Source organism: Odocoileus virginianus, chromosome 28 (assembly GCF_023699985.2).
Source record: "Odocoileus virginianus isolate 20LAN1187 ecotype Illinois chromosome 28, Ovbor_1.2, whole genome shotgun sequence".
Taxonomy (NCBI): Eukaryota; Metazoa; Chordata; class Mammalia; order Artiodactyla; family Cervidae; genus Odocoileus; species Odocoileus virginianus.
Window position 1 is genome coordinate 36,982,864 of NC_069701.1, and position 138,692 is coordinate 37,121,555.

Below are 138,692 nucleotides of genomic sequence, written 5' to 3' on the forward strand. Positions count from 1 at the left end.
AGCTGAGGAGGAGGCAAAGGGTGGAGGCTGGCCCTCCCTGGAGGGTGGCCACACCTCAGTCCACACCTGTTGGCCCTCCTGAACCCCATCATGGCTGGGAGAGGACTCCCCCACTCCCCCACCTGTAAAACCCAAACCAAGGCATGAATTCTGGGGCTGCCCTTGGCCCCTGGTCAAGCCTCAGAGCAGCATTCCCAGGCTGGGACATGCAGGGGTGGAAGCCCCCAGGTGGCCAGACAGCACTTCTCACACTCAAGGTACAAGGGAACCTGTCAGTCCTGTTTTTTAATAGCTTGGACAAGCATCTCCGCCTCTCAAGTGACTAGAAATCAAGGGGCTGCCCCAAGCTTTCAGGATCCTAGGCCTGAGTGACATTTAGTCTTCAAGGTGGGTTTCTCAAGCCTGCATCTACTGCTGCAGGCTTTAGGGGATGCAGTGACCTGTCAGCTTTGCTTTTCCTCTTAAAGAATTATTTCTATTGGAAACTTGGTGGTGTGCATGCTCTTGGAGCTGGGCAGACCCGCCACACTTGCTCTTCAAGCTCTCCTGAGTCTCAGGTTCTTGGCTGTCAAATGCAGAGAATGCTGACCTTCCAGGTCAGGAGGATCAGGGTCAACCCTCTGAGTGGTGTACTCAGCCTGGCCCTCAAAACCCACAGGCACCTGCTCACATCCTGCTTCTTGCCACAAACGTGCCTGAAGCGGATTCCACCCCAATTGCACCTCAAATCTGCACTTCCTCGGCATCGGCTCCAATTTGTCACCCTCCCCTCTGCGGGTACAAACAGTCCCCCATCTGTGACGTTGGCTGGCTCCACCCTTTGTAGTTTTGTTGCTGGTGTTATCTGCTTGGTCTGCCTTCAAAGTACTGCCTTTCCTGTCTCTAAACGACCCTGGGGCCAGCACAGAGCCCAGTATTCTGTGTCTGCTTGCCCCCCCCCCCCCCCAGGTGCCCGTGGGCGCCCACCTGTCTGTCCACGGCTGGGGCGGAGCCCAGGTTGGAGGTGATGTGGTGAAGATCATGGGGGTGGGGGCGCCTGCTCCCCCAACCCCTGGGGGCGAGGGAAGCCTATTCCCCAGGCATCAGAGGCTCTCCCAACCTCTTCACCCCATCTTTCCTCCAAATAAACGATTCCTGCTCAGCCCCCACCGAGCACAAGGAAAGGGGGTTGTTGGCCCCATTTGCAGGCCTGACCCAGCTGGGCTTGCCAATCTGTCTCTGCTGGTATCTTGGCCCCCACCCCCTGGCTGTTCTGCCAGCTCCCCGACAGGCACTGTGGGGAGCAGGCCCTGGGAAGAGACATCTCAGAGCCAGAAGCCAGCTTCAGCACAATTTAACTTTTTTTAATGCAAGAAAAAAAGTCGTGTCTTCAGTTGCTTTATCTCCCCACAGGCAAGCGTGGTTAAGCCTCTGAAACTTCCAACAGTGAATTCCCAACGAGGCAGCCACCTCCATCCTCCTGACACTGTGTGGGGTGGGGGCCGAGGCCCGCTACAGGTAAGGAGGCCAGTTCCTGGGGACGCGGACCCAGTGGAGGCCTAGAGAGCAGCACTGGGAGGGTGGGCCAGGTCAGAGGTCAGAGTGAAGGAGTCCCTGAGACCCCTGACGGGGTGCCGGTGGGAAGCCGGCTGCCCTTGCCACAGGGGCTCTGTGATCGCAGCCCTGGAGGCCAACCGCTGGCCCACGGGAACGTCCACTGGCCCCGGTGGGCTCGGGCTACTCAGCCTAGGGGCGCCCTTCTGAGGGCGTCCAAGTGGAGCCATCCTTAGGAGGAAGGCAGGTGGGAGAGGGTAGGGCTGGACCGTCCCTGGTCTCTCTGGCCACCAGGCCCAGGCTGGAGCATCGAGCCACACTAGGATCCTGAGGACCCGCCGCCCACCAAAGTGGGGCAGGGAGGTGCCAGAATGTTCCAGGAAAGAGAGGATGAAGCAGGGGACTCCGCCTCTGGGGTCTCTGGCGGGGTGCGCGCCGCATGCACCCCACCTCCCGTGGCTCCTGAGTGGAGTGTGGGGAAGGAGACACAACTCACAGCTTCTGAACAAGTGGCCGGAAGTTACCGGAAAATTCAGTCAAGTATGAAAGGGGTTACTTTATAGAAGAAAAACTAGCTTACGTATTTCTCTGGAAGACATTCTCCACCCCATCCGCCCTGTGCCCCCGGACTCCCTGCAAAAAGGGCAGTTGGGCCTGGATTCTGTGATGCCAAGTCAGAGGGACGCGCGAGCAAGGGCAGGGCCTGCGGACAGGGGGCCCTCGGGAAGGGAAGGAGGAAGGCACAGAACCAACTGAACCGCGGGCGGAGGCCGGGCTGGCTGGGGAAGGGAGCCACTGGCCTGAGGAGCGACTCAGCCTGAAACAAACAGGGACCCTGAGTCCCTGTCTACAGAGGCCGCAGCTGCAGGAGGGGCAAGCCAGGGCGATCCCCCTCCTCGGGAGGTGAGAACGGGAGGACAAAGGCCCTGCGTTCGTGGGGCTGCCAGACGGAGGAGGCAAGAAAGAGCGCTGCCTCTAACGTTATATATTAAAAATATCCATAGTTCTTATGCACAAAATCCCATCATTCACATACGAGTATCACCCCTGCCTCCCCAGGAGCAGCCTTAAGAGAAAGATGGTGGTTCTCCTTTGCGAGCTGAGCAAACAGCACTCAGTCTTTATGGTCTTGGGAGCTGCGGGCCCTCCCCCCACCGCCTCCACCTGGCCGGGCACTGAGGTGCCGGAGTCCGGTGGCGGGGCGCTCACTCGTGCCTCCGCTTGGAGGGCGGGACCAGGTGCGGGGGCAGGTCGGCAGGCAGCTCGTGGCCCTCCAGCTTGACTTTGATGAGGTGGTTGGCCAGGGCGAACTCCTCGTCGTCCAGCAGCCCGTCCCGGTCCACGTCGGCCAGCTTCCAGATCTTCCCCAGCACTGTGTTGGGGAGCTTGGACTTTACCATCTCCTTCTTGGCGTTGGCACCCGTGATCTTGCCGTTGACCGGCGACAGCGTGTAGAAGATCTCGTCGTAGGTGGGCTTGTCCTTGCCCACCACCCACTCGACGTCGTCGATGCCCTCACCGGCCCCCTCGCCGTAGCCGTGCCCAAAGGGCCCGTTCATGGTGCCGTCGAAGGCACCGCCCTTCACGACCTGGGCAGGCATCAGGGACTCCTCCTGGCGCACCATCACCATTAGCCGGGCGATATCGTTGGCCAGCATGTCATCCACTGTGTCCAGCAGCTTGGGCTTCAGGGCCTGGAATTTGCTGAAGTCCTGGGTCTGCAGGAGCTCCTGTCGGGGCAGGGAAGGGCGGACAGGCCTGGGTCAGGCCCTCCCGGGCTCTGGCACTGCGGGTGCAGCAAAGGGTCCCCAAGCAAAAAGAGCTGGCTCCATGGCCCCAACCACTTCAATCTTGGCTCCCCCATCTCTTAAATCATAGGTAAAAACAGTCCCTTCCTAGCAGGACTGAGGCAAGAATTAATTGGGAGGAGGCTGGGGTGCCTGGCACAGCCCCACCCTCTCCCTACCCCTCTGGGTGAGTCACCACATTCCCCTGTGAGGTGTCATGGCCTGGGTCCACCTCTCCCCAGGTCAGCTTCCGATTGGGTGGGGTGCTGCTTCCACTGTGGGAGGCCCCACACCGTGGAGCTGGGGTTCCCTCCAGAATCACTGCCCCAGTGCCCCGAGCCTTCCGCATTCCGATCCTCACCAGCCCACTCCCGGGGCACAAGGGGGTGGCCGTACCTGCATCTTGCGGAGGTTGGGGAAGTCGCCAGGGGAGATCTGATGCTCCCGCTCAATCTTCTGGTAGATCTCACCCAGGTTGTTCACCAGCTCTTTCTTCTTGCTCTCCTTCCCAAAGACATTGGGCATCTCCTTCTTGAGGGAGCTGATGATGTAGGCGTGGACCTGTGAAGACAGGGAAGGGGCAGAGTCAGGTGCTTCCTGGACACCTTCTCAGGGCGTGGCCTGATCAAGTTATGCATGATCATCAGGACAGCCGAGGGGATGACTGAAGATTAGAAAATTCCCACAAGGCTATTCCTAGATGTTTCAGGCTTTATCTAAACTCAGTACCTTAGTTAAGTGTATCTAACATTAGTTCAGTTGCTCAGTCGTGTCTGACTCCTTGCAACCCCATGAATCGCAGCACGCCAGGCCTCCCTGTCCATCACCACTCCTGGAGTTTACTCAAACTCATGTCCATCGAGTCGGTGATGCCATCCAGCCATCTCATCCTCTGTTGTCCCCTTCTCCTCCTGCCCCCAATCCCTCCCAGCATCAGGGTCTTTTCCAATGAGTCAACTCTTCACATGAGGTGGCCAAAGTATTGGAGTTTCAGCTTCAACATCAGTCCTTCCAATGAACACCCAGGACTGATCTCCTTTAGGATGGACTGGTTGGATCTCCATGCAGTCCAAGGAACTCTCAAGAGTCTTCTCCAACACCACAGTTCAAAAACGTCAATTCTTCGACGCTCACCTTTCTTCACAGTCCAACTCTCTCACATCCATACATGACCACTGGAAAAACCATAGCCTTGACTAGATGGACCTTTGTTGGCAAAGTAATATCTCTGCTTTTTAATATGCTACCTAGGTTGGTCATAACTTTCCTTCCAAGGAGTAAGCATCTTTTAATTTCATGGCTCCTGTCACCATCTGCAGTGATTTTGCAGCCCAAAAATATAAAGTCTGACACTGCTTCCACTGTTTCCCCATCTATTTGCCATGAAGTGATGGGACCAGATGCCATGATCTTAGTTTTCTGAGTGTTGAACTTTAAGCCAACTTCTTCACTCTCCTCTTTCACTTTCATCAAGAGGCCTTTTAGTTCCTCTTCACTTTCTGCCATAAGGGTGGTGTCATCTGCATATCTGAGGTTATTGATATTTCTCCCAGCAATCTTGATTCCAGCTTGTGCTTCTTCCAGCCCAGCGTTTCTCATGATGTAAGCTGCATCTAAGTTAAATAAGCAGGGTGACAGTATACAGCCTTGACATACTTCTTTTCCTGTTTGGAACCAGTCTGTTGGTCCATGTCCAGTAGTTCTAACTGTTGCTTCCTGACCTGCATATAGGTTTCTCAAGAGGCAGGTCAGGTGGTCTGGTATTCCCATCTCTTTCAGAATTTTCCACAGTTTACTGTGACCTACACAGTCAAAGGCTTTGGCATAGTCAATAAAGCAGAAATAGATGTTTTTCTGGAATTCTCTTGCTTTTTCGATGATCCAGCGGATGTTGGCAATTTGATCTCTGGTTCCTCTGCCTTTTCTAAAACCAGCTTGAACAAATGGAAGTTCATGGTTCACGTATTGCTGAAGCCTGGCTTGGAGAATTTTGAGCATTACTTTACTAGCGTGTGAGATGAGTGCAATTGTGCCATAGTTTGAGCATTCTTTGGGATTGCCTTTCTTTGGTATTGGAATGAAAACTGACCTTTTCCAGTCCTGTGGCCACTGCTGAGTTTTCCAAATTTGCTGGCATATTGAGTGCAGCACTTTCACAGCAGCATCCTTCAGGATTTGAAATAGCTCAACTGGAATTCCATCACCTCCACTAGCTTTGTTCGTAGTAATGCTTTCTAAGGCCCACCTGACTTCACATTCCAGGATGCCTGGCTCTAGGTGAGTGATCACACCATCCTGATTATCTGGGTCGTGAAGATCTTTTTTGTACTGTTCTTCTATGTATTCTTGCCACCTCTTCTTAATATCTTCTGCTTCTGTTAGGTCCATACCATTTCTGTCCTTTATTGAACCCATTTTCTTGAAGAGATCTCTAGTCTTTCCCATTCTGTTGTTTCCCTCTATTTCTTTGCATTGATCGCTGAGGAAGGTTTTCTTATCTCTCCTTGCTATTCTTTGGAACTCTGCATTCAAATGGGAATATCTCTCCTTTTCTCCTTTGCTTTTCGCTTCTCTTCTTTGCACAGCTAATTGTAAGGCCTCCTCAACCATTTTGCCTTTTTGCATTTCTTTTCCATGGGGATGGTCTTGATACCTGTCTCCTGTACAATGTCATGAACCTCCGTCCATAGTTCATCAGGCACTCTGTCTATCAGATCTAGTCCCTTAAATCTATTTCTCACTTCCACTGTATAGTCATAAGGGATTTGATTTAGGTCATACCTGGATGGTCTAGTGGTTTTCCCTACTTTCTTCAATTTAAGTCTGAATTTGGCAATAAGGAGTTCATCATCTGAGCCACAGTCAGCGCCGGTCTTGTTTTTGCTAACTGTATAGAGCTTCTCCATCTTTGGCTGCAAAGAATATAATCAATCTGATTTCGGTGTTGACCATCTGGTGATGTCCATGTGTAGAGTCCTCTCTTGTGTTACTGGAAGAGTGTGTTTACTATGACCAGTGTGTTCTCTTGGCAAAACTCTATTAGCCTTTGACCTGCTTCATTCCATACTCCAAGGCCAAATTTGCCTGTTACTCCAGGTGTTTCTTGAGTTCCTACTTTTGCACTCCAGTCCCCTATAGTGAAAAGGACATCTTTTTGGGGGTGTTAGTTCTAAAAGGTCTTGTAGGTCTTGATAGAACCGTTCAACTTCAGCTTCTTCAGTGTTACTGGTTGGGGCATAGGCTTGGATTACCGTGATATTGAATGGTTTACCTTGGAAACGAACAGAAATCATTCTGTCGTTTTTGAGATTGCATCCAAGTACTGAATTTCAGACTCTTTTGTTGACCATGATGGCTATTCCATTTCTTCTAAGGGATTCCTGCCCACAGTAGTAGATATGATGGTCATTTGAGTTAAATTCACCCATTCCAGTCCATTTTAGTTCGCTGATTCCTAGAATGTCAACATTCACTCTTGCCATCTCCTGTTTGACCACTTCTGATTTGCCTTGATTCATGGACCTAACATTCCAGGTTCCTATGCAATATTGCTCTTTACAGCATTGGACCTTGCTTCTATCACCAGTCACATCCACAGCTGGGTATTGTTTTTGCCTTGGCTCCATCCCTTCATTCTTTCTGGAGTTATTTCTCCACTGATCTCCAGTAGCATACTGGGCACCTACCGACCTGGGGAGTTCCTCTTTCAGTATCGTATCATTTTGCCTTTTCATACTGCCAATATCTAACATACATCCTGCCAATTAGGGTGGCACACCCCTCCCTTCCTTACAGTGGGCAGTAACACTGGCAACCTGGCCAGAGCACAGCCCTCTAATCCTGTCGCCTTGCCAAGCAGCATCCAGCAAGGAGGGCTGCGGCCAGCCAGCCTCACGCCCTCTTCTCCCAGACCTGCCAACTCCACCCTGAAAAACCCCTCCACTGGCTTGACCCTGTCTTCCCCGCAGGGTCGAAACCTGGCTGAGAACTGCCGAGGGAAGCAGGTTGGTCACAGGGTCACAGTCACAGCTTTGCTCGTTACAGGCCAGCAGAGACTGAGCAACTCAGTTCAGGAAAAGGAAACAGTCTCACAACAGCAGGTGCAGGACAAAACTAGAGAGGCTGGGGCTTTCCAGGCACGGTGACTCAATGTGCCCGAGGGCCACGCCATCACACACCATCTCTGCAGATGAATGGGCAGGGGCCTGAAGCCTGCCCCTCGTTCTGTCCTGAGAGGCTGGGAGAGAACCCTGCCCTGGCTGGATTGGAGGCTGGGGAGGGCGGGGCGGCGGTGGCGTGGTCCTTTCCTGCGACCAAACAGAAGTTGGACCGGAAACAGGAGGCTAGCACTCCCCTCCATTCACCACACTCTTCCTCAGCTCAGGACGCCACTTGTCCCTTGAGGCCAGGAGCCACTTACGTGGATGTTCTAATGGGTTCCTTTCTCAGAACCAGCTCACTCATCAGGAAGGTTCCAGAAGTGAGACAGTTAGAGAACCGAGCAGCCCTGAGTCCTCCAGGGCAGGGTTCTCCCTCTTTACTAAGCATACAGTAGGTCACAGGAGACCGTGTCCAAGTGCAGATTCCGGTTCAGTAGGGCAGAGCTAGGACCTAGAAACCTGTGCTTCTAGCAAGCTTCAATCTACTGGTCCTGGGGCACTCCGGGTAACCAGGATGGAGACAAACCAAGGGGTGAAGGATGAAGGGTCAACTGCCCATTATTTGGGACAGGGAGCATCCAGAGCTACCTGAATTCAGGCCTCAGACAGTGGATGCCCTGAGTCACTGTGTTTGGCCCACAACAGAGCCCCAAAGTCTCTGGGCTACACACAGGCAGTCAGCTCCGTGGGGGCAGGAGCACGGCCTGGGGGCTACCCGTCTCTCCCAGGACAGGGCCTGCCCCTAGAGATGCTGACGATGCGGCATTATTCAAAATCATATGTCCTAAGGGAACATGCCATTGATCCCGTGGTAAAGAGTCCACCTGCCAAAGCAAGAGACGCAAGAGACATGGTTTCCATCCCTGGGGTGGGAAGATCCCCTGGAGAAGGAAATGGCAACCTACTCTAGTCTTCTTGCCTAGGAAATTCCACGGACAGACAAGAATAGCGGGCAATAGTCCACAGGGTCGCAAAGAGTTGGACGCGACTGAGTGTGTGAACACAGACACATAAGGGAACATGCTCTGCTCCTCGATGTCTGAAGGGTCCACTGGCAGCATTAACCTTCCCTTCCCAGACCACGGAGTCTTGTGAAGTGGTCAGCAAGGCACTGAGGCTCCAAACTCGAGCAATTCAGATGCTGTGTGCAGATGCTAGCAGGCCCTGAGCTTCCATGGAGGGAAGGGATGGTTTACAAGGCCTCCGGGATGGAGGCCAGCCAGTGGTCTCCCTGGGCCCGCAGGCCTGCGCCCTAATTCTCCATGAACTACCTCCTGTTCCAGCTGAAGCATCACTTCCCACCCAGGTCCCCCCGCCCCCGTCTGGTCCACCCTCCTCAGGACAGCTCCCTAGCCACTCACTTCCGTAGCAACCAAGACAATACAAATAAACTGCTTTCTTTTCGTCCTCTGCTCTCCCCCGTGCGGCGGACAAATGCTGGGAGAGTGGGGACCTGGCAGTTCCCACTGCAGCCCCAGCACCCGGCATGTGCTGCAGGCACTCAGCACTCTGCAGGCCCTGGGGGGGGGCAGCCGATGAGGCCTCGAGTGGCTCCCCCACCCACTCTCCACTCCCTAGGCCGCCTCTCAGTAGAGCGGCATCTTCTTGTTTTGATGTTTATGTGTTAAAAAGAATCTCAGTGAGGAAGAGGTTGCACCCACGGGTGCACAAGAGGACAGATTCAGACGAGGCATGGCACAGTGTGGGCAATGAATGCAGGGCCGAGTCTGGGGCATCCAGTCCCAGGGCCCTGAGCGGCTGCCCCAGAGCGCCCTGGCCCACGGCCGCTCCCCCCACGTCTACCTTGGCCAGCCGCGCCCGCTTGATGAGGTCGTTGAGCTTCCTGAGGGCGGCGTTTCGGGGCAGAGACTGGATGTCTTTGAAGAGGTCCTGCTCCTCAGCCTCGAAGAGCTTGCGGTTGTCAGGGATGAGGAGCGGGTGGGACCAGAAGGAGCCGATGTACACCCGGACCACCTCAGGGGTGTTGATGATCTTCCCCAGGGACCACATGAGGGCCCCGTAGACCCGCATCAGCTGCTGCGTCTCGATCTGGTCAGCCTTGTTCAGCACCACGCGGATCTTGTCCTCGTGGTTCTTGAGGGCCTTGATGACCTCTGAGAACTCATCGGAGATGTCCAGCTTGTGGGCGTCGAAGAGCAGGATGATACGGTCCACCCGCTCAGCGAACCACTCAAGGACGGCTGCGAAGTCATACCCTGCCGGAAGAGAAAGGGTGGGTCAGAGGCCCTGGGGGTCTGATGGCTCCCATCTCTGACTTGGCCTGGCACTTCTCAGCCTAAGTTTCCAGAAGGGACTCCTGTGGACAGCGCACCACCCTTAGGGCAGTGGGTCAGTCAGGCACCCCCTACCTCCGTACCCACCATGGTAACGCCCTCATCCATGTAGCATCTGGCACTAAGAGGTGTTTTACAAACAAATAATGGAAAGTGAAAGTCAAAGTCACTCAGTCGTGTCCAACTCTTTGCAACCCCAGGGACTATACAGTCCATGGAATTCTCCAGGCCAGAATACTGGATTGGGCAGCCTTTCCCTTCTCCAGAGGATCTTCCCAACCCAGGGATTGAACCCAGCTCCCCCGCATTGCAGGTGGATTCTTTACCAGCTCAGCCACAAGGGAAGCCCTTAATAATGGAAATGAAAAAAAAAAAAAAGAAATAGAGAAAAATAAAGCCCAAACAATGGAAAGAAACTCATGAAGTCCAAGTCCTAAAGTGGGTACAGCTATGGCAAGAGCAAGGAGGAGGCCGAGCGCAGAGGTCAGCACCGGGCGGTGAGAACGGACTTGGGCGCTACCAGCTGGGTGCCCCCGCATGGCGGCCACCGCTAAGAGCAGGAAGACCTGCAGCCGCCGCTTGTCCAGGGCTCCGCGCTCTGCCGGAGTGGCCTCCATCCTCTACAACAGGGCTTGGCAAGCTACAGCTCAGGGGCCGGATGTGGCCCGCCACCTGTCTCATAAAGCTTTACTGGAACACAGCCTGCTCACCTGCACTGTCTCTGCTGTTTCTGTGCTAATGGCAGCAGGCCTCGGCTGTGGCAGAGACCGCGAGGCCTGGAAAGCCAATCATTTTGAACACTCTGACCCGAAGAGAAAATATTTGCTGACCCTTGCTCTATAAACCTATCAAGTGCTACAAACCACTTCCCCCTCTAAAATGAATCGGCTGGACTAAGCCCCGGTTCCCAACTCTGTTCTGCGCTGTTTCCCAACAATTAAGGCTGTTGGTCTGTGGCTGCACTGCTGACAGAACTGTCTGGTTTCAGCTGAATTCCCGGTCCCCCAGCCTCAGACTGAATTTCCCAGCCTCTCTGCTGCAGAAACGAACAAGCCATGAAAAGGCGCACCAACCCTTTGTCCTGTCTCCCTCCCCAGGGACTGGAATGCAGGTGGAGGACAGGAGCTGGAATACCTACTCTGGGTACAGAACTATTGTAAATCACACAAACTATCAGATGCCTCATTGAAGCCAATGGATCTGTGAGTCTCTGCAATACTGGTTTAATTTGTAACCCCTTTTTACAATTATGCCACCTCAAAATGCTTCTACCTGTACTGTCCCCAGAGATAAAACTTCTGCTTATCTTTTAGGAATACTAAGGAGTGGTAGGAAGGCCATGAAACAAGGGCTCAAGAGTCTTTGGAAGCTTGGGTCCCAGCCCTCGAGCCGCCACTCTCTGCATGACTCTGGGCAAGTCCCCTTGTTCCTTACCTGCTGGCCAGAGGCCACCCCAAATGCAGGCCGGCCCTCCTAGGAACCACTGTGTCCTTCCCAGAGTACAGTCACGCCCCTGAGAAGGTGCCAGAGAAAGCGCTCCTGTACAGAAGGGCCTGGGGCACTGCCCAGAAACAGGCCAAAAACCAGCCCCCCTTCCACTGCAGAGCTGCACCCACACTCCCCACCCCAACCAGGCTGGGATTTAAACAGGCCTTCTCTGGACGGCAGGAAACAGCAAAGCAGCAGGTAGAGGCGGAGACCAAAGAAAAGTCCAAGTGTCAACAAAAGGCCCAGAGTGACTCACGGTGCCACAGAGAGGGCCGTCCTCCCTGCTTTCTTGTAAGGCGGGGGCTGAGACGTCCCGCCAAGCCTCCCAGGCTGAACGTGAGTCCAGCCTCGTGGGCCACCTCCCCTCCAGCCAGAACACTCCCCGGGGGCGGGGGGTGCTTTAAGATAAACCAGGCTGTGTGGGGCGTGCCGGCGGTGAAGCTGTGCCTGGTTAGACAAACATTCCGGCTGCCTGGCCCCTGGTTCAAATGGGCTCCAGGGTTGCCTGCCCGCCTGAAGCCACAGCCATGCAGGCGTCTGCCCGCACCCGGACATGCAGAGGCAATGCAGGCCCTTAGTAAGAAAGCCCTGGAGTCCACTTCCGGCTCAGGCCACTGACTCTGTGACCTGAAGTTCTTAACTTCTGAGTTACACCTTTTTTCCCCTGTAAAAGTCAAATTACAATTCCTTCTCCTAAGCTCACAGGGAGGACTAAGTGGGCTCCCAGCACAGGCCCCGGCACCGAATGACACCACATGCGGGTCGGGCAGGCTCAGGCTGGGGAGAGGGGGCAGGGCCCCTGCAACGAGGCTCTGGGTCACCGGGTGCATTACCGCCTGGCTCTAAGGCCGGAGGCCAGCGCTGACCCTTGTGGGAAGACACCGAAACTTCAGGAAAACCCCAAATGTATGACTTCCATCGACTTAGCACACAGCCTGGCCAGGGCAACCCGTTCCCACCACAGGACGGTGGGCGGGGAACCAGGACGCTCTGACAGGAGGCTCCGCCCGCCCGCCTGCCCCCTCCAGTTTTTGAACAGGGTGGGAGTGAGGTGGAGTCGGGGGCAGCAAAGCCCCTGTGGATGTGAACTTGAGCCTGGGCAGGGGAGCCATCAGCCTTCCAGGGGCTGTGCAGACGAAGGACAGCCGGGCTACCAGATTCCCTGTACTCAGAGGGTGTATGAAGGCAGTGGGCAAGGGCCGGGTCACTTCCCCGCCCGCCACCGCCAGGCTGCAGGCTCCAAAGTACAAGGTCCCCAGGGCCCTGGAGGAGCGGGGAGCGGGCTGGCCCCAGCCTCGCCGCCAGCGCCTTTTATGGCCGGCTCTGGGAACGGCAGGTCAGTGCTGAGAAGGCAATGACTCAGGACTGAAGGGCTGCTCCCTCTCGGCAAAAAATGAGGCCCCCCTTCTCCCCTCGGCACACTGTTCATCCTCATACCGCCACAAGTCCAAATGACCCGAGTCCCACAGCTGGGGAGGCAGCGATGCCAAAACCGAGCTGCTGGGAGAGGGGCGCCCTGATGGGCTGGGCTCGAGGCCCAGTTAGCTTTGGCCTGGGACTCAGCACGGCATGCGGGGAGCTGAGGTCACCCCCGGACTCCACCCAGCATGGGGGGGTGGGGGGAGCTGATGGGGGGAGAGGAAGAGAAGAGAGAAAGGAGCAGGAAGACGAGAGAAAGAGGAGGAGGAATCGCCTCTGAACGAGGCACCAGGTCCACCAGCCCTGCCCAGAGTGACCGCGACCCTGCCTGCAAACCCAGCTACTCGCCGCCATCTCAAGTTGGAGCCAACAGAGCGAAGCCCATTTTTTTGCAGGTGAATGAAATTTCCTGTTTATATGGAAAGTGCTCACACTTTTGGTAAGAGAGACCGGGTGGCTGGCCAAGCACGCTCACAGGTCATGCACAGGGTTTCAATGCTCAGACTCGAGACATCATCGCAGGTGGAGGACCACGTCCTACCATGTGGCTGCAGCCACGCAGGGCCCCCCAACACCTCAGCCTGTGTGTCTCCATGGGCACCAAAGGGCTAGACCGACCCACATCAGGGATGCTGAGAGCAGCGACTGAGTCTGCGCTCTGTCCCAAGGGGCTCAGTGGGAGGTGACAAGTCCTGGGACCAGGGACACATCCAGAAAGGAACTCTCCGACCCCAACACTGCCCCAGGCACTGAGCCTCCAGGCTCTGGGACATCCTAGAGGTCAGCCTTGGCAGCAGGATCAAGCCTCACACACAGCAACCCACGCAGAAGAGGAAGGCATGTGCGCCCAGTGAGGAGGACACCATGCTCCACACACCAGTGCAGACACCGTGCTGCAGCCTTGGGCATCTCAGGAGGGGCGGTCATGAGGGTGCTGACACCCACAAAGGCCACAGACCACACAGTCGGGGGCATGAGCTGGAAAGAAAGGGCTGAGCCTGCAGTGTGAGTAAAAGCCAGCACTGATAAGAGACAAGCTTGGCTCAGGAAGTTCTGGGACCTTGAAGACATTATGAAATGATGAAACAAGTCAGTCACGGGGGATGATTCTACCGGTATGAACTGCCTGGAGTCAAACCCACAGACAGAAGGTGGAATGATGGGGGCCAGGGGCTGGAGATGGGGAGGGAAGCTGTACTTTAATGGGGACAGAATTTTCTCTTGGGAAGGGGAAGAAAGTTAGGGAGGAGATAGGTGGTGGTGGTGGTTTGTACAACAATGAGAATGTACTTAAAGCTACTGACCTGTGCACTTAAAATATGGTTGAAATGGTAAACCGCATGCTATGCATATTTCAGACTTCCTGTAGCTCAGACGGTAAAGAATGTGCCTGCAATGCAGGCGATCAGGGTTTGATCCCTGGGTCAGGAAGATCCCCTGGAGAAGGGAATGGCAACCCACTCCAGTATTCTTGGCTGGAGAAATCCATTGACAGATCATCGGGTCGCAAAGAGTCAGACACGACTGAATGACTGACACTTTCATGCATATTTTACATGGGTGTGTAGACAGGAGGCCCCAGAGCCTGCCCCTCGCCTTGGCCCCGTCCCCACTGAGCCTCCTGCAGGTCCCAGCTGCTGCAGGGGTTTTGCCCCTGTGGCTCTGGCTCCCTCCAGACAGGGTCTGCCTTCCAGTCAAGAGTCTCGCTCTCCACCCTCTGGCACAGAGGTGAGGAGGGATGAGTTGGGATTCAGCCTTGCCCCTGCCCAGCACCCTCCAAACACAGGTTAGTTCCAGTGGCTGGGGGGAGAGCTGCTTCAGATATTCCAGAAGTTTCTAGAATGCAAACAATAGAGGGTTTGTCTCCAGTCGACTTTTGTTTCCTGCCATTCAAGCTGCGTGGGCCTTGGCATTTCTTGCCACAGCTCCCATCACATATGCTTAACCCGCACCAGGGCCAGGAGGAAGGGGTGCAGGAGGACAAGATAGATTAAAGAGTGAAGAATACACACCGTGAGGACTTATTCAGAGTTTCCTTGGGCTACAGTTCTTACGGGAAGAGCACAGAGGTTGGCAGAATGGGGCCTCCCCAGTCTAGGCATTTACCCAAAGAAACTGAGAAATTGGGACTTCCCTGGTCCAGTGGTTAAGACTCGGCACTTCCAATGTGGGGGCAGCGGTTTGATCCCTGGTCAGGGTACTAAGACCCCATATGCCTCGAGAACTGAGAAATTAAAATTAGCACCCTGCACGAACGTTTACAGCAGCTTTATTCAAAACTGCTCCAAACCAGAAACCCAGATGTCACTCGACAGGAGGATGGATGACAAGTTACAGTACATCCACACCCCAGGATACAACAGCTACAAAAAGGAATAAACTGCAGGCTCTCAGAGATGGATGAGCCTCAAAAGCACATGCTAAGTGCAAGAATACAGACACTAAAGGTTTCATTCTGCATGATTCTGTCTACGACTTTCTGGAAAGGCAAGACCTTGGGACAAAGATCAGCAGTTGCCTGATGAGGGATGTAGATGAGGGACTACAAAGGAGTGCGGGGAACTTTCTGGGGGTGATGAAAACTGTATCTCGGTCATGGTGGTAGTGGTTATACAACTGCTGCCTTGGCTGAACTTTTATCGTATGTAACAGACCTCAATAAATCTGGCCTAGAAACAAGCAACAAAGAACAGGTTGGGGGGGCGGGGGGAAGGGTGGATGGACTCTGGAGTCAGGCCTGGACCTTCTACTCTCTGAGCTTTTGTTTCTTCATCTGCAATGTGAAGGTGGCAAGTTTCACTGTGACTGAGTGAGTGCCTGACCCGCCCTAAGCGCTCCGTAAATGTTTGCAATCTCTTACTCACAGGATTTGTATTTTGGGCCCAAGAAGCTCAAATTCCGACGGCTGTGTGGGCAACGACTTCTAATGTGTGAAGAATGCCTTGTACCCCAAATATAAACCGAGCGTTTGCAGGCAGCTGCCCGAGAACAGGTGGGGCTCCAGCATGGGCTGGTCCTACACCCCCGCAGGCAGAGCGGCCAGAATCTGGACAGGGGCGGGGGGTGGGGGGAGGTAGTGAGAGGAAGGCCCTGAGGAGGGTGGCTGTGCTGAATGAAGCCAGGCCCCCAGAGGAGGTCCTGGAGTCTGAAGGGAAATGCCTGCTGAGTCAGTGCTGCCCCTCCTCCAGCCTCCTCGGGATGTTCTTCAGAGAAAGGCCTTCCTCATCACAGTCTGGGAATCCCTGGGTTTTTCAGTGTATTTTTCTTCAGCTGACATTTGTGGAACACTGAACTGGGCAGCGGGCACTGGGGCAAAAGCTTAACACATGCAAATTCCTGTGGCCATCAATGAGGACCCGGAGGCTGGGCGGCTCTCCCTGTTCTATCGACGCGGCTCCCGGGGGCGCAGCAGCCCCCGAGGGCCCCAGCTCCTAAGCACTGACCTGGGACTCGAACCTTCTGCCATCATCTGTGCTGGGGGTGCTGGGAATCCAGAAGGGATGCAGTACTCAACCTCTCACAAGGCTTCAAGGCAGCCTCGTGGAGCCGTTCAATGGGCTACAGAAAACCTAGTGAGCTTTCAGGGCCAGGGCCTCTCAGCAAAGGGCAGCAGGAAGGGCCACCTGTGGTCAGAGGGCTCCAGGGTTAGGCCAGGGATGGCTCCTGAACTTAGATGGAGCCTGGGATCCAGGGACAGTTAGCAGGGAGCAAGTAAGAATCCAGCCTTAGCCAGGGCTCCCAGGTCCTGTCCAGGGACGACTGGGGGTGGGGACAGATTTCTAGCTGGAGGCAGAGAATAGGGAGGGGAAAAAAAGCAGAAAGAAATCTCAGCATTGCTGTTCAAAGCCCTGAACCTCAGGCCCATTTCTGGACTTGGCATCTGGTCTCAGGTGGGGAGAGAAAGAGGGGAGACCCTGCGCATTCCGGAGAGCTGAGCCCGGCATGGCAGGGCCCAGGGCTTGTCGGAGCCATGCTCTTAGAGCTCCTCGGCCCAGAGCGCCGTCCTCCCACACACTGAAGCCTCTGCTGGGTTTGATCCCAGCGCCAGCACGTGCTGACCCGTGTCCTCTTAGTCTGCTTAATGGTGCTAAGCCTCTGTTTCCTCATCTGAAGAGCGGCGGCTTCCTGACAGAGGCAGCTGCTGCAGCCGGCGAGTGGCGCTGGTTCCCAGCGCGGTCAAGCAGAAAGCAGACACTGGGCGGCCGAGCTCCATCCCCTAATGCAACTCGAAACGACTGGCCCCTGCTGACTCCACTCCCACGGGGAGGGGGAAACGAGGCACAAAAGTTGCGGCTCAGCTCACAGCCTCGCCATGACAGTGGCGGGGGTGCCCTGGCCCGGCCCCTGCTTCCACCGAGCGCCTCCCTCCGCTACCCACGGAGGACCGAAGTGGAAAGACCCACTCCTGCCCAGGCCATGCCGGCAGCCAGCAGCCTGGGAGTCCCAGGCGCCAGCCCCACGGGCCCCATGTGCCCTCTGGAATGCCTGTATCAGTCACACAGGCAGCACCCAAGAACGAATGCCGGCCCCGCAGGTCACCTTTGTCCGCTGACACAAGAGCACTTTATCTTCAGAGGCACTCAGGAGATTAGCACAAGGGGGTGGGGGGGCAGCCCAAGACCCCCCGAGGCCCCTACTCTTCCCTGCAGCACTTCTCAGGCGTCTCCTGCGGGGCCTGGGCTGGGTCCTGACTGCTTTGGGCCTGCTTGGGCCCCACCTCTTATCTCCCACCCAGTACTTCCTGCACACGCTAGGCCCCGTTCAGAAAGGGGAAAAGTCAGAAGGGGCAGGCCAACAGGGTGGGAACTAGAGGTAAATGCAATAAGTGACGCCAATTTTAGCCTCCAGAAGGCTGCTCGACTTCCAGGGAATGAGGTCAGCAGACCACAGAAATGCCTGCTGCCTGCCTGGGACCCACGTGTGCTATGGACCCGATCTTTCTGAGAGGGAAACACCTGCTTTCCACCCTGTCGGCCCCGGGAGCAAGGGGCAGCCACCAGGGAGCCCGGGACGCACTGCCCTCCCCTGACTTCTGCTGCCGGGGGACACGGGACCTTTGCGGCGACAGATGAATGGGGTCTCCAAGGAGAAGCCAACCGCTTTTGTGTCCACCTGGAGGACACCACCCCGGAGGCCATACCCAGCACATCCAAGAGGTCCAGTCCGATGGCCTTTCTCCACTGATAAAACGTTGACCCCAAACACAGCCCACAGTAAATCCCAACTTGGTAAATTTTAGTGCACGCTAAGTCGCTTCAGTCATGTCCGACTTCGTGCGACCCCATGGACTATAGCCCCGCAGCCTCCTCTGTCCATGGGAGTCTCCAGGCAAGAATACTAGAGCCGGTTGCCATGCCCTACTCCAGGGGATCTTTCTGACCCAAGGATTGAACCCACATTTCTTAAGTCTCCTGTATTGGCAGACGGGTTCTTTACCACTAGTGTCATGTGGGAAGCCCAAAACTTTTAGTAGAATACTTTTAAGACCACTAGAGTTATAGAGGGAAAGAAACAGTGGATAAAATCAGCTGGATCCCTCACAGTAGAACAGCCCTCCTTCAATCAAAGTGATGCACTTATCTGTAAGCCAACCTCCTTCCTCCTGCCCATGATGGGGAAATACAGCAGTCTCCTGCTAGCTTCTTCCTCCAAGTATCTGCCATGTGCATGGGTACCAAGTGGGCCGGGACGGCCTGGTCCCCGGTAACATGCATACGGCCTGACTGGAGAACACGCTGAGGCCCTGCTCGGTGCCTGTCCTGCAGGCAGCAGGTCCGGACACCACTGCTTGCCTTTCTACGGGTGGGGTGAGGAAGCAGAGGGAAGCGGAGCAGGGGAGGGAAACACCCCTGCAGGCAGGGCCAGGGTAACCCGTGCAGCAAGACAGACACTCATGGGACTTCCTTCGTGGTCCAGCAGCTAAGACTCTGTGCTCCTAATACAGGGGGCCTGGGTTCGATCCCTGGTCAGGGAACTAGAGTTCACATGCCACAAGAAGACTTTGCACGCCCCAGCGAAGACTGAAGAGCCTGCGTACTGCAACTGGGGATCCGGTATAGCCAAGTAAATAAACACTGGGGGCAAAAAAAAAAGAAAGAGGCAGATACACCCAACTCCTCAGTCCCCTGAGCTCTAAGCCCCCTGCCTGAAGTTTCAAAAACTGCCCAGCAGGGGAACTTCACAGCACTGGTGGAAAACTGCTGTTTCTGAGCTCCCTTTTAGGAGACAACAGGGACCACAAGAACCCTAAATGCTTTTCCTTAAATACCTTAACTGCCAGCTATGAAGGTTGTAAGAGGGTGGCATTTGGGGAGGATGTGTGTGTGCGTGCCAAGTCACCTTAGTCATGTCCAACTTTGAGCCACCCTATGGACTGTAGCCTGCCAGGCTCCTCTGTCCATGGGATTCTCCAGGCCAGAATACTGAAGTGGGCTGTCATGCCCTCCTCCAGGGGACCTTCTCGACCCAGGGATCAAACCTGTGTCTCCTGCTGCTACCTGCATTGCAGGCAGACTCTTGACCGTAGAGCCACTGGGGAAGCCCTTTTTATGAAGCCTATTATTATCCTTCATCCAAAAGTGCGTTCACATCTCATCAACCGACCAATCGGATCTGACGTCCTGGGGTCAGGAGACCCCCTCTCCCCGCCTACTCCCCGAGGCCATTAAAGACAGAACTCTACAGAGCCTCAAAGAAAGTTCCCCCAGGGTAGCTCAGTCCTGGAGGGAGATGGAGAAGAAATTCCCTTTTGTGGATCTCTCTCTTTAAGAGTAACTTAATCAGATATTCAAGGCTTGTTTTGGCAAATGACAAGACAAGAGCCTTGTTTATCAGGCATTTTCTTAAAACCAGGTTGGAACAATAACAGCAATAAGAAAGAAAAAACTGGCCCCGCCACTTTCAAAGAGGCCCCAAATCGGCTCTCTTGAGCCCTTAGAGTGTAACTATCATCAGGGTGGAAAACCTAAAAGTTGAAACCAGATGGAGAGATAAGAGAGCAGTTTCAGCATGTTCTGATGCAATCCCATATCGACAGGGGCCCACAAGCCAGGAAAAAAAAAAAGGAGCAGCAGGCTTTCTCAGCACTGAAAACAGGGCCCCCACCCCCTCACAGACACACTGCCTCCCAAATCTCAGACTGCTGGTTTCTGCTGCGAAGCTCACTAATGCCAGGCAGCCCGCTGGGGAAGGGGGAGAGACAGGAGAGGCCAGCGAGTTAATGATAAACAAATCTGGCCACTTGTCCTCAACCCCCTCTGAGGCTGATCCTGTTTCACTTTTACATTTGCAGCTGCAGGCTCAGCTCCATGCTGGCCCCCACGCTCCTCCCAGAAAGCATTCAAACCCCGAGGCTCCCCTCCCTCTACAGAAAGAGGCAGCAGCAGAAATATAACCCAGTTCAGGCGCATCCTGGGACAGGAGTTTACACAACTAGAATGGGCCTGGTGCACTAATATTCAGCATGTAAAACTTACCACCACGCACAGCACCCAGGGAGGCTGCTGATGAACAGCATTTAAGCAAATTTAAACATGTTTCCACAGCCCAAAATGTTTAACAGATCCCTGCCAGCTTCTCCTTTTGGCTCGTTCTTTCAAGTCAAACTGTTATCTCACAGTCCTGCTGGACTCACTAGGAATTTATACACCTCTGGGAGGCAAAGTTTTCAAACTAAGGTGAATGAGCCCCAGGGGAACCAGAGGCTCATTCAGAGCAGCAATGCTGACTGGGGTACCTGGACCTCACAGCCAACCAGGATCCTGTCCTCCTTTCCAGAAGGCCCCAGGGACTGGGAAGCTTGAAAACCACATACAGCTGGCTGTCATCCCACCCTGACAGGTCCTGTATCCTCAGCAAAGGGAGCCGCCACGCAGATAGCAAGGCTGATGGGAAAAGGGTTCTCACTCGGGCTGGGAGAGACTCGAGCAGCCTCTGGCCCGTGTCCCTGACATGGTCTGACGACACCGGGTGCCTCGGGCCATGTCAGAGCCTGTTTACCTCTGCTGATGCGCTGTTTCTCTCCAGACAGGATCCCCGGGGTGTCGATGATGCTTATGCTGTCCAGGACCGGGTTGGGCAGCTGGGCGCACATGAACCTGCACGAGAGCAAGAGCCCGGAAGAGCGAGGTCAAGATTCGGGTATCATTGCTTTGGGTCAAAGAGCAGTGATGTCTGTACTCCCTCATCTCTGCCTCTGGCTTCCCTTTAAGAAGCAAGGAACCTAAAGGAGGTTTCTCTATTGTCTTAAGTTTCCAGGGGAGGGAACTCCCTGGCGGTTCAGTGTTGAGGATGCTGCACCTCCACTGCAGGAGGCACAGGTTTGATTCCTGGTGGGGGAACTAAGATCCTGCATACCGTGTGGCCAGACAAAAAAAAAAAAGGTTTCCGAGGTGGCCAGCACATTGCTCGTATTGTCTTAACTGGGAATCCGAGTTAAGCTGCTCCAACTGACAGACATCAGCATTTCCCTTACTGAGCTCTTCCCCCCAGAGTTTGAGAGTTCAACTTCCAAGTTGCTGACATGTTAGCGAAAACTGCACGCACAAGCCTCAGTCACCATTCAAATCCAGAAGGAAGGGAGAAGAGTGACAAACGGGGACCTTGGGATTCCATATTCAGATTTTCAACCACCTGGCTACATTTCCACACACCAAGAGAGATGGTCCTTTCCTATACCTGCTGGAGCCAGCTGGTATGGCTGACTGGTATGGTGGGAGGGAGCCCTCCCTCCCACCCAGCTGCTTGGGTGAAAGTACTGCGGTGGCCAGCGACAGCCAGGGGACCACACAAGCTGGTGGATGGTGGGGCAGGGAAGCACAGACACCAGATTCTCTGAAAGTCAAAGCAAAGTGGGGAGGAAGGAAGCCACAGGGTCACGGGTGAGGGCTCAGCTCTGTGTGCATGAGTTCCCACCGAGCTCAAAACAGCCCAGAAGGACTGTCCCATCTGATACCAGAGATTCTCGACTGGACACAGAGAAGTCCTTTAAACACTTCTCTAGAAAAGGTACTGCAAGCAAAGAAAATACTGGCCCATTGTCTAGGAATCTGAGGAGATGAGCTTCTCCCTGTGGCCCCACCCCAAGTGACCACAGGCCAGGGGCGAGAGGTGCTGCCTGCAAGCACAGCCGAGCAGAAGCTGCCGACCCTCAGGATGAAGAAAGCTTGGGCCTCATCCTCACTGTGCCAGCAGCAGAGCACATATGCTGTAAATAAACCGCACGACCTGGCGCTCCTGCCAGGGAAGGAGTCAGCGGAGAGAAAACCAAAACGGGAGGATTTTCAGCTGGCTCTGAGACGTAACATACGTAAAACGGTCTTGTCAAGAGCCTAGCCAGTAAGGTGACATCTGTTCAGATCGGGTGCTCTGCAAAACCCGGGGAGTGAGGCTGCAAACATGAAAGGGAGCGGGCAGTGTAGATGCGTCCCATCCTGTTTTCTCACCAACAAGGACGTGCTGATTTCATCTCGAGCTACAAGTACCAGTTACAAGTACCCAGGCTGCGCCCTGCCTCCGATTTGAGTCTTGGAGCAGCCACTCAGGGGGAAGAGGCCGGAAAGTCAAGTCCATGACTCAAAGAGTCTCTTTAAGGGTGCGGGAGAGGCCGTGTCAGCCAGTGAAGAGCCCCCTTTGTGTGCCCCGGCTGGCCGGCGGCGCTGGTGTACTACACGGGCTGACACAGCTCGGGCCTCGGCTCCAGCGCAAAGCCACATCCCCACCCTCTGCTGATGAGGCCCCTTCCGGTGAGGTCGTTAGTATTTTGGGACCCTCTGGCGATGAAGCAGTGGCAGAAGGAAATAAAAGCGTGGCTCTGGGGTCCTGCAGCACCAGCATAGTCAGGGTGCCTCTCCTTGACTCGGCATTCCTGAACTGCTGTTTTGTTTTGTTTTTTCCCCAGGGAGAAGCAGCAGGAGGAGGTAACTGGCTGCAGAAAGGCAGACAGTCAGCCCTCCAAGGGCGCTGCATTAACTTGCTTGGTGGTGAACTCGTCAACGGCTGGGCTCCCTGAGCAGCGGTTTCCTGAACAAGATGATGTCTAAGATCCCTTCCAGCCTTGAAACTTTAGGTCTCCAAATTCAGAAAACAGGTAATACATCCACTTCTCCTTACAAAAAAGGTCTGCTCTCACAATCAATAGTGGACACCTAAGGCCAGCAGAAGGAGATATAGCTCCCTCCTTCTAGCCTCCCAAATTTCTCCGGGAGAGCAGACCTGAGTCTCAGAATTCCCAGCCTGGCAGGGAACCTTTCCACAAGACTGTACGGCACCCACCAAGTGACACTCAGCCAGCTGCCCGTTTACAGGTACAGGTCTCAGACCCCAGTACCCCTCCGAGGCGGGCTCCTGGCCAGGAGGACCCTGCCTCTTCAGGAGTCTCACTCCAAGAGCTTTACTCTACTCTGGCCCTGACTCACCAACACCAGAAGCCATGGAACAGGAAGGCAGGTTTAAATGCAAAAAGACAACAGAAGCCCGCCTGTCTTCTCGGTTAAAAGGTCAGCTTTGCACCCGGAGGTCAGCCTGGCCACTGGCTGGGATCGAGGGTGAGCTGGTCTACCCTGTGGGGCTGGACAGTATCTGGAAAGGAATGTGATCACACTGGGCGGGGACCTTCTGGAAGGCAAGAGTCAGGGATTCCTTCCTAGGCCCTTCCCCAGAAGGGACTTTGAAAGGCACGTAAAGTCACTCCTCTAATGGACTTTGGCAGACAGGACAGATTTAGATTTGTGAAGTCCTTTGGTATGTCCCCTGGGGGCGTGGGTCAGGGGATTTTAGAATCCCCATTGAGCTGGGACCTTGAGTTCCTTTAGAGAAAAAGTGAACCAGGCTGTAGGGCTCCGCTCCTGAGAGAGCAGGCTGACGCATTTCATTCATAGCGTCCTGAAGGTTAGACCTTTACAGGGTTACCCTCATTTACCCATTTAACTGGGAAACGGGGGCCCAAGTAGGTTACGGAACATCCTAGGGAGTTTACAGGGGCTGGAATCTCATTCCAGGGCTCCGGGGGCCACGGCCTGGCAGCACAGACCCTTACCCCAGAAACCTTTAAAGCAGCACACGCCCTTCAGAGCTGCCCCTGGAAGAAGTGCTGGGGCTCCCCTCTGTCTGCTGCCTCTGCAGGCCGCCCCAAACTCAGCAGGCCACAGCAGATCTCCCCGGTACCTCCTCCACAAACCAGCGGTCCCCGGGGAGACACACCACACCAGCAGAGTGAACATCTAAAAGTTTCACTGTATTTTTCCAGGACACTTAAGAAACAGACCCTTGAAGCGAGGGGGTGAGGGGGTTGGTTTGAATGAATTAGGTGCGCCCAGCCTTAGGGAAGGAGGTGGAAACCAAGATTACCTGAGGGATGTGAGGAGTCTAGGATCTGCCAGGGTGGGGGGTTGGGAGTTAAACCGATAACCTGGGAAATTCGGGGGGCGGGGGGGAGACAGAGCCGCGGGAGCCGGTGACGCCCATTCGCAGACCCCCTTGGTAAGGGTTTTCTTTGGAAAGCGGCAGGGAACTCAGTTCCGGGGAGTGGTCGCTGGGGGGGGGGGGTCTTGAGGGGCCTAAGGACAAAGAACAGCGGAGGCAGTGGTCACTGGACGGTCGGGACCCCGGCGGCCCCCTCCCCCGGGGAGAGGGGTGGCTACCTGTTGAGGAAGGCGTTGCCGAAGGCGTTGAGCTTGCGGAAGGGCCGCCGCGGGTCGACGACGAGCGCGTTGCCCGGCACCACGCCCTCGGTGGGGCCGTGCATGACCGCGATGAAAGAGTCGGTGGTGGGCTCGGGCCCGATGCGCATCCCCGGGAAGTCCTGCTCAATCAGGTGCCGGATGAAGGTGGTCTTGCCCGTGCTGTACTGGCCCACGAGGAGCACCATGGGCTTGTTGTCGAAGTCAGCGTCCTCCAGCGCGGGCGAGTGGAACTCGTGGAAGCGGTAGTGCTCCTCCAGAGGCAGCAGCTTCTGCGCGTACAGCTGCCGCAGCCCCTCGGACACCGTCTGGAAGAGCTCCGGCTCCTTCTTGCGGCGGGCATCCTTGCTGACCCAGCTGAACATGCTGCTGGACACCGGGCTGGCTGCTGCGGGGCGAAGGGGCGGCTGAGAGCCGGGCGAGGACGCGGAGCTGAGGCTGGGCCGGGCCGGCCGGCTGAGGGGGCCGTGGGGCAGGGGGGCGGGGAGCGGTCCACACTGCGCAGGCGCACGGCGCGGCTAGCCGAGTGCCCTTCGGTACAGTGGAACGCGCGCCTAGCCGTGCGCTCTTTATAAGGCCCGGCCGCGCGTCCCAGCGCGCGCGCCGCCGCCACTCGGGGCCGCAGGGAGCTGGGAGAGGGAAAGAGGAGCCCCGCCCGCGCGCTCCGCGCCACGTCCTCCCCTCCCCCGCCTGTCATTGGCCGATTCCAAATCTCGCGAGCGCCGCTAGTTCCGCTGAGGCCCCACCCCCACCCCGGGCCCGGGTGCCGTGGCAACCGCACCTGTTTCGCCCCTCCCCTCGTGGGGCTACTCGCGGAAGTCCTGCGGTCGCGAAGGCGGCTGGTGGGAGGGCGGCGCGCGGAGGTCATGGGTCTGCACGCCTTCCTCCCCCGCGAGATTCCCAGTTGGACACCCCAGTACCCTGAATACGCGCCCCACCGCAGCTCCCTCAATGGACGGCCCTCCTCCTCCCACTCAGAATCCCCAGAAGCATGGGAGAACCCCTGGTGCCATGCGTCCCCTGTCTGCACTGCCCTTCCTTGCCTCCTCCTCTCGCCCTTGCTTCCCTGACACTCCTTCTCATCCCCTCGTCTTTTATCTGCTCTGGGAGAGGGCGAGACAGGAATGAGGTAGTGGAGAAAGCTGAGGGAGTACACTATCCAAGGCGGGGTGGTGACTGGGGAAATAAAAATGGGAAGGGAGGAGGCTGGTGGGGAAAGTCTGAGCCGTCGCAAGAGACCTGAGCTCCCCACAGGCCAGGAATTGGGAGCTGGGCACTAGCAGTGGAGGACACACATGACATAGAACACGCGAGGAAAAAGATACCGCGTCCCTCAAGAGGCTGCCTCTGAGGGTGGGGAAGTGGGGTGAAGAGGAAGTTAGGCCCTCTGGCACTTCGAGTTTTGAGGAAGTTAATCAGAAATTCCCTATGTGGGGTGGAGGGGAAATGTGGGGCAACAGTGAAATCTTGTGGGAACTCTGGGGGAATTAAAAAACCCAAATACTTCCGCTTTCCTCTCTGGGTCACCACCAGTTACCATGCTTTACTCTGACCTGTGCCTCCTGCCCTTACCAGTTCCTGGCTCTTCTGTTAGGCTCATTCCCCCACCATCATCCCGGGCCACACATAGGCCCCCTTGGCTGTCCAGGCTGGTGAGAATCTTCAGTGGGTGAGGTCAGAGCTCCGAGGACTGTGATTGTTATGTAACCGGTATCAGGACACCAAAGTGGCGGGGGGGTGGTGGTGAGGGGGGTGCTCCTGGACAGATCTAAAATGTACCTGGGAGCGTGAAGGCCTCCTGTCCAACTTTCTGGCTTCTGGGAAGTGTGGGAACCTGGAGGGCTGGGTACCTGTTATCAGGCACCTGTTATCAGGGAAGGGAGCAGGCTGGCAGGCTAAAAGGACAGATGCAGGAACTCAGATCTGAGACTCAGCAGAATATCAGGGCGCTGAGTCAAGTGGGAATCAGAGGGGGCCAGATGGGAGGTTTGATCCCCCACCCCTTGTAGGATCAGGTCTCAGCGCCTTCTGAAGGAATAAACCACATTAAATTGATTGCCTGCCCTCCACCCCCCACCTCACCCCATTAGAGAGCAGCTGAGTAATTCCAGCCCTGTCTGCAATCTTAGCTCTCTGACTTAACTGCTTTTATTTGAGACTTCATTAGCATTCTTTTCATCAATCACAGTAAAACACAGAAACCACGAGACTCTGGCTTTCTCCTCAAAAGAGGATATTGAGACTCCTAGGCAGGGTTGTCACCCGTCCAGACTTCCGGGGCCAGCCTTAGAAGCCAAAAGGACTTGCTTCCTCCATAGTGCTTTGAGGGGTCCGCCCCGGAGATACAACTTCTGGGGTGTTCCAGGGAAGGGCCTGAGGCTGAGGAACCTGAAAGAGGTGGTTGTCTAATAGCCTGAATGAGGGGGCCCAAGCTTGTCCCAGTAGCTCTCACACTGACCTGTCATGGTTTTCACGTCTCCCTAGAGCCTTGTATGCTGGGAAAACCCAGTCCTAAAAAACTGAAAACAACAAAATGTTCCTGGGTTATTTATAAATGAAACCAGCCCCTGTTGGTTATGTATGGCCACTTGACTTTCTCCAAGGACTCAGAGGATTGGAAGAAGGGAGCTCTCTCCCTTACGAGGCTCAAGTGTGTGGAAATTAGTTTCCCCAGTTTCACCGAGTTGACACCTGGGTCCTGGGTGGCTTCTAGTGTATCTAGATCACTGTATCTAATGATGCCCCAGGCTGTGAAAATGTCCTAACTTTCTTTCCTTTTTTTTATGTTTGTGTAGGCTAGTTTCTATTTGGTGGGAAGGTTTCATCAAACATGAATGAACAATTTCACTTTTGATTTCTCCCCTTTTACTTTCTGTTTTTACCTGGTTCCCTGACAAAAGGCTAAAGAAGTTAAATGTTTTCCTTTGGCTCAGAAATGATGGCCATTCCCCCACTCCCGGTATTTTCTTCCTTCAAATTCACATACACCACCTGCCAAACCCTGTCTTGGGTGATGCTAAGTCTCCTCTGCTCCCAGCTAGCAGAAGTGGGTCACCTGCTTACCCTCCAACCAGTCTGCTCAGCCCCATGATGGCCTGGTCTAGAGCAGTGTCTACATGACTCCTAAAAACAATTTTAAAAAAAAGAAAGAAAAGAAAAACAGAATTTTTCTCCAAATATGGCAGAAGCATCAGGCTGGAAAAATCCAATAACACATAGGTTTGTCCCTGGGATCAGAAGTGGTTCATTCTTTCCACTAAAGTTTGCATATAAGCACAGTTTTCTTTCTCTCAGTCATGAGGAATAGATTTGGCCAACAGGTCAGTTCTGCCAAAACAAAATAAAGAACCAGGGAGTTCTGAACTTCCCTCGTGGTCCAGTGGTTATGACTCCAAGCTTCCAGTGCTGGGGGCACAGGTTCAATTCTTGGTTGGAGAAGTTCCACATGCTTTGGGATGTGGCCAAAAAAAAAAAAAGAACCAGGGAGTTCTTTTGCAGGCTGGGGGCTCCAGCACCAGCCAGAGGGTATCCTCTCCACCTATACGGGACCCCTCTTTGTTGTTGTCGTTGTTGTTGTTTTTCCATTTATTTTTATTAGTTGGAGGCTAATTACTTTACATCATTGCAGTGGGTTTTGTCATACATTGAAATGAATTAGCCATGGATTTACATGTATTCCCCATCCCGGTCCCCTCTCCCACCTCCCTCTCCGCCCTATCCCTCTGGGTCTTCCCAGTGCACCAGGCCCGAGCACTTGTCTCATGCATCCAACCTGGGCTGGTGATCTGTTTCACCCTAGATAATATACATGTTTCGATGCTGTTCTCTTGAAACATCCCACCCTCGCCTCCTCCCACAGAGTCCACAAGTCTGTTCTATACATCTGAGTCTCTTTTTCTGTTTTGCATATAGGGTTATTGTTACCATCCTTCTAAATTCCATATATATGTGTTAGTATACTGTAATGGTCTTTATCTTTCTGGCTTACTTCGCGGGACCCCTCTTTGGAAGACTCAAGGACATGCCTCTAGGCACTAGGGCTCTGGGAGGGTTGCTGGGCTCCAGAGACCCCTCCAGGTGTCCGGCAGCAGTCAGGACATGGTCCAGCTTGGAGGGGACAGAGTGTCAGGGCTGCTGAGGATCTCTGCCTTCAGATCCCAGTGAGAAAAAGCCCGAGGTTCAGGGATGTTGAGTGACTTGCTTGAAGTCACCCAGGTTGAATGAGAAGCTGGACCTTTGGAATCTTAACACTGTGTTCTTTCCACACCCAAACCATTTGAAGTTGCAAGGTCGGGCTGGTAGCAGAGCAAATCAAGTGGGTCTGAAGAGCCTTTGCCTGGGTACCAGCTGGGGTGAACTCTGCCCCGAAGCAGCAGCTCTCGCTCTGCGGCCAGGGGGGCCCTGCCAGGGTACTGTGTACGTATAGCCACGTGGTGCTTTACAGCGCTGAGCTGCAGAGGCCTCTAGAACTTTTGATAGAAACTACACTGTGGGGCTGGAGGAGGCCTCCCACTGCTGGGCTTCCAAACAGCCCCAGTCTTACCGGCCTCTGATCTCATCTTGCAGGAGCTGCCCATCTGATCTCAGGGGTGCAGTTTTTACCTAAACTCCCGGAGAGCTTGGCTGCCATCCCAGCCCTGCCCTCCAGGCCTTTGCTGTGGACACATCACATGTGAGGACTTCCGGGGAAGTGGTTTATCATTTTCACATGAGAGTTCTGCCTTCTACAGTGGTACCATCAGGGTTCCCTTGGCAGCGTCTTTGTTGTTCAGTCACTTAGACGCGTCGCGCTCTTTGTGACCCCGTGGACTGCAGCATGCCAGTACAGCATGTTTTCCTGTACTTCACCATCTCCTACACTTTGCTGAAACTCATGTACATTGAATTGATGATGCTATCCAACTATTTCATCCTCTGTCACCCCCTTCTCCTGCCCTCAATCTTTCCCAGCATCAGGATCTTTTCCAGTGAGTCAACTCTTCACATCAGGTGGCCAAAGTATTGGAACTTCAGCTTCAGCATCAGTCCCTCCAATGAATATTCAGGACTGATTTCCTTTAGGATTGACCAGTTTGATATCCCTGCAGTCTAAGGGACTGTCAAGTAAGGGTCTTGGGATCCCTTTACTCTACGTTGGTGAAAATGGTGGTTGTAGCCCCGATGTCCCCGTGGTCTTAGAAGACTGAGAAACAAGCACGTGAGGCCTGTGGATGTTGCTGCCTGGGTGACCACACCCCTAGCCCTCCGTGGGGGAGTGCCACCACTTGCCTTTCCCACGTCTTCTCCAAGCATGTTCTCCTGCTCCAGCTGCCCCTTCCCTCCCCACAGCTTCTCTACCCTGTTCCCCAGTGACTGGGGGCTGCCCTGAGCCTCACCATGGGCCCCCCAGGCTGGGGACTGGAGAGTAATGCTATCTCTAATTGTGCGCCCCACTCGGCCACCATGGCGCAGAAACCTCTTCGTCTTTAACAAGCCTGGCTCCCTGGTCCCTGGCCCAGCCCCTCACACCCACACCTCTGTGGGGGCAGATATTGTGTCCCGGAGCACCTCCAGTCCTTTCTGCTACCCAACACCTCTCTCCTTTCCCCAAGTCGGTCTCCACCCAGGTCGCTCAAAGCTGGGTGGTCCACGCAGCTGCCCCAGCTCACCTTCCCTGCCAACAGTCGGATTCTCACCTCCTTTTTGACCTTGCTGGAACATTCGTCTGACCTAGCCTTCATCCTGATCTTTAGTACAGGTCAGGGTCATCTGAAAAGGGACCGGAAGTGGGGGAGAAGAGAGGACTCATGTCTGCCCAGGATCCATGATCGGTCCCAGAAGTACATGCTGGGGCTTCTCGAGGGGCAGGAATGCAGCAGGACCCTTCCTGGAGTTGGGGTCGAGCCTCCAACTGGTACCTCCAGATGGTACCCCAACTGGCACCATCCAGTTGGGGTGGTGCCTCCATCTCCTGCTCACCCAGCCTGGCCTCCTCCCCTTTGGTCCCAAGTCCTCCCCCTGCAAGAGCCCTTTGCCCTTTGGTAATTTTGGTAGGCAGAATTCTGAGATGTTCCCAAGACGCCCCGCCCTGGTGCACACACCCGTATAAAGCCTGTGAATATGATGAATATGACTCCTGCAGCTGGTCATGTTTGATGGTACAGTGGACTTCAGATAGGTTATTCCAGTGACCTGACCTCATCACACAAGCTCTTTATTTTTTGGTCTGTTGTTTTGGTTGGTTGTTTTTGGCCACACCACATAGCACGGAGGACCTTAGTTCCCTGATTAGGGATCGAACCCGTGCCCCGTGTAGAGGAAGCCCCAAGTCTTAATCACAGGAACACCAGGGAAGTCCACACAAATTCTTTAGAAGCAGAGCTCTGGCTGGTGGCAGAGGAAGTCAGAGACTCAAAGTGCAAGAAGAATGGCAAAGGATGTGCCTTTGTTGGCTTGCATTAGGGGGGACCACTTGGAGAAGAACGTTGGTGCTCTAGGAGTCTAGAGCAGCCCTCAGCTGACAACTAGCAAGGAAACGGGGATCTTACTCCTGGAGTTGCAAGGACAGAATCCTGTCCATCCCTGCCAGCCAATAAAAACAGGCGTGGAAGCGGATGCCTCCCAGAGCCCCCAGAGAACTCAGCCCTGCCAACACCTGATGTCAGCTTTCGAGACTGGACTTCTGACCTACAGACTCATGAGCTAATAAGTGACTACTGTCTTAAGCCACTTAGTTTGTGGTTATTTGCTGTGCGGCAACAGAAGACTCCTACTGCAATGGATTTGTTTTTTTGTCAACCGTTTATTGGACTGGCAACTCCTGGCAACAGGACATGAGAAGAAAATGAAAGGAACCTAGAGTGATCGTGGAGTACAGGTAACTGGGAAAAGTGAAAACGTGAAAGTGTTAGTCGCTCAGTTGTGTCTGACTCTGTGACCCCATGGACTGTAGCCCGCCAGGCTCCCCTGTCCATGGAATTTTCCAAGCAAGGGTACTGGAGTGGGTAGCCATTCAAGAAGATATCAAACTGAATATAAATAAAGTCACCTGGTTTCACTCACACACACACACACACACACACACACACACACACGTGCGCGCACACACACACACAAAGGGACTCTCAACTGGAGGTGACTCTTCTCCCCTGGGGACACCTTTGGCAATGTCTGGAGACATTCTTGAATGTCACAGCTTGAGGGATCTGCTGGCATCAAATGGGTGGAGTCTAGAGATGCTGCTAAGACCTTATAAGGCACAGGACAGCCCCCCACAGCCAAGAAATACCTGGTCCTGACCCAAAATGTCAGTAGGGTGGAGGTTCACACACACACACACACGAAACCAGCTAATACGGAGAGATAGTGCAGCATAAGCGCCGAAAAATTGATGCTTTTGAGCTGTGGTGTTGGAGGAGACTCTTGAGAGTTCCTTGGACTGCAAGGAGATCCAACCAGTCCATCCTAAAGGAGATCAGTCCTGGGTGTTCATTGGAAGGACTGATGTTGAAGCTGAAACTCCAATACTTTGGCCACCTCATGCAAAGAGTTGACTCATTGGAAAAGACCCTGATGCTGGGAGGGATTGGGGGCAAGAGGAGAAGGGGACGACAGAGGATGAGATGGCTGGATGGCATCACCGGCTCGATGGACATGAGTTTGAGTAAACTCTGGGAGTTGGTGATGGACAGGGAGGCCTGGCATGCTGCGATTCATGGAGTCGCAGAGTCGGACACGACTGAGCGACTGAACTGAACTGAACTAAAGGGCTAAGTGCACCATCAGGTTAGAGTCTTACCTTGAACTTGATCTTTAGCAAGACTCAGACTCTCTGGGACAGGCTGTAAAATAGAGTTAAGGAAGGCACCCACCTCCTAGAAGTAAATGTTAGTGTACAGAGCGCACAGGACCGCAAAGGCAACTAACCCGAGTGCTCACAGGAAATATCTACAGGGCTATTCTTGCATCAGAGGAGCTGGGGCAATTTTGGTTTTGTTGTTGCTTAGTCACTAAGCCGCATCCAACTCTTTGTGACCCCATGGACTGCAGCACACCAGGCTCCTCTGTCCTTCACTATCTCCTGGAGTTAAACTCATGTCCACTGAATCGGTGATGCTATCTAATCATCTCATCCTCTGTCGTCCCCTTCTCCTCCCACCTTCAGTCTTTCCCAGCATCAGGGTCTTTTCTAATGACACAGCTCTTTGCATTAGGTGGCCAAACTATTGGAGCTTCAGTTTCAGCATCAGTCTTTCCAATGAATATTCAGGGTTAATTTCCTTTAGGATCAATTGGTTTGACCCCCTTGGTTTATTTCTTTTAGTTTACTTCCCTATATTGTCCAAATTTTATATGATGGATATATTTGATTTTATTCTTTTGTTTTAATTTGATTTTCTTAATGGGAGGGGAGAAGAGGAAAAAAACTGAGGAACATTCTACAAAGCAACTGCCCTGTACTCTTAAAAAATGTTGTTGTTTGGTCACTGTCTTTTCTGACTTTTTATGACCCCATGGACCGCAGCTCTTCTGTTCTTCACAAACGTTAAAGTCTTGAAAAACAAAGTAAGGCTGTGGATTGTTCCAGGTTAAAGACTAAAGAGACCTAACAACCAAACATGAGGTGTGATCCCAGTTCACTGGGACAATCAGAGACACCGGAAAGGGGCTGGCATATCACATCCCAGGGTTGCACCAGTATTGCATCATGGTTGCCAGGCCTAAATTGGTAACTACTGTGGTTGTGTAAGACATGTCAGTTTTCTTAGGAGATACATGTTGAAATACTTGAGTGAAAGGTCATGACCTACGTAACTTCCTGCCAAATGGTTCAGAAAAAAAATGTGTATGAGACAGAAAGCAAATGTGGCAAAATGATAATTATTATGAATCTGAGCAAAGGGTGTATGGATGTTTATTGTACTTCTCTCGCAGCTTTTCTGAAAGTTTCTTGACTGTTAAAAACAAAAAGAAGGAAATTCCCTGGAAGTCAGGCACAGGTTTGATCCCTGGTTGGAGAACGAAGATCCAAAACTCCCAAAAGCCAGCCACGATGCGCTATAACAAGGTACCCCTCTCTCAGGAACCATGTGGCCTTCTCCAGTATCTGCTCCTTCATTACCAAGTAGTACCAAGGTACCTTTACAGGCCACTGGATAAATCAACTGGATTGTACTCATGCAATGGAGCACTGTGGGCAGTGAACGAATGGGAACAAACTATGGCTCCAGGAACCACCTGGCATCCACTCTACCCAGCTGCAAGTTTCCACTGATTCAATAAACGACCCCAGGCCAAATCAACACACACTGTTCTGGGCTAGGTACCTGGGTGATAGACAGCAGAGGAAGGCAAGGAAATGGTTAAGGTAAAGGTCAGCATTCTTCTTACCTGGGGAGGGGTCACTTTCAAGGACACCTGCAAGGAAACTCTGCAAGGCAGATTTTCTTATCTTCAATGGTGTTACACATGGACTCATTTTATACTCATTGAATATATACTATGCATTTGTTTTATACACAAGTAACAACAAACGTCCCACCAGAAACCTCACTTAGTGTGAGATGCGCGCTAAACACCTGGGACCCGCCGCTGCGTGCTGGGCGCTGACGGTGTCCAGCGGACCGGGAGGGGTCCGGGCGGGGCGGGGCCAGGGTATGGCCGCTGGGACCAGGGCTGGGCGGGGAGGCGGTCCGGGGCGCCCCCTGCTGGTGGCCGCTGGGAGTACGGCTTGCAGAAGAGCGGGCTCCCGGGCCGACCGCATGAATGCCAGCTTCCTCTTTCTGCACCCACCGTTGCCCCTGTCACTCTTTCCGCCCCTCCAGTGCTCACGACCTCTTGCTGGGCTTCACCTCAGCAAAAGCTGGATTCAACTCACCTTCCTCAGGGAACCTGTCCCGGTCAAGGCCACCCAACTCTGACCACTCCTTCCCTGACGTCCTTTCTTTGAGGGCGGACAGTTAATTTGTGTGTACTCTCAGCCGCCCTAGTCAGCATCGCCTTGGTCCATGGATGTGTGGAGATTGTGAGGAAGCGGCTGACTGGCATTTACTGAGGGCCTCCTCCCTGCGGGCTCTGTGCTGACTGCTCCAGGCTTCTGCCGCCCCTCCCCCAAGCATCTTCATTCGCAGACCTGCTCCTTCGGCGTGTATTTATTCAAACACCTACTCTGTGCCACTCTCGGAGGCTGCAGGAAACAAAGTCAGTGGCCGCTGCTCCTAGGGGTTCAGTCTGGGGGCAGAGCAGCCGGGTGTTGGCGATGGGGTTTAAGGGGAGCTCTAAGACAGGCCACAGAGCACCCTGGGGACCAGTGAGTGGGGGAGAGGGCGAAGCCGGCTCTAGTGTGAGCTGGGAGGCATCCTGGAGATCTCCAGGCTAGGTGAGATGTGCGCAGGCCCGGCGCCTGCTGGGGAAAGGCCATAAGTCAGTGGTGATGGAGTGATGGAGGAGCCCGGGAGAGGGAGTTGGGTCTGCCTCTGGCCTCTGAGAGCCTTCCGAGGGCTCTGTAGAGGCAGGTGGAGGAGGAAACCCAGAGCAGGAGGCTGCCTGCCACCCCTTCCCCCGGAAGCCAGCACTCTAGACCTGGGGCCTGACAGCCCCGAGAGGGTCAGAGTTCAGATCCTCCCCCCAGCCAGAGTTTGTCGAACGCCTAGTGTGTTGGGCTGCCAGGCCAGGGAAGACGAATGAGTCCCCGACTTTGCCCTCCAGGAGTCTGGGATCAACACAAGGATAAGATAAGCTCTTAGAGCTCTGAGCCCCGCACCGAAGGAGATAAGGCAGAGAGAGGGGCTCAAGGAGCTGGTACAGGTGGAGGGGAGCAGATTGTTCAGTCATAGGAGGGTCATCCCTGAGGGCCCCCAGCAGAGGGGATGGGGCCCCAGGGATCTGGAGCTGACAGACACCGAGAGCAAAGCTGCATGTGCGAAGGAGCGAGGGAAAGGGGGCTGATCCTTTGCCAGCCGCGCGAAGTCCTTAGAGGGAGAAGGTCGACTTGCTCTGTGACTTTAGCGAGATGCTCACCCTTTCTGAGCCCATGTTCTCGTCTCCCAGACCAGCCTCACAGCAGTTACCTTACAAGGTTGCTGGGGTGATTCCAGATGATTGATGTAGGCAAGCTCCCAGCACACAGAAAGGGCTCAAGAACATTCCATTTACTAAGCAATTTGGACTTTATCCCTAGGTCTGTGTTTCCAATGTTTAAATACTAATTTTTTAGCAGCAGAAACCTTTTTATTCAAATGAAAATGTTCCCAGAACCCCATGTTATAACAACCAGGCAGGAGCGAGGCTACTATGGGAGCCAGAGCAGGGGTGGGGGCCGTGCTTCTGTCCGCGGTGGGGCCTGGGCAGCCAAGAGGGCAGGAGGGGTGGGCGGAGCAGGGGCCTGGCTCCTGGGGGGCTCCAGCACAAACGAACCCAGAGTCCTTGGCTTCTCTTGGCCACATTGGACCACTGGTGGCGCTTCCTCAGGGTGTAAGGTGGAGGCCCAGGGTCAGTCCCGAAGTTTATTGAGCACACACCTGGGCTTGGCTTGGGCTGGGAGCTGAGCTCATAGGTGGTGGGGAGAACAGAAACACGGAGCGAATGCAGTGCTTGCAGGAAGCATGGGGTGCTGGGGGGTGCTCGCTGGGCACTTGCGGTCAAGTGGGCTTTAAGAAGGCTTCCTAGAGGCAGCAAATGATCCAGCAAAGCTTGGAACAGTTATTAACAGTAAGCAAGCCTGACAAAAAGGCTGGGAAGGGTGCTCAGAGGGAACCGCATGGCCTGAGCACAGACACACAGCACAGCCAGTGGAGGTGGAGCCCTAAAGCCATTCATTCATTTTCCCCGCGCAAGAAGGAAAACGGAAAGGGGGGAAGGGGGCAGGACTGTGGTCGACAGGTTTCACGGCCCACCAGGCACCCCCAGCCCGCCCCTTCCCCCGCAGGTCCTGGTGGCTGGCATTGAGGCGAACATACCTGTGACCTATGGAATTGGCAGCCAGAGGGGACACGAGAGCACTGGCTGTCAATTCATAGGTCAGAGCCCTGTGCACTCGGTCTCGGCAGCCTGCTGACAGCCCACTGTCCGTCGCCACCCTGGTGCTGGCAGTGTGGCCATGGGGTGGGGGGGGTCCCTGCTGGTGTGCTGGGCAGTCGCCGCTTTGCCTCCTCCGTGGGCGTGACCCCCACCCCAGATAACAGCAGCCCCACTGGAATTAGTGGTACTTCCACATGGAGTTGCTGTTACAGGGGGTGGGAGCCAGTTGGAGGCCTGGGCCCTGTCCTCATGGCCCCTGGTCCACAGTCTTTTTATGGAGGCTCCTTATCATCTGGGGCCCACACCTGGAGTCTGATGCCAGCACTCCTTCTGGGCGAAGTCCAGGCTCAACCCCAGATCTGCTCATAAAGCCGGGAGTGGCTCCCGTTTATAGCTCCCGGGCAGCCTTTGCCCAGTGACACCCCCACACCCTCTCCCCAAGTTCCTTGTTTCCTCGTTTCTTTCCCAACTAGAGCTGGGCCCCAGGTTCAGGTTTGCCGCTGCGGCCTCCTCTTTCTGCCCTTTGCCCACCCTTCCTGCTGCAGCCACAGGGCGGAGGAACAGTGAGGGAACACTGGGCATCTGCCATCTCCAGGGGCCTCTCTGAATGCCCAGCACCCTGAGTAGGGCACCAGACACGAAGCTGGAGATGAGACGGAGAGAATGGGGGGGGGCAGGCAGAGAAGGGGAGACAGAGAAAGTGGGAGAGTGAGGCCGGGGGGCCAAGAGAGGGCGATGAGAAGGGCAGGCAGAGAACGGGAAAGGGAGAGAGCTGGGGGGCGGGGAGCACAGGGAACCGAAGGTGCTTGAGACATCACCCCCCCACAGTGCTAAGCACAGTACTATGAGCCGCTGCCTTCTGGGAGAGTGCTCAGCACCTCAGTGGCCTGACAGCCAGCAGGGGCCTGGGAGCTGGGTGACCTTGAGCAAGTGGCTTAACCTCTCTGAGCCGCTGCTGGTTCTCATACCAGGGCGTGTGAGGTCACCCTGGCTGGCGAAATTGGGGATCCACCTTCCCTTTCACCTTTGGGTCTGCTCCCCCAGTGGGGAGAAGCGGGTATTGGTTGGGGTCCCTGAGCTGGCCCAGGGCCCCGGGGGAACAGCCTTCTCTCCTGCAGTGTGTTATCCCTATCAAACAGGCTGTGGCCCCTTAAAATGCCGGTCCTGTGAGGCCTAGGGCATTCTTTGGAGACCCCAAAGCTTCTGGGGAGAAAGAGGACCTGGGACTTGGAGCTTTTAGAGTGGATCTAGGCTATGGACCCCTTTCCCAGCAGTGGAAACCGGCCCTGGCGGGCAGAGGAGGCTGCCCAAGGTCAACAGGCTCTTTCGAAGACCCACAGGCAACACCAAGTACCTGGTCTGGCAGAGGCAGGAGCAGCGGCAGAGATGCCGCCCACCATCCACTCAGGAGTCCCGACTCTTGTCCCATTGGTGGAAACCGAGGCCCAGGGGCAGAAGGGACTTGCTTGGGTCACCCAGGAGTGGCCTCGGGTCCCTTCCTTTCTTCTTAGAAGGGCTGGGCTCGGGAGCATCCGGGGTGGGAGGGCAGAGGGGCTGCAGGGACCTAACCCCTCAGGGAAGGCTCTTACCTGGGTGCTGGGCTGGCCCTCGGGGCACGAGGAGGAAGTGGGGGCCACTCTGGGCCCAGCGCCTTTTGAGCCGTTGGCCCAGCCCCTGGCTGCAGTTAATGATTACCCTGCCGCCTGTCAATACCGATCACAAGTGCAGTTCGAAGGGCATCAAACCCTGGACTGTGCTCGGGCAGGGTGGGGCAGTTCCAGGAAGCATCAGCCTGGGCCCCACCTGCCTCTCCTGGTGGCATCAAGATCCCAGCCATCAAAACCCTGCTCCCCTGTCACGGCGTGGCCCACCGCCCCACGCGACCGTGGGCAGTGAGGACCAGGGGGGCTGCTAGGACAAAACTTCTGCCCACTCACTAGGTGCCCAGGTCCTCACCGAGGGGCCACCAGGGACACAGAGCGGGTTGGGGGGCTTTACTGACACCTCAGAAAGGTGAGCCTTTTAACCTGGGCCTCAGTTTCCCCATGGGCCCTCCCATCTCAGCGCAGTGCTCCTGGAGAACGGGGTGGGGAGGGGCCCAATAGAGCGGCCCCTTCTTCCTTGTTCACCAGAAACAAGGTAAGAGGTGTTAGGAGGGGGCGGGCGATAGCCGTTTCCCCGACCCTGAGTGTTTCTGGGCAAAAATCACTGTCAGGCCCCCTTCCAGCCAGTGTTGCCCCCAGCGCCCCTCCCCCTCCAGGGTGCAGCTGGGACCCCAGGGCAGAGGTTCCAGTCACCTGAAAACCTGCTAAGGAAAGCAGGCGCGGCCCCAGAGGCCCCAGCCTTCCAGGAATGGCCTTGACTGACCCTCGCGGCCCCTGGGTCAGCTGGGCAGAGATGACTGGGAGAGGCCTGAGGCTCGGAGACAGAGGGCGAGGCCTCAGGTCACAGGGTTGGGGCCTGAGCCCCCCTGGGGTCCTGCACAGTCCTACCCTTTGCTCTGGTCCAGCGCCCTCCCAGCACCCCAGGGAGGGCTGTATTGGGCCTTTTGGGGGAGTCACCAAGGAATGTGGTCTGGGTGAGGTGGGCTCCAAGGACCATTCCTCCTCTCCTCTCCACTCAGCGCCTGCCAGGTCACAAGTGATGCCAGGGTGGCAGTCCCCCAGGAGAGGGGCAAGGGGCCCAGCGCAGCAACAGGGCAGCAGAGGGGAGGAGCACAGAGGCGGGCAGGTGGCTGGGTTCGAGGCTGGGGGCGGTGGGCGGGCGGCTGTTCACCTGCCGGGTGGGTGGAGAGGGTGTGGCACCCCTTAGTGGTGAGCTGGGCGGTGCTGGGTACAGAGCTGGGGACGGGGCGGTGCAGGTCGAGGCTGGGGCACTGCAGGTACACAGGAGGGGCTGGCGGTGGGCAGTTTATTCCACGTCATGCAGACACTGACCCACACGCTCAAGGAGCTTAAAAATACATTGAGCCACACGGTGTCCGTGCCCCCATCTCCCGCCAAGACACAGAAAGACACTTGGCTGAGTGGGTCAGGGTCCGAGAGCCTCCATTCTGGAACAAGGCAGCGGTGTGGGCCCAGGTGGTGGGGGGCGCGGTGTCCTTTCTCCCGGGAGGAAAAGTGCAGAGATGGGGCCGAGGCCCCAGGCAGGGAAGGTCCACTCTCACAGCGGTTGGCAGCGGGTGGGCCCATCAGGGTCCTTCCTGGTCCATTTCTGAAGGCCTGGCCCATCCAGCAGGGGACTGCAGTGCTCTGGAGGTGCCCCTGGGCTGGCCATGCGAGGTGGGGTCCCGGGGCCCACACTCAGTCCCGGGCCTCGTCCAGACGCCACTTCAGAGCGTGGTCCTTATGCGCGTCGGGGAGGATCTGGTTGCGCATCCCCCCCAGCAGGTTGGACGTGGCCTCGGTGGCCAGGATTAGGGGCTTCACCACGGTCGGGGGCAGCTGGCGGATCACGCCCCCCACGGCACCGGTCAGCCCCTTCTGTTCGTGGCCCCGAGATGCCACCTCGCAGATGGTCTGAGCTGTGTCCAGGATGCCCTGTGGAAGCCGGCGGTCAGCGGGGGGGTCCGTGGTGGGGGTGTGGGTATGGACGTGGGATGACTGGGAGCGGGGCTGGGCCTCCTTACCTCTCGAACCGTGTCGTAGGCCTTGGCCACGCCCTCCCGGAGGTCGGCGGGCTGCTGGCCCTTCCGCAGCCTCCGCACGGAGCGCTTGTCCTGCAGGGAGCGTGAGACGGGCGCCGCTGGAGACAGGATGTCATACACGGTCTCAGCTGTGGCCTGGGGGCGTGGGGGACACCAGATGAGGAGACAGGACCAGGAGAGAGCCCACTACCGCCCCCCCAACCCCTGCCTCCCCCACAGCCACACTGTACCGTGCTGCTCCTGGGGTCCTGCCAAGCTCCCAGCCCCAGGTCAGGGGGCTTTCGGGTGACCTCATGCCTCCTGGGTGGACTCCCCAAATGTCCTCTGGACCCACACCCCTCCTCCTGCCCGTCTGGAGGTGCTACAGATGCATCCTGAGCCCAGCGCCTTGTCCTCCCCACCTGCTCCTTGGGAGCTCCAGGGGCAGCCCTGATAGAGACCTGGGTTCCCCTCTCCCACTCCCACAGATCACCGAGCTATCACCGAGGTGACTGTCTATCTGCTGGCTCCTCTGTTCTCTCACCCCCAGTGTCATTCCCCTCACCCGACCTCCTCACCTGGCCGGGCCGCACCCCAGCTCACTGCCCTGGGAGGGCCTCAGATACCCGTATATCCCTCCAGCCTCCTCTCGAGAGATCCTGCCCGCCCCTCCCCAACTGCCCCAAGGATCTGCACGCTCCCCCTCACTTCTGAGGTTGGACACAACACCCCTCGACTCCAGAACCCGGGGCGCTCATCTACAGCTGCTCACAGGGTAACCCCCGGACCTGGTGAAGCGCAACAGTCAATCTCTGGTTCATTCAAGAGAACCAGCCCCTTCCCTCCCCATCAGGGCAGAGCCATGAACAGACACCTAGCGGGCTCTAGAGCTGGGGGCCTGACGCTTCCACACGGGAGCCACAGGGGCTCCAGGCTGGTCACTTGGCCTCCTGTCTCTGTGACTGTTCCTCCTAAGATCTCGCATGTCCAGACTGCCCACGCGCGGCAGAGCTATGAGGAGGGAACTGGGCACCGTGGAGAGAGCCTCCCTGCCCTGGATGCTGGGGGTCCGCTCACCTGGATAGCTTGCACCAGCCGGTTGCTGAGTTCCAAGGCGGCCGAGGCTGTGGATGAGCCGAAGGAGGCAGCGCCCCGCTGCAGCCCCCGCATGAGGCGGCCGTCCTTCTTGTACTGCTCGATGGGCAGCCACAGCAGGTCCCGGAACCCTTGGACTGTGGGGACGGGGTGGTCAGAGATGCCCGAGGCCGCCCCCACCTACCCTGCTGTGGGGACTCGTCCACTTAACCCCCCAGAGCGGCTTCTAGCTGCCCGAGTATGGCAGTTTCCAGAGCCCCCAGATACTCACAGAGCTGGACGACTGAGTGCATGGGGCCCACGCCCCCCAGCAAGCCAGGCAGCTGGTTCTTGCGGATGTCCTGCAGCCACTCATTGAGCGCGTAGCCCAGCACCTTGTCTACACCCAGGAGCCTGGGATGGGGCGGGGAGAAGAGAGCAGGGCGGAGCAGACCCACTCACTGAGGGGTCACGGGGCCAGAGGGACCCAAGGCAGCCCAGCATGCCCCGCAGCTCCACCCAGCCGTGTATGGACAGATTGACTGAGCCCATTTCACAGAGGACAAAACTGAGGCGCCAGAAGGGTGAGGTCTTGGCCAAGGCCCGAGTCAGGAACAGAGAGAGGGCCCTGTGAGAGACCTGGAGGCTCACCCATGCCGGCAGCAGAGCCGCTTTAGCTTCAGCTCGGAGCAGTTGAGCTGGGCCAGGCCGATGAGGAGGCCTGCGAAAGTGCCCTGGGGAGGGGAGAGGAGCTGGAGTTTACACCCTGGGGCCCAGGGACTGGCCCAGCCCCCCAGAGCCTCTAGAGGCTGACAGCAGCCAGTGTTGCCTGCCCCTTGGCCTCCCAAGGCCACAGCAGGACAGGGACCTGAGAGCCCACTCACCACCTGGTCCATGGTGACGTGCTTGCCATGGTAATCGAGCCAAATGGGCACCTCAGACGTGAAGCGGAACTCCCTGGAGGGGGAGTGGGGAGACGGTCCTGAGGTCACTGGCCTGGCCCCCTGCAGCCTGGCCTGGGGTCCCCAGCCCAACACCCTACCTGAAGTAGATGGGCTGCTGCTCGGCAGAGGGGGCGCCGTGCCTACCACCTGCGGCTTCCTGGGAGCTGGTGGCCTCCACGCCCTCGGGCTGCCCTTCCTGGGGGCCGCTGGGTGGGACCAGGGTCTCAGGGCGAGCTGGAAGGGAGATGGTGGGGACAGACCGGGGGTGGGCCCAGGCATGGCGGTGAGGCGGGAGGCCTGGACCCTCCCCTTGCCGGCCCAGTTGCTCACCTTCGGCGGAGGCCTCTGCCGGGACCATGGGGTTGATGCTGGCCGCCAGGGTGGTGAAGAAGTCCCTGAGAAAGAGCAGGGCGTCCTGCGGGGAGCGAGGGGGTCAGACTCAGAGGCCAGGGGCGGGGGGTGGACAGCGGGCGGCGGGGCTGCGGGCTCCGCTCAGGCTCCGTCCCCGTGTGGCCTGCTCACCTGATCCACGTTGAGCCGCAGGGGTAGCAGCGAGACGCGGAGGCAGCACTCGGGGCCCCCCAGGTTGGTCACGGGGGCCACGTGCAGCGCTTTGACCTTGAGCTGAAGGCAGGAGGTGAGCTCTGGGCCCCGCTGGGCCTCAGGCTCCCACCCCCCCACCGCTCACCCAGCTGGTCCTGCAGAGGCCGCTCCCTCAGTGAAGCCCGCCTGTGGGCCCCCCACCCTCCTGGACTCACAATTCCATGTGTGTGCGTGCCTGCGGGCTCGTGTGTGGACGCGTGCGGCCCTGGGCGGAGCCCGTACCATGTTGGAGTGGGTGCGCCGCGGCATGCGCTCGCTCGTGTGGAGGTACAGGAACTTGTTGATCTGGGAGGAGGCCAGCCGGTCGCGGACCTCCAGCTCCTGCACGATGAACACCTGGCGGGACAGCGGCTGCTCCTCCAGCTCCCGGCCGCGGGCGACCGGGCCTGGCTCCGCCGGGTACACCTCGTGCTGGAAGCTCACCTGTGGGGCGCACAGCGGCCTGAGCGGGCAGCTCCCTGCACTCTCAGCCCTCCCCCGGTCCCCCAGTCTCAGCCCCACGCGGCTGTCCCGCAGGCACGGCACACTCCGCACAGCCTCTGGTGAACCCAAAGGCCCCATTCTCACAGCCTTCCCATCCCCCGAGTGGCACCTGCGCCCCCATCACTCTTGAGGGTGCGGTCCTCCCCGGCATCTCTCCATCACCACGGCTGTCAGTCCTGCCTCCTCTACACGTCCGTCCAATCCCTCCGCGTGTCTGTCACCTCCGCAGCCGCCCTGGCCTCAGGGCTGCTGCTCCCCCTCCCCTGAACACCCCCCTGCTCATCCCCTCCAGCCCCTTCTCCGTCCACCTTCGTAAAGTGTTCGCCCGCCCACTGCACGCCTGCAGACTCCTCCCCATGGCCTGGAAAGGCTGCACCTCTCCCTCCAAGCCCGCCCTTGGCCCTTGCCCTTGATGTGCGGCACCCTGGCCCCTCTGCCCTTGACAGGTCAAAGCCTCCCTCAGCCGCAGGCCCTTGCCCTGGCCTTCTCTCCCCATCGCTCCGCACTGTCACCAGCCCCCTGGCCTGTCTGGAGTCCGAGGCGCCCTCGCCACCCCTCTGAAGCACGTCCCCCGAGTTCTCTCAGCACTAGCGCCCTTGCGAGCTCGGGGAGTGGGTCTGTGTGGGCTCACTCACAGTGAGCGGCCCTTGACCTGCACCATTTCTCAGGCCAGCCTGGCCCGCTCTCCCCCTCATGGACACTCAGTCCAGCAGCCCATCCTGTGGTTCTTTCCGCCATCCCTCTGGTAAAACCCAGAACCGCCCGTGTACCTCAGGGCCTATGCAGCCTGCCCAGGGTCAGATCTCTGGCCTCATCTCCTACTGCTCTCCTCCCTTCTCAGCGGCAGTCTCGCTGGCCTCCTTGCTGGTCCCAGAACACGCAAGGGATGCTCTTGGCTTGTAGCCCTCACGCCGTGCCCTATGCCTGAAAACCTCCTCCAGGCTCCTTTCCTCACACCTTTGTGCAAAACGGCACATTTCCACGAGGACTTTCCAGCCCTTCCCCGTGCTCCCTGAGGCCTCTCGCTGCTCACATTCCCCAAGCACTCATCACATTTGAGTATATGTATATATAGTCTTTGGAGGTGGGCATGGCAACCCACTCCAGTATTGTCGCCTGGAGAATCCAATGGACAGAGGAGCCTGTCCATAGAGTTGGACACAACTGAAGTGACTTAGCATACACATTGGTCTTATCAGGCTCCCTGTACTATGACGCAAGGGACAGGAAGGCAGGTTTCTGTCTGCTTTGCTCATCCCTGTATCCAGCACTTAGAACGGCACAGCAGCTGACCAAGTGCACGACGTGCGGGTTCCACGGAGTGAAGCGCTAGCTGGACAGCGGGCAGGGGAGGGCCTGTTCTGGCCCCCCACCCCTGCCTCCTCTGCCTGAGCCCCCCGCTCACCTTGCTAAGCTGGATCTCCATAAGGACGTGGTGCTGCCTCCCACTGCCCCCCTGTGCACGCCAGGAGTTCTGGGGCCGGTTGGGGCCGGAGCTGCGAGAAGGGGAACTCCGGGGGCCTGAGAGGCCGACCCTCGCCCTGGGCAGAGGAACAGGGGATGAGCTGACTTAGGGGGAATCCCCTGCCCACACTCCCTCTGGTTAGAGTTGGGGCCAGACACCCTCCCCCGGGGAGGTAGGCGGGGCATGGGGAAGAGGAAGCCTGAAGGTCAGAAGATGAGGCTCGGGTTCCAGCTGCCAAAGGTCAGAACTGGACCCCAGCCCAGGCCCCATCTCCTGGGGGCCCTGCTGCCACCCGCACCTGCTCCTTCTCACCTGTGGCCGGGGTGGGGGCCAAAGTCTCGGCCGCCATAAAGGTGCCAGACGATGGAGACCTCACGCAGCACCACTCGACTGCTGGGCACAGGGAAGTGGGCAGGTGCCCGCAGCAGGTCCGTGCTGCCCAGCGGCTGCGCGAAGTGCCCATCCTGCACTACGATGGGGCCTGGGTGCAGCTGCGTCACCACGGGCTCCCCGTCGGCGGGCTGCAGGGGGGACGCCACGTGAGCACATGGGCATGGCCGCACCCCTGGTCCAGGCTGCTTGTTTCCCCCATCCTCACAGCCCTCTCCCCTCTCCCTTTTCACAAAAGGTGAGTCTCATGGCCGTGACCTGGAGGTGCCTGAGTGCCCCATGCTCCTGTCAGCCCTGCCTCCCTGAACCAAGGTCTTGCTTGTGTGTGACAGTGAGCTCGGACGCTCCCACTGGCACTGGGTGGCCGGGAGGCCAGCACCTTCACAGCAAATGGGTCCCCTCCCCCTCCTGCTGTCTGCCCTGCTCCTCTCCCTCTGACCCTCAAAGTCCCCACCCCTCTGCCCCGGACACCATGCCTTGTCACTTCCTCTGGACCTTCGTCAACTTCTTCCAAGCCCACAGTGAGGGCTATCTCCCCAGGGAGCCCTTCTCAGCCCTACCTGTGGTTCCAACCCTCATCCCCTCAGACGGTGACCACCTCCTGCCTCTCTCACAGTGGGAGCTCTAGGAGGGCCCCTAACTGAGCACCGTCTTCCTGGCCCTGCCCAGCCTGCCCACCACACACCAGGATGCCCAGGCCAGGAGCGTCCAGGATGCAGAACTCATCGCTGTCCAGAGTGTCTCCATCCCCCTCCTCTTCAGCTTCTTTGGCCCTGGAGCAGGACTCCAAGCTGCCAGTGGGAGCCCCAGCAGCAGGTGAGGGGGGGTGAGCCCCACTCCGTTCTCCAGGGAACAGGTAGACGGACACTGGAGAGGCCTGGAAGAAGGGGCCGCCTGTGGGGGAGGGAGGGGCTGGCTGAGGGGGCTGCCTGGTGTGAGTACTGACTGCGTCTGCTGACCCCGCCGCACCCCGACCCCACCTGAGGCCTGTGCCAGCTCCCGCAGGCTGCGCTCGGTGTCCAGGAGAGCGTCCGTCAGGTCCCGCTGGTTGATGAGGGCCGTCTCCACCGGCGGGCACGAGGGCAGGGAGGCGGGGCTCTCTGAGAGCTGGGCCGGGCAGGGGGGACTGGTGAGCTCGAGTTAGGAGCAGGGGCAGGCCCCAGGTCCCCATCACCAGGGCCCTGGTGGGGGCCCCGGCAGGGGCGGGGCCTGGGCGGGGCTCCGAGAGCCGGAGGGGCCGGGCCTCACCTGCACCTTCTGGCCGGCAATCTCCGTGGGGCTGGGTGGCCTGGGTGGGGGGTGCAGGTCCCCTGCGCGCGTCAGGTACTGCAGCAGGTTGACCAGCAGGGCGCAGGAGTCGGCGCAGCTGTGCACGTGCATCGCGTTATTGGAGCAGCGCAGCTCGAACAGCGGCTGGCTCTGCGGGGCGGGGGGCGGGGGTCAGCCCTGCGGTGGCCAGTCAACAACCCGCTGAACGCATGGGCGCACTCAGCCTGAGGGGAAAAGCGGCTTCGCCCAGGGCTGTCCCGGGAGGCACAGGGGCTCTTCTGTGCCTCCAGGCCCCCAAGTCCCGCACCTCAGCCCGGTGAGCGGGGCCTGTGGTGGGGGTTTAGCTGCTCAGTCCTGTCCGACTCTCGGCGATCCCATGGACTGTAGACCACCAGGCTCCTCTGTCGAAGGGGCTTTTCAGGCAAGAATACTGGAGTGGGTTGCCATTTCCTTCTCCAGGGGATCTTCCCCACTCAGGGATTGAACTTGGGTCTCCTGCATTGCAGGAGGATTTTTTTTTACCAGCTGAGCCACCAGGCCTAGTATCTGTCTTTTACAGACAGGGAAATCAGGGGCCCCCAAGGGCTGTCTCCTCAGGTCCTGCTCTTCCTGGGCTACCACTGCCCTGTGCTGGCGGGGTTCCTACAGAGGGATGTCTGTCTAGGGCTCCCAGGAGGGCCGATAACCACAGGGGAGGGCTGCCAGGGACTGTGACCTGAGCCCAGTCCCTGGGGCAGAAACAAAAGAGACAGCAGGTGGGGAAAAGTGATGCCTGGAGAGCTCCCTCGCCCAGATACCTGCTCTGGCTCTGGGGACCCTGGTGGACCCCGGGCGCCAGTCACACTCACCAGCTTGTCCTCAGTGTTCCCCTTCCAGGTTTTGATCACAAGCTCCAGGAGGTCAACGTCCAAGACGCAGACATAATCTGAGGCAGAAGGCAGAAGAGGGCCCTGTTGCCTCCTCCTACCCAGCCCCGGCCCTGGTGGGAGAGTCTGGGGTTTGAGTGGGTGCTGCCCTGGTGTGTGTGCGCGTGTCTGTGGGCCCTGAGAACCTGGCCGGCAGCTGGGGGAGGACGTCTGGCCACTCTGGGGGTGGCCGGGGCCACAGTCCCTCAGAGGGGAGGGAGCCCAGTGTAGGCCCTGCCCACCTCGCCGCAGATCCAGGGTCTCCATCTCACACTTGTCGGACAGGTACAAGGCGGAGTCGTCGAGGATGAACCTGGCGGGGAACAGGGCTGAGAAGGGCCGGGAGCCGCTGCAGGGCCGCAGCTCCTAAGAAGGTGGGGCTCGTAGAGACAGGCAGAGGGGGCCCTGACAGGGCATCCCAAGCTGACAAGAAACTAGTGCTGGCCCTTCTCTGGCCTCGGCGTTCTTGTCTGTACCATGGGGAGACCACAGGCCCAGGCAGCAGGCACTAGGGGACACTGGGTAGCATTTCTCTTTCTGCACATCTATCCAGCTGTCTACCTCACCCGGAACTCACAGTAGCCCTGGGAGGGAAATGTCCTGCGTTCCCCCCACTGCTTTTAAATATGTAAGAATATAGCTAATCTCAGATTCTGAGAAGAGAACCTTGGCCCTCCTTATCTGCGGGTTCTGCTTCTGAGGATTGAACCAACTGCAGATCAAAAATACTTTAAATTTGTTGCATGCTAGCAGCTACTTATATAGCACTTACACTGTGTTGGGTGTTAAAAGTAATCTAGAGATGACTTAAAGAATATGGGAGGATGTGCATGGGATACATGCAAATGTTGCACCCTTTTATATAAGTGACTTCAGCGCCCCTGAATTTTGGTGTCACAAGAGGTCCTGGAAGCAAGCCCCTGTGGATACTGAGGGATAGCTATCCATCTCCTTCCAGTCTTTTCTGTGAAGACACAGAGACATATATAAACACACCCCCAAAAATCTTTAAAAAAGTATATATATATGGCTTTATATCTTATTTTTTTCAGTAACTATTATATGATGGCATTTTTCAATGTTATTCTTAAATTTGACTTTAATGGTTGGGTAGGCCATGTTTGGGTCAGGAAGAGCCACTGGAGGTGGCCATGGCAACCCACTCCAGTGCTCTTGCCTGGAGAATCCCATGGACAGAGGAGCCGGACAGGCTACAGTCCATGGGGTCGCAGAGTCGCACATGAATGAAGTGACTGAGCACAAGGCCATGTTTACTGATTGAGGTCGTAATTTCGGGTCATTTAAATTGTTTACAAGTTTTGACTATTTTAAATTATACTATGGAGGCTTTATATTTCACCCTTCTTATCCTTTTGTCCTGAGGACGACCTCCAGAAGTGAGATTATCAGGCAAGAGCTCAAATGCTCTGCCTCAGAGGTTTGACTGCCTCTAGGTAGGTGAAACCTACTAGACTTCCTCAGAGAGGGATCACTCAGATGCACAGAAAGGCTCAGACTGGCCTGAGGACACACAGCAGGTATGTTGGACCCTGGGGAAGGGGTAGCTACAGCCGACTTGGGGTGGGACGGATGGGGGGCTTGGGTAGGAGGAGTTGCATACCTGAGCAGGAAGGTAGAGGTGTCCATGACGATGTTGCTGGAGAGGGTGAAGGTCTCAGCAGTGACAAGGACACGTACGGGGAGGTAGAGGGGCCTGGGAAGGAAGGGGTCATGTTTGGGCTGGGGCAGGTTCCTTGCTCATGAGAGCCTGGCCCCAGCCCCAGGCCCCCAGGCCCCTGAGCCTGGGTACCTGTAGTCCACGGCACAGGAGAACAGGTGGACGTGTAGGATGGTGATGACCGTTGGAGGCAGGTAGCCCAGCACTGGGTCATCCAGGACATCTAAGAACTCCAATAGCTTTGGGGGCCAGAGGAGAGGTTCATGAGGGTGAGGGAGCTTCTTCCTTCCCCAACCCCCGACCCCAGCCCAGTCCCCTACTTGCTGCCCACCAGCTGTCCACCACACCCCGGCCCAGGGGCTCCACCCACAAGTCAGCTCCAGTCCGAGGTCAGCTCTGGCCCAGCCCCTGCCCTCACACCTGCCTCATCCAGGCCTGGAGACCTGCCCGCTACCCCCCCCGGCTCACCTGGGAGTGCCAGCTCTGCTCCAGCAGGGCCATGCGGTGGCGCAGGGTGGCCCTGTGCAGCCGCAGGGTCACCAGGAACTCCTGGGGGGCAGGGCAGAGTCAGCACGGGAGCCCCAGGGACCCGGGAGGCACAGCCCTGACCAGACAGGCGGGCCGGAAGCAGGCGGGCCTGTACCTTGACGTTCCTGTGAGGGTCCAGCTGGATGCGCACCGCGGTGGACAGCATGTGCGGGCCCCGGCCCTGGCCTCTGTGGCCCGAGGCTCCTTGTTCAGTCACCCCGCCCTCCGACGGGTAGATGGTCTGGGCCAGCTGGGCCGGGGGAGCAAAGGTGGGCAGCTCCAGGCGACCGGGCAGTGGGTAGTCATCCATGGCCGCTGGGGAGGTATCTGGTGAGCTCCCCTGCCCAGCTGGTGGACGACCCACTCTACCGAGGGCACATATCCCTCCTGAGAGACCACCCCTGACCATGGACCCCTGCGACCCACGGCAACTGGCCCCCAGCCCTCACACCTCGGTGGTAGAGTGCTGCCTTCTCAGCTTCCAGGCAGAAGTAGCCAAGCCCCGGCTGGCCTCGGTACTGAGAGACACTGAAGATAGTGCCTTGTTCCACGTCCAGCACCAGCTCCCCGTGGGCGCCCTCCAGCCGCTTCCCACACTCGTCCTGCAGACAGAGTGCGCAGGCTGGCCTCAGAGGCTTTACTCGGCAGCCCCCACTCCCTCGGGGTCAGGGGGCCTCCAAGCCCCAATCTGACTGGGATTGGCTCTGGCCGCTCTCCAGACTGCTGGAGGTCCGGGGCAGCACCCAGAGGAGAAGGGTCACCCTCCCTGTCTACCTCCAAGCATTGGATGGTGCCTGCTCGGACTCCAAGCCTTACCTAACCCTAACCCTGAGTGCCTTACACACAGCAGGTGCTAGTAAGTGGCTGATGGGGCGTGATGGAATGGGTGGGGTGGCATGGGTGGGTCTGGGGGGCAGGTGGGTGCTAACTGCTGGGCAGGCCACACTTGGACCTCAGTGGGGCTTCTGTTTCCCACATTCCCAACTCGGAGCAGCTTGTACAGGCCTGGTTTTCCTGCCAGTGGGGGCTCTGGAGTCGGGGATCCCTGACCCTGGGTGGTCCTCACCTTGGTCTCACAGTGGGCGGTGATTCGGCCCTTCAACACCGTCACCAGCGCAGAGAAGGTACTCTGGGAGCGAGGGCTCCGGGACTCACGGGCAAGGGGCTGGGGGGCACCTGATGCCCCCGCTGAGAAGTGGGTGTCCTCGTCATCTGAGTCCGAGTCTAGGATGAGATCAAGGAGCCGAGTGGCAAGGAGACCTGGAGGTGGGGGAGGGTCTGCCCCAGCCCCCCGGGACCCACTGGAGCATGCCTCCTACCCAGCTTGAAGGCAGACTTGCACATCTTGAAGCTGTCGTGCCAGAAGCCCGAGGCATCTGGGCAGCCGGCCGGGGGTGCAGCGGGGGCGGGGGCAGGAAGCAGGTCTGCAGGCTCCCACATGAGCAGGTCGTTGTTGATCCTGGGAGGACGGTTGGACCATGGCAGTGAGGTGGGCCCGGCCCAGGCCCTGGCTGCCCCCGCCCTGCCCACACCATCACCTGTTGTAGAGGCTCTCGTAGACTTCCTTGCTGGGCAGGAAGACATGGGCGGCGGGCAAGATCACTTCTAGGCTACAGCGGGACAGCGCCAGGGCCCGGTTCTGAAAGACCCTCATCTCCTCAGGGTCTCCAGGGATCACCATCTTGAGGGGGGCGGGTGGGGAGAGCAGGGAAGGGGATGTGAGAGAGGTCAGGGCCTGCTGCCAGACTTAGAATCTGCTTCCTGAACTCCAGCCGTCATTCACACGCGCCTCCTCTGCTGGGATGTGTGGCAGCCGTCTTGTCTGGCCTGAAGGACTGACTGCATGAGAACCCTGCTCCAAGGGGCCTCATTTATGTTACCTCCTCTATCCTCACAGCAGGCCCGTGAGATGGGTCATTACACCCACTCTCCGGATGCAGAAGCTCATCTGGAGCTCACTTTCCAGGAGGTTGGACAATCCCCTGAGATGACACAGCCACTGAGTGGCAGAGCCTGGATTCGAACCGAGGCCGTTTGGACCAGAGGCCAGGTCCTTAACTGCCTCTCACTCGACCCTCAGCACCTTCAGAAAAGAGGATCCCGTGGCCCAAATGTCCACTGCTGAGAAATGGCTGATGGGACGGGGTCATAATCTTTCCCACCAAGGCCCAAGGCCCAGGGCGCTGCCCTCGCCACGGCCCTCACTCTCAGGCCCCACAAGCTGTCGTGTTTCTGACTCTTCACTGATCAGAGACAATGGAAGACATGAAATTCTCACTGGTGCTGAGTCACATGTCATCTGGCCTGCAGGTGGTCCTGTCCCCCTGACCCAGAGCCACCAAGTGGCTCCTGAGAGACTCAGAAGGCCTGGACCTCACCTCCTCCGTCTCGTACATGGTCCTTTTGGAGGAGAAAGGCGAGGGCTCGGGCTCCCGAAGGTCGCACAGGTTCTCAGCCGACAGCTCCAGATCCTCTCCCTTCTCCGGGGCCACCTCCCACTGTGCGTTGAGCTGGGGGTTCAGGGTCACCACTACCCTGCCAGGGCACAGGCCTGTCACTGGCCTGCGGGGCCTCCCGCTGCCCTCGGTAGCAAAGCCCTCCTCTCCTGCCTGCTCCTTCGAGCCCCGACTTACTGGGGCAGGAAGTACTTGTGCCCAGGGCTCTTGGGATCCAGAGCTTTGGAGACTCGCAGGCAGGGGACGGGAGGCTTCTCTCCATCTTCATAGGTGACTGGAGGGGATGGGGAGGAGTGGGGGTCATCACTGCCACCTCTCCCCATCTCTTTCTCAATGCCAGGTGGGTCAGTGGGGGCCTGGAGCCTTGCCCACGACTGCTATGTTTTATTGTTTACGGACCTGTGCCCTCCCTTGCACCCACAGTCTGCAACAGCCCTGGGATAAACGGTCCACTCTGCCCACTGCACAGAGGACCCCAGGGAACGGGCAGTGAGGGCGCCTCACAAAGCAGATGAGGCCTGAACCCCACTCATGACCCAGCCCCTTCCGGGGCCCCGAGCCCACCTCTCCCAGAGGCCTCAGCCCCCTGCCCAAGGGGTTGTCTCCTGGGGGAGTCTTACCATGCAGGTCAGAGCAGGTAAGTTCCAGGCGGGTAGGGGCTGGGGGACCAGGCCCACGGCTCAACTCTGACCGGAACTGGGGCTCAGTCAGCTCCAGGCTCAGCTGCTCGGCCCGCACGGCCCGGCCTGCCCAGGGGTCCCGCTCAGGCCGCAGGTCAGCGATAGGGAAACGCAGCTGCAGTGTGGCCCGGGGTGCTGACAGCCGCACCAGCGTGTGCTGCTCGGCTGCCGGCGGGGCCTCTGTCTGCGAGGGAGAATCAGAGCTGCGGCCACCCCCCCCCACCCCTCCGTGGTCAGGAGCCAGAGGAAGTGTGCCCCGCTCTCCACCCTGGTTGGGCCTCTCACCAGTAGGCCCGCAGGCAGCTCAGGAGGGGGTGTAGTGGCCAGGCGCAGCAGGGCAGCGAGCCGGTCCAGGGCCCCCAGCTCCACATCTGCCTGGAAGTCAGCCAGGTCCAGGGCCAGTTCTGAGTGACAACGGCAGGCAGGTGGGCGCCGGGGCCGGCTCTGAGGGGGAGGGTGCTCATGTCAGCGAGGGCTGTGTGGCGGGGGAGGTGAGGACAGGATGGGTAGGGGTCTCCGTGAGCGAAAACAGGAAGAACACAAAGCCCTTCCAAGAGGAGACGAGCTCGGGGAAGGGACCCAGGAGGGGAGTGGGGTGTCACGGACTGCTCGAGTCAGACAACCACGCTGCCCAGAACCAACCACCCCCAGCACTATGGGCTGGCAGGGCTTTTCCATGAGCCAGGAGAGGGGCCGAGAGGATGGCATGCAGGTGGCCCAGAAGTATTTCAGGGCTCCGGGGTGGGGGGTGTGCTCTGGATGGAGCACAGGAAATGGGGTAGAGGGTGGGAGCAGGGAGGCACCAGGGGTGGCTGGTGGGGGGCAACACCCACAGCAAACAGCCAAGGGCCCCCAGGCCTGGAGTCGGGTGGGTTACCTTGGGCACCCGGCGCAGGGTTTGTGTGTGGCGCAGGTGAGCACAGGGCTGAGCTGAGGCCTGGGATCGCAGGCTGTTGGGGAAGCTCAGGATCTGGGTGGGGACGGGGAAGATGACAGGGTCAGGCTGAGCCCCCGCGCCCACCCTCACCTCCAGGCCCAGCCGACCACACACACAGGCTGTCAGCCCTCACCTCTGCATACTCAGGCTCTGAGGCGCCCCTGGGCCACAGGCACTCCAACACCTCCAGCTGCCCGAAGTGCACTTCCGTGCTGGTGACCCGCCGGCCCCGGCTTGTCTGCAGTTCCCAGGACAGCTGCACGGCAGCACCCGTTAGCCTACGGGGAAGAAGCTGGGCGTCAGAAGGGGGGACTTCAGGGGCTCGGGGAGTCCCCTTGTGCTCAGGCCTGCCTTGGGCTTGTACCGGACATGGCTGCAAGGACAGGCCCTCTCGAAGTGTGGTCGGAGACGGTGCAAGTCATGGGAGCCGAAGGACCCATCCACAGTGGCATCAAACTCAGCAAAAAAGTGGGTGGTGAGGTCAGGTGGTCCAGAAGATGGGGCAGATGTCTGAAGCAAGGTCAGGGTCACACCCCCCAAGGTCATCTTCAGCAGCGAGTCGGGGCGCAGGGTGTTCGAGGGGGGCACCGGGGCTGTCCTGCCTGAAAGGACAAAGGCTTCACCAGAGGCGCCCCAGAGCTCGTGGGGACCCCAGGTCAAGTGACAGTCAGACACTTGGGCTGGGGGCTGGGAAAAGCCTTGGCTGAAGTGAACCCTGACTCCGGCCGGGAGCTTGGCCAGGCAGAGGTGACACGAAGCCTTGTTTATGTCAGACACTGAGTCTAGGCTCGATTCAACCCCTTCAAGGAAACTGGACAAACTGGAGATGATAAAGCACTCACCCAGTAGCTGACACATATAAGCTCCCAAACATACAGCCTGGAGGGGTCAGATCTCATCCCTCATGAAAGGAGAAACTGAGTCTCCAAGAGTTGAAGTGCTTGGGCCAATGTCACCAACTCTACTGTCTGAGCCCTGCGGGAATCCCCCAGGGTCGCTGACTCTGAAATCCAGGCTCTGTCCATCACATTGCCACCTCCCCTGAGCGTTCCCCCAGAACCAAGTCACCAACGGTGGACCCCCAGGCCTTCTGCACGCACATAAGCAACATGACCCAACACCACGCCTTCCTCCAGCTCTCCCTGACCTGGGAGGACTCACCGGTTGGGGGGGCCTGGGCAGAGAGCCGACGGGAAGCTGTGGTACTGTGCACAGAGGAGCCCAGATCTACGTCGGAGAGTGAGAGTTCGGACACGGCTGAGGCCACACTGCTTGTGAGGCCCGCCATGGAGAAGAAAAGGTCTGTGGGCCAGAGGAAGGCGTCTCAGAGACGGCCAGGCTCGGCCCCCCGACCCCTGCACCAATACCAGACTCCCCCATCAATTGCTAGGTCTAACTCCACACCCACCGGTGCTCTCCAGGGTGACAAGGGGGTTCGAAAGGGGGTCTGGGCTGAGGGGCTCAGTCCCAGTCCCCGCCTGCAGCTGCTGGTTCAGATCTTGTTCGATCAGCCACAGGTCTTCAGCACCAAGTGGGCGACTCTTGTTCAGCCTGTCCACCAGGCTCTCAGGGTCTGCAGGGGAGGACACGGCCTTGAGTCAGTCCCATCTGCCTGCCCCTTCCCAGCCATCCTCCCCTGCCCCAGGGACTACCCAGATGTCTCACCTGCAAGGCTCACGGCGCCAAGCAGTTCCTGAAGCTGCTGGAGCTGCCGTGGGGTCAGGAGCAGATGTAGGGAGCCCAGCTGTCCACACACCTCCAGCTAGGGGAGGAGTGAGCAACCATGGAGCCCTTGCCAGCCACTGCGGCCAGCCACCTGCCCTCACCCTTAGGAGGCAGCCTGCCAGCCGCCACGCTGAGCTCGGCCACCAACTAGCTGTGCAACCCTGGCCCCAACTTGACCACTCTGAGCCTCTGTTTCCCTGTTTCTCCAGTTGCCTAGAAGGCAGTGAGCTCCCCCAACCCCCGCCCCAATGACCTCGCTCTGTCCCAGGGAAGACCAGCTCTGCTGAGAAGGACGCTGAAATGGGGTATAATTCCTCCTCCCCAGGGGCCTGGGGACCCACCTTGGGGCCTGGGAAAGCCTCATTCTGCTTCAGTTTCACTGTCAGCTCCAGGCACCCTGAGCAGCTGCCGATCTGCAAGGGCGGCTCTGGGGGTCCTTCCTGGGAGATGAGATATAGGAGAGGAGGGGTTGAAAAGATGCAGTCAAATGGCACTAGTGGTAAAGAATCTGCCTGCTGATGCAAGAGACGCAAGAGACGTAGGTTCAATCCCTAGGTCGGGAAGATCCCCTGGAGGAGGAAATGGCAACCCGCTCCAGTATTCTTGTCTGGAAAATTCCATGGACGGAGGAGCCCGGCGGGCTACAGTCTAAGGGACCGCAAAGAGTCAGACATGACTGAGCACGCACACGGTCAGAAGGGGTGGAGAGGGACAGGTGGGTCGAGGACAGGGATTCGATGGAGAAAGAGACTGTGAGGACCAGAGTCGGCCCACCTGTTGGGGGAGCTCCTCGAAGTGCAGGCGGACCCCCGCCAGCTGCAGCAGCTTGTGGAGGAAGGCAGGAGGCTGGTGCACATCCACCGGGGGCGCCTGGCTAGGGTCTCGCACCGCCTCATCGCAGTACTCCAGTCTGGGGAGTAGAGGATCAGACAGTGCCCGGACCACTGTGGGCTGGGGCCCCCTGCCACGCACCATATTCTAGAAGTCTGGGGCCAGTGACGTCTGGCTTGCAGAGCTACTGCATCGTAGCCAGGCCATCCTGGAACTCCACAGCCAACTCTTACTCCTCAGACCCTCAGCATGTGACCCGATCCTGGGGGCCCAGCCACCCTGGCCCTGCACTACCTGGCCCCTGGACACCACTCCAGGCTCCCAGCACAGTCCACCTCCCTCTGCCACGGCCACAGCCCAGGCCCACTCAAGACTTGCCCTGACACCTCCTAGGAGCCTGGGATGGGGATGTGGGCAGGGCCAGGGCTCTTCAGCAGCCCCTCACTCCCCTCCCCATTCAAACAGCCCACCCACTCAGCCTGCCCCTACCTCTGCACGTGGGCCTCCACTGCGACGCCACACTCCCCAGTGCCCGGCGAGTGCTCCACCCTCACGACAGTATCCAAGAAGGTCACCTTGATCCTTCGCAGTACTGAGGGGTGGGAAGGGGGGGGCGGTCTCAGGTCAGGCAGAGCAGTGAGGGCCAGACAGTTTCCCCATCAGGCAGCAGGGTGCTGCCTGAGGTCCTTGCGCCAAGGGCCGTGGAAAGGTCTGCTCACCAGTCTCGATGGTCTGAGCGAACATCTCCAGTCCTTCCAGGGGCTGCGGCGGCTCAGAGGGCTCAGGCAGCCCGTCCCGCAGGCACTCCTGAGCCAGCTGCATGCTCGTGGTCATGCACGAGGCCCAGCTCTGTGAGTCAGCGGTCCCCGGCCCTGCAGGTAGGAAGAGGGTCTCAGAGCAGGTGGGCCTAGTCAGATCCTGGGTGCTCAGGCCCACTCCCGCTGTCTGCTCCCCTCCCCCACCCCCCACCTGAGCTTCACCCTGCTCTTACCTGGGCCCTGGCGGGGTTGTAAGGTGAGCTGGAGGCCCGACACATGCACAGTGCAGTGGTCGGTGAGCAGGGCAGCCCAGGGCACGGCCACTTCAATGGAGCCCACGAAGCCTTCCACCAGCTCCAGTGGTGACTCCATAGACTCCAGTACCTCATTCACAGACTGGGAGCAAACAGGAGACAAAGCCAGCTCAGGGAACTCCCAAACCTGGCTGTCTCCCTGGCTACTGCACTCCTCACCAGGCTGTTCACCTTAGAGAGTACCCTTGCTCTCCCATCCCTCCACGTGCTACTTACAAAATCCTACCTTTGCTCAACTGATCCCTACTCTTGGCTGCCCTATTACTGTACAGTCCAACATGCCCAGTCTTTCAAACCTGAGGAAGGGGGAGCTGAAGGAGGAAGAGGAGGGAGCCAGGCAGAGGGGATGGAAGGGAGGGTTCCAGGCATGGAAACAGCATGCGCAAAGGCCCAGCCAAGAGTATGGCAGCCCACGTTCACCTGGGCGAGCATGGGGTTTAAGGGGAGTGTCCGGGAGAGGCAAGCAGGGGCTGACCTGAGTTGGAGGGGGACACCCAACTCCACCTGGTGTAGCTGCACCTCTCTCTGAGGCACAAGGCTAGAGCCTCCTGTTACAAAAAGAGGGACAGCCCCCTGCACCAGTCTGGGAGCTCCCCGGCGACAGGAGCCCACCTGCTTTCTCGGTGTGACTCTAGGCACTGTGTGGTGCCACCCAGAGAGGGCCTCAGTAAACCTTTGTTGGATCCATGAATAAAATACACGGCAGAACCAGAAGGTCCACAGAGATCAAGTCCAAATTCCTTAGCCAGAGATCTACAGGTGGGGAAACTTGAGGCCTAAACAGAAGGGACTCATCTAGTCAACCAGTGTACTCTGGGAACTGAGACCCAGGCTTCTCTCTTCCTCCTATTGCAGGGTCCCCAGGGACCAGGCCTCTCTGGGGGTCCACAAGGTAGGGGCTGCAGGCCTAGCAGCTTGGAGAAGGGTGGGCATATGGGGAAAGAACTGGCATTCCACCAGGGGTCAACTCCTCTCTGGAGGCCAGGAAGGAAAGTAGCCTAGCTAGGAGTCAATGCACTCCCCAGCCAGAGGGTAGGGCAGGTGGAAGTGTAGAAAGACACAGCCTACAGGTTTGGGCCAGCCTAAGAGGCTGAGGTCAGAGGTCAGAAAAGGTCTTCTGCACTGGGATTCACAGGTAAGAAGTGTCACCAACTCTGGGCCTGGGGGTCTCCTCTGCTCCACATTTGCTCAGGAAGGCCTGGTCTACCGTAAAGCCCAACTCTTCTTGCCCAGACTATATTGAGTGAGGCGCACTGTCTGCTCCCCTAGAAAACTGAGAAGCCCCTGTCCTCATGGGGGCTTCCCTGGTGGCTCATTTGGTAAAGAATCCACCTGTAATTTGAGAGACCCAGGTTCGATGGCACCCACTCCAGTATTCTTGCCTGAGAAATCCCATGGACAGAGCAGCCTGGCAGGCTACAGTCCATGGGGTCGCAAAGAGTATAAGTATACAACTTAGCGACTAAACCACCAACCACCACCTGTGCCCTTGCCCACCCCTGTTGCTTTGGACTTGAGGGCTGACCCAGTGCCAGCCCTGGTCTTTCGCCTCTACTTGGAGGCTCCTTTGCAAATTCCCAGGTCAGCTGTACCATGAGTCACAGCTCTTCACCGCCCCCAGCCTCAGGCCTCTGACCCAGACCTTATTCCTCTCTGCTTGCCCAGAATCTCTCTCCTCTCTGCCTCAGGCCAGACCTCTCCACCTTTCCTCCAGGGCTTTCCTCTAGGTGATGCTAGATGCTGATGCCCAAGCCCCTCCCCAAACACCCATTTGGTCCATCCCACTCTCCCCAAAGCAGGAAGTAGGCAGCAGTGGCAGTCACACAAACTGTTGATCAACAAGGGTGCTGACGCGGTTGTTGACATCCATATCCGGAGATGAACACCACCCACTGAGCCTGGGACGTGGGGTCAGGAGGTCAGGGCACCTTTCCCACAGGTGCCCACAGCAGGGTCCTGGACCCCTTCCAGACTTCCCCAACCAGCTGTATGTCCCAACTCTGCCACATTCCTGGCCTGGTCCCACCAGGGCCCCCTAGTTCCTGCAATCCCTCCTCACCTTCTCCTTAGCCCTTTGACACCACCCTCAACTCTGGCCCCCAATTTGATAGTTTATCCTAGCATTCTCCAGAGAAGTGACACCCGGCTCCCCAGCCTCAGTTTCTCTTCCTGCGAAGAGGCAGGTACCCCTTCCCGTCTAGCTTCTGGCTCTGGACGCGACTGGCTGGGGTCCCTCTGACCCCTGGAAAGGGCCGGAAGCCCAAGGCCTCGCCACTCCGGTGCCTGGTCCCTTAGGTCGACCCTTTCGCCGGCAGCCTCAGGCCGCTGAGCTCCCCGAGTCTGACCCTTCCCGGGTTCGGATCCTCACCCAGATCTCCAGATGTATATCGCGCAGGGCAACGCTGCCCTTGTACAGATCCAGGCTGAGCTGGTCCAGGCTGAGGTGCTCCTGGAAGAAGTGACCCAAGTAGTGGTGCAGCAAGTAGCGGCAAACCCGCTCTTTCACACAGTTCGACCACGGCCACAGCCATCGTGACATCTCGGGGACCGCCGGGCCCGGGCCGCTTCCACTCGCCGCCTGCCAGCGTTCCCCGTCCGGTTGCGCTGTTCACTAGAGCCCCCGGCTCACTCCGCCGCTTCTCTTAGCGCCAGGCCGCACCCCCCGGACGCCCGACCACGCCCCCCACGCTCACTGCCATTGGTCATTGCAAAGGGCGAGGCCTACTGATTGGCCGCGGGGGCGGAGCCTTCAGGCGCGAAAAAGGGACTGGGCTCCCAGGACGACATAGAGCTCCTGATATTGATTTACGCTTGCGTACAAATTCTGTGTGGGTGGACCTTTAGCCTCTCCTACGGGCTCCGGGAAGGCTGTAGCCTGAGGTGCCAGCCCTTCAAAGGAAGGCGCATGTGCCGACTCGTCCAATTGGTACTTGAGGTGGTTGAGGAGGATTTAAAGCGACAGTGTCCCATTAAACTTAGTAAAAGCTTTTTAGAGGACTACTTAGTGTCAGAGCCCCAGCACTCATCTCTAGAAACAATTAAGTGAAAACATTTGCATTTTGAGCATTACTTTGCTAGCGTGTGAGATGCTTTTGAACTGTGGTGTTGGAGAAGACTCTGGAGGGTCCCTTGGACTGCAAGATCAAACCAGTCAATCCTAAAAGAAATCAGTCCTGAATATTCATTGGAATATTAGCGAAGAAGAACTAAAGCGCCTCTTGATGAAACTGAAAGAGGAGAGTGAAAAAGTTGGCTTAAAACTCAACATTCTAAAAACTAAGATCATGGCATCTGGTCCCATCACTTCATGGCAAATAGATGGGGAAAAAATGGAAACAGTGGCTGACTTTATTTTGGGGGGCTCCAAAATCACTGCAGATGGTGACTGTAGCCATGAAATTAAAAGACGCTTGCTCCTTGGAAGAAAAGTTATGACCAACCTTGACAGCATATTCAAAAGCAGAGACATTACTTTGCCAACAAAGGTTTGTCTAGTTAAAGCTATGGTTTTTCCAGTAGTCATGTATGGATGTGAGAGTTGAACTATAAAGAAAGCTGAGCACTGAAAAATTGATGCTTTTGAACTGTGGTGTTGGAGAAGACTCCTGAGAGTCCCTTGGACTGCAACGAGATCCAACCAGTCAATCCTAAAGAAAATCAGTCCTGAACATTCATTGGATGGACTGATGCTGAAGCTGAAGCTCCAATACTTTGGCCACCTGATGCAAAGAAATGACTCATTGGAAAAGACCCTGATGCTGAAAAAGATTGAAGGCGGGAGGACAGGGGGATGACAGAGGATGAGATTGTTGGATGGCATCACTGGCTTGATGGACATGCATTTGAACAAGCTCCAGGAGTTGGTGATGGACAGGGAGATAGTTGTAACCATTTTATAGAAAAGGAAACAGATTTATAAAGGTTGCTATGAGCACATAATGAAGAAGGTCTCACCTGGAATGCTTGAGAGGAGATTAACCGATCTTCCCTTCTCTTTGTACTTGGTCAGGCCTCCAGCCTCTCTCCCTGTGATAATAATAATAACTTTTAATATCTCTAATCCTAAAATCCAATAAAGAATGGATTCTAACCCCCTTGAACAGGGGTTTATTATTTTGTACAGCCCTTGAACCAAGAGTGGTTTTTACATATTAGAAAAGGTGGAAATAACCAGAAGAAGAGTAAGATTTCATGACCTAAATAGCGTATGAAGTTCACATGTGTCCACAAATAAAGTTTTAGTGGAAGATACCTATGCTCATTTGATTAAGTACTCTAGGGCTGCTTTCTTTTTAAAAATTTTAATGAATTAATTTGGCTGCATAGCTGCAGCACGTGGGATCTTCCTTGTGTCATGCAGCCCACGGATTCTCTAGTTGCAGTGCAAGCTTAGTTGCTCCTCAGCATGTGGGATCTTAGTTCCCTGACCAGGGATCCAACTTGTGTCCCCTGCATTGCAAGGCAGATTCTTAACCACTGGACTAGCAGGAAACTCCTTCGGGCTGCTTTCTTGCTACAGCAGAGTTGAGTACTTGAGACAGAGCCCTGCAAAGCCTAAAATATTTATTTTCTGACCCTTTACAGAAAAATTTGCCCACTCTTGCCTTACCGGTTTGGTCACACAAGACCCTTTACATCATGATGACTTAAGAGATACTCACAGGTAATTATAATCCCATTTTTGTCTTACAAGAGAGATGAACTCTACTGAAATCTAAAACCAAAAGTTGGCCTGAAGCCCAAAGGTCAGGGATCTGGATTCCCATTCCAGCTCTATGTGGCCTCAGGCAAGTCACTGCTCCTATTGGTGAGCCTGTTTTAACCCCTTTAACCTGGGGTTGGGTTAGACAGCTCATTACACGAAGAGACTGAGAAACAGCCTCTGAGAGAATTGTTAGAAACACTAGGCAGCCCATCAGCAGACGAATGGATGAGGAAGCTGTGGGACATACACACCGTGGAATATTACTCAGCCATTAAAAAGGATTCATCTGAATCAGTTCTAATGAGATGGATGAAACTGGAGCCCATTATACAGAGCGAAGTAAGCCTGAAAGATAAAGACCATTACAGTATACTAACACATATATATGGAATTTAGAAAGATGGTAACAATAACCCTATATGCAAAACAGAAAAAGAGACTCAGATGTATAGAACAGACTTGTGGACTCTGGGAGAAGGCGAGGGTGGGATGTTTCAAGAGAACAGCATCGAAACATGTATATTATCTAGGGTGAAACAGATCACCAGCCCAGGTTGGGTGCATGAGACAAGTGCTCGGGCCTGGTGCACTGGGAAGACCCAGAGGGATCGGGTGGAAAGGGAGGTGGGAGGGGGGACCGGGATGGGGAATACATGTAAATCCATGGCTAATTCATTTCAATGTGTGACAAAAACCACTGCAATGACGTAAAGTAATTAGCCTCCAACTAATAAAAATAAATGGAAAAACAAAAAAAGAAACACTAGGCAGGCCCCATTCTAGGAGGCCAGCTAATAAGATGCTGCTCAGAAGATGCTTGTGTAATGAGTCAAGCGGTCTGCCTGACCCCCATGATAGGCCAGGAGCAGAACTGTGTTCATCGAGTGTTTATTAAATTAATAATAAAGATAACAGGGCTTCCCTGGTGGTCTGGTGGCTAAGAATCTGCCTGCCAGTGCAGAGGACAGGGGTTTGTTGACTTGAAAAATAGCCAGAATCTAAAAATTGAAGTCCTCCCCTGGATAGTAAGGAGATCAAACCAGTCAATCCTAAAGGACATCAACCCTGAATATTCACTGGAAGGACTGGTGCCTAAGCTGAAGCTCCAATACTTTGGCCACCTGATATGAAGACCCAACTCATTGGGAAAGACCCTGATGCTGGGAAAGATTGAAGGCAGGAGGAAAAGGGGACGACAGAGGATGAGATGGCTGGATGGCATCACTGACTCAGTGGACATGAGTTTGAGCAAACTCGGGGAGATAGTGATGGGCAGAGAAGCCTGGCGTGCTGCAGTCCATGGAGTCACTAAGAGGCGGACACAATTTAGAGACTGGACAATAACAAAAATTGAGAGTCATGTTTTATCTGGGAGACAGCATTTCAGGTGACCCTGAGAGAGGTTGGGTTGGGTCTGGGTGTGGGGGGTGGGGAATCAGGTTAAACAGAAGTTTGCAACAAAGGGCAGAAAGTCTGAACATCAAAAGTGTTTCTGTGAATTAGAGAAAACCAGCACTCCCAAGTTAAGGAGTTAAGTGCTTTTCTCTGTATGGGAAGATGCAAGTCTGGCCTCACTGAAATCATCCCTTTCCTGTGCACTTCAGCTCTCTGGGGCCAGTATCTTGTGCTTTTCACTTCCTGAGTTCCTCAGTGCTCAGCGTGGGGAGTGGCTGCAATCTGATGGCTGTTATATCTCAGGTATTTTTCTCTTTCCTGAGTGCCATTAGGGCTCAGAAATTCACATTTGGAGACTGGGAATCCTGATGACTGTGACATCCTTGCTGACTGACGGGGCAGGAAATACTCTATTTCTCAGGTTGGATCCCTGGTCTGGGAAGATCCCACGTGCCCAGAGCAGCTAAGCCAGTGCGCCACAATTGCTGAGCCATGCACTGCAGCTACTGAAGCGCGAGGATTTAGAGACTGTGCTCCACCGCAAGAGATGCCCGAGCACCACAGTGCAGAGTAGCCCCCGCTGGCCACAAGGAGAGAAAGCCCATGGGCAGTAACAAAGACCCAGCACCGCCATAACTGTAGCCCATCAGGTGCCTCTGTCCCTGGAATTCTCCAGGCAAGAACACTGGAGTGTCTCAGTTCAGTTCAGTTCAGTCGCCCAGTCGTGCCTGACTCTTTGCAACCCCATGGACTGCAGCATGCCAGACTTCCCCTATCCATTATCAGCTCCCGGAGCTTGCTCAAATTCATGTCTATCAAGTCAGTGATGCCATTCAACCATCTCATCCTCTGTCGTCCTCTTCTCCTCCTGCCTTCGATCTTTCCCAGCATCAGGGTCTTTTCTAAGGAGTCAGTTCTTCGCATCAGATGGCCAAAGTATTGGAGCTTCAGCTTCAGCATCAGTCCTTCCAATGAATATTCAGGACTGATTTCCTTTAGGATTGACTGGTTGGATCTCGTTGCAGTCCAAGGGACTCTCAGGAGTCTTCTCCAACACCACAGTTCAAAAGCATCAATTCTTCGGTGCTCAGCTTTCTTTATAGTCCAACTCTCACATCCATACATGACTACTGGAAAAACCATAGCTTTGACTAGGCTAGCTTTTGTTGGAAAAGTAATGTCTCTGCTTTTTAATATGCTATCTAGGCTTGTCATAGCTTTTCTTCCAAGGAGCAAATGTCTTTTAATTTCATGTCTGCAGCCACCATCTGCAGTGATTTTGGAACCAAAGAAAATAAAGTCTGTCACCGCTTCCAGTCTTTCCCCATCTGTTTGTCATGAAATGATGGGACCAGATACCATGATCTTAGTTTTCTGAATGTTGAGTTTTAAGCCAACTTTTTCACTCTCCTCTTTCACTTTTATCAAGAGGCTCTTTAGTTCCTCTTCGCCTTCTGCCATAAGGGTGGTGTTATCTGCACACTGAGGTTATTGATATTTCTCCCTGCAATCTTAATTCCAGCCTGTGCTTCATCCAGCCCAGCATTTCCCATGAGGTACTCTGCATATAAGTTAAATAAGCAAGGTGACAATATAAGCCTTGACATACTCCCTTCCCACTGGAGTGGGTAGCCATTCCCTTCTACGGGTGATCTTCCACACCTATGGATTGAACCTGGGTCTCCTGCATTGCAGGCAGATTCTTTATGGTCTGAACCACCAGGGAAGCTCAAATAAATAAATAAATCTTTAAAAAAAAAAAGACACTATGAATTGAGCCCATGTGAAGTCTGGACCTTGGGCTTGTCACTTTACAGGCATGACCTCATCTACTCTTCACCACAAAGGCTCGTGAGGGAGGCACTATGGAAACAGGAGGGGAGGGGGCAGGGCACAACTTTTGAAAAAATGACATAGCGTGAGGACACAACATAAACTGATTAGAATCATATGGGTCCAAGATGGCAGACAAGTCAATTTAACTATATCTTGATCCTCGATCAGCGAAATGACATACCCAGAGGCACCATGACAGTTCCAACCCACCATCAAAAAACCACATAGTGGCCCAATTCCTGGAAACTCCACTCCTTCCCCAAAATAGTTGGAATCATCCTCCCACTCATTAATCTATGAAATTGAAACTGAAAAAAACTGAGAATGTTAGTTGCTGAGTCATGTCCAACCCTTTGAGACCCCATGGACTATATATAATTTGCCAGTCTCCTCTGTCCATGGAATTCTCCAGGCAAGAATACTGGAGTGGGTGGCCATTGCCTTCTCCAGGGAGTCTTCCTGACCCAGGGATTGAATTCAGGTCTCCTGAATTGCAGGCAGATTCTTTACCACCTGAGCCCCCATTAAGCCCGTAAAAGCTAACCACACCACAGTTTGAGGCCGCTGTATTTGCCCTCTGTGATGGCCCACACTCTGTCTGTGGAGTGTGTTTCTCTCTGAATAAATCCACTTCTTACCTATCACTTTGTCTCTCACTGACCTGTTTCTGTGATGAGACATCAAGAACCTGAGCTTCATTAGGTTCTGAAAGCAGGTACTGGGGTTTTGACTGGGTTTGAGTCCCAGCCACATGCGTTAAGAGTCCCAGGCAGGGTTTAGGCTGGGTTTGAGTTCCAGCACAGGGGATTGGGACCTGCCCTGAGGTAAATGGTTTCAGTTTCAGGATGATTCAAGTGCATTACATTTACTGTGCATTTGATTTCTATTATGATTACATCCACTCCACCTCAGATGATCAGGCATTAGATTCCAGAAGTGGGGGGTTCCCTCCCCTAGACAATATAGGGTGAGCTCCACAGAAATCCAACAAATACAGTGGCCCTGGGCAGTGGACAGCTGGATCCCAGAGAACTCAAGGGGCCTGGAGAAGCATGGGGCCAGCTTACCTCCTCAAAGAAAGAAAAGGGGGAAGGCCAGGCTTTGGGAGGCTTCTTGTACACATCAGATAGGTGAGAACTTGTCAGACAAACAAGGTGCTGTAGGTCTCAGGGGTCCTGGGGGAAGGTTCTCCCTTAGATAGGAATGGTCCACCCAGAAGAAGCCCCTAACTGGGATCAAGATAGGTGTAAAAGTGATCAAAGAAGGTGGCCAGGGGGGGTGGTTTTTTACTTAGCCTAGGGGGAGGGCCTGGATTTTGCATTTTGTCTAAATTGTGTTAAAATAGAGACTGCTCAAGTGGTCCATCAAGAGGTTCTTTTGTTCCTCTTCACTTTCTGCCATTAGGATGGTGTCATCTGTGTATCTGAGGTTATTGATATTTCTCCTAGCAGTCTTGATTCCGGTGACTGAATGACAATAGATGCTCCAGTGACTAAGACTCCATGCTCCCAATACAGGGGGCCCAGGTTGGATCCCTGGTCAAGGAACTAGATTCCACATGCCACATCTAAGAGTTCACCTGCTGCAACTAAAAAACACAGGAGGGTCCTGCATGCCACAACTAAGACCTGACATAGCCAAATAAATAAATATAAATATTAAACTGTGGTAAAATATACATAAAAAATGTTACCATTTCTAAAAGTACAATTTAGTAGTGCTAAGTATATTCACCTTTGTTGTAGCTCAGTTGCTTAGTCGTGTCAACTCTGCCACCCCATGGACTGCAGCACACCAGACTTCCCTGTCCTTCATCGTCTCCCAGAGTTTGCTCAAATTCATGTCCATTGAGTCGATGATATCATCCAACCATCTCATCCTTTGTTGTCCTCTTCTCCTTCTACACTCCTCAGTCTTTCCCAGTATGAGGGTCTTTTCCAATGAGTTGGGTCTTCGCATCAGGTGGCCAAAGTATTGGAGCTTCAGCTTCAGCAGCAGTCCTTCCAATGAATATTCAGGGTTGATGTCCTTTAGGATTGACTGGTTTGATTTCCTTGCTGTCCAAAGGACTCCCAAGAGTCTTCTCTCCACCACCAAAGTTCAAAAGTATCAATGCTTTAGTGCTAAGCCTTCTTTATGGTCCAACTTTCACATCCACACATGACTACTGGAAAAACTATAGCTTTGACTAGATGGATCTTTTGTCAGCAAAGTGATGTCTCTGCTTTTTAGTATACTGTCTAGGTTGGTCGTAACTTTTCTTCCAAGGAGCAAGTCTCTTCTAATTTCATGGCTGCAGTCACTATCTGCAGTGATTTTGGAGCCCAAGAAAATAAAGTCTGTCAGTGTTTCCATTGTTTCTCCATCTATTTTCCACGAAGTGATAGAACTGGATGCCATGATCTTAGTTTTTTGAATGTGGAGTTTTAAGCCAACTTTTTCACTCTCCTCTTTCACCTTCATCAAGAGGCTCTTAAGAAAAAAAATAAAAATTAAAAAAAAAAAAAGAAGCTCTTAAGTTCCTCTTTTCTTTCTGCCACTAGGGTGGTGTCATCTGAATATCTGAGGTTATTGATATTTCTCCTGGCAGTTTTGATTCCAGCTTGAACTTCTTCCAGCCCAGCATTTTGCCTGATGTACTCTGCATGTAAGTTAAATAAACAGGGTGACAACATACAGCCTTGACATACTCTTTCCCCAATTTTGAACTAAGTCTGTTTTTCCATGTCTAGTTCTTAACTGTTGCTTCTTGACCTGCATACAGGTTTCTCAGGAGGCAGGTAAGTTGGTCTGGTATTTCCATCTCTTTAAGAATTTCCCATAGTTTGTTGTGATCCATACAGTCAAAGACTTCAGTGTAGTCAATGAAGCAGAGGTAGATGTTTTTCTGGAATTCTCTTGTTTTTTCTATGATCCAGCGGATGTTGGCAAGTTGATCTCTGGTTCCTCTGCCTTTTCTAAATCCACCTTGAACATCTGGAAGGTCTCAGTTCACACACTGTTGAAGCCTAACGAAGGATTTTGAGCATTACCTTGCTGGCATGTGAATGAGCACAACTGTGCGGTAGTGTGAACATTCTTTGGCATTGCCCTTCTTTGGGACTGGAATGAAACTGAACTTTTCCAGTCCTGTGGCCACTGCTGAGTTTTCCAAATCTGCTGACATATTGAGTGCAGCACTTTCACAGCATTATCGTTTAGGATTTGAAATAGCTCAGCTGAAATTCCATCACCTCCACTAGCTTTGTTCATAGTAATGCTTCCTAAGGCCCATTTGATTTCACACTCCAGGATGTCTGGCTCTAGGTGAGTGATCACACCATCGCAGTTACATTGTTGTACGCCTAACCTCCTGGACCTTTCATCTTGCAAAACCAATATTCTATACTTATTAAACAGCAACACCAAAATGAGTGAATTTTGTGGTGTGTTAATGATATCTCAATAAAGATGATTTAAAAAATAATTTGCAAAAAAAAAAAAAATAATTTGCAGGCTTCCCTGGTGGCTCAGTGCTAAAGAATCTCCCTGCCAATGCAGGAGACATCAGTTTGATCCCTGATTCAGGAAGATTCCACATGCCTTGGAGCAACCAAGCCCTGTGCACCACAACTGTTGAGCCTGTGCTTTAGAGCCTGGGAGCCGCAACTGCTGAGCGCATGCGCCACAACTACTGAAGCCCTTGCTCTGGGGTCCCTGCTCTGCAACAAGAGAAGCCACCACAATAAGAAGCCCTTGCACTGAAACTATTAATAGAGAGTAGTCCCTGCTCATGACAGGTAAAGAAAAGCTTTCACAGCAACAAAGACAGGACAACAGAAAATAAATAAATACTAAAAAATTATTTAAAAAGTATTGTTCAACTCTCCAACCACCATGTAACATTGTATCTATTTTGAGACACAGTTCAAAGGCTATTTCTTGCAGGAAATCTTATGTGCGTTTTCCACTTTTCAGAGCCCCAGTCCTCAGTCTGAGGGTTGTACAAAGCACCAACCTTCCACAGCCACTCTGGCCTGGAGACCCTCAGAGTCCAGAGCACTGGCCCGAGGACCTGGGCTGCGGGGTGGAGCTGGCGTGCTCCTGACTTAGGCTGGGAGATGGGAATCTGGGCTGCAGTCCCAGATTTTAATGGTAGGGTATGTAACCTTGGGCAAAGCACTTCTCTCTGCTCTTCAGGGACCTCATCTGGTTGTAAAAGGCTTGGTGGGCCTGTCCTCCCCCAGCTTTTTCTGTAGGGGTGTTGGAGAAGCTTCATCTCCTAAGCCTGGGAGGTGGGCAAGGAGGAGAGTATGGGCTTCTATTTGACAGATGAGGTCACAAGGGCCAGATGGACAAGGCCTACTGAGCAAAGGGTTCTGCTCTGGATCTCAGCCTGGCTAAACTGCGGCCTTTGCTTTTCATTGCTCCAGTAGGTGGGCGCCCTTTGGGCACCCAGGCTCCCTCTGCAGCAGGCAAGGTGGCTGGGTGGTTCCAAGGCAGCAGAGTGGCCAACAAGGCCTAGGGCAGGGTGAGGAAGACTCTGAAAAGGACCCCAGCCCCTTCCTGACTTCATCACCAGGTTTCATTGCCCACTCCTGGTGCTCCATGGACCAGCCGTTCATTTGGGCGGAACTTCTGGGTGGAGATATCGCAGTATAGGGTAGGAGATAGAGTCCAGGGAATGAAGGGTGTTGGGGTCCAGGGTGCTAGGAAAGGGGCCCAGGACTACAAGTTGGGAACTTTTGGCAGGAATGCCAAACTCCTGGAATTCCACTTGTGCCTTGGAGTCCCTGCAGCAGGGTTTTGAACTAGAGACCCCAAGAGCACATCTTAGGTCCTAGAGAGGCTGGGAGTTCCATCCAGAGAGGCTAGCTTGCTGGGGTGGTGTGGCGGCACCAGGGAGCATCTCCAGCTCTGATGCTTTGCCACTCCTAGGCTGGCCCTTTAAACCCAGACCATGATGTCACCTTAGACAGCAAGGGACGGGAGGGGGACTGCAGGCTGAGGAAGGACTTCATTTCCCAGCAGCCTTGGGGGCACCACACCCCTCCCAGCAGGCACTGGCTCACTGCAGACTATTAACCAGTCCAGTGCCATTTTCTACTGGGGTTTTAAAGTGTCCAGCCATTCTGGAGTGAGAGTGGCATTCCCTTGTGGGTGGACTGCCCGGGGCACAGATGGCGCAGGGCAAATCTTTGGGTGTGACAGAGGATTGGGCCTCTTTGCTGCCAGAGTCCTGGTATCGTCCCCAGCTTCCTGGTGCAGACTCCTGAGTCTTCCCCTCTCCGTATGCACTCTCCCTTCCAGAGCCCAGGAGCCCAGTCCCAGTTGGACCCCGTCCCACTCTGCTTTAGTCTTGTTCCCTGGTGCCCGCAGGAATTACCCCTTCGGTCAGTCAGCCGCTTTAATTGGTGCAGGGACTACATCTCCCAGCTGCCCCCGGCGGGAACTTCCTGACGCAGCCCCCCTCCCCCGCCCCCCAAACCCGCGGGGATGTGCGGGCCGACTGGGGGAGGTGGCTTGATGTCATCGTGAGAAGCTGGGCGGCGGGTGCCGGTGCGCACAGAGCCTGGGCTCTCGCAGTGCCGCGCGGGTCGGGTCCCCGGACTTGAGGAGAGGTCTGCGCGCTGCCCCGGCCAACCCGGAGCCCGCCGGGAGCCCGCGCCCCGACCCGGGGCTGAATTGGGGGCATGCTCCGGCCCCCCCGGAGCCGGAGAGAGAACCCAGGAGCGCCGCCGCCCAGCGCCAGCGCCCCGAACCGAACCGCTTCGAAGGAACCCTGAACAGTTGCTCCCCTCCCCACAGGCAGCCCCTGGAGGGCCCGTGACCTAAGTCTGGGCATCTGAGAAGTGAGTGTCCCCCCATCGGGAGGCAGATGAGATTTGGGGGTGAGGAAGGAGAAACTGAGGTTGGGGAGGGTGCCGGGTTGTAGGAGGGGGGTGGCATGGGGATAGGGTTCCCATTCTTGGAATAGTCCCTGGTGACCCTGATTAGTGGAGCAGGAACGGGGTCCCCATTCTGTTAGGGGCCAGGGATGAGGGCCAAGGTCCCCATTCTAGACAGGGTCTGGCTTGGGGGAGAGGCCCTATTTTGAGGGGATTGTTTTGGAGCCTGGGGCCTTTATGTCTGGGAGAAGGGAGGCACCTGCACCTCGTTTAGGGTCTGGGCCAGGGCCAGGGTCGGAGGGCAGGAAGACGGGCTGTCAGCGGCAGCCCCACAGGCTGTCCTGAAAGAACTGACAGGCTCTCTGTCTCTTTCTTGCCGACCTCTCTGCCCTGACTTCTTTTTCAAAAGAGCCAGGCTGGGAACCCTAGCTGGACTCTTCGGACCCTCAGGAAGGACCTGAAACCTGAGCCATCCTCCTCTCTACCGTGCTTGCCCCCCAGGACTGGGCAGTTGCCAAAGGTCCTGGGGGGGGCCCGGGACTGTGTTTGTGCCCACCCCATCCTCCCACCTCCCCCAGCGCACAGGATGGGCCCAAGTTAGTCAACCCAGCCTCACTCAGCATCCTGCAGGCCCAGAGGGAACCTCAGAGGCTCTGAAGGCTTGACCCACCGCCTAGCCGCCATGGAGACGAAGCTGCCCCCAGCGAGCACCCCCACCAGCCCCTCTTCCCCGGGGCTGTCCCCTGTGCCCCCGCCCGACAAGGTGGATGGCTTCTCCCGCCGTTCCCTCCGCCGGGCCCGGCCCCGGCGTTCCCACAGCTCCTCTCAGTTCCGCTATCAGAGCAACCAGCAAGAACTCACTCCACTGCCCCTGCTCAAAGGTGAGCCCGGCTGCTGGCCGCCAGGGGACCTGAGTCCTGGAGTGGGCCAGCGAGCCTTGGGGGTGGGGGAGTGAGAAGCAGCTGGCAGCTGTGATCCGACGGAGTCTGGATGGCCCCTTCCGAGCAAGGGACCCCACCACCTGAGCTGACCCCCACCCCCAGCCCTCTGGCCTTCTGTGCTGACGCATGGCCGGACTGGCCTGTCATCCTTGGAGGTGGGGCATCTGGAGGTGGTGCCACCCTGGGGGGCAGACCAGGGCTAAGGGTGGAGCCTACAGCCTGGGTTCCAGGAAGCTGCTAGCAGCCTGGCTGCTGCCAGGGTCCTGGAGCAGGTGCTCAGCATGGCTCCCTGCAACAATCATAGTGTCGTTCCCCCCACCCCTGGTTACAGGGCCCCACTAGCTGAGGCAGAGGGCACCCGAGAGACTCCTAATCCTGCCTCTTCTCTCCACTTCTGGCTCTTAGAACAGAGTGCTACCTAGGAGAGGGAGGCCATGGCTGTTTGGGGCACCTGTGGAAGGCCTGGGCATCCAGGGTCTGTAACCATGTTTTCCAATCAGGCCATCATGTTCTCTGGGCCTCAGTTAGGATGAAGAGATGAAGCTCCTTTACCTCACAAGAATGGAGGATGGGACAGAAGTGGTTTACTTTCTGCACGGAGTGGGAGATGGCCCAGAAGCACGGGGCATGGGGGCAGAGGAGCCTGCCCTAGGGATTAGGAAGGCCCACCCCTGCCCAGAGCTGCAGCAGCTGGGGCCCGGGCTCAGACCCCTCCTCCTTCCCCAGATGTGCCAGCCTCTGAGCTGCATGAGCTGCTGAGCCGGAAGCTGGCCCAGTGTGGGGTGATGTTTGACTTCTTGGACTGTGTGGCTGACCTGAAGGGGAAGGAGGTGAAGCGGGCGGCACTCAATGAGCTGGTGGAGTGCGTGGGGAGCACCCGGGGGGTCCTCATTGAGCCTGTCTACCCAGACATCATCCGCATGGTGAGCACCTGGCACAGGGCTTGGTGCGCGTGGGAACCCTACTGCCTGCCCGCAGAGCTCCCGGGCAGAGAATAAACCCGTACTCTTTGGCTTGGCCTTAGGGCCCATGTCTTCCCACCTGACCCGTCTCCCAGCCCCACTCCTGCCCAGCATCCTGCAGTGTAGGTCCCTCCGTGCCTCCCGGGCTTGGCCCACCCTGCCCTTTTGCTCACGCTCTCCTGAGACCCAGTGTGCACTCCCCACGTTCCTTGTGCCACGGCCTAGCTCAGCTGCTACCTCTTCCATGAAGCCTCTCTCAGTACCCAAACTAGAAATCTCCCTTTTGCTGCTTAGAAGGTCCGTAGACCTTACCATTTTCCATATTGTCTTCCCTGCTGGACTGCACCTGATAGAGGGTGGGGATGTGTCTCATCTGCCCCTCAGTCCCCAACCCCAAGCCCAGGTCTTCTATGAACCAGATGTTCAGGCAGTGATTGCAAAGGAGGGAACTGGTTGTTGAGGCAGGTGCTGAGACCCATTAGACTTAGGATGAGGGATGTCCTAGCTTCTGCCTCAGAGGGTTCTTCCTTAAAGAACCCTGACCTGCCCCTCAGATCTCAGTGAATATCTTTCGGACGCTGCCGCCCAGTGAGAACCCTGAATTTGACCCTGAAGAGGATGAGCCCAACCTTGAGCCTTCATGGCCGCATCTTCAGGTAGGAGGGCTGGGGAAGACAGGGATATGAGTTTCAGAAGAGACCCAAGGAGGGGTAGAGGATCTCCTGAGGTCCTGGGCTCTTGGCTGAGGGCCACAGTGTAGGATGAAGGGGGGGGCTGTTCCTGAATTCACCATGTTGTCTGTCCCCTCCTCCAGCTGGTATATGAGTTTTTCCTGCGTTTCTTGGAGAGCCCAGACTTCCAGCCCTCTGTGGCCAAGAGATATGTGGATCAAAAGTTTGTCCTGATGGTGAAGTGGGGAACCAAGGCCGGGTGGTGTCATGGGGCAGGGGCAGGCTCTCTGTGGGGGCATGGGGATAGGACGGAAGTAGCCTGGCTTGGTCTCTTTCCTAACCCCTGATCCCGGCTCCCACAGCTCCTGGAGCTGTTTGATAGCGAGGACCCCCGGGAGCGTGAGTACCTCAAGACCATCTTGCACCGGGTCTATGGCAAGTTCCTGGGGCTCCGGGCCTACATCCGCAAACAGTGCAGCCATATCTTCCTCCGGTGGGTGCCTGCTTCCTACCCAAGCTGAGACCTGGGGAGGGAGCAGGGAGAGCTATGGGAAGAACAGAAGCAAAGGCTTCTGGGCTGGGGGACCCTGTAGAACTATGGTTTATTGAGTTTTTTCTTGGCAGCATGTACTACTGCCAGTAGTACTGCTTATACAAATCATGTGAGATCAACAGATAAAGGGTATTTATTTCCATTTTACAGATGAGAAAATGGAGGCTGAAAGGGGAAATGGTTTGCAGGGACTAGGTCAGTTCAGGAGGCCTAGGATCTAAATCCTTTGATTTTTGTCACACCAGGCCATAGGACCCAAAGAAAGGGATTCTTTCTGTAAATATGTATTGAGCACTGCTGCCTACTTGGCATCAGGGGCCCATATGGCCTTGTAGTTGAGACTGACTCTTGAGCTCGATGGCCTGTGTTTGAGTTTGGTTCAAATACTTGGGTGAACTTGGGCAAAGTATTTAAGCTCTTTCCTAGCTTCCTCGTCTCTAGAATGAGAATGATAACTATACTAACACAGAGATGGTTGTCAAGATGGAATGAGGCAGTGCCTTCACTCACTGTAGCTCCTGGCCCAAGGCTGGAACTCTGAAACCTTAGCTCTCATTGTTATTAGCTGCGAAATAGGTGAGGAGTGATCCCTCTCCTCCAGGAGCTCAGTGTATTAGATTCCTTGCTTGTTAACTTTAGGGCAGGTTTGATTGAGCTGCTGAGCCCTGATTTCTTCATCTGTGTGACGGATCTAATAAGCTCTACCTCTTGGGATGATTTTGAGAAATAACATAGCACAGAATAGACACTCTGTCATTCTTTCGGTTGATTGGCATGAAGAGTGAAGGACTCAGGCTGAGTGCCTGTGGACTGGATGAGGACCAGGTAATGCGAGTTAGGGTCTGGCAGATGATGCTTCCAGAAGAGGTTTGAGCTGGGACCCAGAGTGGCAGTGGGGCTGGGCTGAGAGGGTGATATAGAGGTGGGTGATACAGAGATCTCAGTGGGCCTGGTTTGGGGTTTGGGGAAGAGAGCACAGCCTCTGGGTTGGGAGAGAGCTGGGTTGATGTTCAGGGCTGGGGTGGGTAGGCAGGGTGGCTGAGAGGAGGGTTGGGCCTGCTCCGATTGTCTTGAACTCTCATGCATCCTTCTCTTCCTCTCAAAGGTTCATCTATGAATTCGAGCATTTCAATGGCGTGGCTGAACTGCTGGAGATCTTAGGAAGGTGACTCTTTCTAGGCCTCAGCTGGTGCATCTGGAGGATTCTGGGAGGAGGGACAGAGGCCCAGTCATCCCAACCCTCTTCATCTCTTCTGTCCCCTCCTCAGCATCATCAATGGCTTTGCGCTGCCCCTGAAGACCGAGCACAAGCAGTTCCTGGTTCGAGTCCTGATTCCCCTGCACTCTGTCAAGTCGCTGTCTGTCTTTCATGCCCAGGTAAGGCCAGGCCTGGCCCTGCTGGCGGAGAGGTCCTGAGGGTCAGGGCAGCCACTTGGACTGGCAGGGTCAGCCTGACACTCTGACTCCAGGCACACTAAAGCATGAACTCATGGGATCCTCTCTCATCTTTTTTTAGTATATGTGCTGCCGAAGCGAGCACGTCTCTCTCATCTTTTTCTTGATTAATTCTCTTCCATCTACCTTGGAGAATTGCCACGATCCTTTCAGGCCGATCTTAGACATCAGTTCTCTGAAGACTTCCCAGCCCCCTCCCTCTTAACCTGCTCTGGGCAGGATTAAGCTCTCCTCTTTCTATATTCCTGTAGATCATAATACAGATTTTGGACATGGAACCTTTTATAAAACTTATAAGGACTAGTTTGCTGAATATTTCCCCTATAGGGTCATTATTGTGTCCCTGCACATCAAACACGGTGCCTGGTATGTCCTAGGTGGTCAGTAAACGCTTGGTGAATGAGTGAAGAGCAAATGAGCAAATATCTGGTGTCCTGTCCTGGTCCCCTGCTGACCCCTGTCCTTTCTCTCTGCCTGCCCCTCCACCACGGCACCCCCACTCCCTTGCAGCTGGCATACTGCGTGGTGCAGTTCCTGGAGAAGGACGCAACCCTGACAGAGCACGTGAGTACCTCTGGTGTGTGCTACATCGCTTCGGTCGTGTCTGGCTCTTTGCGGCCCTATAGACTGTAGCCCTCCAGGCTCCTCTGTCCTTGGGATTCTCCAGGCAAGAATATTGGAGTGGGTTGCCGTGCCCTCCTCCAAGGGATCTTCCCAACCCAGGGATCAAACCCACGTCTTGTGCGTCTCCTGCATTACAGGTGGATTCTTTACCACTGAGCCACCAGGGAAGCCCTCAAGTGCCTCTGGTGGGGGAGGCAACCTGGTGTCCTGGCAGGCCACCCTGGGGGCCAACCCTGGCAGGCCTGACTCCTTTCTGCCTCAACTCCCACAGGTGATCCGGGGGCTGCTCAAATACTGGCCAAAAACCTGTACCCAGAAAGAGGTATGAAGGGCTCTGATTGTCCACTGCAGGGAGGCTGGGAAGGCTTGGCTTCCGGAAGGCAGTCGGGTGTGTGTCAGGGGAGATGGGACCCGCCGTCCCTGTGTCCCTGACCCCACCCCAGGTGATGTTTCTGGGAGAGATGGAGGAGATTCTGGATGTTATCGAGCCCTCGCAGTTTGTGAAGATCCAGGAGCCCCTCTTCAAACAGGTGGCCCGCTGTGTGTCCAGCCCCCACTTCCAGGTATGGGTTGGGTGAGAGCCAGGGTATGGACTAGAAGGTTGGGAGGTTGACCTCACACAGCTTCCTCCGCCCTCAGTTTCTCCTCTGGACCTTCCAGGGTCTGATAATGTGGAGATGCTGAACTCAGGGTCAGGAGACCTCCCAGGGGCTAAGGAGATTTGAGTAAATCACTTCACCACTCTGTTGGTTTAAGCTTCCTTATCTGTAGGATGGGCCAGCTGGGTAGGGAGGAAAACTGAAGAGATGGTAGCATAAACACATGTGGTAAACTGAAGTGGATGTTTACCAAATGTCCATGAATGGGACGGGTGGTTGTCAACACTTTCCCCCTTTCTTGGTGACTTTAAATTTCATTAGCCTCACAGAGACCAGCAAGACTTCCCCACTCCATCCAGGCTGGATGTAGCCAGTGTCCTCCTACATGTATGCAGGAGAGTTTATGCAGACTTTCTCTCATTTTTATAAGCCATAACCTGATACTCTGGCACTTCAGTTTACTAAATACCTCATATGATTCTTATAACAGCCATATGGCGGTAGCTATTACTAGCCCCAGTTTATAGATTTGAAAACTGAGGCTGAGGGGTAAATTGCCTTTCCCAAAGTCACGTGGCCAGTGTGTAATGGAGCCAGGATTCACTTTTGAGCACTGGACTCCAAATCCAGTGTTCTTTGCACCTCACCACGTTGGTCAGATGAACCCTGAAGATGGGGTGTAAGGAGGACAGCGTGCCTTGGGTTTGTGGCTGGGTCTGATTCCAGGATGGGCACCTGCAGGGAAGCCACTGAGGCGTTTACTCTACCATCTCGCTGCCCCAGGTTGCAGAGCGGGCTCTGTATTTCTGGAACAATGAGTATATCCTGAGCCTCATTGAGGACAATTGCCATACTGTGCTGCCTGCTGTGTTTGGGACCCTCTACCAAGTTTCCAAGGAGCACTGGAATCAGTGAGTGCCCAGGCTTTGACTTGACCCACAGAGGCTGGGGCAGGGCCAGCCAGTCCAGAACTGGGGCTACTCGTAGCTGGAGAGGATCAGGGAAGGCATCTGAAGGTGGTGGAGGGGTGGTGAAAGGGGAAGGAGAAGGGGAGTGCTTGTGGTGTTCAGGGCTGCAGGCTATGTTTGGGACACAGAGATAGACAGAATGCTGGAGAGGGAGGTGGGACCCAACTGAAATTGCTCTCATCTCTCACCTCATCCTTGTCCTTGCCAAGAACCATTGTGTCTCTGATCTACAATGTGCTCAAGACCTTCATGGAGATGAATGGGAAGCTGTTTGATGAGCTCACAGCCTCCTACAAGCTGGAAAAGCAGCAGTGAGTGCTGAGACGCTGGGCATGGAGGGAGAGGGGGGAAAAGCAGGACAAGGACCAGCTCCTAAGGGTTGGAGGGAAGCTGAAAGGACAACCCATATCCCATCTGGTCAGATGTTTAAAGCCTCTGCCTATGGTCTTGTCATGTGCTAGGCCATCTGTGCCCAGCTATCCACTGCATCCTCCAATTATCCTCCCAAGTACTTCCTCCTAGTATAGAGGTTCCTGCTTGCCTGGTGGCTCAGTTGTAAAGAATCTGCCTGCCAATGCAGGAGATGCGGGTTTGATCCCTGGGTCAGATGGATCCCCTGGAGAAGGAAATAGCTACCCACTCTAGTATTGTTGCCTGGAAAATCCCATGGATAGGGAAGCCTGGTGAGTTACAGTCCATGGGGTTGCCCAAGAGTCAAACATGACTTAGCAACTAAACAACAACATAACAACAGCCCTTCAGGTGGGGCCTCTAAAGGCCAGGCTGGTCCATCTCCTCCATGACCACGGGCTGGGACCCGTCTCTCCTCAGTGTTTTCTCCCCAAGTGGAAGATTCCCATTGAGTCTCCTTGCAGACGGGGTGGTGGTGAGGGAGTTAGATTGCAGTTGGAGCTCCAGGAAGGGGAACTGCCTCTCCCTCTCTCCCCAGGGAGCAACAGAAGGCCCGGGAACGGCAGGAGCTGTGGCAAGGCCTGGAGGAGCTACGGCTACGCCGGTTACAGGGAACCCAGGGGGCCAAAGAGGCCCCGCTCCAGCGGCTTACACCCCAGGTCACCGGTGGAGGTCAGAGCTAAAGATCCCCAGAAGGGGAGGAGCTAAACCCAGAGCTATCAGTCCCTCCACCCTCTCTCCTGCCCAGGGGCCCACAGAGATACACACCTACTCCTGGCCTTGCCAGTGGGGGCTTGGAGGGCTCCCTTCCTGGCCCAGCATGGGCAGTTTCCTCTGGGGGGAGAGGAGGAGAGATGGTGGTCCTGGCAACAGAACTGTCAGGCCCTCCTGGTAGGACTGGACCAGGGTGCACTTGATCAGGAAGCGGCCATCGGGGACTGCTCTGCCCCACAAAGCCGGGCTCCAGACTGCAGGCAGGTTCCCACGCCCCGCTCCCAGCCTAGGGCAAGGGGACGCAGCCCCTCACCTGCCCTACCTTGTGCCAGCGCGAGGTCCTTCCTCACCCCACCATGGGGTCCATGGTCTATTTATTCTCCCCCAGCTCCCCTGCAACACAGACATTATCCTGGGCCTGGGGCACCCTCTTCCCCTCCCCGCCCTGGCCTTGTACATCCTTGTCCCCTTTTTATTTATTGGGCAGGGGGAGGGGTAAGGGCACAGGCAGAAGATTCCCTGTGTCCTGGGACAAGGGGGGTGGTCACAGTAACCGTGGTCTGTTCCCCTTTCCATGGCTGGGGGTAGATTTAATAAAGAGAGGAACTCACGATCTGCTTGCTTTATTTAGGGGTAGGGACAAGGGGGAGGTGAACTGATGAAGGACTGGTTCGGAAGCCAGGCAGAGGTGGGAAAGAGGCAGAAAACCCCCTCTCCTCAGAGGGTTGGACTTGTTATCCTTACTGAGGTTCAGGAAATATAGGATACACTCCAACTCTAAACCCTGTGACCAAGGGGAGGGGGCTGGGGAAGGATGGGCTAGTAGCGTGAGAGGCGACACATGTCACACTGGCAGGCCCTGGCCGTGAAGATCTCCAGCTCCTCCTTCCGGTTCCCCCCGCAGTGCAGCTGCACCTTCACCTGTAGGAGAGGCGCGTGTCTGTCCCAGGCTCCTTTCTCAGGCCATCTTAGATCCCTGCCTCCTCTGTCCCCACACCCCCAGTGAGCCACTGCCGAGCTCAGCCCCCTTACCTTCCTCAGGCCGCTGATGGTACAGCACTGAGACACAGAGGTGATGTTATGTCGATAACCACTGGCCACCAGCACGGAGTACCGGGAAGGGAAGGCACTGGACTCGCAGTGGCCCACACAGGCCTGTGCCACATGGGAGCCCTGGCAGGTGCCTTGGCGGTCACTTCGCACAGTCACGTTGAAGGCTAGAAGGAGACAGGGGAGTGGTAGATGATGCCATGGCAAAGGCTTGCCCAGCGCCTGTTGCCTGAGCCTCACTGGGACCCTCGTGGGTGCTGCCTGTCCCGCCTTGGTCCAGTCCATCAGCTCTTTGCTTCCACCCAGCTCTCTGCTCCTAGAGTCACTTACGGTGCAAGTGGCAGCCTGGGATGGCAGCCTGTCGACTCTGGCCTTCAGTGGCTGCCAGGAGCAGCAGGCAGAGGAGCAGGGTTTGGGGGCACGCCATGGACATCTGAAACACAGAGGGTGAATAAATGTTTCTAGGTGGGTGTGCAGGTGTTGGGGAGGAGTTCTTTAAATGCTGCATGCCTCTGGGTGAATGTGCCAGGGCTAGGCTGGTCTGTCTGACGGGTGAGGCATGCCTTGAGGGGCTGTCTTTTCCTTGTGTGTGCCTTTGGGTGTATGTGTGTGTGCATGTATGTGTGTACCCATCCTCTCTGAACGGGTATGAGTGTGAGCAGCTGTCCCAGTGTGACTCGCGTATCCTCCCACTGCAGTGATTCTCCCCGGAAATCTCCACCATCTGGAGCACAAACCTCTGCCTCCCTCCACCTGCCCCATCTGGGCATGTAGGACCCTTAGCTACAGCTCCCAGGCTCTCCCAGGTTCTTGCTGCCTCAGTGAGCTCACCGCTTCTGAATGGATTGTTGAATGGCTCCTCTTGCCTCCTGCTGGTCTCCAGCCGGTGCTGGCTCTCCGACTTTTTATTCGCCATCATCCTGGAGCCACGCCTTCTTGGAGATCAGCTTTCAGGCCTGCCTCTCTTCTGCCTGAAGCCTCACAGCAAAACCACCTGGGAGATCCTGCTCGCCTCTGAGGTGTGGTCCTCAGAGGGTAGTTTCTGCTTTCCAGCAAGTGAGGTGTAGAGGGAAGGCCAGGACCTGGCAGAGGGGGCAGTGTGTGCGTCTGGGGAGAGAGGGCTCTGGACTGGGCTGATTTGTGGCCACCTGGGTTCTCTTCTTTGCTGTGTGACCTCGGGCAGGACACTTCTGTTTAGGGCTTTGCCAGCCCAACCTTAGTGATTAAACTCAGCCCTGCCTATCTCTTTTACCCACTGCAAAGGTAAGGGTGGAGAGGAGATTCTTACGGACAAGGGAGGTGATAGCATCTCACTGATGGTATCAGTGGGGATATCCTGAGAGGTGCTTCATGGCAGAGCCAGAGGAGAGTGGGGTGGGGGTTCTAAGTTCGTTTCAGAGCTTCACTTGCACTGTCAAGTGGATGACTTCTCATTCTGGGGGTCAGCTGCAGGGTGGGGCTCCCCCTAGTTCCTGGAATAACAGGGACTGTCTCTTGGAAGAGCCTCAAGCCATCAACCCCAGCAGATCCAATCATTTAATCCAGCCCTGGCTCTGGTTTTGCAGGTGAGGCAACTAAGGTTCAGAGAAGGAAATTTACTGAAGGTCACACAGCTAGTTCATGGCAGGGCTGATGTGGAACCCAAATCTGCTGTTCATGCATGGTGCTAAATTAGACCTGGGGCGAGAATGTGGCAAGTTAGAAAAAGACCCCTCATCAGCAAGAGCCACAGGGGCTGGGGCAGGGGAGAAATCAGAAGGAAGCCTGTGCTAACTCTGGCTCCGCACACCCCAGGGCTATAGTCTCACTGACCTGCTCAGAGAAGCAGAGCTAACCACACAGCCAGCCAGAGCTGGAAGGCACTTGAGAGCTCATCAGATCCTACCCTTTCATTTTCCAGATGAGAAAATAAGAACCAGAAAGGAAAGTGACTTTGCCAAGGGTTCATTGTGAGCTTGGAAGTCAGAATAGCACTATTCAGATGTCCAGACTCTGGAGCTGAGCCTCTAGACAGCTTTGTAAAGCAGGCTGTGTTTGGAACAGAAGGGCAAAGGCTGTGAACACAATTTGTCCCTAGTCCTCCAGTCCTCACGCACAGTGACTTCCCCTTCAGCCCTTCTCCCCTCAGGTCCCAGGCCCTTCAGTAGTCCACCTCATCTGTCCTCCCCACCTGAGGGAAAGGTATCAGAACAAGCGGTCTCCAAGAGACCCCTTTAGAAGTCCAGCCCTAACTTCTCCATTCACCATGAGAAACTTCCAGCATGACAGATAATCAGCTCTGTTCAAAAAGTAGGAGTGACAAGGGCTCATTACCTTACAAAGTGGCCTATTCTAATACTGGTCATCTTTACAGTTAAAAAAAAATGCCTCTAACTTACACTGACTTCAAGTTAATCCAGTAAACTGGTCTGCATTACTGTCAAAAGTCAAAGGAGTAGCTAGATGAGAAGAATTTATCTATGAAGAGATTGTATTTTGGGGCCAAATGGGGTGAACTGACAAGACATGATTTCTTGAGGGGCAGCAGGACTCAGGACATGGAGTCTTGCAAGACCCCATTCTCTAACCCAGCCAGGAGAGTTGAAGATTTGAGGTCAGGTACAGACCCCACCTACCCAAAGTGTTCTGTCAACGACTGTATCCCTATATTTTGAGAAAAGAGTGCTCCCTCTCTACCCCCACTAAAACTCAGTCAATAAGTCTTCATAAATAATTTATTGTCATTAGAAATCAAAGTGCTAGAGATGAAAGACCCAACTGGCCCATTGGGCTGTAAAATTCTGACTAGAGCATTTTAGAAACTTACACTCTTAGTGATTTAAACTGGGGGAGGACATTCCTTTGTAAAGAGGCAAATGACAGGACAAACCCACAAGAGGACTCAGGGAGTCTGGGGCTTTCATTCTCCATGACTGGAACATCATAAGCAGAGAGTGGAGTGGGAAGGGTCACTGCGGGAGCCAATGCTCTTCCCACTGCTGCATTTAGGAGGCTCACTGGCTGCTCCTTCTGAAGAAATAGCTAAACGGGAAGAGAGAGCTGCAGAAGGAGAGCAGAGCAGGTTGAGACTCCAGAGGTCCAGTTCCTGTCTCCCAGGTCCCATTAGGGCTCTATTATTAGCTAGGGCATTTCTGCTCTGGGACCACTGACTGGAAATTCAAGTCTAAAACAGCATTTGAAAAGGTACCCAAGTTAAATTATACTCTGGAGGTATAAATAAAGAACAATAGCAATGGGACGGCTGAGCTCTAGATAGATGAAGGGATTTGTTTTGTACTCTGCAAAAAGGACTCTGAAGACAGAGCCTAGGTTCAGAGAGAAGAATGGAACTATTTTAGTAATGAAATCAACTGAATAACCCAAATACAATAAGAATAGTTGTTGTCCAAGTAACATTTAGGATATCAGATTCAATGCTGGGCACATCAGGGTGGGGTAGGTTAGTTAGGACCCTAAGGCTCTATCTCATTTCCATCATTTGTTCTGCACAAAATAGAGATTTTAAGGGTAATCTGCTTTCTTTTCTAGTCTACTTTCCCTGAGAGCTTCCATGGGGGTAAGTTTAATGGCAGGAGAGAAGTCTGTCTTACGTCAGAAACCCAAAGAAGCCACTGGTTCCCAGCTCTGCGGGCCCCTCAGCTGGAGGTGGACTGTTCTGCTGCGGTGGTGGGATAGTCGTCCCCGCTGGGCCGTCCTCCCACTTGGGATCTGCAAGGGAACACTCAGACAGGGAGAGTGCTGACTGCACGTGAGCAGGAGGAGGCAGGACAGCGAGCATGAGCCAAGGGCGGCCTCAAACCAGCGTGACTGGAGCCAGGTGCACTGTTTGCTCTGATCTTCTCAACTTCATCCCCGCTCAGTAAGAGGCTATTCTGACCTTGGAGTATTTTCAAAGTCAGGTCGAGATTTTCACATTGCTCAAATCCTAGACACCTACCATGGCTGTGTGTCTACACACAGGCTGACAACTTGTTGGAGCACTCACTTTGCTCATGTGCCTGCATCTGTGAGAACTGCATCCATACTGAATCCTCATGCTGAGTGAAAGATCAGCAAGCAGAAAGGGCGACACCTTGACATGCATTCCCAGCCCCTGCCGAGCACCATCTGCACCTTCAATATTAACACTAATGCCCCAAAGAGAAGAGGAGGAGAGACAGCTTCCCAGAGATTGTTCTCTGGGATAGAAAAGCAAAGCATATCCCTCCCAACTTTTCTGTAAAACTTATATGGAATGTTCTGAAACTGTGGGAGCACCAATTTTGCTATCAGAAGCACAAGAAGAACATGCATTGCCTCTTTCACTCCATTTGGGAACTGCAGGGGCTTCTATTACCCAAGAGCACGCCCTCAGACTGAATGGCCAAAAAGCACCTCCACGGGAGCAAGGCACATAGCCCACGGAGTGTGCCCAGACTCAGAGCTCCGTGCTGCTTTGCTCGTCAGGGGACTAAAGAGGACAGGATACTTATTAGAGGAGAACAAATATGAATTTCTCAGAACCTACCCTGAAAAAAAAAAAAAAGAACCTACCCTGGTCCTGGACATCAGTGACATCAAATGCTGGGGTCTTCTGGCATTCTCGCTGGATTTTTCTTTCTCTGTTCTGATGAAAAGACCAAGAAAAGTCTTAAACTTTACTCTTTTCCAGCTTGGGGGTCTGAATGCTATTTGCTGGTGAAGAGATTTCACATCAGTGCTGGGGTCTGGCTTCAGACTGCACAGGCAGGATCTATTTTTCCTTCTATAGGACTGTCCGTTTCCCATATTAGCTTCCCAAACACTATCCTTCTAAAATCATAATGTTTAACAGACAAGAACAAACCAAGCAGGGTGTACCTTACCATTCCATGTTTCTGAGTGCCAGCTATTGCCAAGGACAGAATTTCAAGGTTTCAGAAATCAGGAAGACCTTTATTTTACCTTGGAGAAAAGTATAATCTATGTGGTAAAACTGACATATAAACTAAGTACTATAAGTCAGTGTGATAAGACTACCCTATCGGTCTATATAGAGTGCTGTGGTCGCTGAGAAGGATGTGAAGAGAGTGGGTAGTGGTTAGACACAGAAGACTTCACAGGGGAAGTGTTATTTAAGTGGGGCCTCGATGGACAGCATCAAGGTCAAAGAGAACAGGGCATTCCAGACAAGGACATGATGTACAAGGGCACATTACCATTAACATGTAAATATGATCAACATGGCTAGAGCCAGCAGAAACATGACTGTGGCATAAGCAGCCAGCATACCACAACACAATCTTATTTCTCCCTGTGCTACTGCCGTATAGACCTTCCTTTGTACTTTGAAGGGGACACTCTATAGCCTGGTTCCAAGCCTATAATATTCTCTGAGACACCTTGATAGTCAGAAACAGTTTATATATTTCTTTTTGGGAAACACTGACAACTGGTCACTTCGCTCATTGAGGCAAAACCTGAGGCTTGACTACCCAGCAGTGTTGGGGAGTTCCTTGAGCCATTGTGCCAGTGAAGAATTCTGTAGCAAGGGGCTGCCGACTGTCAGGGTGTATCAAGGGGGCAGAGGCACAGCAGTGCCAGGAAAGGGAGGACATGCTAAGCATGAGCTGATACTGCTGGTAAGCTCTTCCACAAACCCTTAAATCCCAGACCACATGGGCAGCCACCTAAGTCATACTATAAAAGTGAAAAGAACTCTTGGGCAGAAGGAGACTACCTCTCACTTCTATATAGGGTGGAGGGGAATTTAGAGGACCTAGATATGATTTCTAGCTTGAGGGAATGATTCTCATGAACTTAAGGAAACTACAGTTTGCAATTTAAATCCTGTTGCACTGGTCCTAAGGAAAGCATCTACTAAGGTTGGAAGTGGGGACCAGAAGTGCAAAGGCCCTGGGGCAGATGTACAGCCTATCTCTGAACCAGTGGAAATTTCCATGGTAAGAGAGTCTTTGTGCTCTCCTGAAAGCTTGACAGAGGTTTCCTCAGGCAAATGTTGTAAGAGAGGAAAAACATTATAGCCTGAAATAAAACTGAGGGTACCATCCAGGACATCCAGCCACACACAATACCCTGAAAACCTGATGCAAAGCCGTCTCCTGTACGTTCAGGGTCACCTCTGCTTGGAAGTGCAGTTCAAGCAGAGGCGGAAAAGAAAGCTACATGCACGGCAGTCTGTTTGCCTTCTGGACCATTCATTTGCTCTCTCCCATTTTTTATCCTTTTAAAGTCTAAATCTCTAGATCTGGGAGCTGAAGTAACAAAAGGAATGAGTCTGCCCTTCTTAGCCATTCTCCCAAAACACCTCTGATGAAACCGAGACCTTATTCAGGTATGTGTTTTATTCTAAGCTTTCCCTGCACAGGCTCCCTATGTGTAGAGATGTGCAAAATCCATACTGACTGTGTTTCTACACCTTAACTTCCCCCAAAGGGGAGCGAAGATATTAAGCACTGGACCATAGCAGCAAGTTCGATTCTTCCGGCTCAAGTGACTTGCACAAACAGTCACTGTGATCACGTTAATTTAGGAGACGTCTGCTCTCTGGGAACAGGGTCTACAATGGAGACCATTTGGGCTTTGAGTCAAAATCAATAAACATGTTCCTTTTCTTTTTTTCTCAGAGTTTTTTCTAACCCGGTATCAGGTTGACAAGGTAATTATGTTGAGTTAAGAAACTGTGGGTTCTTTAGGGAAATGATGCGTCAGACTAAGAATAGGAAGGTACAAAGGGTAGAGAGTGAGGGAAGTGTTCTTTAATAGTAATTATCTTGGTTGTGTAAAGTGTCTTTGTTCTCCAGAGCTTCATGTACTCTTCTTGTACTTTCTAAATTCTTCTTCTTCCCTCTCGAAAGGATGACAGCATAGAGGGAAACCATCTGCTAAAATCACTCCACGGGCCAGTTGGCCATGGGTATAACGTGACTCTGAACCCTGCCCCTGCCCACAGAGGCAGAGGTCTTCATCTTTAAGGGTTCACTCTACTCCAACTAAATGGTAAACTCCTGGAAAAAAACTAGATTTTATATATTTGTGTACACCCCAGCACCTAACACAATGCCTGGCAAACAGCGGACAGAATTGTTTAGAAATGAAACTCACTTCAGTTTTCTGCTTAAAAATGTTTTAGGGAGTTCCTGTGATCTTGAAGGTGGCTTTAAGACCTTTAAGACCTACTCTAGGAACTCTCTCACATCCACCTCGTCTCAGTGAGGTTCTCCTTTGTGGTCCCCTTGTCCCCTGGGCTTCCTTTATTCCTGTTCACAGCACATTTATCATACATTGTCTGCCCAGCTTTACACTTTCAGCACTTTTAGGGGAGAGTGTGCTTGTTAGTACTTGGCACACAGTAGATACTCAATAATGTTTGCTGCATGAATGAATATGTAAATGTTTACTCAATAACTGATCATGTTTTGGATCCTGGGAAGGTGAGGGAGGTGAGCTAGGAAATAAAGGTCAGAGTTGCTTTGGAGCTATGGTGGAGAGTCCGAAAAGTCACAAATAACAGCTATTTCAAGGAAAAAGGGCATTATTTTAGGGACTATTATGGAAAAGAAGCCCTAAAATGGAGGAGTAGCAGATGTATGAATATCTAAATGGAGAACAGACCTCACAAAATGAATCAAGTATTATTGAGGCCAATCCATCACTGCTCTAAATGAAGTTTTCTTTCGCCAGTATCCTGTGCTGATACAAACCTATTTTGTCTGTAAAAATTAGATGTTCCCAGACTCAGACTCCAGTGCAGATGAGGGCAAAAAGCTTTCGAAAAAAAAAAATTCTACACTGGATCTCACCTCAACTCAACAGACCTATTTTCTTTTTCAACTGCAGAGTATAAAAAAGCAGCTCTTTAAGCTAAGAGAAGGCTTTTCAACAAAAGGATTCATCAGTGTGTGTATTATGCAGCTACATTTAGGACAGGCTGTGGCAAGGGTGGATGGCTGAAAGTTGTTCTGCAGACAGGGAAACCTGAGAATGAGTGCGGTGAATTCAGTCTGTACTTAGGACCAAGATGTGCTGGTAACAGGAATCCTGACTCGTAACCAAACAGAAATAGCCAAGAGTCTTGAAGTCTCCATTTTGGTGCATACCCTCCTGGTTTTCAGAGGGGGCTTCTTTTTGCTGAGCCCTTGACTGGAAGTCCCCATCTTGGCCCTAAAGTGGGAGAAAAAAGCCCAAGAAACATTACTGGCAGGGGCAACATCATCACATTCAAGCAAAAGTGTCCCAGATGAATATTTCAGCAGGTTGGCTATTTTTATGCCACTCCTGGCCTGCAGAATAAATTGTGTGGCCAAATTCTCTTTGGGTTCTGCTTTAATTCACAGGAGAATCACAATTTGAGACACTTGGGAATCTAGGGGTTGAGAAAGGGAAAATGTGATTGACAGTAGGGTTTTGAAATACTTGCTTGGGCATCAAAACACAGAGAAAGGGAAGATATGAGGCCCCATCTCTGCAAAAAATTCAGTCAAACAGAACCAAGCAAAACTTCATACCTCCAAGCACCCTCACATCCTACCTGTCTGGGAAAGGAATTTCCCACCTCTTCACTGACATGTGCATTTGGACAGTGTAGGGGTCAGCTCCTTCGTGATCCACCCTCACAGCCCCATATGTCCCCACTGCCCTTGTATGTCTTGGTGCCCACATAGCACCAGGAAAAGAACAGCTGCTTTCTGTGAACCTGAGCTGAAAGCACTTTGGGTTGGAGAGCAAACCACACCTTGGATTATTCCAGCATCTCTCTGTGGGTGCTAATATGAACAACTGAATTGTCTTACAGACTCATTCTGTCCCTGACAGAGAATCAAAAGAAGAAATAAGTAGCCCCTACATTAGTAACTTCAACATGTTAAAAGCTGTGCTCAACACTCCCCATAATCTGCAGCACTTCAGCCAGTAAGTGAGGCATACCCTCTTACAGACAACTATGTTTCGGCCTGTACTACCTCTTAAGGTAGAGTTCCAAAAGCTGCACAGGTTCCGCGTGCAGCAGACACAACCACCCACACCTGCCAGAAAAGTGAGAGCAGGCACAAAGATAAACTGCTCACTGCATAAAATAAGATTATATTTCATTCGTTCTCACTCTTTTGAGGCTTTCTCTATGTTCATGTATAATACTGTGGGGCTTCAGATCTTATGCCTTCTGAGTGTCTTTTCTTTTTCCTTTCTCTTTTTTGGCAGGAACTGCTCGGCTTGTTGTTTAGCGGCTCAGTCCTGTCCGACTCTTTGAGACCCCATGGACTGCAGCCTGCCAGCCTCCTCTATCCGTGGGATTTCCCAGGCAAGAACACTGGAGTGGGTTGCCATTTCCTTCTTCAGGGGATCTTCCCGACCCAGGGATCAGACCCGCGTCTCCTGCATTGGCAGGTGGATTCTTTACCCCTGAGCCACCAAGATCTTAGTTCCCCAACCAGGGATGGAACCTGTGGCCCCTGCAGTGGAAACTCAGAGTCCTAACCACTGGACCACCAGGGAATTCCCTTAGTCCTCACTGAGAATAATAAACAGAAGAATTCTACTTTGCTGAAGAAGTAGATTTGCAAATTACATTGCAAATACCAACTTGCTTCCTTCCCTTAGTCCACCCACCCGAATAGCAGCTATGAATGAAGCCCTGAGACAGAGTGACTCGCCCCAACAGAGGGCAAGGCCTAACTCAAATGTAGGGTTCAGTGCCTCACCCAACACCACTGACCTGTCCAGCTCTGGCCTGGCTGGGGAGCTGGGCACTTCTCTGAGTTTTCGTTTCTTCAGCACAGCTTCTGCTGCTTTCCTCTCTTCCAGGACCTTCAGAGAGCAACCAGTTTCCTAAGACTCTTCCTTTCCCAGAGTTGCTCACATGAGGGCACCGTTAAGAGAACTTCCCATCTTTAAATTGCCAAAGGCAGCTTTTAACATCAGCTTTGTAAGTAAGGATAGACAAAGTCTCAGAAATCTAGCCAAAAAGATAAAAAATTCTCAAGTATACAATTCTTACTGGACCTGGGCAACAACCAAGGGGCAAAAAAGAAGACTCAACAGCAGCAAAACATGAGATAATAAGAGGCAATAAAGCAATTTTCATTTCATACAGAAAAGGCAAACTTACCAACCCAAGAGGACTGCTGTTCACTGATTTTCCTACAATAGGAAATTTGAATATCATAATGAAGCAAGGCTGTTTCTTCACTGACTTCTTAGAACTGGTCCTAGATAAACCTTTGGTGTGTGCCCTTTTCCCTTTCACCTGGTATCACTTTTCCTAGAAATACTGTCTTCAAACTTTTTTTCTCCCTTATTTTATTGTCATCTACAAGCTAAAAAGTCTGATACAGATAATATTATAACAACAAGTCACTTAAAGGGGGATGATCCCTATTATAAAAGAAAAAAGGTGGAACTTATGGCATCAGTGACAAATGAATTGAGGTATTTTGAGATAATGCCTTTGTACTTTTTTTTTTCCAAATCAAACTGGTAGATGTCTCCTTGTCCCTCTATTTGTAAAAATAGCAATGGCCCCCAGAGATTAAAAATTGGGAGATATCTTTAAGATATTACTAAGATGAAAGTCATTAAATACTCTAAAATGGAAGGAATTATTTATATCATAGGTTATTTTTCATTGAGTTATTACCCTAAGTCACACTGTACTTTCCATTTCCCAGTACACATTTAATATTTTCAACAACCAATGACTATTATTAGTTTTCACCATTTCACAAAGGAGGCATACAAAGATTGAGTAATTTATCTAAGGTCACACACTCTTAAGTGGCAAATCCACCAAGATTTGAACCAGGCAGTCTAGCTTGGAGGACATGCTCCGGACTTCTGCAGTGTCAGTGTTCGGGCTCAATCTGGCTATCTCACCACTATTTCAGCTCTGCTAACCTGTGGATGTTCAACCTCCCCCTTGTCCTACTCCACTACCTACACTTCCATCCTTCTACTTACCTGGTGACAGATTTTCATGAAACCATTTCATCTCCACGTACAGAGTGAAAACAAATGGATAAGGGACCAAGACAGCTTCCCCATGTTTGAACTTCAGATGGGACACTCTTTCCCATTTGCTTTTATCTGGGAAATGTGCTAAGGAGTGAGGATGTAGCCAGTATGAATCCCTGAGTACTATTTAAGAGAAAAGACTCCATCTCCTTTCCTTGACCTACCCTCCAAACTGCATGGATTTGCTGCTTCCACTTGAATCTACAGTGTGAATTGTAGTTCATTTCCACCCAGGAAAGAAAGGATACAGGGAAATACAATAAAGTGTTCTGTAGCAAATGGCTGTAAATTATCCAGGTTTCCTAAGACCGCACGAATAGAATCCTGAAAAAACAAAAATGTGAAATAACTTTAAGACTAATTGCAGCCAATCTATCAATTTATCTTTATCACTGCTCTTCACATACCCTATACTCTTTTCAAGTCCAACTACTAGCTGTTCCCTGAATATACCTTCCACTTCTCCACTTCTCTGCTCTTGCCTGAAATACCCTTTTAGTCTATCATCATATGACTAAATTCTACTTATCCTTTTCTGGCACAACTCAAAAGCCATGTCCTCCACAAAATTTTCCCTGATTTCCCAAGTTGAATTAACTATAGGTCTCAAATTTCACAGTAGTTAGCCTTGGGCCTTTAGTATATTCCATGCATCTTTTTTTTTTTCCCCCTTCTGTGCCTCCAGGCTTGTGAAATCTTAATTCCCTGACCAGAGATTGAACTCTGGCCCGGCAGTGAAAGTGCTGAGACCTAACCACTGGATTGCCAGAGAATTCCCTCTATGCACATATTTTTAATTTTCTTTACTAAGAAATCTTCTTGAAGTAGAATATATACCTGATTTATCTCAGCATCCCTTCTCTACCATAGTGGATGAAGCATAACAGGTCCTCAACAAATAGATACTGGATTTGTTGCTCAGTTCTGTTGGACTCTCTATGACTCTACAGACTGCAACCCACCAGGCTCCTCTGTCCATGAAATTCTCCAGGCAAGAATACTGGAGTGGGTGGCCATTCCCTTCTCCAGGGGATCTTCTCTAGCCAGGGATTAACCCCATTACAGGTGGATTCTTTACCATCTGAGCCACCAGGAAAGCCCCAATGAATAATATTGGTATTTATTTATATGTACTTATTTTGCTTTTGCTTATGTCAAACCTTTTCTTCTACTCTCTTTAAATCTTAATTATTTAGTCTCTAATTAACCTATGCTTATTAGTATATGGGCAAAGAGTCAGACATGACCAAGCACTCACCACTACTCAAGAACCCTTTAAGATAAAAGATTTCTATTATCCTCATTTTACCGACGAAGAAACTAAGACAGAAAGAGGTACAGTGACTTATGGAAGGCTACACAGATAATAATGATGGAGTTAAGACACGAACCCAGGCACTGGGGCTCCAGGGCTTACACTCCTAACCATTAGAATAAACTGCTTATCAATATATGTTTTCTAAGTGAACGACAAAGGATAACTTGTGCTTCAAAACTAATGAGAGTTTAAAAAAAAAAAAGAGCATATAAAAAGCACTTCAAAAAGTTTTAGGGAATTCCCTGGTGGTCCAATGGCTAAGACTCCACACTCCCATTGCAGGAGGCCTGGTTTTGATCCCTGGTCAGGGAACTAGATTCTGCATGCTGCAACAAAGAGTTCGCATGCTGCAATAAAGACTGAAGATCCTGAAACTAAGACCCCGTGCAGCCAAATAAATCAATAAATGTTTTAAAAAAGCAACATTCTTATATGATTATAAATGTATATAGGTGTTCTCTAGCTACCATCAGATGAACTACTGTGCAGCATGAACTGCATACGTCTATTTCTAAACCTCACTACAATCCTGAAAACTGATATTACTTATCAATCCTACTGACAGGTAAAGAAACAGTCTCAGATAAGGAAGACAAATTTCCCAAAAATTGTACTGTGAAGGCAGAACTAGAGTTCAAATCCAGGTTTCATTAGTTCTAAAGACTGTTTGCAATACTTTACTGCCTTGAGCTTTTCTCTGCCCATATTAAGTGAAGCAAAGTGAAATAAATTTTGCTCTACTCATAATTAAAATAAGCAGAAAACTGTCATGGTCCTATGTTAAAATAATTGTTATTTATAATGATGCCTCTGAAGTCCTCAAAGATCCTAATGTATTTTTCAACATATAGCTAAAGAGTACCTTTAAGGCTTTGACTCAACTTTTTGGTTTTACAGTTTTGCATTTGTGTATGTAATTATATTCAAATTCTTTGAAATGTGGCAGCATATGTCTTTATAAATCACAACAGTCATAGATCACTCAGTCATGAAGTTAGAAAAGAATACACTAGTTTAAAACTCTCATATTATGAATGAGGCAAATAAGACCCAGAGAGATAAGTGATTTGCTAAGGCTCACACATTTCTTAGTGGCTCAGCCAGGACAAGAAACCAGGGCCAGCACCCAGAACTCTAATTCCTTGTCCAATGCTTTCACCAGTTTACAAATTTGTCCACCTTCTTTGTCTTCTTGTGGGAAAATCTCAAGCCATTAGAGTTGGGTAGGAAAGGAATGAAAATGAAGTGGAAACATAGCAGATGCAAATGTTTCCAATTAAAATGAAGACACAGCAGCCTTGTCTGTGTATTTACAGTTGAGCTTCCTGAACGTCAAGTACCAGGCAGTGGTTGGGATGGTGAGGTTTCCCAGAGCCCTGGAAGGCAGCAGTCCTCCAGATGCTTTCTCTATGCCAGCGGCCACAAAAGACAGCTGCCCATGGCTGGGAACTCTAGTGGAAACAAAATAACTCTTAGCCTCAAAGGTGCTGACACTTCAACTAGGAAAATTGAGAAAGAGTATAGGCTTTAATTTCCCTGGAAAAACAGTAACCTTTCTCTGCAGAGGAAATGTGGAAGGGAGAAGTCAAGTAATCAAGCAGAGATTGTGACTCAGTTTGTAGGAAACAACTAAAATCTAAGTAGGGATGCATCCTCAGCTTAAAAAACAACATTCCCAGAAGCTGTCTGCTCCTCTCCCTACCTCCAGCTCCTGGACGATGACTTCCTTGTTTTCTGCCTCTTCCCCTCTAGAAGGTAAACAGACAAGAAGTAAGTAAGCCAAGAAGAAAAGTTCTGGAAACAACAGACTCTAGTAAAAATGACATTTCCAATGAGCTAAGGGAACACAACTAAGTAACAATTGTGGGTGCTGACTCAGTGCTCACGGGGAGAAGAACTCACTAGGTGGTGTAGACTGAAGTCCGCAGGAGGCTGTACCAAAACACCTTCACTACCCTGCCAAGACCTGACATTTCCACCGGTGAAGCTAATAACTGATTAGACCAGTAGTACAAGTGTAACCTGCGGACCTACAGGGGTCCTCAAGTCCCTTTCAAGGAGTCTCCAAGGGCAAAACTAGTTTCATAATAACACTAAGATATCACTTGCCTTTTACACTATGCTGACATTTGCACCAGTAGTGCAAAATCTGTGGTGGTGAAAATACTGGTGCCTTAGCACAGATCTAGTCAGTTGCCCTAAACTGTACTAGCAATTGTAGCCATCTTTGCCACCACACAGGAAAAAAAATTCCAATTTCACTTAATATTTTAGAGGAAGAAGTAAAGCCTTAATAATTCTATAAATCCCAACCCCCAAATAATGCATTTTTAATATATTATGTGCTAAAACAGGAAGTATGGATAAAGTGTTTCTGCGGCATACCAGAAGATGATGGTTCTCCTGAGAAGTGCCTGCACGATTGTTTAAGTTGCAAACTGAACCACTTGCTTTTTCATATTTTACTTGACTGATCAGCTGACAGATAAACTATGGTGCTTATTTGGACTTGGGAATGTGACAGATATTTGCTCAAAAGTGAACAGTGAGCTTATCAATAAAACTGACAGTATTTGTTGTTAAGGGTAAATTTTTGGATTTCAAGCAAAATTTCGAATTTTGGAAAACTTTTATCCACCACTGTGGGGTTGACAACTTCCAAATACTTAGACATTTTTCTGATAAGGTTGGCAGTGATATTAGCAAATATGATTTTTGATACTGTATAATGAAGTGTGTTGACATCTGAACAATCTGCATAAGCTAGTGAAACAATATTTTCCCAGTGACCACAGAAACACTTCATGTTACAAAATCATTCTAGGTAAAAGATAGATCAGCTTTCAAAGAACAAGATAGACCAATGGATTTTAATGTTGCAGAGTTCAAAAAGTACAGTGATATAATTTCAGATTCCACATTGCAACTAACCTTTAAAAAACTACTATATTTTAAAAAAATGAAACGGAGTTTCCTGGTGGTCTAGTGGTTAGGACTCGGCACTTTCACTACTGTGGCCTGGGGTTCAATCCCTGGTCCTGGAACTGAGATCCCACAAGTTGCACTGTGCAGCCAAAATAAAAAAAAAATTTTTTTAATTTAAAAAAATTATAAAAATTTAAAAACGAAACAAACAACTATTGTCAAGTTTTTTTTTTCTTTTCTGTTTTTTTGTTTTCTTTACTTGTCAAGTTTTGATGCAGGGCCAAGGAAGAATATCCACAATGATCTGAGAAGACTATTAATATATTCCTACCTTTCCCTACTACAAGTATTTGTTGTTCAGCTGATCAGTAGTGTCCAACTCTTTGCAACCCCATGGACTGCAGCATGCCAGCTTCCCTGTCCTTCACCATCTCCTGGAGTTTGCTCAAACTCATGTCCACTGAGTCAATGATGCCGTCCAACCACCTCTGTTGCTCCTTCTCCTCCTGCCCTCAATCTTTCCCAGCATCGGGATCTTTTCCAGTGAGTTGGCTCTTCACATCAGGTGGCCAAAGGATTAGAGCTTCAGCTTCAGCATCAGTCCTTCCAATAAATATTCACAGTTGATTTCCTTTAGGATTGACTAGTTTGATCTTCTTGCTGTCCAAGGGACTCTCAAGAGTCTTCTCCAGCACTACAGTTTGAAAGCATCAGCTCTTCGGTGCTTAGCCTTCTCTATGGTCCAACTCTCACATCCATACATGACTACTGGAAAAACTGTAACTTTGACTATAGGGACCTTTGTCGGCAAATATATGTAAGGCTACATATATATGTAAAGCCGAATTTTTCATGTAATACAACCAAAAGAAAAAATTCACAACAGATTAAATGTAAAAGCAAATATGATAATCTAGCAGTTTTTTATTAAGCCAGATATTAATGAGATTTGCAGAAATTTAATGTGATGTCAATCCTCCCATTAATTTTTTGCTTTAGAAAATATGCTTTAGACACAAAGTTGTGTTTGACTCTTTTGCCACTCCATGGACTGTAGCTTGCCAAGCTCCTCTGTTCATGGGATTCTCCAGACAAAAATACTGGAGTATATAGTTATTTTTAATAAAAATATATTAAAACTTAATAGATATATCATTATTTTTAAATTAATATTATACATTTAAAAGTTGTGGTAAAATACATATAACCTCAACTTTTCCATTTTAACTATTTTTAAGTATATAATTCAGTGGCATTAATTAATGGTTGGCCAAAAATTTTGTTCAGGTTTTTCCATAAGATACTACATTCAAAACCATGGCTTGCAGTCAGCACTACCCTATTTCTAAAACTTATTTCCACAAATAGAAACATTGTGTTCTTTAAACAACTCCTCATTCTTCCCTCCACCCAGCTTGTCTTTATGAGTTTTCCTATTTTAATATCTCATATAAGCAGAATCATAAAATATTTGCCCTGTTGTGACTGGCATATACCTATGAATGAAATTGCTGGGTGATAAGGTTCATCTAGTCAAGGCTATGGTTTTTCCAGTGGTCATGTATGGATGTAAGAGTTGAATTGTGAAGAAAGCTGAGCACCGAAGAATTGATGTTTTTGAACTGTGGTGCTGGAGAAGACTCTTGAGAGTCCCTTGGACTGCAAGGAGATCCAACCAGTCCATCCTAAAGATAAGTCCTGGGTGTTCACTGGAAGGACTGATGCTGAAGCTGAAACTCCAATAGTTAGGCCACCTCATGTGAAGAGGTGACTCACTGGAAAAGACCCTGATGCTGGGAGGGATTGGGGGCAGGAGGAAAAGGGAATGACAGAGGATGAGATGGCTGGATGGCATCACCGACTCGATGGACATGAATTTGAGTAAACTCCGGGAGTTGGTGATGGACAGGGAGGCCTGGCGTGCTGCGATTCATGAGGTCGCAAAGAGTCGGACACGACTGAGCGACTGAACTGAACTGAACTGAACTGATGGTAATTTTATGTTCAACTTTTTCAGGAACTGCTAAACCATTTTCCATAGTAGCTGTATCATTTTATATTCCCACCAGCAATGTATGAAAGTTCCAATTTCTCCACATCCTTGTCAACAACTGTTGTTTTGTTTTTTAATTATAGCTATCCTAGTAGGTGTGAAGTGGTATATCACTGCAATTTTGATTTATTTGCATTTTCCTAGTGACTAAAGATATTGAGCATCTTTTCATGTGCTTACTGGCCATTTGTTTATCTTCTTTAGAGAAATATCTATTCAAGTCCTTTGTCCATTTTCAGTTGGATTGCTTATCTTTTTGTTGTTGAGTTGTAATTCTTTATATATTCTAGATATTAAGATCTTATCAGATATATGATTTGCAAATATCTTCTCTCATCTGTGGTTTTCCTTTTCATTCTGTTAGTAGGGTTCTTATACATATAAATTTTATAAAATCAACTAAGTCCAATTTATCTCATTTCTTTTGAGGCCTGTGTGTTTGGTGTTGTATTTAAGAAACCACTGCCAAATCCGAAGTTATAAAGATTTGCCCCTATGTTTTCTTCTAAGAGTTTTAGTTTTAGTTCTTATTTAGGTCTATGATCCATTTTTAGTTAACTATAGTATATTGTGTAAGGTAAGGGTCTAACTTTACTCTTCTGCATGTGGATATCCAGTTTTCCCAGAACCATTTGTTAAAGAAACTCTTCTTTCCCATCGAATGCTCTTGGCATTCTAGTCAAAAATCAATTGACCATAGATATTAGTGATATTATTTCTGGGCTCTCAATTCTATACTATTTATCGATCTATATATCTGTCCTTATGCAGCATCACACTTTTTGATTACTTGTAGCTTTGTAGGAAGTTTTTTAATTGGCAAGTATGAGTACTCCAAATCTGTTCTTTTCCAAGATTGTTTTGGCTATTTGGGATCCCTTGAAATTCCATATGAATTTTAGGTTCAAAAAAGCACTGGGATTTTGCTAGGGATTACATTGAATCTGCTGATTGCTTGAGTACCGTTTTCATCTTAACAATATATATATTTGGCTGCACCACAGAGAATGCAGGATCTTATTAACAGTTCCCTAACCAGGGATCAAACCTCTGCCCCAGGCAGTGAAAGCACAGAGTCCCAAGCACTGGATTGCCAGGGAACTCCCATCTTAACAATATTAAGTCTTCCAATCCATGATCACAGATATCTTTCTAATTAATTAATTTTTTTGGCCTCTCTGCATGGCTTGTGGAATCTTAAATTCCCTGACCAGGGATTAAACCCAGCTCTGACAGTGGAAGTGCTGGGTCCTAACCACTAGATCACCATGGAATTCCCACAGAGGTCTTTCTATTTAGATCTCCTTTAATTTCTCTCAGAAATATTTTTAGTTTTCAGTGTGCGAGTCTTGTACCTCATTGGTTGAATTTATTATTAAGAATTTTTTCTTTTTGATACTATTGTAAGCAAAATTGTTTTCTTAATTTTCTTTTCAGAAATTACTGCTAGTTTACTGCTAGTGTATACAAATCAACTGATGTTGATTTAGTATAACTTTGCTGAATTCATTGATAAGGTTTAACAGTTTTTTGTTGGTTTGTGCGGATTCTTTAGCTTTTTCCACATATAAGATCATGTCAGGAATTCCCTGGCAGTCTAGTGGTTAGGACTCCATGCTCTCACTGCCAAAAGCTCAAGTTCAATCCCTAGTTGTGGACTAAGATCTCACAAGCCATGTGGTGCAGCAAAAAAAAAAAAAAAAAAAAAATCACGTCATCTGCAAACAGAGATAGTTTCACTTCTTCCTTCCCAATTTATATGCATTTTATTTCTTTTTCTTGACTAATTGCTCTGGCTAGAACTCTAGTACTATGATGAACAGAAGGGATGAAAGTGGGCATCCTTATCTTGTTCCTGATCTTAAGGAAAAAGCTTAAGTTTTTCACCATTGAGTATGTTGTCAGCTGTTGGTTTTTCATATATAGACTTTATATTGAGGAAGCTCCCTTCTATTCCTAGTTTGAGTAATTTTATCATGAAAGGGTGCTAGATTTGGTCAAATGTCTTTTCTGCATCCATTGAGAGGGTCATGTGGTCTTTTTTCTCTTCTACTAATGTGGCGTATTATATTGATTGATTTTTGTATACTGAACTATCCTTGCATTCCTGGGGTAGTCCCAGGAATATAAACAATGCCAATCTTCTTATTAATTTTTAAAAATATGGCTATTTTAAATAAAATGCTATAGTATTTTAAAATTAATAATTATTTAAAATTTTTCTTTTGATTTTTATATGACAAATATTGACAGGTATGACTCATTTAATCAAAAACTCTTTGAAAGCCTCAATTTTAAGAGTGCAAAGGGGTCCTGAGGTAATCTGAGAACCACTGCAGCAAAGGTATGCTATTACTAATTTAAAAACTTATATGAATAATAAATACATAGAACATAAAATACCTAGAAAAGAGAGCTACAAGGTGCTGCTTCAGCCAGTCTCCTGGACTTGGTGAAGGCAGAGAAGGAATGACCTGTGGGAATGTATTAACCTGTGTTTGTAAAGGCTACCCTCCTAGTTTTAAAATTACCTGATGCTGTTGCCGTATCTAATTTTGAATTTATACACGTTGGGTCCTGCATGAAGAAATCTCGTCTCTGGAAATGGGTAGGTGAAAGGTTTTAAACTCATTGCTTCCAAACAGTAACCTAAATAAAATAGAAGTATTAAAGAATTACTAAAAAGCGAAATATGGTTCCTTATGTATAGGGAATAAAGCCTGCCCAATCTGTAGCATCTCTTCATCAGTATAAAGTCCAGTTCTCAGTATCACTGCCTATGTCCCAGGCTCAGTTCTAATATTAATTACCTGGACCATTTCCCCACCTGCATGGGAAGGATACATGATATTCTGAGATAATCTTTATACTTGAAGTCAGAAGACCTAAGTGGAACTTTTGCTGTTTACCTTATGACCTTGTACAAATTACTTCTCTTCCATGAGACTAATGATACTAACATCTGATGATAACAGGGTTTTTGTTAGGATTAAATCTATCTCCCAAATATCTCTTGAATCTGTTCTCATCCCTTGCCCCCATTTTCTCTGGAACCTAGGCCAATGTGAAGAGGGCTCAAATCAAATAATGGAAGACTTCAAAGGTTGCACCAATAAGAGGCAATTGGGAACACCTCTGCTGTTAATTTTCTACGATGTTTAGGAATTAGCACACCTTCCTGCTACAGCCAATGCAGTAAATTAAGGATGTATACTAATGTTTTAAAGTCTTGCCAAGGAATGCCTTATCTTCCACACCTCTCAATTATTCTTCTTCACCACTTATGAGAGTACCCTGTGCCACAAGAATGCCCCTATTTTCCCACCACTTACTAGTTTTACTTTTCCTATTCCAGAATCTCTACTCACTTAAGGGCCTCTCTGTGGGAAACTCAGAAGAAGAAATGGAAAACGAAGTATGGCATGCCTCTTCTACTCCAAGAGAGCACTTGGTATGCACTCAGAGGACTTTTCTATGCCTCTTTTTATTTGTAAAGTAGAGATAATAAGCCTTGTACTTTCTGTCTCTTCATATGGAAGTTTAAATAATAAATAATGAGAGTAAAAGGTCCAGAGTTTCTAGGATCAAATCTACCTATATACAATGCAAGGTATTGATTTCAGAGGCAGCTGAGCTAAGGTAGACAGAACAAGTACAAAGTAAGAATAATTTATGTTTTAATCTCAGTTCCATTATCCCTACATAGTTTCTCTGGGCTTTGGTTTTATTACTTATACAATAATAACAACTTATGTATGTAACAACTAACAACAATTTTTTTTTCATACTCTATTCTAAGTACCTTATATATAGATCTTACTTAATTCTCACAAAAAGCCTACGAAGTAAGTAGTCTAAATTTGATAGATGAGTAAATTGAAGCACTGAGAGATGAAGTAAGTTTTCTATGGCTATGGATTCTGGAATTGAGATTCAAACTGAGGCAGTGTTAATTGAGATTGGTGGTCTTAACCACTTTTCCACCCTGCTTCCTGGGGTTATAGAAAGCAAAGCAAAAAAAAAAAAAAAACACACAAGATAATGACTATAAAATCATTTTGCAAGTACTAACATATTATACACACATAAAAAACTACTTTCATTATTCTTTCCTCCATATTACCCTGATTCCACACCTACTCAGCAGGGAGAGCTCTAATATGTACAGTTGAAAGATCTATGTGCCCAAAGAATGGCATTTCCCACAATTTCCAAATTTCAAGTCTGGGGCTGCCAGTAGAGAGATATCCCAGTGTCTGATCTTGGCTGCTTGGGATTAGAATGACAGGAGGCTGGAGCCAAAACCCGAGACTATTTAGACTAGAATTGCACTCAAAAGTGAAAAGAAATAGTTGGTGCCAACTGCAAAGTTACCAGAGGGGAAATACTGTTCACATCCTGAGAAAAACTTGCACATTCTTTATGCCCTAGGCATGGCAAGAACCCATGCTAGATTTGATAGTGTTTTTGGTGCTAGATGGCGTTACCAAGAAGGCAGGGACCACCTGATGAGACTTAGGTAGCTGTCACAAAAACTGAGCCCTTAATTATTCAGAGGTTTCCTCTAAAATGCAGTCACCTCTCTCCACAGACTGAGAGGACTGGGGCCATCAGAACAAAGGAAATGAAGAACATTTGCTGGAAATGACAATCCAGAGAGGAAACTTCATGTGCTGTGTCACAGCTGGCTGGCTGAAAGAAGTAAAAACAATCCTCTTCTAGCTGGGGCCTGTTCCTGTTAATTGCTGCCTGCCCGCTTCAGAAACAAACACCACACACTAATTACTCTATTTGAAAATAAGGATTAGACAGCATAATCCCAAACAACCATATAGCAGCAGTGGTTCAAAGATTCACAAGGTTATTTTCCAACATGAGTACTGTAGTCATGGTGACATTATGTCCTAGGAACATATCATTAAGTTGATGAGATCTTACAGATGAAAGGTCAGACTCTCAGCCAATTTTAGGTGATCATAAAACATGATGCCTTTAAAACAAAAGAAGAGAAGTTACAGGCAATATGGGATAGTGGGAAAGACACAGGATTTGTAATTGGAGGACCAAGGCTTGAGTCCTAGCTCTGCCACTTATTCGACGTTAATCAAGTCACTTAGCTTTTTCATTTCTCAATTTCTACATCTCTAAAAGGGGAATACACTTATCCCTGGAATTTCTGTGAGGATTAAATGAAACAATGCCGTAAAAAGCACTTCATAAATGCTGGGTAATTATATTAACATTAGCTCTTTTGATAGATTTGAAGAGTTCCTCTCTTAATGCTTTACTAGAAAAGCAAACTCAAGAGAAGTGTGTAGCTTTAATATCAGTACAAAATATGATGCATCTCAATTAAGACTCTTTTCTTGAAAATCCCCAATAATAGATTTAAATGACACATAGGCATTGATGTTAGAAAGGGAAAGATTTTTTAAGGTTTTAGTAATTTGTCTCACATAAAGAAACATTTGGGTCAATGCACAGAACTTGAATCAGTGCTGAATGCAATATGAAGATAATGATATGATATGCAATATGAAGATAATGATATGATAAAGATCATACAGAAGTACTGGCACTAAATATATCTGGTGATACTTGATGGGAAAACCCTCCACAGTGCTAGTAAAAGAGCTTTCATAAGCATTCATTAAAAATACATTTACTGAGCAGGTCTAACATAACAGGCTTTGTGGCCACTAATGAGTTTGGGCCAAAAGAAAAAAAACAGGGAAATCCCACTCATGCTATGGATCCAACATCCAAGTTTTAGAACTGAGGCTGAAGACAGAAGCTTGGCTTCTCCTTCTACCTTCAGAAGTCCTTGGCTAGTTTCAAAAGTCTGCCTGCCTTTGCTGAAATAGAACCAAACTCTCTGAAAACCTATATTTCCAATGAGATTCATGCTTGCCTATAGCTGAAGTGCCCTTCATTTTAGAGAGGACAAAAAGGAAGTGAATTCATCAAAGAAGGAAATGACTCCTATAGGTCTCATAACTCAGTATGGAACCAGGATTAGCCCCCAAGATTGTTGAATCCTTTGGCTGACACATTTTCCATAACACATCACCTGATCATTTTATTAAACTATAACCCTGGTCAATCACATAAGTCTGTGGCAAACTCAATTTGGGTACAAAGACATAAAGCCAAAATGCAGCAATTCCGGATTAAAGCTTCTTAGGATTATATCTTGGGATATAAAGCGTTTCTTTCACATTTGTCTTTGAGCTCTATTTTCAAAAGGAACTATTCTCAGTTTCCTCACCTTGCAGGGTGACTAGGATGATTAATGAAATAATGCATGTATAATTGCTTATTGCAGTACTCTATGCATAGGTTATTCAATAAAGAACAGCCATTTTAAAAGCAAAACAAATCCCAGTGTTAACAGATAGGACAGGAAGAGCTGATCTAAGACTACCCAAGATACTTCTATGCCTACTGATGTCATCCTTTTCCATTAGACTTCTACCTACTCTTTCTGGTAAGACACAATCTTTAAAACACCACTGGCATTTATTCAGAAATATATTTGCAACTGGAACTGTGTCAGATTTTGTTTTGTTTTGTTTGGGAGGGGAGAAGTAACTAAATCTTCTAACAGAGGGATAGGAAAGTGTCCTGAAATGAAATCAAAAGGCCTTAGTGAACCACTCAATAGGGCAGAAAGGAGATTAAGTCAACTTCTTCAGTTACTCTTTACACCTAAATGGCTCTTCCACTTCCATTTTAACCACCCTAAAAGCTAATGGAAGAATTATCTTTGGTCAGTAAGTCCAGGACTGTGCTCTTTGCTTGGAAAAAGCAATAGAATGGTATCTCATCTTAGCACCCTACCCATTAGTCGTGGCTTGTTACATGAAGATCCTTGGAGAAGAAAATGGCAACCCACTCCAGTATTCTTGCCTCGAGAATCCCATGAACAGAGGAGCCTGGCAGGCTACAGTCCAAGGGGTTGCAAGAGTCGGACACAACTTAGCGACTAAACCACCACATGAAGATCAACCTATTAGCATTCACATCACACTCAATTCACTGCAGAACTCTAAAAATCCTAATCCCAGGAATCCTAAAAGCATTTGGATGTAAAATTGCAGGCAATGAGGGATATTTTATTTTTTGGTTACACCACTGGGTGAACTGCCCTGAAGCAGTACCTGCAAAGATTTTTAAATGATAAAAAAGCGTCAGTACTTTCAGAAGGGCAAATGGTGGAGAGAATATCCTTAGCTAGAGAGAAAGAAGCATCTTTTGCAGTTTTGAGCTATAAACTTTGAGTCCTTGATGTACATATCTCAAGGGTTTTAGTGACAGAAAGACGAAAGTGTGAAAAGAAAGCTTCTAAAATATACAGCTTTGTTCCTGGCATGAAAAAATGGTAGATTCTGAAGAAATGAAGTTAATAAAAAACTATATTACTTTTTATACAAAGAAAGCAAATTTTACACAGGAAATCTGAAATATTTTATGGCTTTTAATTCTGGTGAGATACTTGGAAGATAAAAATTATATTCACTAGGTTTACAAAAAGATAAACCTGACATGAGGAGATCATCTAATTTGACCAAGGTCATACATCAAGAGCAAGACTAAAACACAGATGTATTGCTAAAGCAAGGTAGTCCCACTGAATTAAGGGTGTCAAGAATATAGGTACCTTATGAATTATCCTAGACTCAATATTAGCTTCAATTATTTATATCTTTATATTTTACCACGTAAGTATAACTCTAAAATAACAGAATCAGGCATAGCTGCTAATAAGCATAAAATTTAGCACTTTGAAAGATCATCAGACCATAGGGATCTGATGAATAAAATCTTACATTTATAAAAGCACTTTCAGTTTATACAATGCTTTTCCCATCTACCCCTATTCTCACAAGATTCAAAAACATCTATTGAAGTAGGCAGGGCAGATTCAGCTAACTTATACTTCACGCTAAATGCTCTCCTAATTTTTATCTGATTTGATCCTCTCAATCTTGTATTCATTCAATATTTATTCATTCAGTTCACAATTATCTGCATACCAACTATGTTCCAGAAACTTAAATGCTGGAGATAAAGTGGGGAATAATAAGATCTCAGTCACTGCTTGCAAAGAGCTTACAAATAATTTTAAGGAAGATGACTGCTACAAAAAAGGACAGGGTGACATTGGAATATGACAGAGAATCCTAACCTAGAATGGAAGTCAGAGAACTCTGAGTGACTCATATTTGAAGGATGAGTAGGAGTTGGGGAAGACACAAATGGCGAATGGATGAGGCGTCTGATGTAGGTACAAGAAAAGCAGATACAACAGTCCTCAGTTGAGAGAGACTACTGTCATTTCAAGAGGGAGAAGTATAGTACTCCTGAACACAGTTGGCAAGAAATGCGACAAACTAAGACTACGAAGATAAACAGTAAGTCATCACACATTTGAGAGCCTACTATGTATCAAGCATTTCTTTCAGCAATGATAGAGCGGGTAATAAGAAAGACATGACTCTTTAACAGTTTAGATTTCAGGAAGTTTGGAGAGCAATAATAAACATATAAATAAATCAATGTAATTTGAAGTACCGTAAGTATTATGAAGAAAATAAAACAGGGTTTTGTAGTAGAGAGTGACTGGGAGACTGCTTTAGTATGGCCAGTAAAGGTCTTTCAGAAGAGATCAAACTGAGTTATGGCCTTAATGGAAAGTGAAACAACAAAGTCAAGGGGAAAAGCATTCCAAGTAGGAAAAAACAAGCACAGATGCCCTGTGATGATTGGTAGTTAAATGACAGAAAGGTCAGTGTGACTAGAGCACAGAGAATGAAGACTTGAGTAGAAAGAAATGACATCAGAGAGCTAGGCAAGAGCTAGGTCATATAACGGCTGCCAGCCATTGTAGAGTTGCGATTTTATGCTAGTGAAAGTAAAGTTGCTCAGTCGTGTCCGACTTTGCGACACCATGGACTATACAGTCCATGGAATTCTCCAGGCCAGAATACTAGAGTGTGTAGTCTTTCCCTTCCCCAGTGGATCTTCCCAACCCAGGGATCGAACCCAGGTCTCCTGAAAAGAAGTGTAATTACTTGATTTATGCTTTAGAAACAGTACTCTGGCTGCCAAGAGAAAGATGAACTGAAGAGTTGTGGTAATCCAGCAGAAAAATGCTTCAGATTTGGACTTTGAGGTCTCAGTAGTCAATAACTACTTAGATTTGGGGTATATTTTAGACTGATGGACTAGATGCAGGAATCAAGAATGGCTCTTGATTTTGGCCTATGCTATCAGACAGGTAATGGTACACACCCTTTATTGAGATGGAGAAGAATTCTGAAGAAAAAGATTTGCCATTCTAGGGAATTCTCTGGCAGTCCAGCAGTTAGGAATCTAGGCTTTCACTGCCAAGGGCCCAAGTTCAATCTCTGGCAGGGGAACTAAGATTCCACAAGCTGCTCGGTGCCACCAAAAAAAGAAAAAAAAAAAGATTTGCCATTCTCTTTCTGTTCTGGGTAAGCGTGAGAGGCCTGTTAGATATCCCAGGGGATGTGTCAAGGGGGTGGTCTCTTGGTATGCAAGGAGTGGAAATCAGGATACAAATATAAATTTGAGTTATCAGTGTTTAGATGGTATTTGAAGATGGTATTGGAAGCTTTTGGAATAATAAGATCATCCAGGGAGAAAATACAGATAGAGAAGGAAAGAGGGCTTTCCTCATAGGCCAGGCTATGAACTGTGAAGTCTATCCAAAGAGCAATCAGAAGGCAGTGAAGGGCATAATAAAGAGATGACATGATCACATGGCTGTGGGTTTAAAAAAAAAAACAAACAAACCAAAAAATCAAAACAATCCCTCTGATTGTAATGTAGGAAATAACCCAGAACCAGAACAGATGAAAGAGGCTCAGTTAGGAGACTCCTGTGGTTCCTGGCAGAAGCTGATAATAGCCTGGTTTACACTGATGAGTGGAGATGAAGAGAAGTAGTCTGGTTTAGAAGACGTCTAGTCATGATCTGGTGACTTGACAGGGTAAGGAAGAATTCCAGACAAGGATGATTGTGAGCTGCTTGAACAAACAATTGAAAAATAAAGACACCTCTTCCCCCGCCAAAAAAGGAGCCTTAGAAAGTAAATTTTTGAGGAGAAGATAATTGAGTCCATTTTTGGATATGCTCAATCTTAAGGTGCCCACAAAATAATCTAGACATTCTAGGTAGGCTGTTGGATATTGTGGTAGGTTTACTATCTGCAGATTAAGGAATCAAAGTTCAGAAAAGTCAAGGACGTAGGGCCAAGTATTCCTTTCCCAGATGCCAAGATTCAAGGACCCAAGTAGCTGAACAGAGAGACCTCACTGAGAGCTATGACTCAAATATTGATACTTCCTAGATTCAGTCAGGCATCTGAAAACAAGAAATTCATTCAAATCATTAAGACATGATGTGACAAGACATATTTCCATGAAAGAAGTCATGTTTTCACGCCAACTTCTAAGTTAGAGGATGGTTATGAACCAGAACAATGGCTTTTGTGTGCAGCTTTGTTTTTTTTTTTTTAAGAGGCTGTGGTAAGGGGAGGCTCAGAAGACTGGATCTGTGCCAGAGGCAGCACTTTGTGCTGGGTTGGTGTGGCAGCAAGAACTGTCCCTGGGGTTTCCTTCACCTCTGCCCTGCTCACTCGCCGGTGGAAGGGGATCTGGACATAGTTCAGCGCCTGCCTGACTTCCATCCCTGCTCACCTGGTTACCCCGACCTGAGAGCTCCAGGCCGCCGCCCTAACCACGAGGCCCTGCGCTGGGCGTCCAAAGGGGCCCGGGGCTTCTAAGGCTGCCTCAGAAGGCGGCTGTGGAGTGGGGGCTGGGCCCGAAATCTCCTTCAGGGAAAGGCGCCAACCTCACTAGAGAAATAGGCCGCTGCCAGTTGTTACCTCAGACCCAAGAACCTCCCAGGCGCGGCCTGGCTCTTTCTTATAGGGGTTCTTCGCGCCTCATCAAATTGGCCTCGGCCAGAGTACCCACTAAAATCTGTTTTTAAAAAGAGCGGAACTTTGTCAAAAAAACAGAATAACTTTCAAAAGGCGGGGGCAGAGTCGTTTCCCCAATTACAAGAGTAAATAACTCAAAGTTCACACACAGTAACCATTCGAAACTCTCTTATGAAGCCCCCACTGTTCCTTCCTCAGCCTCTACAATGGGGAATAAATACTTTTATTCATCAAAATAAACAAATAAATAAATAAATAAATAAATAAATAAAATAAAAAGAGTGGGCGCCAACCTCGCACGAAGCCTGGCTCGCTGACCTGATCGCCCTCGCGTCTGCGCCTCAACTCTTGCCACGGGCAGACTAGGCCTTCAGCTCACGCGCAACTGCGTACCCAGGTCGCCACGTAGGCCGCGCTCCGAGGCCTGGGCGTGGTCTGCGCGTGCGCGCCGCTGAGACACTGCCCAGGGGTCGCGCGAGACTGAGACCCGGGATGGCGCCCCGCCTCAGGCGCCCCACCCGCGGGAGCACCGAATCCCAGTGTCTTTCCTTGGTTCCTGAGCTCCTAGGCCCGTTGGCCTTTCTGTGCCTGGCGTGGGTGGGTCGGGTACTGTGGACCGCGCAGCCCCTACTGTGTGTCGAGCATCGTGCTGGCGCTTTCCTTTAACCCTCACCCTTGTACTGTACAGCAGTTATTAATATCCCAGTTCTAAAGAGGCCAGGAAACAGGAGCGACTTGTGGACTCGCAAGGACTCGAACACTCAGATGAGTTTTTGTGACTCCAAAGCCCAGCACCTGCCCATCCACTTCCTGCTGATCAAATTCTGACTGCGTTGTGAATTATTAAACCCCTCAGTCCCCCATCCAGTGGGTCGGACTGGGTATCCTGAGTTCCTGAAAATGGACCTGCCTTCTTGGGAGATACCCCTCGGCCACAACTCTTATCACTGTAGTCCTGCATTCTCTGGTCTCCATTTTTGCTGATCATGCCATCCCCTCTGCATGGAATACCTCCCCCCACCCGTAAGGCCACCCCCATTTTAAAGCCTACTCCATATGCTGACGGCTGAGTCTTGTGTATTTTTGATACTCGGGACTACTGAGCATCTACTATCAGCTAGTACTCCACAAGGGCCTGGGAAAGCAAGGCAGGAAAAGAGAGGAAAGAAGTGGGAGTGGGAGGGAGAGAGGAAACTAGATCTGAGGAGGATGCCTATCCCATCCAAAGAGGGCATTTGCCAGCCAGTCACCTACTGAAAGAAGGGAAGTGTGGCCTGGTAATGTCCAATCTGATTTTCTTGAGAAATCTCCCGGTGTGTTGGTGGGGCTTTCCTAGTGGTCCAGTGGTTAAGAGCCCATCTTACAATGCAGGGATAATGGTTGGGTCCCTTGTCCAGGAAGATCACACATGCTTTGGAGCTGCTAAGCCTGTATACCACATCTACTGAGCCTGTACTCTGGAGCCCAGGAGCCAGGTACTAAGGCCACGCGCCCTAGAGCCTCTGCTCTGCGTCGAGAAGCCCCCACAGTGAGAAGCCAGTGCACCGCAGCTAGAGAGTAGCCCCTGCTCTCCACGACTAGAGAAAGCCTGTGCAGAGCAATGAAAGACCCAGCGCAGCCAAAAATAAATAAAATTATTTTAAAATAAAAATGTTGGCAACAGTTGAAAAACTTGAATACACTATGTGGATTGAAACGAACACAGTTGTGGGCAGACCTAACTCTTGAGCCACCTATATGTAGCTCTGACCTTGACTGACACAGTAAAAGTTGACCAAGTGGATACGGCTTGAGTCCCAGCGCAGGGCACCTTCAGGCCACTATTGGGTGCACATCCCTTCCACTCTCCATGCCTGGGAACCAAGAGAAAGAAACCTTTTTGGGTGGAGGTGGGGTCAACGCAGGGAAAAGGAATCAGTCTTCTGAGAGCCTGAAGAAAACTGTTGTGTACCTGTGCTGGTTACTTGCTATCTATTTACCTGGACATGGTTTGTACCTAAGATAGTGGTAAGGAAGGTCATGAGTCTTACATGACCACCTGTGTAATGTGTGTGAAGATTTCCTGTGGAGGAGATCCCCTGGCCAGAAGTAAAGGACAGAGGAAGTAACCACTGTTTGGACATAAATAGCCCTCAGTTTCAACCAACTTGGAGGGAAATAGGCAGAAACCCAGGGGATTCCAGAAACCCCTGGGTCATTGTTACAACCCCAAATGACCAAACACCCCACTACCAGTCATCTACAACCACGCAGTGTCAAGGGAAACAAAAGAAACACACAAACAGTACAAAGGGATGAGACTGAACCCAAGTGCCCCCTTTCAGACACACATGTACACATATACACTCTGCTAATGGCATGGAAGCAACACTCGGTGGGTCCAAGGTGACTTCTCAGCCCATGTGGCCTACTGGCATTTTCTCCCTGCCTGAGGAGAGTGCCAGTTTCATGTTGTGCTCTATCATTTGTAATGAGGCCAGGGTTGTTTCCACTGGCTAGGGCTGAGGGCCCAGAGTTGGCATGCAGCTTGTTGTTTTATCTGACTGTTTGCAACCCTATGGACTGCAGCATGCCAGGTTTCCCTGTCCTTCACCATCTCCCAGAGCTTGTGCAGACTCATGTCCATGGAGCTGATCATGCCATCCAACCATCTCATCCTCTGTCGCCCCCTTCTCCTCCTGCCTTCAATCTTTCCCAGCATCAGGGTCTTTTCTAATGAGTCGGCTCTTTGCATCAGGTGGCCAAAGTATTGGAGCTTCAGCATGAGTCTTTCAATGAATATTCAGGACTGATCTCCTTTAGGATTGACAGGTTTGATCTCCTTGCGGTCCAAGGGTCTCTAAAGAGTCTTCTCCAGCACCACAGTTCAAAAATATCAATTCTTCAGCGTTCAGCTTTCTTTATGGTCCAACTCTCGCATCCATACATGACTACTGGAATAACCATGGCTTTGACTATACAGACCTTTGTTGGCAAAGTAATGTCTCTGCTTTTTAATATGCTGTCTAGGTTTGTCATAGCTTTTCTTCCAAGGAGCAAGCCTCTTGATTTCCTGGCTGTAGTCACATCTGCAGTGATTTTGGAGTCCAAGAAAATAAAGTCTGTCACTGTTTCCATTGTTTCTCCATCTATTTGCCATGAAGTGATGGGACTGGATGCCATGATCTTAATTTTCTGAAGGTTGAGTTTTAAGTCAGCTTTTTCACTCTCCTCTTTCACCTTCATCAAGAGGCTCTTTGCTTTCTGCCGTAAGGGTAGTGCCATCTGCGTATCTGAGGTTATTGATATTTCTCCTGGCAATCTTGATTCCAGTTTGTACTTCATCCAGCCCAGCATTTTGCATGATGTACTCTGCTTAGAATTTAAATAAGCAGGGTGACAATATAGTTCCTTTCCCAATTAGGAACCAGTCCATTGTTCCATGTCTGGTTCTAACTGTTGCTTCTTGACCTGCATACAGGTTTCTCAGGAGGCAAGTCAGGTGGTCTGGTATTCCCATCTCTTTCAGGATTTTCCATAGTTTGTTGTGATCCACACAGTCAAAGGCTTTAGTGTAGTCAGTGAAGCAGAAGTAGATGTTTTTCTGGAATTCTCTTGCTTTTTTCATGATCCAATGGATGTTGGCAATTTGATCTCTGGTTCCTCTATACTTTTTAAATCCAGCTTAGACATCTGGGAGTTCTTGGTTCACGTACTATTGAAGCCTAGCATGGAGAATTTTGAGCATTACTTTGCTAGTGTGTGAAATGAGCACAATTGTGCGGTAGTTTGAACATTCTTTGGCACTGCCTTTCTTTGGGATTGGAATGAAAACTGACCTTTTCCAGCCCTGGGACCCCTGATGAGTTTTCCAAATTTGTTGACATATTGAGTGTAGCACTTTCGCAGCATCATTTTTAAGGATTTGAAATAGCTCAGCTGGAATTCCATCACCTCCACTAGCTTTGTTCATAGTAATGCTTCCTAAGGCCCATTTGATTTCACACTCTAGGATGTCTGGCTCTAGGTGAGTGATCACACCATCGTGGTTATCTGGATCATTAAGATCTTTTTTGTACAGTTCTTCTGTGTATTCTTGCCACCTTTTCTTAATATCTTCTGCTTCTGTTAGGTCCATACCATTTGTGTCCTTTATTGTGCCCATCTTTGCATGAAACATTCCCTTGTTATCTCTGATTTTCTTGAAGAGATCTCTAGTCTTTCCATTCTGTTGTTTTCCTCTATTTCCTTGCATTGATCATTTAGGAAGTCTTCCTTATCTCTCCTTGTTATTCTTTGGAACTCTGCATTCAGATGGATATATCTTTCCTGTTCTCCTTTGTAGGCAGACAGCTACCGGGAGGAATTCTTACCTGAGACAACAGGAGACCCTTTCGTGGGAGCCAACACCTGAGCAGGAATGCTAAGTGCCAAAATTCTAGGAGTGGAATTAGAGCAAGTGACATTATTGGAGGAGGTGGAGGAGGCTAACATGAGTATTTAACTTAGAGTGGATTTAGGAATTTGGAGCCAGTGAGATAAAGAGCTAATAAATATTTGCTCAATCAACAGACAGTTATTGAGTAACTTCTATACAAGCACTGTTCTGGGCTCCTAGGGATACCTTGGTGAACAGCCAAAGTCAGCTGTCATTATGGGGATTACACTGAGGTCAAACTAGATGTGAGGGTTATAGTGTACTTTGGTGAGTCACCAGGAGGGTTGTATGGGCTGATGACCCTGCTTAAGGAGCTGGAAGTGGAAGAGATACTGACTGCAGAGATGAGACAGTGGGAGAGGCACCCCTTCTGGGCCTGAGGACTGCCTTGTCCCCTGGGATTCTTTATTCTTCAGTTCAGTTCAGTTGCTCAATCGTGTCCAACTCTTTGCAGCCCCATGGACTGCATCATGCCAAGCTTCGCTGTCCATCACCAACTTCCGGAGCTTGCTCAAACTCATGTCCATCGAGTTGGTGATGCCATCCAACCAGCTCATCCTCTGTTGTCCTCTTCTCCTCCTGCCTTTAATCTTTCCCAGCATCAGGGTCTTTTCCAGTGAGTCAGTTTTTTGTGTCAGGTGGCCAAAGTATTGGAGTTTCAGCTTCAGCATCAGTCCTTCCAATGAATATTCAGGACTGATTTCCTTTAGGATTGACTGGTTTGATCTCCTTGAAGTCCAAGGGACTCTCAAGAGTCTTCCCCAACACCACAGTTCAAAAGCATCAATTCTTCTGGCTGCTCGGCTTTCTTTATAGTCCAACTCTCACAGCCATACATGACTCCTGGAAAAACCAACTTTGAAAAATTTATATATAATACAATTCACTGTTTCTGATGTATGTGTATAATTTTTAACATACGCTTAGATTCAAGAATAGATCAGGATAGAGAACAGTTTTGTCACACTAAAAAATTCCCTCAAGCTGCAGTCAAACCCTCCTCCCACCCTCAACCACTGGCAACCTGTCCTTCATTCCTAAAGTTTTGCCTTTTCCATAGGGCCATATAAATGAAGTCACATTGTGTGTAACCAGGAATTAGGTTCTTTCTCTTAGTGAAATGCATTTAGATTTACCCATGTTTGTTTTTCTTTTTTTTTTTCTGGCCATTCTGTGAGCAGAGTCCTAAACACTGGACCATCAGGGAATTCCCTAAATTTATCCATGTTGTTGCATGTATCAATATTTAATTCCCCCCTGCCCTCAAAATAGTTAACTCCTCTTTATTGATGAGTGCTGTGCTAAGTCGCTTCAGTCATGTCCAACTCTTTTTGATACTATGGACAGTAGCCTGCCAGGCTCTTCTGTCCAGGGGATTCTCCAGGCAAGAATACTGGAATGGGTTGCCATTTGCTACTCCAGGGGATCTTCCCAACCCAGGGATTGAACCTGTTTCACTTTCATTTCCTTCATTGACAGGCAGGTTCTTTACCTCTAGCGCCACCTGGGAAGCATTGCTGAGTAGTATTCTGTTGCATGGCTATACCTCTGTTTGCTTATTGATAAATATTTGGGTTGTTTTCAATTTGGGGCTATTTTGAATGGTTTCTATAAGCATTCATGTACCGGTTGTTCTGTGAATTTAAGCCTTCGTATTGTCTTTCCTATTTTTTGGCTGGACTGCACGGCATGCAGGATCTTAATTCCCAGAGCAGGGATCTGTGCCCCGGGCAGTGGAAGAGCAGAGTCTTAACCACTAGATCACCAGGGAAGTTCCAAGTCTTCATATGTATTAAGTAAATACCTCAAAGCAGGATTGCTGGGCTATGAAATCAACCCTGAATATACATTGGAGGGATGATGCTGCAGCTGAAGCTCCAATACTTTGGCCACCTGATGAGAAAGACCAACTCATTGGAAAAGACCCTGATGCTGGAAAAGATTGAAGGCAAAAGGAAGAAGAGGGTAGCAGAGGATGAGATGGTTAGGTGGCATCATCAAATCAATGGAAATGAGTTTGAGCAAACTCCTGGAGATAGTGAAGGAAAGGGAGGCCTGGCGTATTGCCTTCCATGGGGTCTCAAAGAATCAGACACTACTTAGCAACTGAACAACAACAACAACAACAACATGGTAAATATATTTTTAATTTTATAAGGAATTACCAAACTGTTTTCCGGAGTGGCTGTATCATTCTGCATTCCTATCAGCAGAATATGAGCGCTTCAGTTGCTCTGCATCCTAGTCAGCATTTGATATTTTCAGTTAAAATAATTTTTGCCCTTCTAATAGATGTTGATGGTATCCAGTTGTAGATCTAATCTGCATTTCCCTAATGACTAATGATACTAAGCATCTTTTCATGTGCCTTTAGGATTCTGGGGAATTAATAAACCTGTACCCTAACTCAGATACCAACTTAATGGTGCTAAAGAAGACACATGCAGATTCACACTTGGCCTGCCAAACTGAAACATTTTAACAGCAACGCTCAGCAGATGACAACTGGATTCAAAGCACTTATGCCAGATCTGTCAAGCCAGCAAGCAGATGGCAAGAAATTCCTGGCTGCTAAGCCATGTCTCCTCTCTTCCAGGTTTTCTGTGGAGAAGAACATTCTTTGCCTTTGTCTTTGGCATATACTTACTGTCAGACTCTTCATCACTTCTGCCATTGCTTTTTTCCTAGACCTCCTATTAAACATTCTCTTCCCCTCTTTCTCTCCTTCACTAAATATATAAATATTTATTGAAAGCCCATATCATGTCAGGCACTGCACTGGGCCCCAGAGTCCTAAAGTTGAAGATGTCTCCTCACAGAAAATTCACATTTCTAACAGGGGGGTTAACATAAAGCAGATTTTAACATACAAAGTTGTAAGAGCTCTGATGCACCTATGTTCCAGGCCTTGGGGGACTTAGAGGATGATGCTTAATCAGCCAGGAGTTAGGAGGGTTTTCTGGAGGCGGAGATACCTGAAATGAGTCCTGGAGGATGAGTAAGTATTGACCTCAGAGCCATAGACAGGACATTCTGGGAATAAGAGACAGTGTGAGCAAAGGCCTGGCAATAAGAAATAGCATGCTGCATGTACCTGTCTGTGAGAAGCTCAGTTTCTGAGTGGAGGTGTGGAGTGGCAGGAGGTTGGGTCCGTGAAGGAGGCAAGGGAGAGATCACGAAGAAGCTTGTGCTCAGGCACTAAAATTGATCCCCAAAGGAACAAAATGCCTTTAAAAGCTAGATTTGGGGACGGGGAGCTGGGGACGTGGGCACAGGCGCCGTGGCCTCAGGCTCTTCTCTCGCAGCTGCGAGGGCGTCTTGGGAGCTGCAGCATACAGAGCAGTCTTTACATTCCCAGTTCCATTTCTGATCGACTCAAGAGAGTAAGACTAAGGCGCCCACCCCTCCGCAACAGCTGCCTCTGGTCGGAGGGCAGGGAGAGCGCCAGGCTGCCTGCCGTCCAGTCACCACGAAGCTCGGTCCTCAGACCAGGGCTGATGAGGACGCTGGGCCTAGTGAGGATCTGGCTGTGCCGGCGGCCTCACAGGGACACGAAGGCAGGACACGTGTTTTTAACGGAGTCAGATCCACGTGGTTTGTATATTTTTTTCTTTTAATCTTGGGCATTTGTTTTTCTTTCTGAGAATATAACTGGAAACACTACAGAACCAATAATCATAAAAAGTGTACCTTTAAGCTCTGTATAGTTTTATACAAGTTCAAGATGTACTTTTGCTGCCTTCTAGATAATTTATGCTGCAAGATATTACTGCATAGTTGTAAATAACTTATGTACTGTAACATCACTTGAGTTATGTGTGAAGAAATAAATTAATGAATTACTTGCCCCCCCCCCCCCCCAAAAAAAAAGCTAGATTTAGGTTTTAGAAGAATGTTTCTGGTGTCTGTTCCTTTTCTGCTGTTGGTTCTATCTCATCCTTCAAGGCCCAACTCAAAGGTAACCTCCTCTGTGAAGCGCTTTCTAATCCCTTAGCCAGAAAAATCTACTCCTTCCTGGGCTCTCTGTCCTGCCTTGTACATACTGATCAGTCTGCCTGGTGGGTGGGAACTTTCATTTACTCCACTTTGGGCTCCTTGTAAGGCTTGACTGGAGTCTAGCACATAGATGGTGCTAATAAATGTTTGATGAATGTGAATCAATTTGTGAATGAAGGAAGTTTTCTGGACAGGCCAGTCCAGAGCCTATCAGATTATACCAGAGGTTCTCAAACTTGAACCTGCATTGGAATCACCTAGAGTACTTGTGGATTGCTGGGCCCAATCCCAAACTTCTTCTTCTGTTTTAACATTTACTTATTTATTTGTTTTCGGCTGTGCTGGTCTTTGTTGCTGGGTGCAGGTTTCTCTAGTTGCAGAGAGCTGGAGCTACTCTGAAGTTGTGGTTTGCGGGCTTCTCAGGTTTCAGTCTTGCTGCATGTGGCCTCAGTCGTTGCTGCATGGCATGTGGGATCTTCCCGGACCAGGGATCAAAACTGTGTGCTCTGCATGGCAAGGCAGATTCTTGACCAGTGGACTACCAAGGAAGACCCAGCCCCCAATTTCTGATTTATAGGCCTGGGGTGGGAAAAGGCCTGAGAATGTGTATCTTGAACTTGTAAAGTAAATTCTCAGAAGACCGTTGATGCCTGGGGGACCACACTTAAAGTATCTTCGATGTAGCTGTGGTTACAATTCAAGTGTTTCTCACAGCCAAGTCCTGTGCTGGGGTATTGTCAAAGGGCCGTATTGCTGCAGTTTATGAACCATCTGACAGACTCTCTGGCCCTTCAGGGGATTTCCTTGGTATTGACTGTTGTCCCACCTGCTTTGAGCTGCAGCTGGGGGTTCCTGTACCCTTCCTGGTCTTTTTATCCCAGGGACTCCGTAGGACTTTTCAGAGGAGGCCCTGGTCACATGGGTTTCTTAACTAGCTTCCCTCCCACTGAGTGGTTCCATGAGGGAGCCCCAGAAGACAGGATAAATCCTGAGCTTAACCTGTGAAGAAACTGGGGATGTAGGAAGGAGGAGTGCCAGGAGCAGGGGAGTTCCCCCAACCTCCTGCAGCTCTCCCTGAGAGGCTCAGAATGGGGTCCTGTCTCCTTTAACAGCTACTGCTCCTGGGCCTCAGCAGCTCCGCCTCTCCCTCCCCCAGGGCGGGAAGGAGCCACTCCATCAGCAGCTCCTCTTCCTGCAGCACCTAGGGTTCCCTCCTCCCCTGAGTCTCTGTCACCTCCCTTTGGGCTTCCCAGGCCAATTACCTGCCTGGTGCCGGTCCTCCGCCCTCAGCCTTGGAGGCTGGAGGCCACAGATTGGCCTGGCAGGGCCACAGGGAGATATGACCCTGCTCAGAGAGGCAACCTTGGGGGTGGGAGCAGGGGGTCTCCTAAGGGTGGACACTAATATCAGGTTAGCCAGTTGTTGCTTTCTCTTTGCATGTTGGGTGTTCAGTTAGGTTGCTGTGAAGCCAGTGACCACTGGAATATGAGCCCTGTAGTGCTCAGGGTAGAGATGGGGTGGGTTACGGCTGCTCAAAGAGGCTTCAGAAAACTTCTGGGCTCAGTTTAGATCTTGGAGGCCATTGTGCATTTGCTAATGAGAGCTGATTCCTGCAGGTGGTGCTCTCAACGGGACAGAAGCAGAGAACCCCAAAAGGAGGTGAGAGAGACCCTGCAGAGACCTCTTCAGAAGAATGCTCTTTGGAAAGGATTTGTGTTTGGACCTAGCTGGGAGACTGAGCCCCTGGAGGTTCAAGTATGCTAAGAGCTTGTTCTAGACTCTAGGTCCCAGGCCCAGCCCAGAGAGTTACACTTAAGAGGGGCCGGAGGTGGAGCACAGCCTGCACTCTGCATTTGTACTGAAGATCCCAAGTGGTTCTCGATTAAAAATAATTTTATCATGAAAATCTTCAAAAAATTTCAAAAAAAATTGTACTTCCATCTCTTAGACTCTATCACTACAATTTAATTGTACTTACTTCATCATATATCATCCATCTGTCCATCCATTATTCCTTGATTTTTTGAGGCGTTCCAAAGAAGTTGCATACCTCAGCATACTTCCCCCTAAATACTTTATCACACATTATCATTAAATAGAGATCAACACTGAGTTACAAGGTTTTTCTTTAAAAAAAAAAAAAAAGTTGGCTGTGCTGTATCTTCGATGCTACCTGGGCTTTCTCTAGTTGCGGTGCGTGGGCTTAGTCGCCCCGTGGCATGTGGGATCTTAGTTTCCTGACCAGGAGTCAGGCCTGTATCCTTTGCATTGGAAGGCAGATTCTTAAACCACTGGACCACAGGGGAGGTCCCACAGTTTTGTATTTTTTAGTACAGTTTATGTAAAATGAAATGTGCGAGTCTTTATATATATTTGCTGAGTTCTGACAAATGCATACACCTGTGTATCTCAAAACCCTATCAAGATGTGGAACGTTTCCTTTGTACCAAAAAGTTCCCTGATGCCCCTTCCCAGTCAATCCCTGCTCCCACTTCCACCCCTACCCTGGAGGTTACCACCATCCTAATTTTTTTTCCATTATAAATTGTTTGCTTGTTTTAGAACTTCATATAAATGAGTGTATTTGCTTGCTCAGTCACTTCAGTCGTGTCCGACTCTCTGCGACCCCATGGACCACGGCCCGCCAGGCTCCCCTGTCCTTGGGATTCTCCAGGCAAGAATACTGGAATGGGTTGCCATTTCCTTCTCCAAAATGAGTGTATAGTGTATACTATTTTGTGTAAAGTTTCTTCCACACAGCACAGTACTTCTGAGATTTATCCATAATGTTGCCTAAATCCACAGTGCCTTTTAACTGCTGAGTAATACTCTGTCTAGATCAGGCCCCTTTGTGCCACAGGGCACCCAAGGGAGGAGGAGGCAGCTCTGCAGCTGGGTTAGGATCCCTCAACACCTAGTCTACTCCGTCCCACAAGGATCCTTTCTCTTGTTTCTTGGCCCTTCTATATGATATTTGTTCCCTTTGCCTAGAATTCTCACCCTGCCATATGATTCCCCCATCGCTTACCTGAGTCCTTGCATTAGTTATCTGTTGCCACATAACAATTTCTCTCAAAACGTAATGGCTTAAAATGATAAACACTAGGGACTTCCTTGTGGCCCAGTGATTAGGACTCTGTGCTTCCACTGTGGAGGGCGTGGGTTCCATCCTTGCCTGGTTGCGTGGCGCAGCCAAAAAAAAATTTTTTAATAAATAAGTAAATAAATAAAATGATAAACATTTCTTATCTCGCACAGTTTCTATGGGTCATAAATCTAAGAGGGGCTTAGCTGGATAGTTTTGGCTTGAAGTCTCTCATGAGGTTGGAGTTAGACTATAGGTGGGGTCACAGTCAGGCGGCTCAGTACTAAAGAATCTGCCTGCCAATGCTGGAGACCTGGATTCGATCCCTGGGTTGGGAAGATCCCCTGGAGAATGAAATGGCAACCCACCCCAGTATTCATGCCTGGGAAATCCCACAGACAGAGAAGCCTGACAGACTCCAGTCCATGGGGTCAAAAAAGAGTCTTAACACAACTTAATGACTTAACAACAACAGTCATCTGAAGGTTGGAATGGGGCAGGAAATGCTGCTTCCAAAATGCTCACTCATAGGTCTAGCAAGCTGATGCTTGCTCTTGGCAGGAGATCTCATTTCTTCCTTGTCTGGACCTCTCCATAGTGACCTTACAACGTGGTAACTGAATTCTCTGATAAAAATAAATTGACATTTAAATTATTTCCTTTGACAATAATTTCCCTTCTGGAAACCTGACCTAAAAAAAGAACTCAAAAAAAAAAAAAAAAAAAAGAACTCAAAGTGTAGGTATTCATTTTTGCACAAAGATATTCATCCTGAGGCAATCTATGTGTGTGTGTGTTTTAGTTGCTTAGCCATGTCCGACTCTGCAACCCCAGAGTAGCCTCCAGGCTCCTCTGTCCATGGGATTCTCCAGGCAGGAATACGGGTGTGGGTTGCCATTTCCTTCTCTAGGGGATCTTCCTGACCCAGGGATCGAACCTGAGTCTCCTGCACTGTAGGCACATTCTTTACCATCTGAGCTATAAGGAAGTCCCAAGGCAATCTATAGTGGCGAAAAATGTGAAATATTTCAGGCATTCCACATGGGATGGATGGTTAAGTAAAGAATGATATACCTATGAAATTGGCATGTTACATAACTACTAAAGTGATTGTTTTGTGGAGTAGCTAATGACATAGAAAATGCCTATGATATTCTCAGGAGAAATTTTCCAGATATAAAACTTGTGTACAATATGATCCTGTGTGAAGAAAATAATTCATATTTTTAATTGAATTTGAATTTTAGCATATTGAAGAATAATGCTAAAATGTTAAGGGTGGAAATTGCTATGCTCTGAAAATTTTTTTGAAAGTTATACAGTCACAAGAAATTACAAAGGCAGTCCAGAAAGGTCCTTACATGACTTATGTGATGTGTTTAGTCACTCAGTTGTGTCTGACTCTTTTCAACCCCATGAACTGTAGCCCACCAGGTTCCTCTGTCCATGGGGATTCTCCAGGCAAGAATACTGGAGTATTCTTGTGGATTCCTAGAGAAGGAATCCATAACCTTCTCCAGGGGATCTTCCCAACCCCGGAATGGAACCCAGGTCTCCTGCACTGTAGGCAGATTCTTTACTGTCTGAGCCGTCAGGGAAGCCCTTTACATGACTTAGTACAGTATCAAAATCAGAAAGGCGTCATTGCTATAAAGTGTGTGTATAATTCTACATCTTTTTATCATGTGTAGATTTGTGTATTCACCACATGGAAGATACAGAATTGTTCCATACCCCAAAGATGTCACCCTTTATAGTCACCCCAATCCTTCCATCTACCATCCCTAACCCTTTGCCACCACTAATCTGTTCTCCACCTCTATAATTTTGTCATTTTGAGAATGTTATATAGTGGAATCTTACAGTAGGTGGCCTTTTGAGATCGTCTTTTTTCCACTCAGCATAATGCCCTTGAGATCCATCCACCTTGGTTCATGCATCTATAATTTATTCCTTTTTATTGCTGAGTAGTATTCAATGAATGGTATAGAAAAATTCCCCCATCTTGCTTTTCAGATTTTCTAGGGAGCATGCAATATTTTAAGGCTTAGGGAAAAGGAAACATACTTGCAAGAGGGGTGGTGTAGAGAGAAGCAATTCATGCATTCAAGGAAATTTTGTGTTGAATTAAATAACAGAATTTTAGACTTGGCGTGCCCTTGGCAGTCACCTGGGCAAGTTTTTCCTGTTGTAGAGATCCTCCTTGCAGTGTCCTGGCAGGTTTTTGTGCAGCCTCTGTGTGGATACTCCCAGTAACAGGGAATCGCTACCAGATGAAGCAGCTCATTAAATTGATACAAAATATGCCTTGCTTCCTGGAGCTTGGGCATGACTGAGAGATCTTCTGTCCTGGGTTATTTTTACCCTGCCTGGAGTCTATTCCCTTTCTCCACTAACTAGATAAACACAAGCCCAAGAGAGTGAGAAAAGCCTGCAAGAGCCTGAGCAAGCTGGGGATGTCCTGGATCCAGGACTGGCCTCTCTAGGGAGATTTCAGCGTTCACTGGCTTAGAAATACAAGGGACTGAAGACCTTTCAAAATGGAATAAAATTCTGCATGAACACACACACACAGATATCCATGGTCCCCTATGAATGTTCTCCTTTCTGCATGATAGCAGTGCCCTTCGGAAGGCACGGAACCACTGTCTCAGAGGAAAGGTCTTAGCTTCTCTTCTGCCTGGAGTCCCCAGTTTCAGGCCAGAGAGCTCTTCCTTTTCCTCCAACCATCCTTGAATGCAGACTCTGATCTGTCCATGGTTCTGATTGTTAATGGTTTCACCTGGGGACAAGGCGTGGTTCTTTCATTCATTCTTCTGTGGTGACGGGCTTCCCTTGTGGCTCAGCTGGTAAAGAATCCCCCTGCAATGCGGGAAACCTGGGTTTGATCCCTGGGGTGGGATGATGCCCTGGAGAAGGGAAAGGCTACCCACTCCAGTGTTCTGGCCTGGAGAATTCCATGGACTGCATAGTCTGTGGGGTCGCAAAGAATAGGACACGACTTTCACTTTCACTTTGTGGTAACTTATCGATCATTTACTGTGTACCAGGGACTGTGATGTGCTCCTTATATCCACTGTCTTTTTTTTTTTTAATATATAATTTTATTTATTCTTGGCTGTGCTAGATCTTCGCTGCTGCACAGGCTTTTCTCTAGTTGTGGCAGGTGGGGGCTACCCTCTAGCTGCGGTGCACAGGCTTCTCATTGCGGTGGCTTCTCCTGTTGCAGAGCGCGAGCTGTAGGACACTCAGACTTCAGCAGTTGCAGCACGTGGGTTCACTAGTTGCAGCTCACGGGCTCGAGAGCACAGGCTCAATAGCTGTGGCGCACAGGCTTAGTTGCTCTGTGGCATATGGGATCTTCCCGGATCAGGGATTCAACCCATGTCTCCTGCATTGGCAGGTGGATTCTTTACCACTGAGCCACCAGAAAAGCCCCCCCCCCACCGGCCCTCTTTCTGTTGAAGTACATCAGACATGACAGGACAGAGCAGAAATCAAAAACATACTGTCCAGTGAATTTTCATATGGTGAATACCTTCATGTAACCACCACAAAGATCAAGAAACAGAACATTGTCAGCGCCGCCCCCCCCCAACCAAGAAGTCCCCCTGTCCCCTTCCAGGGGCTGTCCTCCAACTGTAACCACTACCCTGATTTTGAACAACACAGACTATTTTTTTTCTACTTTTTAACTTTATATAAATGGATCATACAGATTGTCTTTTTTGTCTCTGGTTTCTGTGGCCCAGCCTTATGTTTGTGAAGTTTATTCACACTATTCCAGATGGTTGTATTGATAGTTTGTTCCTTCCTGTTACTGTGTAGCATTATCTAGTGTAAAATATTCCACAATTTATTGGTTATACTCTTGATGGGGCCTTTTCATTGTTTCCAGTTTTCTACCATTATACATATTGCTGATATAAAATCTCTTGTTTATGTCTTTTGATAAACATGTGCTTTTCTATTATATATAATGTTTATTACATTTACATGTATATATGAATATGTGTGGGCTTCCCAGATGGCTCAGTGGTAAACAGCAGGTAAAGAGGTTAGCAGGTTAGCAGGTAAAGAATCCACCTGCTAACACGGGAGCCACAGGAGACAGGCTCAATCCCTGGGTCAGGAAGATCCCCTGGAGGAGGAAATGGCAACTCCCTCCAGTATTCTTGCCAGCATAATCCCGTGGACCGAGGAGCCTGGTGGGCTACAGTCCATGGGGTCACAAAGAGTCGGACATGGCTAAGCAATAGCACACACATGCACGTATGGATATGTATACACATACACACATATACACTGGGTGGGTTGTGGGCGGGTACATTTTTCCATCCCTATTTTTCAGATAAGAAAGCTGAGGCTTGAAGACATTGTGGAGCCAGTTGTGGAGCTGGAAGTTGTGGAGCTGGAACGTGAACCCAGTTCTGTCTGGCCCTGGAGCTCAAACTCTGTAACCATCATGCTTTACTGCCTTCTGCTGTTTAAATGTACTCATGATGGACTTGACCGGTGGCTGCCATTGAGGGAGATAAAAAGATACAAAGGCAGAGTCACACAAGAAGGAAAATGACAGATGCTGGTGAAAGGCACGTGAGTGGGACGAGGAACCTGAGGGGCCATTTTTATCTTCGAAGGTCGTAGGAGGCTTCCTGGAGAACGAAGCATTTGATGAGGAAGTTTGGGGACAGAGTCTGGGCATGCAGGAGGGAAGGAGTGTGGGGCTGAGAGCTCTGGGGCCTGAGAAGAGGAGGCCCTCATAGAGCCGTTGCTGCAAGGGCCTTCATAGATTATTTCATCTGGTCCCCAACATGTCCACTCACCCACCTCTACACTGCTGGCTTCCAAATTTACATATTCAGTCTTTGTTTTTTCCAGCTGTGCTTTATGGCTGGTAGGATCTTAGTTCCCCAGCCAGGGATCAAACTCAGGCCCTCAGCAGTGTAAGTCCAGCATCCTAGCCACTGGACTGCCAGGGAATTGCCTATACACCGAGTTTTGACCATTCCCTTAATTGCCAAACTGTTTTCTATTCAGTTAGATGACAAATAGGCATCTCAAGCTTGACCTGGCCAAAACAGGTCTCCTGGTCTCCCCTCCCCAACATACCCACTGCAAACTGCTCCTCTCGCAATCTTTCTTGGTCTTCGGTACTAGCAACCACCCGTAGCTCAGGTCTCAAGCTGCGGCATCATCCTTCTGTCCTCCCTTTCCCCATGTCCAATCCATGAGCACATCCCATCATCCCTATCTGTAAAGCACACCCCAAATCAGACCTCATCTTACCACCTCCCTGTTACTCCCCTGGTTGTGGTCACCACCATCACTTACCTGGAGGACAGCAACAGCCTCCCCACAGCTCTCCCAGTTCCTTCTGAAGCTCCACGGGGAGAAGCCTTCTTGGCCTCTTCCAGCTTCTGGTGACCACGTGTTCCCTGACTGGGAGCTACCTGACTCTAGTCTCTGCCTCTGTCTTCATATGACTTTCTTCTTTGTGTCTTCTCTTCCTGTTACAGTAGTCTCCTCTTATTGGTCTTTGCATTTAGGGCCCACCTGGACAATCCAAGACCATTTCATCTTGATATTCTTAATTTAATTATATCTGCAAAACCCTAAGGACACATTTGCAGGTTCTAGGTGGACTTATCTTTTCAAGTGCTACCATTCAACTCACTGTGTGTGTGCTGTGTTTGGTCGCTCCATGGGCTGTACCCCACTAGGCTCCTCTGTCCATGGGCTTCTCCAAGCAAGAATACTGGAGTGGGTTGCCATGCCCTCCTCCAGGGGATCTTCCTGATCTGGGGATCTAACCCACGTCTCCTGCATTGCAGGCAGATTCTTTACCTGCTGAGCCACCAGGGAAGCCCATTCAACCCTGTATAGAGGTGAATATCAGAAAAAAATAAAACAGGGAAGAAGTTTTATCGAGCTTACATTCAGTCCTCCAGTGAGTGATTACTTTTCAAAGTATAGAAGACTCTTGGCTTGCACATACTTGCTATTTCAGCACTGACTGTTCATGAGTCACTTCAGAGGTCTTTCCCGAGGACTGAGCGTCTGCACTTGTGTTTGCTATAAGGCTCACATGAGGCTGTGTGTCTCTAGCCTTGCTGCAGTCTCAAACCTACCAGATCATCTCTGTCCATTGCTGGGGGCATTACCACTGCTGTCAAGGGGCCAAAATTGTTTCCTCTTAAAAACAAATAGTCTCCCCAAGGAAAGCCAGCTGCTAGTGCTGATGATAAAAGGAAAAAGAAGGGATCCAAGAAAGTACTGGTTCTTACCCGGTGTGATGAGCAACCTCTAAAATGAATATCCCCCAATGACCCCGCCTTCTGGGTTTTGTTTTGTGTTTTTTTATATTTTTGGCTGCAGTGGGTCTTTGTTGCTGCATGCTGACTTTCTCTAGCTGTGGCAAGTGGGGGCTCCTCTTCGCTGAATTGCACAGAATTCTCACTGCAGTGGCTTCTCTTGTTGTAGAGCGCAGGCTCTAGAGTACTGGCTCAGTAGTTGTGGCACACAGGCTTAGTTGCTCCGCAGCATGTGGAATCTTCCTGGACCAGGGATCGAACCCATGTCCTCTGCACTGGCAGGCAGATTCCCATCCACTGAACCACCAGGGAAGGCCCCGCCTTCTGGTTTTTATGACTTTGTGACATCCTCTCCTCTTGAGTGTGGGCTGGATCTAGTAACTTGCCTCTACTCAACAGAATATAGTAAAACTGACAGGATGTCATTTCTGAAATTAAGCTACAAAAAGATTGTGGCTTCTGATCGCTCTCCTTTTTCACTTTCTAGCTTGCTTGTTCTGAGCGAAGCCAGCTGCCATGTCAAACAGCCCTGTGGAGAGGCCCACATGGCAAGGAGATAATACCTGCACGCAGCAGCCTGTAAGAACCTGAGGGCCTCAGTCCAGCAGCCCTCCAGAAACTCAATTCTGCCACTGACCTAGTGAACAGGCTTGGGAGTGGACCTTCTGAGGCTCACAGGCAGCCATACATGTGAGCTTGGCAGCAGATCCCCCAGTTGAGCCTTCGAATGATTGCAGCTCATGCCAACACTTTGGGGTTTCGGGGCCGGGTTTTTGTTTTTTTTTTTTTTTTTTTCATTTGCTTGGGTTTTTGTTGTTGTTTGTGTGGACCATTTTTAAAGACTTTATTGAATTTGTTACAGTATTGCTTCTGTTTCATGTTTGTTTGTTTTTTTCTTTTTGGCCCCAAGGCATGTAGGATCTTAGGTCCCTGAACAGGGATGGAACTTGACCCTCCTGCATTGGGAGGTGAAGTCTTAACCACTGGGCCACCGGAGAAGTCCTTGGCCAACACTTTGACTGGAGCCTGTGAGAAACCCCGAGCCGCCAAGCTGTGCCCAGATCCCCATTCTACGGGAATTTTAAGATGATAAATGTTTGTTGATTCAACCACTGGGTTTTGGAATAATTTGTTATGCAGCAATAGACACACCCAGATATAGATTTCTAGGATATAGTCAACCATGTGGAAGGCTTCTGCTACAGTGGTGGCTGTTTACAGTTTGGGGATTCACAGATATTAGCTCATATGCCTCAAGAATCTACAGCACCTCCTCCCACTCCTTTGATTCTGTTTATATTTTTAAACAAACATAATATAAAACTATAGTGACAGTTGCACATTCTATTTTTTCTGCTTGATATGTTGTAAGCATTTTCTCACCTCATTAAATATTCTTCAAAGCATTCTTTGTTCTTACCATCTCTTCTGGGGTATGAGTGTACCAACATTAATCAAGTCACTCCCCTCTCTTATTTTGAGCTTAAGGTAGGGTTTTACCTTCTTGGGTCACATCTATGGGCATGTTTCGGCCCCTCCATTCAGGGCCTACAGGGAAAGTTCCAGGAAGGTAGAAAGCAGAATCACCTGCGGTTAAGTGCTCCTGAGTTACATCAAGCCTATACCATTTCCTAGCTATGTGACCTTTACACCCGTGGGCCTTGGTTTCCCCTTCCAAACAATAGGGTAATAATTATATCTACTTTCCAGAGTTATTAGAGGCATCAATGAGTTAACCCAAGTTACACAGAGAGTGCCTGACAAATTTTAGGTTATACAGACACAAGCCAGACCACAGTATCCTCATCACCTCACGAGTCCTGGAGTACCACACATCATATCGACTCTTGTCCCAGACTCAAGCCAGCCTCCAACCAACAGTGTCTTGGCTTCCCTCCCGCCAGTCTGTTCTCCCTGAACCTGCTGGTGCCTCCTGCTCTGTAGCCATCCACAATCCTATGGTCATGACACCTCCTCTTACTGCATGACTCTGAGCAAGTCCATCCCATCTTAAGGCCTCAGTCTCCTCATCTGCAATATGGGAAGGGAGGTTGAATGAAGAGGTTCATGAGGGATTGCCCACCTAAGATTCTAGACCATGCTCTTCCCTTTCAAAGGTCTTTTGGTTTCAATAGTACAAAGTACAGTCAGAATTTTAAACAACTAACCAAAGAGAAAAGAATTGGAAAACACTTTATTTACCATAACATAGGTACCAAGTGCTCAGCATTTCCTGGAGTGTGTCCAATACTAGCCTAGTGTCTGCTTACATGTGTAAGTCTGGGTGAAGAGCTGGAGTTTCTCATGTCTGTCCCCTTACAGTGTTTGTCTTGAATTTGAATGAGAACCCACCATCCCCTACTTCCACCCCCACCCCCAAGAAGGTGCTGCACCTGCGCTCCTATCTGGTCCCAGGCCCCTGCTCCATCAGGCCAAAGAGCAACAGGGGCATTGCTCAGAGGGGCTGGAGGGTAATGGGGTCTGTGGGCTGCACAGGGATGGGGGCGGTACCAAAGAAGATACAGGTCTCACTGCGTGCTAAGTGCTAAGTCATTCAGTCATGTCCTACTCTTTGCCACCCCGTGGACTGTAGCCTGGCAGGCTCCTCTATCTATGGGGATTCTCCAGGCAAAAATACTGGAGTGGGTTGCCATGCCCTCCTCCAGGGGATCTTCCCAACCTAGGGATGGAACCTATGTCTCTTACGTCTCCTGTCTTGGCAGGCAAGTTCTTTACCACTAGCACCACCTGGGAAGCAGGAAATCACAAAGCGAAAGGTTCAAGTCCAGCACTTGCTTAAACCTAAGTTTGCACCTGGTCCTTCCCTCATTCTTTTCACCTGCCTTTTGTGCAGGACTTGAATGCTCTCAGAAGTCCACTCACCATGGCCCTGGGAGGAAGGGAGAGGTAGGGAGCTATTTGGGGATAGCTTGGTGAGCTGACCTTTCAGAATCTCCCCAAGGTCACCGTGTGGCTATGGACCCTCAGTATGTAGAAATCCCAGAGGGGACTGCTCCAGGCTTGTCCACAACTCCAACCCACAGGTTCAGCTCTTTAGCACTGAAAAAACTACTAGGAGCAGAAAGGATTCTCTTCTGGGCTCCTGCATGGCCCTTCACCACCTGGGTTTGGACCCTGGACCAGCCCCAGTAAGGGCAAACTTTCAGAAACTACAGGGCTTTGTGGCCCTGGGAATCACAAAACAAAAGGGAGAGTCCCTCCCCGCTCCCAGCACTTAAACCTCTCATGCTGACTCTAGGTTTCTAGGACCCCAGCCCCTAGGGTGCCTGGGCCAGGATCCCACCAGGAGAAGGAGGAGCAGATTGTGATGTTTCAGGTCCCAAGAAAGGCTGTGTGACCTTGGACAAGTCACTTGGCTTCTCTGAGCCTCTGTGTCCTTTCCACTCCTAGTTAGCTGGTCAGCCAAGAAAAGCAGCCCCCAGCAGCAAGAGGAGATGCCTGTGTGCTGAGGCTGCTTCCCGGGTCCAAGGAAGGGGCTAGTCCAGTTCTAGGGGCCAGATTAGAAGTGAACTTGAGCAGAGGAGAGCAGAGGGAAGTCCAGGAGGGGGTGGGGGCTGGGCCCTTGCCAATCTGCTGCTGAGGAAGCCGGCTTATGCTCCCTGTCCTGCAGAGACCCCAGCCCTGGAGCAGCCGAGGGGCTGTAGGGTGAGGACCCTGGCTTCCCCCTGGTGGGGTGCTCCAGCCTGAGGGACTCTAGAGGGGCGGCTTGGGCTGGGGGGCTGGGCAGGAGGGTGTTGAGCTTAGAGGAAGGTCTCAGTAGGCCGGAGCCAGCAGGTGAGGCGGACTGGGCAGGAGTTGCAGTGACCGCAGCGGGACCAAGGGACAGTGAGGGCAGAGGGGACAGGAGGAGGCCGAGGGAGCCAGGAGGCTGTGGGTCTGGAGAGGGTTGCGGAGCCGAGGAAGAAGAGACCGGGGTCCGGAGCAGACCCAGCTGCTCCTGGCAGCCACGCTGTCCGTGGGGCACGGGGCCTGGGGGCCGCTCGGCCTGGCCCCAGCAGCCAGCGGCCCCCGGAGCCAAGCAGGAGGCACAGTCCAGCGGGCACAAGCGCTCGTGCACGTGCAGGGTCTGAGTCCACCAGGCCAGCTCGGCCTGAAGGGCCTGGATCTCCTTCCGCAGGGCGTGGTTCTGCTTCTCCAGTGACTCATGCTGCTGGGGGGAGAAGCAGAGATACGTGGGGAGGGTTATGTCAGCCAGAATCAGAGGCCCAGCTTGAGCCCTATCTCCCAATGCCCCAGGGTCCTCAATTTAGGAGGAAAGATACCGCTGCCACCCGAATGCCCTTTGGCTGCTCTCTGACCAGACATTCATGACCACCAGCTCAGACCTGCCTGCTCTCTCTCCCCAGTGCCAGGTCCCTGAGCCAGCCAGCCTGGAATCTCCGCTTACCCGGGAGCTCCACCAGCCTCCTAACTGGTGCGCCCTCAAACTACCTGATCTCTTGGCCCAGAGGAGACATTCGATGGCTGCAGTGCTAATGGACCATTCAGTTCAGTTCAGTTCAGTCGCTCAGTCGTGTCCGACTCTTTGCAACCCCATGAATCACAGCACGCCAGACCTCCCTGTCCATCACAAACTCCCGGAGTTCACTCAAACTCATGCCCATCGAGTTGGTGATGCCATCCAGCCATGGAACATGAAAGCCCTTTAAAGTCTCCCGTGACTCCCCATGTGTGGTGGCCCCAGCTCACACTTCCAGTTTTATCTCTCCAACTGCTCCCGATGCCCCCACTTCCTGTTCCTCAAATGGACTCTGCTTCCTCGCCACACTTCAGTCTCCTCTGCCTGGACACTTTCAGCCCCGCTTCCTCAGTCTAATCCTGACCTGGCCTTCTTGTGACAACTTAGACATCCTCTGTCCTGGACACTTCTAGGCTGCTCAGTGCCACTGCCAGACCTCCTCGACATCCAGAACTTGCCCACCGAAGTGGTGTGGGTGGAGTCCAGGGTCACGTTTTACAGGTTGGCAGCACAGGTATGCTCTCTTTGGCATTTAGTTTGTGTTCTGCTGAGCGCTGGGTGGGAACACTGTAGGACAGTAATCAATGTGAAGTTCTAAACAATCATTGATTAGTATGATGGCAACAGTAGTGGAAAATGCAGAAGGAACTTTATTTCCACAGCTCATCAGGCTCAGTGACTTCCTTTGAGCCCCTTGCCCTGCCTTTTCTGGATACTTTTTAAAAGAAGAAACTGCAAGAGCGTTTTATATTAAAATGTTGCTTAAGTCAGGGACTCAAAGTTCTAACAGGTCTCAAAGCCACCCACAGCCCCACTCCTAAGCTGGTTTCTGCTGTGGAAGGTGGAAAGACATTTTAAAAACATGTCATTAGGTCAATCTTTACCTAAATTCTCCAAAGGCATCAACTCACCTCCAGAAATGGGGTCACTCTTCATTCATTCATTCGTTTACCCGCCCTCAGGTTGCTCAGCTGTCACCTCCTCCAGGAGGGCTTCCCTATTTAGGTTTCCATCACCCCACATGCCCCACTCCCTTCCCTCTTCCCTGATTTACTCCTTCCTAGAGCACTTATCACTAGCTGATATCCCAAATACCTCATGGGTCATTCATTTGTCTGTCCGGCTCCCCCATGAAAATATGAGCCCTGGGGAGGGTGAGCTGGACTTTTGTCTGCTGTGTTCACAGTTGCATCTCCAGTGCTTAGAACTGTGCTTGCCGCACAAGAGATACTCAGTAGGCATTTCTGGAAGGAAGGAATAAATGAGCTCATGAAGTCTCAACTGCTTCCAGGCATGCCATCCTGGGCATCAGTCCTCATTCTCATGCACTGTACAGGGTGCTACTATCTTATGCTCATGTCAGCCCTATTTCATTTGCCTGCAATGCTTTTTCTTACCTTCATCCATTTGGAAAACTCCTATTCATCCCTCAAAACCAGCTCAGACTTCATCTCTATACCACCTTGACCCAACTACCTGTATGTTGTTCCTACCTATGAGTTCTCACTTTATTCTGACTCTATTGTTCACTCCACAGAGAAATACTGAGTTCCTTCTATCTGCCAGGCACTTGTCCAGGTGATGGGGAGACAGTAGGCAACAGAAGAGTTCCCTGCCTTCAGGGTGCTTACAATCTGATGAAGAAGACAAGCAGTGGGTCAACATCTAAACTTGTGATGGAAGGTCAGCGCTAACCAGAAAAATAAAGCAGAGAAATAGGTGAGGTCTCTTTAGCTCAGTTCAGTTCAGTTCAGTCGCTCAGTTGTGTCTGACTCTTTGAGATCCCATGAATTGCAGCACACCAGGCCTCCCTGTCCATCACCAACTCCCAGAGTTTACTCAAACTCATGTCCATCGAGTTGGTGATGCCATCCAGCCATCTCATCCTCTGTCGTCCCCTTCTCCTCCTGCCCCCAATCCCTCCCAGCATCAGGGTCTTTTCCAATGAGTCAACTCTTCGCATGAGGTGGTCAAAGTACTGGAGTTTCAGCTTCAGCATCAGTCCTTCCAATGAACACCCAGGACTGATCTCTTTTTCTTTTTCTGATCTCCTTTAGGATGGACTGGTTGGATCTCCTTGCAGTTCAAGGGACTCTCAAAAGTCTTCTCCAGCACCACAGTTCAAAAGCATCAATTTTTCAGCACTCAGATTTCTTCATAGTCCAACTCTCACATCCACACATGACCACTGGAAAAACCACAGCCTTAACAAGACGGACATTTGTTGGCAAAGTAATGTCTCTGCTTTTTAATATGCTATCTAGGTTGGTCATAACTTTCCTTCCAAGGAGTAAGAGTCTTTTAATTTCATGGCTGCAATCACCATCTGCAGTGATTTTGCAGCCCCCAAAAATAAAGTCTGACACTGCTTCCACTGTTTCCCCATCTATTTCCCATGAAGTGATGGGAATGGATGCCATGATCTTTATTTTCTGAATGTTGAGCTTTAAGCCAACTTTTTCACTCTCCTCTTCCACTTTCATCAAAAGGCTTTTTAGTTTCTCTTCACTTTCTGCCATAAGGGTGGTGTCACCTGCATATCCGAGGTTATTGATATTTCTCCCGGCAATCTTGATTCCAGCTTGTGTTTCTTCCAGCCCAACGTTTCTCATGATGTATTCTGCATATAAGTTAAATAAGCAGGGTGACAATATACAGCCTTGACGTACTCCGTTTCCTATTTGGAAACAGTCTGTTGTTCCATGTCCAGTTCTAACTGTTGTTTCCTGACCTGCATACAGGTTTCTCAAGAGGCAGGTCAGGTGGTCTGATATTCTCATCTCTTTAAGAATTTTCCACAGTTTATTGTGATCCACAGTCTTTAGCTCAGACATTTAGAAAGACCTCCTTTTGAGGCGGTGACATTTGAGCCAAACACCCAGCAAGGAGTGAAGATCTAGCTTGGCTGCTGTCTGAAGATAGAGGGAACAACCAGGGGAGCCCCTGAGGCTGGATGTGCTCGGTCAGGGAAGGAGCAGAGAGAACACGGTGCAGGATGTTAGGAGAGGAAGGTGGACAGTGGGGATGGGGCCGCAGAGAGCACAGGACCTTTGGGTGTGGGGGGCTCTGAATTTTACTCATTGCAATAAGGACTATCGTGTATGCAGCCCTATCAAAGGCCAGGTCCTGAACCCAGCTCTTAACGGTCCCCCCTGAGGTGTGTCCTTTCTGCACAGAGGAAGAAGACAAACTCCAAGGTCAGGTTACCATCTGAGGTTAGGTTACCATCCAAGGTGAAGAGCCAAGTGTGAGTAGAGCCACCCCTCCCTCCCCCGCCCCACAAGGCTCCTTGGCCTCCTTTAGTCTTCACAAGGGTCCTGCCGGGGGCAGGGATTTTCGGATGAGGACAGTGAAGCTCAGTGAAGGAAACGACCTGCAGCTAAGAAATGCAGCAGCTAGGACTCTAAAGCCAGCCCATCTTAACCCCGAACCAGTTTCTCACAGACGGTGTTGGCCACCCGCATCAGAAGACAGACAGGCAGGGTGATCACGGCAGCGCAGCACCTCTGAGCTGGGTTCTGGATGGGCAGGGCTCAGGGACCTACATTTGAATGAAGGCCTCACCTGGTCACTGTGCCCGGTTCTCCCTGTTTCCCTCCACTTCTTGTCTCCTCCCTCTAGACTGGAGGCGCCTTGAGGGCAGGCCTGGGCTGAGGATGCATTGTCATGCCCCTGGAGCCCAGCACCTATCTGGCACACAATTTCCACTCAGCACTCAGGAATTTCTGAATCTCAGCTGCAGAGCCCTCCTCTCTCCCCAAGTTCAGGGCCCCTGGCACCTACAGCAATGCAGGGGGAACTGCTGATTGGTGGGGTGGAGAAGAGGTGGCCAGGCCAGGTGAGTGACACCAGGGATGGGAAGGGAGGCATCCCCACCTGGTGCAGGGCATCCGCCTTGTTCGTGTGCTTCTGCCGGCTTCTCTGGGCGGCCGCCCGGTTCTTCTGTTTCTTCCTCAGCTGCCTCTGATGCTCCTCAGCGTCCTGTAGGGTGAGACACTGAGGACTCAGGGGGTCCGACAGGGGTGGGCTAGCTGTAAAGCCATTCCCTTCTCTTTTGGGGGGTGCTGTGCCGTGCAACCTGTGGGATCTTAGTTTAGCTCAGGAGTTTAGAAAGACCTTCTCCTTTGGAGGCGGTGACATTTGAGCCGAACACCCAACCAGGAGTGAGGGTCTAGCTGGGCTGCTCTCTGAAGGTAGAGGGAGCAGCCACGGGGAGCCACCAGGGTTCAAACCCATGACCCCTAAATTGGAAGCCTGGAAACTTAACCACTGAACCACCAGGGAAGTCTTAGCCATATCCTTCTTGAATCAAGTTCCCAAGGGTCCCCTCTCCCCCAGAAGCCCTTTCTGGCTCCGTTGGTGTCCACACACCCCATCACAGACGCAGCACAACTCAGTGGAATGCCAGCCTCACACACGTACTGCTCACAGCTCATGACGGGGCAGCACAAGGCCCAGAAGGAGCCGCTTCACACCTTCACTCCTCATGGACCGTGTTGCTCTGGGTAGATCACTCACTTCCCTGAGCCCTGTTGCCTGATCTGCCACAAATGGAGGCACCAGTGCCTTCCTCACCAGCTGGAAGGCAGGCAGGGGTTAATAAAAGTCACTGCTGTTCTTTCACTACTGTTTCCAACGTCAAGGTGTTGATTTCTTTAGCCCTGAGCTCTTTCTATGAGGACAAGGTGGGGTTTCTGATTCTACTCTGTGTTTGCCTGCCCAGCTCAGGCCCAAAGGTAATATTCATTTATCCCACAAATATTTGCACACCTACTATGTGCCACGCAGTGAGCTGAGGGGACACGGCAGCAAACATAAGAGGCACTATTTCCCACCCTCAAGCTACTCACATTCTTGTGGGCCAGCAGCCTAGAATGAGTGAATGAGTCCCTTCTGACAGAAGAGCGGACGCGAAGGGGGACAGCTGTGACCCTCCCCCTACACTGGGGTTCATGAAACTTAGATGAAATGGTTAACCCAAATGCCCAGGGCTCTGGAAAATCAGACAAGAGGGAATGCTGGAGACCCCACAACCCCCTCCCTCAGGTCACTCTGGGAGGTGTGTTCTGAGTGTGGGGACCTCAGGCAAGACCCTGGCCTCGCTGGCTGAGGACTATGCAACTCCTAGGTTCACGGCCACAGCAGGCCCCTTGCAGGTGCTGGGGGCCTGAGAGACTGAAGCCTGGAGGGGAAGACCCGCCATGAGAAGGGCTTGGGCCTCTGTACTTGGGTTCTGGACTAGAGGCAAGGCCTCCAGGAGAACCACGGCCAGAGAGCTTGGAGAGGAACGAGGAGGCTCCTGTAACGGCAGCAAGAGGACAGGAAGGTGAGGAGAGAGCTGTCATCAGAGGCCAAGCTCTAAACTGAAGGCTGGATCTGCAATGTGAGAGCAGGAAAGCCCTCGAGTCAAACCCCTAAGGAGACAGGCCCGAGACGGGCTGTGTGAGGCCTCCGCCCCCAACCCGTGTGAACAGAGCCAGCCGGCACCCTGGGGCATATTCCCCTTCTTAGCCCCCAACCTGCTCCCCTGCACTCACCGTCCAGGTCAGAGGCCCGCCGCCCCCGCAGAGGTGCATGGCGGGGAGGAGGACACGGCTCACACCCGCTCAGGGCTTCCCTCAGCTGCTCTGCCCTCCCAGTGCCCTCTTGGGGCCCAAGGAAGTGGCAGCTCTTTAAATTCCCTCTGACCACTCCGCCCCCAGCAAGCCAAGTTTCAGTTTCTCCTAAAGCCACCGGCTGCTCAGAATCCCGGCTCGGCTTGGCTCACGTGGCTGGAATTTCCTAACACGAATGGGCCTTCCGGTTGGGCCCCTTCTCTGGGATGAGGATGGTGGAGAGTGGCCAGAGAGGGGCTGAAGGCCAGGTGTGGGGAGGCTGTTCTAGGAGAGGGTGGGCAGGCTGCCAGCCACAGAGCCAAGAGGAGAAGCCAGTGGGGCACCGAGGGCTTGCCGGGGATGTGGGAGGACCCCTGGGCTCCGCAATCCTAGGAGCCAGGGTCACAGCCCACTTTTGGCTCGTTGGAGCTGTGCAGCTTTGAGAAGGTGATCTATCCTCTCTGAGCCTTAGTTTCCTCATCTGTTAAGGGAGATGATACAGATATCCATTCACAGGCTTCATGTAGGAACTAAGCAAGATAATACAACCACCTCCCCCAACCCTGTGAGACTAATAATGTTGAGACAAGTCTGCAAAAATAAGCAACAGCCCTTAAATAGGCGAACAGATGGCTAATGGCTGTGTTTTCATACAACAGACCACGCAGCAGTAGACAGAGTGATGTCTAGCAGTTAAGAGCACAGCTCCCAAGCTACGTGACTTGGGTACATCATTTCACCTTTCTGTGCCTCTGTTTCCAAATCTGTAAAGTGGGGATAAAGATAATTTGGTTGTGAAGGTTACATATGTGAAGGCAGGTGAGGCATCTGAAAGCATGCCTGGTGCAGAACGAGGGCTCAACAAATATTCACAATTGTGATGCGGTGGAAGAGTCAAAGCTGCATGTATCATCATGTCTAAAAGTTCATTACATCCACTTGGATGAAAATGACAAGTGGCAACAAGATCTGAATAACACCATTTCTGTAATGTTGAATAATATGGATATGTAATTATGTAGGAAAAGTATTAAAAATATGCATGAGAATCAGAAACACAAAGCTCAGAGAGTGGTGGCTTGGTGGGGGTGGAGGTGGAGAGGGACAAAAGGGGACCCACAGAGACTCCAGTGTGTCTATGACTTATCATTGCTTCAACTGTGGGAACACAGTTGTCTTGTGATAGTATTATTAGCTACACTCTGGGGTCCTGGAGAGGGAAAGGGCAACCCATTCCAGTATTCTTGCCTGGGAAATCCCATGGACAGAGGAGCCTGGTGGGCTACAGTCTGTGGGGTCACAAAGAGTCAGATACGACTTAGTGAGTAGACCACCACCACCACACTTTGGGGTAGTCCTGAAATGTTTCGTAATAAAAACTTTTGTTAAAGACCTAAAAAGACCTGAAGCCCCAGGCAAATCTGTATGGTTGACAGAGTATGCTTGCGAGCGACAGCAATTCAGGGGATGGTGGAGCCATTAATCCCCGTCCAAGAACAGCATCATAACTGATATACAGTGAAGAGTCCTGTGATCTGCTCACCAGAGCATCTGGGGATTGTGCCTGAGTCTCAAGGGCTCAAGGCTGATGGTGTGGGTAAATACTGTGGATTCCATCTTCTGACAGATAATGGTTTCCTGGGAGATAATGTGTTGAAGAGTTCACAGCTGTCTCTGAGCTTATTAGAAAAGAACACTGTCAGGAATTCTCTGGTGGTCCAGTGCTTTGGACACGGCACTTTTACTGCCATGGACTGGGTTCAATCCCTGGTGGGGGACCTAAGATCCCTACAAGACTCATGAGCAGCCAAAAGAGAGAAAAAGAAAAGAACACTGCAATTGATTAGCAACGTCTGCCATGCCGTAATTGATCAGTGATGCCTGTCATTAGCAGGGCATTGAGAGCAATAGGCCCCTGCTACCCACCCCAGTATTCTTGTCGGGAGAATTCTGGGACAGAGGAGCCTGGTGGGCTACAGTCCATGGGGTCACAGACAGTCAGACATGACTGAGAGATGGGCTTCCCCAGTAGCTCAGACAGTAAAGAATCTGCCCGCAGTGCAGGAGACCTAGGTTCGATCCCTGGGTTGGGAAGATTCCCTGGAGAAGGGACTGGCTACCCACTCTAGTGTTCTTGCCTGGAGAATTCCATGGACAGAGGGGCCTGGTGGGCTGCAGTCCACTGGGTCCCAAAGAGTCAGACAGGGCTGAGCGACCAACACTTTCATAACACTTTCATGCCTGGAAGTGGGCATGAAACCTGTTTCTGCTTTAGAGTCAGACTGGACTCTGACACCTGGCACTCTCCTCAGCAGGTCTAGCACCTGGGATCTCAGTGTTCTCGTATATATGCTGTGGATGACCAGGAAATCATGCCTGTTTACAAAGTTGATTTGAAGATGGGAAAGAATGAAATGAGAAGAGAGCTCTTTGCATATTGTGAAGTACTGTCTGGCTAGAATCCATTCCCATTCCTGAGATTTGTGGGGACACAGGAGGAATTATGCCACCTCATAATTTTAAATGCCTGGGTATACATGGGATTGGGCATGACAGCTGGGCCTGGCCCTCCTTGTGTGTGAAGGGCCTGGGGGAGGAGGCTAAAGTGGGGGCACCCCATGCAATGAGGCTGCCCCTAACTACTCTGAATTATTTCTGTTTCCCAGAAACCAGGAGGGCTGAGGCCTCTTGCCTAAGGCGGGCACCTGAGGGGCTCATTAGGCCACAAGCTCCTCAGGGAAGGATCCGGGGGAGTCACATGCATGATGTAACCAAGGAAAAAA

At 51.3% G+C, this 138,692-nt stretch overlaps 6 protein-coding genes across 8 annotated transcripts; 1 reads left to right on the top strand and 5 right to left on the bottom strand.

Annotated features, from left to right (window-relative positions):
- Positions 1-2,503: 2,503 nt before the first annotated feature.
- EHD1 (EH domain containing 1) lies at positions 2,504-26,031 on the bottom strand. The gene is made up of 6 exons (XM_020891790.2): positions 25,932-26,031; positions 24,321-24,747; positions 20,680-20,777; positions 9,284-9,696; positions 3,717-3,881; positions 2,504-3,263 (listed from the first exon to the last, which is right to left on the bottom strand). Exons 1-6 carry the CDS (start codon positions 25,957-25,959, stop codon positions 2,739-2,741), a joined length of 1,656 nt encoding a protein of 551 aa, XP_020747449.1. The 5' UTR covers positions 25,960-26,031; the 3' UTR covers positions 2,504-2,738.
- A 13,221-nt stretch (positions 26,032-39,252) lies between these two features.
- On the bottom strand, positions 39,253-59,705 carry ATG2A (autophagy related 2A). Its single transcript, XM_020891792.2, has 41 exons — positions 59,390-59,705; positions 56,941-57,103; positions 56,669-56,821; positions 56,439-56,541; positions 55,893-56,028; positions 55,460-55,558; positions 55,059-55,155; positions 54,802-54,966; positions 54,555-54,695; positions 53,758-53,995; positions 53,527-53,671; positions 53,334-53,426; positions 52,742-52,900; positions 52,397-52,640; positions 51,954-52,050; positions 51,699-51,855; positions 50,859-51,001; positions 50,640-50,779; positions 50,387-50,544; positions 49,772-49,922; positions 49,436-49,635; positions 49,261-49,341; positions 48,925-49,031; positions 48,736-48,828; positions 47,357-47,427; positions 47,058-47,134; positions 46,189-46,359; positions 45,921-46,047; positions 45,626-45,834; positions 44,863-45,071; positions 44,491-44,626; positions 42,825-43,025; positions 42,522-42,623; positions 42,330-42,414; positions 42,098-42,233; positions 41,940-42,012; positions 41,707-41,789; positions 41,348-41,469; positions 41,059-41,213; positions 39,985-40,137; positions 39,253-39,895 (listed from the first exon to the last, which is right to left on the bottom strand). The coding sequence occupies exons 1-41, from the start codon at positions 59,558-59,560 to the stop codon at positions 39,659-39,661; spliced, it is 5,781 nt and encodes a 1,926-aa protein (XP_020747451.2). The 5' UTR covers positions 59,561-59,705; the 3' UTR covers positions 39,253-39,658.
- A 10,409-nt stretch (positions 59,706-70,114) lies between these two features.
- PPP2R5B (protein phosphatase 2 regulatory subunit B'beta) lies at positions 70,115-79,333 on the top strand. The gene is made up of 14 exons (XM_020891793.2): positions 70,115-70,788; positions 71,234-71,705; positions 72,492-72,688; positions 73,282-73,383; positions 73,542-73,634; positions 73,761-73,891; positions 75,057-75,116; positions 75,220-75,328; positions 75,917-75,970; positions 76,302-76,352; positions 76,474-76,593; positions 77,413-77,540; positions 77,807-77,908; positions 78,547-79,333. Exons 2-14 carry the CDS (start codon positions 71,507-71,509, stop codon positions 78,689-78,691), a joined length of 1,491 nt encoding a protein of 496 aa, XP_020747452.1. The 5' UTR covers positions 70,115-70,788; positions 71,234-71,506; the 3' UTR covers positions 78,692-79,333.
- A 3-nt stretch (positions 79,334-79,336) lies between these two features.
- On the bottom strand, positions 79,337-82,375 carry GPHA2 (glycoprotein hormone subunit alpha 2). Its single transcript, XM_020891797.2, has 4 exons — positions 80,604-82,375; positions 80,103-80,205; positions 79,755-79,939; positions 79,337-79,643 (listed from the first exon to the last, which is right to left on the bottom strand). Exons 2-4 carry the CDS (start codon positions 80,203-80,205, stop codon positions 79,542-79,544), a joined length of 390 nt encoding a protein of 129 aa, XP_020747456.1. The 5' UTR covers positions 80,604-82,375; the 3' UTR covers positions 79,337-79,541.
- Positions 82,376-82,468: 93 nt separating this feature from the next.
- Positions 82,469-108,434, bottom strand: MAJIN (membrane anchored junction protein). Of its 2 annotated transcripts, none has more exons than XM_020891795.1 (11): positions 108,317-108,434; positions 99,586-99,703; positions 93,779-93,824; positions 91,007-91,082; positions 90,705-90,830; positions 89,857-89,888; positions 89,464-89,555; positions 87,851-87,914; positions 84,306-84,378; positions 83,363-83,480; positions 82,469-82,811 (listed from the first exon to the last, which is right to left on the bottom strand). In XM_020891795.1, exons 2-11 carry the CDS (start codon positions 99,684-99,686, stop codon positions 82,766-82,768), a joined length of 774 nt encoding a protein of 257 aa, XP_020747454.1. In that variant the 5' UTR covers positions 99,687-99,703; positions 108,317-108,434; the 3' UTR covers positions 82,469-82,765. The 2 variants fall into 2 exon arrangements, with proteins under 2 accessions (XP_020747454.1, XP_020747455.1); XM_020891796.2 differs by having other exon boundaries at positions 108,342-108,428.
- A 19,577-nt stretch (positions 108,435-128,011) lies between these two features.
- BATF2 (basic leucine zipper ATF-like transcription factor 2) lies at positions 128,012-136,072 on the bottom strand. Of its 2 annotated transcripts, none has more exons than XM_020891807.2 (3): positions 135,853-136,072; positions 134,192-134,296; positions 128,012-130,003 (listed from the first exon to the last, which is right to left on the bottom strand). In XM_020891807.2, the coding sequence occupies exons 1-3, from the start codon at positions 135,889-135,891 to the stop codon at positions 129,356-129,358; spliced, it is 792 nt and encodes a 263-aa protein (XP_020747466.2). In that variant the 5' UTR covers positions 135,892-136,072; the 3' UTR covers positions 128,012-129,355. The 2 variants fall into 2 exon arrangements, with proteins under 2 accessions (XP_020747466.2, XP_020747465.2); XM_020891806.2 differs by having other exon boundaries at positions 128,012-130,006; positions 135,853-136,071.
- Positions 136,073-138,692: the final 2,620 nt, after the last annotated feature.

What these genes read in the sequence shown, in the direction of transcription:
- BATF2 (XM_020891806.2), bottom strand. Translation starts at nt 135,891, where the DNA reads ATGCACCTCTGCGGGGGCGGCGGGCCTCTGACCTGGACG. An exon ending in GCGGGCCTCTGACCTGGACG is followed by an intron (nt 134,297 to 135,852) that starts GTGAGTGCAGGG and finishes CTCACCCTACAG; the next exon opens with GACGCTGAGGAGCATCAGAG. An exon ending in AGGCGGATGCCCTGCACCAG is followed by an intron (nt 130,007 to 134,191) that starts GTGGGGATGCCT and finishes TTCTCCCCCCAG; the next exon opens with CAGCATGAGTCACTGGAGAA.
- ATG2A (XM_020891792.2), bottom strand. Translation starts at nt 59,560, where the DNA reads ATGTCACGATGGCTGTGGCCGTGGTCGAACTGTGTGAAAGAGCGGGTT. An exon ending in ATATACATCTGGAGATCTGG is followed by an intron (nt 57,104 to 59,389) that starts GTGAGGATCCGA and finishes GTTTGCTCCCAG; the next exon opens with TCTGTGAATGAGGTACTGGA. An exon ending in ACAACCCCGCCAGGGCCCAG is followed by an intron (nt 56,822 to 56,940) that starts GTAAGAGCAGGG and finishes TCCTACCTGCAG; the next exon opens with GGCCGGGGACCGCTGACTCA.
- MAJIN (XM_020891795.1), bottom strand. Translation starts at nt 99,686, where the DNA reads ATGAGTTTAAAACCTTTCACCTACCCATTTCCAGAGACGAGATTTCTT. An exon ending in CACTGATGTCCAGGACCAGG is followed by an intron (nt 83,481 to 84,305) that starts GTAGGTTCTTTT and finishes GTTCCCTTGCAG; the next exon opens with ATCCCAAGTGGGAGGACGGC. An exon ending in GGCTTCTTTGGGTTTCTGAC is followed by an intron (nt 82,812 to 83,362) that starts GTAAGACAGACT and finishes CTCCTTCTGCAG; the next exon opens with CTCTCTCTTCCCGTTTAGCT.
- GPHA2 (XM_020891797.2), bottom strand. Translation starts at nt 80,205, where the DNA reads ATGTCCATGGCGTGCCCCCAAACCCTGCTCCTCTGCCTGCTGCTCCTG. An exon ending in CCCAGGCTGCCACTTGCACC is followed by an intron (nt 79,940 to 80,102) that starts GTAAGTGACTCT and finishes GTCTCCTTCTAG; the next exon opens with CCTTCAACGTGACTGTGCGA. An exon ending in CCATCAGCGGCCTGAGGAAG is followed by an intron (nt 79,644 to 79,754) that starts GTAAGGGGGCTG and finishes CCTCTCCTACAG; the next exon opens with GTGAAGGTGCAGCTGCACTG.
- PPP2R5B (XM_020891793.2), top strand. Translation starts at nt 71,507, where the DNA reads ATGGAGACGAAGCTGCCCCCAGCGAGCACCCCCACCAGCCCCTCTTCC. An exon ending in TGCAGCCATATCTTCCTCCG is followed by an intron (nt 73,892 to 75,056) that starts GTGGGTGCCTGC and finishes TTCCTCTCAAAG; the next exon opens with GTTCATCTATGAATTCGAGC. An exon ending in AAACCTGTACCCAGAAAGAG is followed by an intron (nt 76,353 to 76,473) that starts GTATGAAGGGCT and finishes ACCCCACCCCAG; the next exon opens with GTGATGTTTCTGGGAGAGAT.
- EHD1 (XM_020891790.2), bottom strand. Translation starts at nt 25,959, where the DNA reads ATGAGCCTAACAGAAGAGCCAGGAACTG. An exon ending in GGCAACGCCTTCCTCAACAG is followed by an intron (nt 20,778 to 24,320) that starts GTAGCCACCCCT and finishes GCTCTCGTGCAG; the next exon opens with GTTCATGTGCGCCCAGCTGC. An exon ending in AGCGGGCGCGGCTGGCCAAG is followed by an intron (nt 3,882 to 9,283) that starts GTAGACGTGGGG and finishes CTGTCTTCACAG; the next exon opens with GTCCACGCCTACATCATCAG.